At 32.3% G+C, this 135,065-nt stretch overlaps 1 protein-coding gene and 4 long non-coding RNA genes across 5 annotated transcripts; 4 read left to right on the top strand and 1 right to left on the bottom strand.

Annotated features, from left to right (window-relative positions):
* The first annotated feature begins 30,180 nt into the window (after positions 1–30,180).
* Positions 30,181–75,231, top strand: LOC143045583 (uncharacterized). Its single transcript, XM_076218183.1, has 10 exons — positions 30,181–30,270; positions 31,574–31,765; positions 36,069–36,178; positions 37,246–37,381; positions 39,719–39,847; positions 40,273–40,422; positions 43,076–43,183; positions 73,460–73,531; positions 74,381–74,456; positions 74,717–75,231. Exons 1-10 carry the CDS (start codon positions 30,219–30,221, stop codon positions 75,048–75,050), a joined length of 1,359 nt encoding a protein of 452 aa, XP_076074298.1. The 5' UTR covers positions 30,181–30,218; the 3' UTR covers positions 75,051–75,231.
* Positions 62,313–67,846, bottom strand: LOC143045582 (uncharacterized). The gene is made up of 2 exons (XR_012968979.1): positions 66,978–67,846; positions 62,313–63,621 (listed from the first exon to the last, which is right to left on the bottom strand). It is a non-coding gene; the product is annotated as an uncharacterized LOC143045582 (long non-coding RNA).
* A 5,529-nt stretch (positions 75,232–80,760) lies between the features above and the next one.
* On the top strand, positions 80,761–93,689 carry LOC143047012 (uncharacterized). Its single transcript, XR_012969363.1, has 6 exons — positions 80,761–80,947; positions 90,623–90,732; positions 91,197–91,332; positions 91,983–92,111; positions 92,623–92,775; positions 93,577–93,689. It is a non-coding gene; the product is annotated as an uncharacterized LOC143047012 (long non-coding RNA).
* Positions 93,690–108,908: 15,219 nt separating this feature from the next.
* LOC143047011 (uncharacterized) lies at positions 108,909–110,613 on the top strand. Its single transcript, XR_012969362.1, has 3 exons — positions 108,909–109,021; positions 109,538–109,729; positions 110,503–110,613. It is a non-coding gene; the product is annotated as an uncharacterized LOC143047011 (long non-coding RNA).
* Positions 110,614–112,113: 1,500 nt separating this feature from the next.
* Positions 112,114–122,711, top strand: LOC143047010 (uncharacterized). Its single transcript, XR_012969361.1, has 5 exons — positions 112,114–112,251; positions 112,398–112,523; positions 118,307–118,458; positions 120,192–120,308; positions 122,621–122,711. It is a non-coding gene; the product is annotated as an uncharacterized LOC143047010 (long non-coding RNA).
* The last annotated feature ends 12,354 nt before the right edge of the window (positions 122,712–135,065 follow it).

Genomic DNA, 135,065 nt, shown 5'->3' with positions numbered 1-135,065 from the left:
ATTTCAATATGGTTATGCAAGTTAGAAATAAAACTTTTTTGTCTTTTTTTTTTTAGAGTGTTTAATCTTTATCGGATTTCCCATAAGTAACTGGACAGCAAGTTCCCAGGTATGCTCTTTAAAAGAAGTTAACAACATCAACACCACAGACACATTTAGTAATTTATCAGAGAACACGACCTTCAAGGAAGGTGACAAAGCTTGGACTGGAACTGTGATAAAATACACCAAATTTGCTGCTTTTATAGGTATGTTACGTGTCTCACTAACAATTTCATTAATGGTTGACAAACGATCTAGTTTAGTACAATACCATGTATACATTCTACACATTACATATTAAACATAAAAGGAAACAAGCTGAGAGTACAAATCAGAACAATGAAACACACATAATAAACCAATAGTATGTTACGAGCGTTTGTTTTTGAATTTCCCCGTGGAATTCAAACATAAACATTAAAAAAAATCATCCTTTTCTAAATAATATTGTAGAAATAGGTAATAATAGAAAAGGTAGTGGACCCGGGGAATGTGTCAGAGACACAACCCGGCAGAAACAATTGAAGGCCAACAAAAAATAATTTGAATGTTTTAATTACCAGGATGTGGAAGAAGTTATTCACCTATTGATTCTGGCAAAAATGTACAAACTGTGGAAGATTGTTTACAACATTGTTCTGATTATTCATTTGCTTCGTACTTCGTACTCAAGGTAAGTTACTGTGAATTCAACAACTTTTATTTTGTGAATTTAACACTTTGTAGTGATAGTAGCAATATCAAAAGCTCAAACACATCAAACGAATGAATACCAACTGTCATATTCCTGACTTGGTACAGGTATTTTCTTATGCAGAAAATGATGAATTGAACCAGGTGTTACATAGCTTACTAAACCTCTCACTTGTATGAAAGTCGCATAAAATTTTATTATATTGAAAATGATGCATGAACAAAACGCTCTAACATATTAGGTAAAAATGTCAAAAATAGGGGTTAAGCAGTCATCATTGAGTTATAATCTTAATCCCAATAAAGCAAACAAATATTTAACAAAGAAGCACAAAAAGGAATATATCAAATTCAACAACCTCATTCATTGCTTTCTTTTTTTTTGGATTTCATTTATGTATGTTAAATCCACTCATTCAGGATTGACATATTTGAAATAAAGGATACTACTGATACTAGAAGGACTGCTTCATACCTTGATCTTTTCCTCAACATTGACGTAGATGGACGACTTCACACGAAAATCTATGATTAACGGGACGATTTCAACTTCCCAATTATCAATTTCTCATTTCTCAGCAGTAACATACCCTCTGCCCCTTCGTATTGTGTTTACATATCACAATTGATACGTTATTCTCGTGCCTGTTCACACTATACGGACTTCATATACAGGAGTGTGCTCCTTACTCAGAAACTGCTCCAACAAAGTTATGAGGAGGACAGATTAAAATTGACACTCCTTAAATTTTATGGACACCATCACGAATTGGTGGATCCATACGATGTCACTTTGACCAAACTAGTTAAGGACATTTTTACCACATGGTAGATTGTGGTTTGTCATTATGTCGTCTAATTTTTTAATTACCAAACGTGACTAAAAATGTAGTATCAGTATTTAGTTCAAATATAATCTGAAATCAATCCTAATTCTATCTTATTCATTCAAATGTGACGTCATATTTCATTTTTTAGTGATCTGTTTTACAAATTCAAATGACGTCATTTCTTTGTCATTTTTTACAATTTCAAATATGACGTCACTTGGCGTTGAGGTTTAAACTTATTCGGATGTGTCTACATTTTGTGTTGCAAATGTCTGGTTATGTAATGTATTTCAGTTGTTTCCTGTAATTAGTTAATACTTCAGTTTCATCATGTAAATCTTTTGTATAGTAATTTTATAAATTTTCTGTTTGCAAAAGTATAAATTATTCTAAATAATAGGGATGCTCTGCTAACTAACAGAAAACCCTGGCCGTTTTTTGGCACAACCTTTTTTGATCTTTTGGTCCTCGATGCTGTTCGACTTCGTGCTTGTTTCGGCTTTCAAACTTTTGTATCTAGGCGTCACTATAAGATCTTGTGTGGACAAAATGCACTTCTGGCGTATTAAAATTTTGAACTTGTTGCCTTTTGTTGGCTGTTGTTCGTGTGTTTCTTTGTCAATTGTGTTCTCCAATTTATTTATATTGTAGTCCTGTGGTGTTGAGTTGTCATTTTAATGTTATATTTCACATGTCTATAAAAGGGGAGGTTTGGCATGCCACAAAACCAGGTTCAACCCACCATTTTTTCCTTTAAAAATGTCCTGTACCAAGTCAGGAATATGGCCATTGTTATATTTTCGTTCGTTAACGTTGCGTCGTTTGTTTTCTCTTATTTTTGAGTGTAAATTGACATTGCGATAAGAAGTGTCACGGTACTTGTCTATCCCAAATTCATGTATTTGGTTTTGATGTTATATTTGTTATCTGTTGGGATTTTGTCTGATGCTTGGTCCGTTTCTGTGTGTGTTACATTGTAGTGTTGTGTCGTTGTTCTCCTCTTATATTTAATGCGCTTCCCTCAGTTTTAGTTTGTTATCCCGATTTTGTTTTTTGTCCATGGATTTATGAGTTTGAACAGCGGTATACCACTGTTGCCTTTATTTAAGTACTTTGACAGAATCCTTACCCGACAGGCTGATGTTTAGATTAACTTAATTTGACGTAGAATCGCGCGTTTGACGAACATATAACTTGATCAGAATGTAAAAGTCACAAAGGTAGATATGCAATAATTTTGTGGTTCAAAGTTTGAACCCGATATAGTTTATAGTTCTTCTAATATTAGTGTCTAACTATAAAATAAGGCATATATTAATCTCAATTTCATACTGGAATTTGTTCTCACTTGGTATGCACTGCTAGAATTATTGTCTTAACCTTATTATCCTGTTGAATTTGGTATTGACTATAAATTCTAAAAATAATACAATGTGTTTCGTCCTGTCTCGTTGTTTAATTGTTATGATGCGCTTATGTGTATTTTAGAGTTCTAAATGCTACTGCCTTAAAAATAAACCTACAATTAATGGTGACATAAATGACTGCAGAACAGTATGCACCAATGCCAGCTACACTCCTTGTAGTTCCGGTCGGTCAGCTCTGGTATTCTCATTTGTTGAAGGTAATATTAATATGGTGTTAGATTGGATATATCAATTTCAAACCCTTTTTTTTTTATATATTGTATGCGAAACTAGAAGTTTATCACACAATTGACATTTAAATCATGTTATCCATCGTATTCATTTGCAGCATTTTATCATTTTATTCTTTTACAGATATCAAAATCACGACAACAAATACGTATATAGAACAAGAATTTGTTACAACAAATAAAGACCAAAACCGATTTACTGTCAGTGACTGCAATGTAAAATATTTATACGGATGTAGGAATACATCAAGTAAGATTGTCATTATTCATAGAAAGGAATAATCATAAATCGATTCGTAGTGTAACATTTAAAAGTACCAAATCGATAAAAGATTAGAAGTGTTCATCTATTTTTTCCACAAAATTATGAATTACAGCATCAAGTTTTAATTCGTATTTGCTTGACATGTAAATATATATCATATTCTTGTATCCTTATATTTGAAGATGATATATTTATAAATGAATCATTTTTAATAAATAGCATATTGATTTAATACCAATTTTAGCTGAGCTTACAAGACAATCATGGCATAATTATCAAGAAAGATGTTTAAAAGAGGGAAGTTTTGTATTGTTTAACAGAAATACTATAGGAAGGCAGGCCAAAAATAATGGAATTTTCTGGACTCCAATTTTTAGGTCACATGCATTGGTTTCAGGTAATTATTAAAGAATATTTACTCCTTTAACCTTTAAACCTTCATTATTAGATATCTTTACACTGTACTTTGCTAGTCTGTTACCAAATGTTCGATAATTCTGTATTACCATTTGCTATGTTTTGTAATATTGTGGCATATTCAATGTTAATTTACAATAGGAAACAAGGAACATATGGACAAAGGAAAGATGAAATGTCAATCGTAAAAATAATATGCAAATGAGACAAGTCAAAAGCACATCTCAGATGAACTTTGCCTCGGAACTGTAACTCATAGGTCCTTCTGAAATTTTGGACAATTTGCGGACTATGGAGCTACGGATTTTGCCTTTTATCTAAACTTTCGGAATTCCGACCCAGGTTCAGGTCGCACATATTTGCCGGTTGTATTACTTATCACCCGTACACAGCTGTGTATACAGTTTGTTTTGTTAGATATTGTTTTATCATATGATGTGCCGATTTATGTTTGAATATTAATTTCATTGACACTATTAATTTAATATTTTTTTTGTATTCCTCCGCGTCTGTTTTGTTGAGCCATTTTAAATCTAGTCGTGTCGTGGTAGTAAGCAGATCCAATATATGAAAACTAATTCATTTGCAGGAAAACATTCAGGAACAGAATTTTGTGTTACCGTAAAGAAAGGAAAGACAAATGAATTTACTGTGGAAAAATGTTCAAGAAAGTTTCCATTCCTCTGTTCCCGGTCAAGTTAGTGTGCAATTTCAAATCTTCCTTCTAGCGACTATATTTCGTATATTGATTATTTTCAATGAAGAAGAATACGTCCCACCCTCCTTTTTTTTTAAGAAAATGAAAATGATATAAAAAAAAAATAGCATCACTCACTTTTTTAAGTATAACAATTGTAATTCTGAAGAGCAATTATTTTGAAAAATCCCTGACCCTAGAATAAAAATAAACTAGACGCTCTGAAGAGCCTGTGTCGCTCACCTGTATTCACTGATGCTTTGGAAATTATGTTAAATAAGGTTAAAACCACAATTAATAGTATTAGATATTATATATTATAATGCTGTCTAAGAAATTAACAAAAAGATGCAAAATTTACGTAAATTTACTAACTCAGGGGCAGCAGGGGTTGTCGGATTTGTCTGAAAAATTCAGAGCAGATAATTCCAAATCTGATGAACATTTTTGCCACCGTCAGATTTGCTCTAAATGCTTTAGTTTCAGAGATATTAACCAAAAACTGCATTTTACCCTATGTTCTATTTTTGACCATGTTGGCCATGATGGTTGGAAAACGGGGTCATCGGGCTCATTTTTAAACTACATACACTAGTGATGATTATGGCAAAGTTTGATTAAATTTGTGCCATTAGTTTCAGAGAAGGCGATTTTTATGCCCCACCTACCGAAGAAGAGGGGCATTATGTTTTCTGGTCTGTGCGCCCTTCCGTCTGTGCGTCTGTTCGTCCGTCCGTCCCATTTCAGGTTAAAGTTTTTGGTCAAGGTAGTTTTTGAAGAAGCTAAAGTCCAATCAACTTGAAACTTAGTACACATGTTCCTTATGATATGATCTTTCTTATTTTAAAACAAAACTAATCTTTTGACCCCATTTTCATGGTCCACTAAACATAGAAATTAAAAGTGTGAGCTTCAGGTTAAAGTTTTTGGTCAAGGTAGTTTTTGAAGAAGCTAAAGTCCAATCAACTTGAAACTTAGTACACATGTTCCTTATGATATGATCTTTCTTATTTTAAAACAAAATTAATCTTTTGACCCCATTTTCATGGTCCACTGAACATAGAAATTAAAAGTGTGAGTTTCAGGTTAAAGTTTTGGTCAAGGTAGTTTTCAATGAAGTTAAAGTCCAATCAACTTGAAACTTAGTACACATGTTCCCTTTTGGTTGATCAATTTACTTTTAAGGCCAAATTAGATTTTTGTACCCAGTTTCACGGTCCATTGAACATGGAAAATGATAATGCGAGTGGGACATCCGTGTACTTTGGACACATTCTTGTTGTAAAAGTTAACAGACAAAAGTCAGGTCAGGTGAGCTAAAAAAAAGCGTATTTATGTATTTTATCAAAATCCGAATTCACTAGTGTAGAAAATCTGTTTCTATTTATATGTTTCAGTATCGAGGAATAAGATCGCTTACAGTCCACATATTGTGACATTTCCTGCATCGAGTAAGTTGGTTTGATTTTATGAATAATTGTGAAGTCATTCTGTTTTATTCGAAATACAACAAACCACACAACAGTTTCCTCTTTAGTTAAAAAGAGGCGAAAAATTTCAAAGAGATAATCAAACTCTATAATCTAAAACGAACGGATTGATTGATTGATGTTTGACATCAATTTCAGCGCCATAAACCTTTATCGTGGCGGTCAGTTTTTATTGGCAAAGGAAGCAGGAGTGCCCTGACAGAACAATTGACCTTCGACAGGAAAACTATCAATTCTTGGCAATTATGAATATCATGGTAAGCACCACTACGGCAGGGTGCCTTTGGAATACCATTGACTTTATGAAAATCATATCGCAATGTTGTGTCAAAATAATATTGGGTTTATGATTTCTAAATTCGTAATGAAAGAAACTTCGTACTTTATTTGGCCTTTTCAACTTTTTTTGGATTCGCGCGTCACTGATAAGTCTTTTGTATACGAAACGCGCGTCTGGCGTATATACAAAAGTAAGTCCTGGTATAGTTATCAAAGGTACCAGGATTGTAATTTTGTACGCCAGACGCGCGTTTCGTCTACATAAGACACATCAGTGACGCTCATATCAAAATATTTATCAAGCTAAACAAGTACGAAGTTAAAGAGCATTGAGGATCCAAAATTCCAAAAAGTTGTGCCAAATACGTCTTGGGTAAACTTTTCCTTGGATAAGAAAATCCTTAGTTTTTCGAAAAAATTTGAAGTTTTGAAAACAGGAAATTTATAAAAATGACCACAAAATTTATATTTATGTCAACACCGAAGAGCTGACTACTGGGCTGTTGATACCCTCGGGGACGAAACGTCCACCAGCAGTGGCATCGACCCAGTGGTGTAAATAGTTATCAAAGGTACCAGGATTATAATTAAGTACGCCAGACGCGCGTTTCGTCTACATACAGTACTTGCAACCTTAGGCGTTACTGTTTGACGTGAACTTGACTGATCGGTGAATGATCGGTGACGGATGTTTGACTGATCGATGAGTGATCGGTGATCGGTGACCCATAGGATCCGTCAGATAAGTCAAATAACCTATGTGAGAGTTACCCTGACAACTGTCACCGATCGATCAGTAAATTAAATTTATGCACGGATCGGACGGATACGTATATATTTAAAATTCTTATGTAAACCGAACTCGACAGTGTTTACAAACGTTGAACGCGGACCTCTACGAAGACACATTAATTTACACGTTAATTTGTAATAAAATTGGTTGCAATAAAAAAGTGAAAATAGTATAACAGAATAATATGCTTAGAGCGTTAAATTGTTTGTGTTGATTAATAGTTTTGTATTAAATATTGTTAACATCAGAGACATATAATACATAATTGTTATTCCTACGAAAATGGTTATTATTGACCGCCATTGGATTTTTGAACTTTTTATATTTTCGAATAGGTTGTTTTTTCGTGAAATTAAAAGAATGTCAAAGAAATAATATTAAAATTTTTTTCGCCTTGTTTAGAATTACCAAAATTGTTCTTCTTTTTATCAAAAATGATACTATCTTATTTGAAATCAGTTATTTTTACCATCTTGAGACAAGTCTTCTAGTCTAAATTGAGATATAATGAGAATCAAAATACTTAATCTTTTATTTTTTGGAATAAGAATGCAGTTATTGATTTATTTTGATACAAATTATTAACCCATATGATGTGAGTACTTATTGTACATCAAAATTGGCTGTTCTTCATAAAATATGCTTACTAAATACTTTAAGGAAAAATATACTAAATTTTTGTACGCGTTGCCTAAAATGCAAATATTTCTTCATTTTACTGAAAGGTATTGACCGCCATTAAATTTTTGTACTTTTTATAGTTTAGAATAGTTTTTTTTTTCATAAAATTAAAAGAATATCAGAAAAATCATACTAAAATTTTGTTCGCATTGTATAAAATAACCAAAACTATTCTTCTTTTTATCAAAAATGATACTATTTTATTTGAAATCAGTTATTTTTACCATCTTGAGACAAGTCTTCTAATCAAAATTGAGATATAATGAGAATCAAAATACTTAAACTTTTATTTTTGTGGAATAAGAATGCAGTTATTGATTTATTTTGATACAAATTATTAACTGTCATATGATTTGAGTACTTTTTGTACATCAAGATTGGCTGTTCTTCATAAAATTTTGTACTTTTTATAGTTTAGAATAGTTTTTTTTTCATATAATTAAAAGAATATCAGAAAACTCATACTAAAATTTTGTTCGCATTGTATAAAATAACCAAAATTATTATTATTTTTATCAAAAATGATACTATTTTATTTGAAATCAGTTATTTTTACCATCTTGAGACAAGTCTTCTAATCAGAATTGAGATATAATGAGAATCAAAATACTTAAACTTTTATTTTTGTGGAATAAGAATGCAGTTATTGATTTATTTTGATACAAATTATTAACCGTCATTTGATTTCAGTACTTTTTGTACATCAAGATTGGCTGTTCTTCATAAAATATGCTTACTTTAAGGAAAAAGATACTAAATTTTTGTACGCATTGCCTAAAATGCAAATATTTCTTCATTTTACTGAAAATTATTGACCGCCATTAAATTTTTGTACTTTTTATAGTTTAGAATAGTTTTTTTTCCATAAAATTAAAAGAATATCAGAAAAATCATACTAAAATTTTGTTCGCATTTGATGAAATAACCAAAATTATTATTCTTTTTATCAAAAATGATACTATTTTATTTGAAATCAGTTATTTTTACCATCTTGAGACAAGTCTTCTAATCAGAATTGAGATATAATGAGAATCAAAATACTTAAACTTTTATTTTTGTGGAATAAGAATGCAGCTATTGATTTATTTTGATACTAATTATTAACCATCATTTGATTTTAGTACTTTTTGTACATCAAGATTAGCTGTTCTTCATAAAATATGCTTACTTTAAGGAAAAAGATACTAAATTTTTGTACGCGTTGCCTAAAATGCAAATATTTCTTCATCTTACTGAAAATTATTGACCGCCATTAAATTTTTGTACTTTTTATAGTTTAGAATAGGTTTTTTTTCATAAAATTAAAAGAATATCAGAAAAATCATACTAAAATTTTGTTCGCATTGTTTAAAATAACCAAAAATTATTCTTCTTTTTATCAAAAATGATACTATTTTATTTGAAATCAGTTATTTTTACCATTTTTAGACTAGTCTTCTAATCAGAATTGAGATATAATGAGAATCAAAATACTTAAACTTTTATTTTTGTGGAATAAGAATGCAGTTATTGATTTATTTTGATACAAATTATTAACCGTCATTTGATTTCAGTACTTTTTGTACATCAAGATTGGCTGTTCTTCATAAAATATGCTTACTTTAAGGAAAAAGATACTAAATTTTTGTACGCGTTGCCTTAAATGCAAATATTTCTTCATTTTACTGAAAATTATTGACCGCCATTAAATTTTTGTACTTTTTATAGTTTAGAATAGTTTTTTTTCATAAAATTAAAAGAATGTCAGAGAAATCATATTAAAATTTTGTTCGCATTGTTTAAAATAACCAAAATTATTCTTTTTTTTATTGAAAATGATACTATTTTATTTGAAATCAGTTATTTTACCATCTTGAGACAAGTCTGCTAATTAGAATTGAGATATAATGAGACTTAAAATGCTTAAACTTTTATTTTTGTGGAATATTAAGAATGCAGTTATTGCTTTATTATGATATAAATTATTAACCGCCATATGATTTCATTACTTTTTGTTCATCAGGATTGGTTTTTCTTCATAATTTATGTTTACTTTAAGGAAAAAGATATTATTTTTTTGTACGCGTTGCCAAAAATGCAAATATGTCTTCTTATATTGGAAAATATTGTAATTTCAATTGCAATCAGTTGTTATAAATGATTTTCATATGTTTATTTGTAGAAAATGTGAATTATTCAAGAATAAATCTGCTTAAAATTATTTCTTTCTTTTTAAGGAATATATTAATGTTTACCACCATTGGATTTTTGTACTTTTTATTGTTTAGGAGTAGTTATTTTTGTAATTTGTTATTTTAAAGGCTTCGATTGTGACGAGTATATAGAAAGTCCATGATTATGATTTTTTTTAAAGAATTTTATGATGATAAGGATGCAAAAATTTAAAATATTGAAAAAAATAGACTACATTTTTCAATAACTGATCCTTTCATTTTGTTTTCCCCGAGTATGTTTGGAAAATAATAAAATTAATTTCGCGATGTAGACACTCGCCGGGTTTGAAAATATATAACCTAAATAAAACGAAAAAAAACATTATTTAATGATGATATTTTAATTTAGGTTTTATCTGTACATTTCTTTTCATTTCAATTCATAAAACTTTGCTAAATAATTAATAAACAAAATGTATCATTGAACGTTAGATTTTCACGAGTCGCCATTTTAATTAAATTCAACGAAACTAAGATTCCGTAATTTGTCTTAGTTCATCATGTCACGTATTAAAGTTCAATCCGTCATCAAGGTCGATCGGTACTATCCGTCCGATCAGTCCGATCAGTCAATTACTTTTACTATAAGTCTGACGGATTGCTGACGTGAGTTTGACGCGAACTTGACTGATCGGTGACTGATCGATGACCGCTGATTGATCGCTGAAATAGTAACGCCTAAGGTTGCAAGTACTGTAAGACTCATCAGTGACGATCATATCAAAATATATATCAAGCCAAACAAGTACGAAGTTGAAGATCATTGAGGATGCAAAATTCCAAAAAGTTGTGCCAATAAGGTAATCTATTCCTAGAATTAGAAAATCCTTAGTTTTTTGAAAAAATTATAGTTTTGTAAACAGGAAATTTAAAAAAATGACCACAAAATCTATATTCATGTCAACACCGAAGTGATGACTATTGGGCTGTTGATACCCTCGGGGACGAAACGTCCACCAGCAGTAGCATCAACCCAGTGGTGTAAATAGTTATCAAAGGTACCATGATTATAATTTAGTACGAAGGACGCGCGTTTCGTCTACACAAGACTCATCAGTGACGCTCATATCAAAATATTTATCAAGCCAAACAAGTACGAAGTTGAAGAGCATTGAGAATCCAAAATTCCAAAAAAATGAGTCAAATACGGCTAAGATAATCTATTCCTGTGATAAGAAAATCCTTAGTTTTTCGAAAAATTTAAAGTTTTGTAAACAGGAAATTTATAAAAATGACCACAAAATTTAGTATCTTTATGAGTTTATTTGTTCACAATCGTATGGGTCAAGAAATTGACGATTTTTTAGTACCGTCATTTTTTCTAGCTTCTTTCTACTTCATACTCTCTTAAATTTTGTAAAAATGTTTCGACACGTATAGAAAGTCCATGATTATGATTTTTTTTAAAGAATTTTATGATGATAAGGATGCAAAAATTTAAAATATTGAAAAAAATAGACTACATTTTTCAATAACTGATCCTTTCATTTTGTTTTCCCCGAGTATGTTTGGAAAATAATAAAATTAATTTCGCGATGTAGACACTCGCCGGGTTTGAAAATATATAACCTAAATAAAACGAAAAAAAACATTATTTAATGATGATATTTTAATTTAGGTTTTATCTGTACATTTCTTTTCATTTCAATTCATAAAACTTTGCTAAATAATTAATAAACAAAATGTATCATTGAACGTTAGATTTTCACGAGTCGCCATTTTAATTAAATTCAACGAAACTAAGATTCCGTAATTTGTCTTAGTTCATCATGTCACGTATTAAAGTTCAATCCGTCATCAAGGTCGATCGGTACTATCCGTCCGATCAGTCCGATCAGTCAATTACTTTTACTATAAGTCTGACGGATTGCTGACGTGAGTTTGACGCGAACTTGACTGATCGGTGACTGATCGATGACCGCTGATTGATCGCTGAAATAGTAACGCCTAAGGTTGCAAGTACTGTAAGACTCATCAGTGACGATCATATCAAAATATATATCAAGCCAAACAAGTACGAAGTTGAAGATCATTGAGGATGCAAAATTCCAAAAAGTTGTGCCAATAAGGTAATCTATTCCTAGAATTAGAAAATCCTTAGTTTTTTGAAAAAATTATAGTTTTGTAAACAGGAAATTTAAAAAAATGACCACAAAATCTATATTCATGTCAACACCGAAGTGATGACTATTGGGCTGTTGATACCCTCGGGGACGAAACGTCCACCAGCAGTAGCATCAACCCAGTGGTGTAAATAGTTATCAAAGGTACCATGATTATAATTTAGTACGAAGGACGCGCGTTTCGTCTACACAAGACTCATCAGTGACGCTCATATCAAAATATTTATCAAGCCAAACAAGTACGAAGTTGAAGAGCATTGAGAATCCAAAATTCCAAAAAAATGAGTCAAATACGGCTAAGATAATCTATTCCTGTGATAAGAAAATCCTTAGTTTTTCGAAAAATTTAAAGTTTTGTAAACAGGAAATTTATAAAAATGACCACAAAATTTAGTATCTTTATGAGTTTATTTGTTCACAATCGTATGGGTCAAGAAATTGACGATTTTTTAGTACCGTCATTTTTTCTAGCTTCTTTCTACTTCATACTCTCTTAAATTTTGTAAAAATGTTTCGACACGTTTTTACGATACCTTTGACATGGGTGTGTTCAAAAGTACGCAAATAAACCTAAATGACGAAAAAAACAAATATGTTTTTATGTAGCACTGAATAATACCCAATTAAAGTCAAACAATACAGCGGATTTATCTTAAAAGTCACATTTCAAGGTCCTGAATCTTTTGTATTCATATAAATGGTGACAACTTGCCTAACCTGCCTAACCCCGTTAGTGATTTCGTATTTACTATACCAAACTAGATATACCAAACATACTCAATGTTGACTGACCAGTATAACAAATACAAATTGAACTATACTTCAAACTATATAAATCTAAATAATATCTCAACAAATATATATTGCATTTGCCGTATGGACGAACTAGCCGGCGTTTAATAAGGAAATTAATCACCGCCGTCATTTATTAGATTTAATTTTGGTAAACATAATCTGTACGATAATTTACGTTTGAAGTTGGATTCATAACAAACTGCACATATTATAGTTAATTGCTATTAATAAGTATTGCAATATGCATTGTGTTTAAATGCAATATCAGTATTTAGTTCTATTTTAATCTTTAATGATTTTTTAATCAATCGTAATTCTATATTACTTTTGAGATATATACTGAAATGCAGTCGACTTTAGCGTTTGATAGTTCATTGATAACATTCTGGCGTATCACAAACAAACAATTTGTTACGTCTCATTTCATTGGCCGAAAGATTTAAATACAACAACAATGTAATAAGTGTGCACGTAAATTGACACAGGTGACCGACAATGGAATTTACTATGTTACTACGAACGTAAAAACAATGATTTGTATAGTTTACAAACCTTTGGTCAAAAGAAATAAATAAATGTTTTATTAACTTCAAAAAGTGGGGTCGAAATATTATACTGATAGTTATTAACTTCAAATAGTGGGGTCGAAATATTATACTGATAGTTTGTTTTAAGTAATATTCTAAGCGGTTCTTTGCATGCAGCAACTCAATTATCTTGTACCCGGCATGATGAGAAATATAAGGATAAAATAAAATACATGTGCCGCTTTTATACGGATGAATATATGAACCACTTTTAATTTCTTTCATACTGACGATAGGTTATAATCCTAACAATGTCGTAGTCACTTATAATAAGTATGTCATAATACTGATCCATTACAATCATTAATCAGTGGTTGCACTGACATTCCTCTTTTATTATTTTCATGCTATAAAACATACACACAGTACAAAAATGTAGCTATAAGCGTACCATAAACGGAGGAAATTGTCCCCCAAAGATAGAAACAAAATAACTTTAATCGTATCATTGGTGCACCTGAATGAATTCAGTGAAGGCATGTTGTTGTAATAAATTGAAATGTTACATCGGCGAAGATTATTTCTTATGCATGTGTGGAACTAAATAATAAATTAATACTTGTGAGAAATCGTAGTTTATAAGGAACAATTCTCTTGTTTGAATTCGGGGCCTTTTATAGCTGACCATATGCGGTATGGGCTTTGCTCATTATTGAAAGCCGTAAGGTGACCTATAGTTGTTAATTTCTGTGTCATTTTGGTCTCTTGTGGATAGTTGTCTCATTGGCAATCATACCACATCTTCTTTTTTTAAATATAAATGTATTGTTTTCGATTTTAAATGGATGAACATTTATCTTTCAATTTTATACTGTAAGAATAGAGCTGCATAACATTGTTGAACTTTCCGCTAAAGTATATGTAGTATGTATTCGTATTTAAAATGAAATACAAAACGAAACGTGTATGATAAACTGATAAACAAAATATCAAGAAATTAAGGATGACTAAATGCATGCACAAGAAGAAACTCACCTTTCTATCGATACATTTGAATGATTTAATGAATAAACACTTTTTTAAAAACTGTTTGTGTCTATTTACATAGATATAGGAGGATGTGGTGTGAATGCCAATGAGACAACTCCCCATCCAAATAACAATTTATAAAAGTAAACCATGATAGGTCAATGTACGGCCTTCAACACGGAGTCACTGAACAACAAGCTATAAAGGTCCCCAAAATTACTAGTGTAAAACCATCTAAACGGGAAAACCAACGGACTATAAATATTTACAATATATAATTTACGTTCGTTTTTCAACCGAGAATAGCAAAACCTAATGAAGTATATCGTTGGAGTTTATAAACTACATTTAATCATCCCCTGTCCCCATCTCCGTTTTTTCTTAACAAAGCATGGTTGGTTACATGTTATGAATTTACTTACAATTTCGGGATTTTTTTTTCTTCAAGTAAACGGAATCAGAAAAAATCGCTATCCTATGTCGAATACATAAAACTTGGAAAAGAATATGAAGTGTTTGTAGAAAAGTACGGTTTCATTTTTCAAGTACAACGTTAATTCATCGAGTCCATTGAGTAAAAGAAAATGCAGGATAAGCAAGGGGGAGGGGGAGGAATAAATGAAAAAATATGTGAATTGAGTTTTTTTTTTATCCTACATTGAACTTTTGATGTCGTCCCTTGATCTAGAGGAGACATTTTAATTGAATATTTAGATGTGAAAACTGTTAAGATTTTAAAGTTTAAACTTTACTACCAATTGCAGAAAACTATAAAACCAATGAATTTCACATGCACATTTATAAAAGCTAGAATTGTGATTGGAATCATGTATGAGAATATGTCGATGGAAGCTTTAAACGACCTTGACCAGATACGTGAATACTAATCAGTCCATTCAACGTTATAGTATGTGTGTTCTATTTTCGAAGGTGTGAGGTCGAAAGTTTAAATTGACCAATGGAAACGATCGTTCCTTAGAGAGTTAATCTAATAAAGTTTGTTTGACTGATTACGTCGCACTACCTTTCGCTAAGCTAAGCCGCATATGAGTGTAGTTTTTCATATGTGACGTAATTTTTCTGCTGTTTCAGAAATTTCATATATTCAAATGTGACGTAATTTTTAATGCCTTTTCATCATCGTATGTGACGTAATTTTTAATGCCTTTTCACCATCGTATGTGACGTCATTTTCATAATTTACTGCGTTGAGGCCTGGACTGAGTCGGGTGTGTCTATTCTATGTTGGTCATTCATTATGTATTCGTGTTTGTTTTATGTAATGAGTTAATACTTCAGTTTCATTATGTATATCTGTTATATTCATTTGATAAAATTTACTGTTTGCAATAGCATTAATTGTTCTAAATAATTAGGATGTTCTTATCCCAAGCATACAAACTTAGCCGTATTTGACACAACCTTTTTCAACTTTTGATCTTCAGTGCTGTACAACTTTGCACTTTTTCGCTTTCGATCTTTTATATCTGGGCGTCACTGGTGAGTCTTGTGTGGACGACGCGCGTTTTTTGCGTATTAAATTTTAAACCTGATGCTTTTTGTTATTCATTAATCATGTGTTTCTTTGTCTAATACGTTTTCCTATTTATTTGTATTGTAGTCCTGTAATATTATGTTGTCATTTCTATGTTATATTTAACATTGCCATTAAAGTGCGAGGTTTGGCATGCCACAAAACCAGGTTCAACCCACCATTTTTTCCTTTAAAAATGTCCTGTACCAAGTCAGGAATATGGCCATTGTTATATTATAGTTCGTTTCTGTGTGTGTTACAATTTAACGTTGCGTCGTTTGTTTTCTCTTATTTTTGAGTGTAAATTGACATTGCGATAAGACGTGTCACGGTACTTGTCTATCCCAAATTCATGTATTTGGTTTCGATGTTATATTTGTTATTCTCGTGGGATTTTGTCTGATGCTTGGTCCGTTTCTGTGTGTGTTAGTTACATTGTAGTGTTGTGTCGTTGTTCTCCTCTTATATTTATGCGTTTCCCTCAGTTTTAGTTTGTTACCCCGATTTTGTTTTTTGTCCATGGATTTATGAGTTTGAACAGCGGTATACTACTGTTGCCTTTATTTAATATGATATAATCTGACATTATGTGACGATACATATTTATTACAATACATCAATCCAAAATGATAAATTAGACTAACAGATTTGTCTATTTCATAAACAATATAAAAAATTCTATTTTTTGAATCTTCATCTCCGTCATTAGTGATGAATGCCACCCAGGAAGAACCATAAAAAATAACTTTATTCATGGAAACCTGTGACTCGAGGTAATGCCGACACCACTTCAAGAGAAAGCGTCAAGTCCAGCGCTTAAAAAACCAAATACAAAAATAAACAGCCACTGCTTATAACATACATATATATAAATATATACACTTGTAATTTGTGGTTTACTATCGAACGTCCACGGCTAGAATGAAGACCTTAACACGGACAATACATTTGGCGCCAAACCATAAAAAAACCTTGACAAACACTAGAAAAAACATTTTTTCCTAAAAAATCAAATACCTAAATGCTTGGTCACTTCTAATCTATGTTCTAATGAATCAGCGACATACCCGTCTTTTGCCAACGACCATGACGTTTCCAACACCTGTCGCTTACATTGGAATTCGCTGTTTTTGTAGCACCACTAGCTCTCAGTGAATGCAAACCAATATTCAAATTTTTACAAACTTCTTTCAAACGATTGACAATACATTTTCTGGCCCTAGTGTAACTAAGTGGTTTGTTTTTATATATCAAACTATAATATCTGCCTGATCTAAAAATAGGTCTGAATAGGAATTCATCTGACGAACTAATCTTAGCTAAATTTAAATACTTTTTTAGTAAAATAAAAGGACATGCTGCGGATTGACCTTTGGCAATAACTATCGAGTCACCTAATCTGTATTGATCGGTTTTACTCTTTTCTATAGTAATATCGATATGTGATTCACAAAATTTAACATATTTATATTTAATAATTACTGATTTCACTAAATCGTAAAAACCCAGAGTAACCAAGCACTATCATAAGGCAGCAACCATTTGATTTTCTGGGGGGGGGGAGGGGGCTATGGTTTTTTTTGGGAAAAAAAAGTTTGTTTCCAGTTTTTGGAGAAAAAAAAATTTGTTTTTGATTCTGAGAAAAAAAAAATTGTTTGTTTCACCCTCAGCTGCCACTATATATGTTATGCTAAAATTGAAAGAAAAAAAATTGTTTTCGACTTGTCTCGAAAAAAAAAAAAGATTGTTTTTCGCCACAGGTGAAGTAAAAAAAAATTGTCAAGAAAAAAAAACCCATAGCCCCCCCCCCCCCCCAGAAAATCAAATGGTTGCTGCCTAACTAAATCTCTAATTACACCTATGTCCTCATTATAAATATACTTTTCACAAAGCTTAACTATATCAGCTGAGTCAATAATATCTTTCTTAACTTTTGGACTATGCTCTTGTCTTTTTGAGGATTCTAACAAATTTTTGGCGAAATTATTATCTGTCGGATCATCGAAATTGTTTATATTATGCGCCCACTTAATAGCATAAAAAGCAGTTTGTAAAACACTGTGCGAAGAACCACTGTCTAAAAGTTTGGTTAAATACAATGACACGTGAATAGGTTCTGCTGGAATTGCCACTCCGCCTTCAGAAATGATGAATTTCTCGAATCTCCGAAAAGCACCATGATATAATTTAGTTGTATTGTCACTTCTAGAATGTAATAAAACATGTACCATTCGATCGGATAAAGTTGAAAAGTTATCTTACGTCACACCAGCTGCCAATATTTCGTCTTCTATTGTTTTTCCTAGTTGAATTCCTGTCAAAATAAATTAAACAATAAATATCTATTTCGTTGCATAAAATAATTGTTCCAATTCGTAACAGCTGTTATGTTCTATACACATGTGTTTTTAAACGAATTAAAAACAAATTTTTAATGCCATCATGTCAAATACAGATTTGTACATACCAAAAATACCGTTTTTTCCCCTTCCTCGTAAAATATGATTTGAGGAGAAACCTTCTGACTCTACAATAAAAGTTTTCAGTCCCCCCTCCCCCCTCAGTCACCAACATTGGCCAAAAGGCTGCTGAGGTCCATTTGGGAATTACTAATGTACATGTAACGTGTTCTTGTAGTATCTTTAAAATACATTTTGCAATCAAACTAGGAGGTGGAACAATCCAATTGTTCTCTCCTGCCCATGTATAATTAAACGCATCAATACCTTCGGTACCTGTGCACCAATGTTTTGAATTAAAGCGTATGCATTTTTTATGGTAATCTGACGCGAATCTGTCTATTGAATATCTACCCCACTTTTTATCAAAATGGTTGAAAATATATTCTTTGATTTCCCAGTCATCACAATCTGACGTTTTACTGAATAAATCAGCTTTTACGTTATCAGTTCTGGGTATCCATTGTGGGTTTAACTGAATTTCTTCCCTAGTACATATGTCTGCAATATTTATTGCGATTGTTTGTAGATCTGACTTGACACTACCTTTACATAATATGTGTACAACGTTCTGATTGTCAGTTCTCCATAGAACTTTTTTTTTACCCTTCAAATAGTTCAATTTCGACATAAGCATTCTATAAACTGCCTGAAGTTCACGCCAAGTTGAACTTTTTACTTGTTCATCAGGTTTCCATGAACCTATTACTTCGCTTTCTTCATACTCTACTATATACCCACCGAAGCCTGTACCAGAGGCATCGGTGTACACCACACTGGTGCAGACTTTCTCGTCTAACAGTTCCTTACCATTGAGGAACTCTACGTTTTCCTTCCAGAAAACGACTTCATCAAATGCCATTTCTTTAATTAAAATCCCAACTAGCTTTTTGCATTATGCACTCATAAAGACTCCTAGTTCTCAATCTAACCACACTACCCATAGCTGCTTGCATAGAAATTATCTGACCTACTAATGAAGCCACTAGCCTCGCTTTAAAGAAGCAGTTTCCTGAAGAAATTTTCTCGAGAAAGTGTTTTAAAAAATTTCTCAGTTTATCTAATCGTTCAGGTGACGCATAAACCTTACCAACACACATGTCCCATATTAAACCTAACCATTTAACTGTCTGAGAAGGTTACCAATTGCATTTTTGTTCTGCTATAAGAAACCCAAACATTTGCAATTAGGTGTGCACTTGATTACTTATTTCTAATGCTTTCTCATAATTTTCCCCTCCACCTATGCCATCATCTAAATACATGATGATTTTTATACCTTTTTGTCTAAAATACTGTACTACCGGTCTAGTAACTTTAGTGAAAATGTAACCAGCTGTTGAGATACCAAATGGCAATACATTAAAAACATAATAGGAAATCTTTCCTGAAATTTCCAACGCAAATCCAAGATATGTTTTATGTTCAGAAAATATCTCAATATGATGGTATGCGGATTTTAAATCATATGAAAACAGATAATCTTGCTTGTTAAACAAAATTGCTGCATCACTTGCATCTTCATACTTAAATCTAAATTTATGCAAGTGCGGATTTACATGCCTGGCGTCTAAAACTAATCTCAACTTATCCTTATTTTTAGCTACTGTCAAAGGATTTACTAATTTTGGTATGAGATCTACTTTTGACACACAACCTAAACTAATTAATTTTTCTATCTCACTATGTACAAATTCAGGATTATCTAATGCCGATCTGTTGTTTTTTAAAAAACAAATGCTTGGTACAGTGTAAAAAGGTAGTTTATACCCGTTCTTGATCACGTCTAATACGTGATCATTAGCACCTGATTTTGTCCAATGATTAAAAGCCTTTTTAAGCATGCCTATCGGCGATCTATTATCTACTTGTTTACTTATCGACATGTTGTTTTCCTTTAGAAAACTAGACTTGTTTAAACAATCATACTTTATATTTTCAGAATCGGAAATACCGAATTCTTCGAAATCTTGACAATCTGATAAATATTCAAAGCCAATACTTATCTTATCAAAGCTCTGATTCATTGCAGCGTGATCTTTTCTTGTCTTCGGAATTATCTGCTAGACTGTTCGTCTGGTATTCCTCTACCGTCTTCCACCCGCTTTCTGATTGATCAGCCATCTTCACAAGTTTTTGCCTATGTGTTAGCAAATCAATACCTTCACCAATTCTTTGGGTTGCTGAATGTATCTGATCGTTTCGCATTAGACTGTCTTGAAGGTTAGATTGGGCTTCTTTCATCTTCTTGATAATTTTGGTGTTGATCTTGTGCTGTTCTTTATCACCCTTCCGTTTGAACTCGTAATTGTCTGTTGTCAATTCTTCTATCTTTGCAATTTGGCTATCGGACAGCTGCCTCTGGGATTCTTTCATAGAACTTTCAAAAGAACCTAGCTTGTTACTCATCAGATTGTCGATTCTGGAAAGCATGGAATTCTGCGAACTCTGGACAGCGTTATGCACCTCGTTTGCTATTAACTGTTTAATCGCCGGCTCGTCCATTGTGTTGTTTACTATCGAACGTCCACGGCTAGAATGAAGACCTTAACACGGACAATACATTTGGCGCCAAACCATAAAAAAACCTTGACCATTGGTCATTCTGAACACGTGACTACACTTAGTCTTGATGAACCGTGCAATACATTATTTTTCTACTATACTACGAAACGCAGAAAAATATACTTTGTGACATTTAATTATTAGTGTAAGTTAAAACAGGAAAATATAAATATATATTTGTTTGGGTGTGTGGGTGTGTTTATGATAATACTCACCTCATGATTCTTCCTATCCCGGTTAAGATTATTAATTCTGTGATAATCAAAATGCATGCAGGGTTTTTTGTTCGCCACTCTCTGAAGCATGTTTTAGGAGATCAACAGATTCTTCCTTATTCTGAAATACTCCTCCAAAAACCTGGTTAGTAATCACTTTGCAAATAACTTCTAGTATCACGAACAAAGAAAATTCAAATCAACCATAATGATTTCTACATAATGAAAGTATTTTGCAATAACAACGTAATTCTGGTCCCATGAATGATACTTTTATTTGTTTTAGAAGTTTTATTAAAGAAAACCGACTTACTTTTTTATGATATTATAAGATAACCTTTGCTATGTTTTTATTGTTTATTTTAGTCGCAGCGGTAGAACTTGTAGTAATTATTATCCTGGTATTTCTGGTAGTTGTTATCAGTTTTAAATCATATAAACGGTAAATATACCATGCGTTTTAAGAAATCTTCAGGTAACTTATATATAATTGCTTTTTACGTCCTGACAAATCTTACTTCTTGAAAAAACAATTTGATTTCCACGACAAGTACAACGAAGATGATACCATCACCCTGCTGGACTTTTTGTTCGAGAACATATTAGTTGAGTTTGGTATGCCAATATTATAGCGGACATCTGGATTTCCAATGAGCACTAATTGGGCCTCACTAACGGCTGTCTTATTTTTGTACTTAAAGAAAGCAAAATCACCTAGAACATGAAATAAGAATCAGCAGTTTGCATACTTTTATTATTACAGTTTTAGCATAAGTATATTAAAGATGTTCTGTCACTCTAGATTCCAATTTGCTTTCATCTCCAATATTATAGTGATTTTAAGATTAAGAAAATTATCGATATCTGAATGTCTATTTCAAATCTTTTTTTGTGATATTGACACTAATTGACTTCATGAAACAAGAACCTATGACAAACGTGGTGATTTCAGATTTAAACACTAATATAGTCGTCTCTGTCCGATTCTCGATAATGACACTTTGACAGTAGAGGCATGCATCGCAGGAGACACGTACCCAGTCGACACAACCGGTATCGCTCTATCTATAGTACAAGCAATTCCCTCATTTTTATTGTTGACTCGATTTGTTTCTTTCTACTCTAGATATACAGCGGCAAACTACTGTTGTCTTAATTTATCAACATTTGAAAACTTTCTATAACATATAGAGTTTACTTAATATCATATTTATTAGTTATTTCATGAGTTCATTTGATTTTTTATGTGTTTACTGATTTAGTTTTCATTGAATTCGATCTTTATTGATGAGAAACTTAGCACATAACGATACCTTTTAATTTTATCTGTCTGCTAGTCGTAGGAAACAATGTCTAACAACATACATAATTTTACAGACTACGTATTTACGAAGAACAACTAAAGCAGGTAAACGAACGGTTACCTGGTACAGAATTTTCAAACTATACCGGTATAGAAGATTCTAACGAAGAGGTTGATAGCCCAGGATATAACGAATTGTCAGATGACTCGTCACAACATAATGAATCGGAATTTGAAGCACCAAAGGACAATGTTGATAGCCAAGGTTATCTGATGTCTGAACAACATTACCACACAATACCTGAAGTTGAAGTGCATTATGCAGAGGCAAACATAGCAGAAAGTTATGGCGACAAAGAACATATTTGCAACGATGGTTATTTAGTACCTGTTGCATAGTATTGGCTGTGTCGGGTGTCTTGTAGTAAAGATTTACATGTATAACATTTAACATTGGTAAAAACATAAAGAAATCAATATTAAGCACTTATAGTTTCAGGAAAAGAATATAAAATAATCAAACCAAGTTAATAGAACACTGATACTAATATAATAGTAATAGAAAATACGTCAAAATCTTGAATTCATACTCTGGAAGATGTTTTTTTGTGTCTTTGACTTTAAGCTATATAATAGGATATACTAGATAAGGGTTCTTATTAAGAGTAGAACAGTCTTTTGAAAGAAGAAAAGTTGTCTGTGTTGCTTTAGTATTTCCAGTTTTTTGGACCAGACTGAAGCTGTCAGCCACATTCAACAGCCAATTAAGATAGCAGCCACTTTTTTTCAGCAGCCAACTTTATAGATAAAAAAAAATTGAAGAAAACTCGAATGTTCCAAAAATCTTTATTTTAATATACTAGCACCTCCTTCAAAATTTTACATTTAGGTGAGTTTTGAAAGTTGTAAATCAATTTATAAACCAATGATGCCAGCAGCCACTTTTTACAGATGGGTCTGTTTGTTTTTAAAAAAAATCGATCTTTGGCTTGTTTTTGAATTTCTTATGATTAGAATATCAAATTAACAATGCCATGAAAAACACTAAAATAGTAAAATCACAAAAATGACTGAACTCCTAGAAAAATTCAAAGTGGAATATCCTTAATTAAATGGCAAAACCAAAAGCTCAAACTCATCAAACGAATGGATAACAAACGACCAAAAGACACACACTAGTTTGTTTGTTTCAACTGGACATTTCTAAGTTGCAAGTAAACATTTTACACAACCATTTTTGCATTTCACACTATCAACACGACATTGCTAAGTCCCAGGTTGAGGTTTCAAACGAGGGATCGTTTAAGAGCCTACATCAATAGAACATTTGACTTGATTATACTCAGATGTTAAAAGCCCTTTCTGCTTGCAATCTCACATGGAACTTAACATACTCAAAAGAGAATTTTACAAATAGGACGGTTTGTTTACAAGTAGTCTACTCGGTGGAAAATGGAACCTAAAATATACAACAATTCTTGTATATCAAGCTCGTGACTGTTTTTAAGTTTCTTGATCGAAAACAAAGTATAAAACTACCAAATCAAGTTAACAGAACACCCATGCTTATATAATATATCAAAACCTAGGAATCATATTCTAGAAGATATTTTTTTTCTATGGCTTTAAGCTGGCTATAACAGAAAAAACTTTTTAGTTAGACTAAGAGTATAACAGTGTACCAAACGATGAAGGTGGAAATCCATGTAAATACCGGTAAAGTCGGCAGCCACATTTTATTATGCTTCGTACGATGTGTGTTGTTTTCGAAACTGGTTTACTATGACCGTTTCTGAAGTGATGTTTTAAACTCAATAAACGAAATCTGTGTATCACTGACAAAGGAAGGAAATGTCCAGTTGAAACAAATAAATGCAAATACTATTGTTTGTCTTTAGTTTGTTTTATGTGTTTTGTCATGGCATTGTAAATTTAATTTCGCCGGTTTTGTGTATCTTTTTCCTTATTTGGAACATTTGTTAATCATTGAAAGCAAAATATCAACTCAGAACTGAAGTTCCTGCGAATATATTTGTTTGTTTACATAATACTATTAATAAATTAGGTTTTACCTTTGTCCTGTCAAATCAATGAGTTACAATGTATGATGGACTATTACTTGCTTACACTTTACCGAGATCACGTGATTTTTTCTGAGATGCAACACATCTTTCACAGATTGCCTGAAAAAGACATAATGTAATTTTTGGTTCATTTGTGATAACATTTACATACCATGTTACGAAGTATTATTTCTATGCTCAGATTAAAGTATGAATGTTTCTCAGCAAGACAATAGTGTTTGAAATACTCAAAAATTATACCCTCTTTAAACAGACATTCGTTAACTGGACAGCAAACAACCGATATAAAAAATTTAAAAAGATTCAGATTTCGAATACGGGAGGTTGCTGAACTTTTCTTGTATATAATTTATAATTGGGAAAGCAGTGAGTGTAAAATATGCATGTGAAGCAGTCACAAATCTGTTCTTATTTTGTATTTATGTAGATTTAATGGTATTTGACTAATATTTGGTATTTTTATCTGTTATGGCAAAGGTCAATAAAATGGCTATTGTCCAAAGATTACTACAAGCCGGAAGAGATGACATTAAAAGTGTTTCTAATGTTACAACATGCTCTAAAAGTTGCACCATTGAATAATTTAAATACTTATTGTCTCTGTTACTTTGTAATTTGTATATAAGATTATAGTTGTGAGACTTTACGATAGTTGATTCCCAAAACAATTTTTTGTTGTTGTTAATGTTTTGTAAGTTCACGCGTAGTGTTTTTGCATCGTGAAATAACAAACCATTCCCTTTAATTCTATTACGTTTGCCAACAAAAAATGTAATAATATATTAAAAACCAATTGTTCAGAGAACAATTGAAGGTCTTTCCACTAGTAAAGATCTATTTTGATAATGAAATATGAAAAATCAGTTTAAAATGTTAGTTCCTATGGCTTTGTGATGTATTAATATGAATTTAAAGCAAAGGTCAAAATCTAGAACGTCCTATTAGCCTACGACCTTGACCTCAATTTCAAGGTCACAAACCAAGGACCTTAAATCAAAAGACCCTAGGTCTTTAATATGTTTGGTTAATGAGTAATATCACTTTACGTGTAATTCTAAATGTAAGATGGGCAAAACTCCCATTTATTGTCTGCGCACCCTTTCAATCAAAATATACAAGTAAAGACATGTAGCAACTAGCAATTTATGAAAAATTATTTGTCGAAATGTCATACGGTATTTGAAAATAAGTGAAAATAAGCCAAAATCAAAATTTAGAATATGACCTTGACCTTTGACCTTGACCTTATTTTCATTTTCGGGACCAAGGACCTCAAATCTAAAGACCCTAGGTCTCTATCACTTATGGTTTACCATTTAGAAATGCATATCACTTAATTTAATGGAAAAAGGGGAATAACTCTCATATGGAGTTTCCGTAAAGCTTCAGTCCAAATGAATATCCTAATCCTGAAGATGTAAAGAGCAATTTGGTAAAATAAATTTGTCGTAATCTTTTATGGTTGCGAAGGAGTAGTGGCCACAAGAAAAACAGTGTTTGGGGAGATAACTCTTACAACGTAAAGTATTTGTTTACCCAGTTGTCAGTTTTTAAATCACATACACTTTACGATATCATATTCCAAATATCTAAGCGACATCTTTTGAAACATCAATATTACGCAAGAAAAGAATTAGGCGGAAGAAAAAAAAAATAATTAAAAACCAATTGTTCAGAGAACAATTGTAGGTCTGTCCACTAGTAAAGATCTATTTTGATATTGAAATATGAAAAATCAGTTTCAAATGTTAGTTCCTATGGCTTTATGATGTATTTATATGAATTTAAAGCAAAGGTCAAAATCTAGAACGTCGTATTAACCTATGACCTTGACCTCAATTTCAAGGTCACAAACCAAGGACCTTAAATCAAAAGACCCTAGGTCTGTAATATGTATGGTTAATGAGTTATATCACTTTAGTTCTGATTTTAAATATAAGATGGGCGAAAACTCCCATTTATTGTATGTGCACCCTTTCAAGCAAAATATACAAGTAAGGACATGTCGCAACTCAAAATTTAAGAAAAAATATTTGTCGATATGTCATACGATATTTGAAAATAAGTGAAAATAAGCCAAAATCAAATTTTAGAATATGACCTTGACTTTTGATCTTGACCTTATTTTCATTTTTTTTGGACCAAGGATCTCAAATCAAGAGACCCTAGGTCTCTATCACTAATGGTTTACCAGTTAGAAACGCATATCACCTATATCAAATACGTAAGGGGGAATAACTCTCATATGGAGTCTCTGAATAGCTTCGGTCAAATTAAAATCCTAATCCTGAAGATGTAACGAGCAATTCGGTAAAATAATTTTGTCGTAATCTTTTACGGTTGCGAAGGAGTAGTGGCCACAAGAAAAACAGTGTTTGGGGAGATAACTCTTATAACGTAAAGTATTTGGTTACACCGTTGTCAATTTTAAAAGCATATAAACTATACGATATCATATTCCAAATAACTTAGCGACATCTTTTGAAACATCAATATTACGCAAGAAAAAAATTAGGCGGAAGAAAAAAAAAAAATAATAATAATTAAAAACAAATTGTTCAAAGAACAATTGAAGGTCTTTCCACAAGTAGAGATCTATTTTATTATCAAAATATTAAAAATCAATCTAAAATGTCTGTTCCTATGGCTTTATAATGTATAAATATGAATTCAAAGCAAAGGTCAAAATCTAGAACGTGCAAATTACCTATGACCTTGACCTTAATTTCAAGGTCATAAACCAAGGATCTCAAATCAAAAGACCCTAGGTCTTTATTATGTATGGTTAATGAGTTATATCACTTCACGCATAATTCTAAATATAAGATGGGTGAAAACTCCTATTTATTGTTTACGCACCCTTTCAAACAAAATTTATAAGTAATGGCATGTCGCAACTAACAATTTAGTGGAAATAAGATGTTGATATGTTATAAGGTTTTGGAAATTAGTAAAATTAAGCCAAAATAAAAATTTAGAAAATGACCTTGACCTTTGACCTTGACCTAATTTTAATTTTTTTGGACCAAGGATCTCAAATCAAAAGACCCTAGGTCTCTATCACTTATGGTTTACCAGTTAGAAATGCAAATTACTTATATCAAATACATAAGGGGGAATAACTCTTATATGGAGTCTCCGGATAGCTTCAGTCAAAACTAAACTCCTAATCCTGAAGATGTAACGAGCAATTTGGTAAAATAAATTTGTCGTAATCTTTTACGGTTGCGAAGGAGAAGTGGCCACAAGAAAAACAGTGTTTGGGGAGATAACTCTTACAACGCAAAGTATTTAATTACACGGTTGTCACTTTTAAAGCGTATGAACTATACGATATCATATTCCAAATATCTAAGCGACATCTTTTGAAACAACAAAACTACGCAAGAAAAAAATTAGGTGGAAGAATAAAAAAAAAATAATAATAATAATAATAATCAGAACAAAAGCAAAAGGTCTTTCCACGGAAAGGTGGAAAGACCTAATAATAATCAGAACAAAAACAATAGGTCTTTCCACGGAAAGGTGGAAAGACCTAATGATGCCATTTGATATGTTTTAAACTACGGCTAGGAATGAAATAAGAAACACAATAAGAAAGAATTTTAAATATTTTATCTTCAGGCACGTTTCATGGTTTTTCCAAAGCAGGTAGATTGAGTTACGCATATTGATATCTAGGAAGGGTATTTTGTGCTTTAATGATTACATTGTTCATATATATTATTATATACTGTATATCGTACACTTTCCTGTAATATATGAAATACAGGATCATTCTGCCCATCTTGACGCTTTCAGTTTTGATTTGCTTTTGAGGAGTAATTAAGGCCTACATACATCATTGATATTATCAGCATAAATGTAAGTTACAATATAGACAGTATCGTGAAAATAATTTGATACATTGCCTTTTAACACGAAGAGGATAATAAAACTTGCACTTTTTAGGGCCTGAGCACGGCTAATCTAGATAAAAAAAATCACATATTGGGTAGGAGGAAGAATAAAGGGGTACGAAAACGAGATGAAAACCCGTTTTATACACAAACAATTGCTTGAAAAAGATATTGAATGGATTTTAAGCATATTAAAACCAATAAAACCTATGTATTTAATAAGGTAAGGGACAACAAAAAAAATCAAAGGTAAGATTCGTTAATATTTTTTCAAATAAAATTGAGAAAGGAAATGGGGAATGTGTCAAAGCGACAACAACCTTTTCATAGACCATAAATCTGTTTCTAGATATTCTTTTTTAACAAGTTTCAAAATCCTTAACATAAAGTGATATGAAGAAACTACCCCCTTTGTAGACAAAAATGCACACAAAATATGTATATACATTTATAATCGTTAATATTAATATAAACTGCAATCAATTTCCTGAATTTCACACGATTCTATAAAAGAGAGGCGAAAGATACCAGAGGGACAATCAAACTCATTGATCGAAAAATAAACTGACAACGCAATAGCTGAAAAAGGAAACGACAAACAGACACACTATAGTACACATGACACAACATAGAATAAGCAACACAAACCCCAATTAAAACTTGGAGCGATCTGTAAGGGTAAGCAGATCGTGCTCAACATGTTGCTTTTGTTATTACAAAATCGGTAAATAGTCATATTCAGTGGATCATATTCATTGAAAGGGAACGGGATTGTAGTTGCGACATTAATAATATATTCGATATCATCTGTAAAACGGATAGTTTGTGACGATCAACCATCTGACCATTTGACATTCTTGGTTTAACAGCTTCTTTGTGAGCAACAATCCTCTATCAAAGAAATCATGATAGGCAATACAAGCACGGGAATATCGTATTAATTGGGAGAAATGTATAACTTGGAGCGATCTGTAAGGGTAAGCAGATCGTGCTCAACATGTTGCTTTTGTTATTACAAAATCGGTAAATAGTCTTATTCAGTGGATTATATTCATTGAAAGGGAACGAGATTGTAGTTGCGACATTAACAATATATTCGATATCATCTGTAAAACGGATAGTATGTAACGATCAACCATCTGACCATTTGACATTCTTGGTTTAACAGCTTCTTTGTGAGCAACAACCCTCTATCAAAGAAATCATGATAGGCAATACAAGCACGGGAATATCGTATTAATTGGGAGATATGTATATACTCCGTATGTAGGTGCTGCTGGAATATTGCTAGATAGAAATGGAAAGTTCACATTTCATGAGCTGAAATCATCTTTTTTTTTCGTAAATTTTTATTTTCAACCGACCCTCATTGTCAATTGCATGATGTAAGTCAAGATTTGAGGCAGACTTAACTGTATAAAGTGTGTGTAATATTATTAAGATAACATTTACAACACACAATGAATAAAATATCAAGAATACTGCCATAACGCTTTAACGTAACCCAATAGAAGTAAAGGAAGTACAAGATTAAGTGGTAATAATGTTTCTTAAGTGACGAGTCCATACGAGGAAATAAATAATAAATACTTCACCAGAAAACATCTACATCTATTCAATCAGCAAAAATGAATATTTTGATACAATTATATATTTTGAGCATTTTTATATCGTTATATGGTAAGTAATGCATTTCATTCATTCACTCAGATGACGATTGATTACAGTGGTGTTTAATGTACTGTTGGTTGTACGTTTCGTCTTTTTTTCATTAGTCAATGGTATTCATCGTCGTCTGTGGACTTTGGTTTTTCATTGTCGCTTTTTTATCTACCTATTGTATTTGACATGCATGCAGCTAAAACTGTCAATTTGCTTTATATAAATATCATTCTATATTTCGTTCAAAACACGCACAACATCTTATCTATGTTCTATCAGGACTGCAAATGATTTTAACAAAAACAAGACAAAGGGGGCAATTACAAAAACACAAAGGCGACAATGTAGAACATAAATGTGAATTTTGAACAGCGGTATACTACTGTTACCTTTATTTAACAACGGTCTTATTTTGCTTTGGTAACAGAAGCTCTAAGATCAAAACCAAATCCGTACAAACAAAATTTGCCACATATATGATTAGGTCTTTGTGTGATCTGTTTCTGACCCACTATTCATGTTATTTCTGTTGATGAGACATTATCGGTGATAAGGTATTTTCATTAACCTTATAATTTTTAAAGAATTAGACAATAAAGTAAAAAAAAAACTACACAGAAAAACCTCACTTAAACAAAGGTGTTCCTGTGAGCATGTAACTTCTGTTAAATTGAATTAATGATTCATAAACGGTGATTTACATCAAACATAAGCCGTATGTATTTATAACAAGCTTATGAGAAGAATAACTGTGAGTACCGCACGGACAAAAGAGGGGCGAAAGATACAAGAGGGTCAAACTGACAGTACTAAAAAGTAAAATCACAAAAACTCCAATGAAAATAAAATCTGAAATGAAAGTCCCTAATCACATGGCAAAATCAAATGACAAAACACATCAGAAACGAATGGACAACAACTGTCGTATTCCTGACTTGGTACAGGTATTTTCAAATGTTTTATAGCGCTAAACCTCTCACTTTGTACGACGGTCTCATGAAATTCCGTTATATTTACAACAATGCTTGAACTAAACCCTGCTGTTGGAACCAACGTGAACTAACGGTCACCCACCAGAGATATCAACCCATCGGTATCTGTTACAGTAAGCATACAAAATTCACAAATGCACATCTAACAAAATAATTTTTGAAAGATAAAACATATCAGTACTAAAGAGAAATACATGATTTTTTTTCTTGAACACATCATCCTTATAAAAGGTAAATAGTAGGTTTTTATCGATCATGTCTAGGTTTTCATGACATTAGTCTGAAAAGATACATTAAGTAAAGGTTTATATCATTTCATTTTATTCCAGAAGGTTCAATGTTCATCGGACTTCCAGAAAGTAACTGGACGACAAGTTCCCGGCTGTGCTCACTTCCAGGGATAGACGAGATAAAAACCACTGAGATACGCAAAGATTTATTGTGGTACATGAATATCTACAAACATGAAATAGTATGGACAGGAACAGTCATAAAATACACAAAGTGGGCCGCGTTTATAGGTAAGTCACCTGCCTCAAGTTCACTATAATTTTCAATTTTGAATAATGAACCAGATAAGTAGTAAAGCATTGTTCTCATTTTCCAATATAAATGCTCAACATAGAAATGAATATAATAAAAAAAAGCAAAAAAAAAAAAGCAAGAAAACGATAGGTTTGAAACATACATTTTATTTAATATACAAGCTTAAGGTTGCCAATTCTTACTCTTTTTACACAATTTATTTACAGAAAGGATTCAAACAATATTGGAATTCTGAAAAAAGCTTTCAAACTAGTTTCTTTTATAGGAACATTAGAACCAGTTTTAATGTTCACTCTTCCTTTAGAACTGAAGTCACTACCCGGTTTTGGGGGAGGTTTGTGTTGTTCAGGCTTTTGTTTTCTGTCGGTATCGGGTTGAGAACTTGTGTGTCTATTGGCATTAGTCAGCAGTCTTCTTCCATTTAGTGCAAATTATAAATAAAATTCAAATAGCGTTTGCGTAATATTGTGATCTTGTCATCAGTATGCTTCTAAGACTAAATTATCAATCCGTACACATCCAACATCCAATGAATTTAGTGTAAGGACGTCATAAACAGTCAGATAAAAACATGAGCTTGTGCAATGCTAAGATACAGGTATCGACAGATTGTAGATCCATGAATGTGTATATGCATATAACATACTAGTAATATTTAGTTTGCTTTTTAATTTTCTGATAACAAAATCAATATTTCTACTAACAAAAACAATATTCAATGATCTTATTACAGTGTTGAATAGGTAATCTTTTAGAATAAGCTTAATTAAAGGATCGGTAAGTTTACCAGAATAATTTCTAAATTTCTGTAAAATGAGGATGTGCTATCCCGTTTGAAATAAGTTTTCTACAGGTACAACTAAACTTCCAAACTAAATCTTTATATCTATGGAAAAAATTCGTAAAGGTTTTAAGTAATTTATGGTAACGAAATTCCTGGTTTAATAATTTACCAGTAATACATAAATTACGTCCGTTAAAATAAAAAACCCGTCACAACAGACACGGGCATAGCAAACGAGCTGTGAAATATAAACACCGTATATTTTGACTTTGCGTGAAATAGCCACTTTTGGTTATACAAGTAATTTGATATCTTTTACGATGTCATTGTGACAACACAAGTTATCATTTTGCCCCAATATTTAAAACTGAAGCATTCAACTCATTTATTGATAAATTTCTCATAAATTTTAAAAGGCTTGAATAAGTATTTTTAAAATGTTGAACCTCATTCCTTCAACTAAATTTAAATAGTGATTAATTAATAAAATCGCAATTGATACAAAACCCATTAACCTAACAACATGAAAACTATATGCTTTCTTTTAACATATCTAATCAAGTTAACGACAAATAGACATTTGCGGAAACTGTCATACACCATCGATTAGGATTACCATACACTTACTGGTAGCATTTAAAAATTTGGCTTTCTCAAAGTGTAAAAATAAACCGTCGATCCAAAATAATAAAACGATAGTGATGTTTTTCTGTAGTTGAACAACGTTTTTTTTCTAATATAAATGCAGTAAATGTAAAATTTAGAATGGAAATGGGGAATGTGTCAAAGAGACAACAACCCGACGATAGAGCAGACTACAGACTACATTTGTAGTTGCAGTAGTTAGATTGTGACAATGTCTGAAAAAAAGTCAGCATTACCTTGTGCTAGAAAGGTGCAATCAACCATTGAGCGTGTTAGCATGTTTATGCTAAGACATACTTTCTCTCTTTTATTTTGTTTTAAAGATAATGAGGAAATACAGCGGACGGGTGTCTTTGGGCTATTTATTCTTCATGAAATTTCACTAACCGTTCGGTATAAATAATTTTGAAATCTTCATTTTTCCTGAATAGGACAAGCACTTGTGTCTACGTTTTTGGGTTCAATAGAAAAAAATCACAACTATTCGAGAAAAAAAAGCACAAAAAAAAACACTAGTTATCAACGAAATTCTCTATGTCGGAAATATATTTTAGACTGTTCGTCAAACTCAGTTGAAATGTAAGAATAGGTGTACTCAATAGTTGAAACTTGCTATCTATGTTTCAACAGCAACACACAAAAAATGACAAACGAGTTTAAAGTTGTTTTTCTTTTATGCAATTATTATAATAGAGAGCTTGGAAATCATAAAGTTTGGGTGTTTTTTTTCGCGGTGGCGATAAATATCCCTCAATGGCCATGAACATGGGTTGGAATGGTATGCTCGAAACATGAGCTTTAACCCCTGTTCCGAGTACTGGTACTATTTTCATGGAGTAATAATATACAGTGACCATGCGGGGTTCGATCCAGCCATTTTCAATATGGGATTCCAACAAAGATAAGGCGGGGTTGGGGGTCCGACCATATGTCACTATTCAACAAAAGCATTGATTGGCAAGTAAAGGGTGTTCCAATCACCGGAACAGCCCGTGATCTCTCACTGCGACGTTGTTCATTTCAACACAACTTTCATACGCAAATCTATTCAATTGATTGTTAAGGATAAAACACATGCAAAAGTGTAGCAGACGAGAAGAAATGGTTAAAAAAAATCACAATCTATTTAACTCGGAAAGGCAACAGTTGCGGATACAAAGTTATAATCGTGCAAAACAAAAACGACACGAACATTATAATAGTACTTCAAAATGAAACAGTTTGTAGAGTATCCTCTGAACAATATTTGTGTGTGTTGCATCAAAAGTACCCTGATTCGAAGGGAAAGTCTATTGTTCCTGCTGATAATATGTATATAATACATCTATCTACACCTTCGGTCCTTATAAATATTTGTCTTCAAATATTCGGCTTTGTGCAGTTCTGGTGGTAAATCAAGAAAAGCGCTTCGGACACATGAAATTTCACGGGTTGCTTACAACTTTTTTTTTATGGCAGACACACTGTCACTGCTATTTTGTATCTGTTTTGATGGTTTGTTTTTGTATTTTTATATGACCCCTTGTTTTTGTCACCTGTTATTGTAAGTCTAATGTGTAATCCTAGGTATAGACCTAGTTTCCGCAAATGTCTAGTTAAGGAAGGACTAATATTATACTGGGTTTCGTTAAAATACAGCCATGGAGGAATAAGAATCGAAACAGTGAGAATACTTTATGTCCAAAAAAGACATAATAATAATTATAGCCAAATCAATTTAAGATCACCTTTGTCGAAGGGAGATAACAGATTTAGTTTCTTTTATCAAATTTATAAACTGACAATTCAAGATAAATAAAATTGAGAATGGAAATGGGTAATGAGTCAAAGAGACAGCAACCCGACCATAGAACAGACAACACAAGAAGGTCACCAATAGGTCTTCAATGCAGCGAGAAATTCCCGCACCCGGAAGCGTCCTTCAGCTGCCCCCCTTAACGAATATATGTATACTAGTTCAGTGATAATGAACGCCATACTAAACTCCAAATCCGAATACAACCAAAAATCAAAAACCAAATCTTTATATCTATGGAAAAATTTAATAACAAATAAAGAAAGGTCTGATATAGTACAAAAGCATTGACTACTGAGCTGCTGGTAACATTCGGAATCGAATTGTCGACCTAGTTCAGTAAGTTAAAATGAAAACAACACTTCAGAAATTGCGTACATCCAAAATGCTTTTCTAGACTTACATTCAGCAGGAACACCCAAAACCGAAATTTAAAAGCCACGGAATGTAACAAAACCGAAGCAATTAGCTTAAACATATTTATTTTTAGTGGATTGGGAAACAAGTTATAGCAACTTGTATTAATCCCTCTCCACTTTGCGGGTGCAAGTGCTGCCTTGTAGCGTTCTAAGCCTGCTCTTTTTCGAAACCTACAAGGGTGTCTTATACGTGCAAGAGATATGTCTCTCTCTTAACACGGGTCAGCCATTTGTTGTTTCCTTCCGACTTACTATCATCGTTTCTCCAGAGCATAATCGCAAATGGTGTCAAGGGAGAGCCAAAAATTCAGTTCCCGAAATTGTTATCCCCGTACGGGGAACCTTTGTGTTAGAATTCTTGAAAGTCTATATGACAAAAAAAAAAAAGACATTGAATAGTAGCCAAATCCATTCAAAGGTAAATTTATCAACTGAATGCTTTCTTCCCGATAGAAAACTCAGTCGGTTAAAACAGTTGATAAATGAGTAGAGATACTTTAGAGGTTATTAGCCTGTGTTCCCAATATGTTTCGCCAAAAGCCACCAGTGATTAAGACATTCGTATGAACAACTGGTGACCACATGTGAAAGATAGAAAACACCAATCCATTCAAAACAAATGTTATAATTAACAGGATGCGGAAGGAGTTTTTCACCCCTGGATTTAGGGATAAGTGTAAAGACAGCGGAGGATTGTTTAAAGCATTGTTCTGATCATTCATCTGCTACCCACTTTGTCATTAAGGTAAGTTTTATTAAATATAGACAAAAAAGGACTTAAAAAGTCGTTTTGTTATTTAAAAATAAAATAAATAGTATTTAAAATTCAGCTGCCTCATATTATATATGTATTGTTAAAAAAATTATGCTTCTACCGCCAAATGTAGGTTTAACTTGCAATATTTATATCTAGTGAAAATTCAAATCATACGTGTATGTAAGGGTTGAGATCTCACAAACATCTTTAACCCCGCCGCATTTTTGCGCCTGTCCCAAGTCAGGAGCCTCTGGCCTTTGTTAGTCTTGTATTATTTTAATTTTAGTTTCTTGTGTACAATTTGGAAATTAGTATGGCGTTCATTATCACTGAACTAGTATATATTTGTTTAGGGGCCAGTTGAAGGACGCCTCCGGGTGCAGGAATTTCTCGCTACATTGAAGACCTGTTGGTGACCTTCTGCTGTTGTTTTTTTCTATGGTCGGGTTGTTGTCTCTTTGGCACATTCCCCATTTCCATTCGCAATTTTATGTCACTTTACATTATATGCCATTTTGATGTTTGTAACAAGTTTGAAATGAAAACGAACTTCTATATAGACACTAAACAAAAGATTCATTATGATAAATCGATAATAGGGTACATGTAGTAAATTCCAAATATATATATTTTTTTTCATTTTGGGCGTCACTATTTTTCATTAACTTTTTAAATGAGGTTTCGATGATGTTTTGTACTATTGGTTTCCGTAATTTTATTTTTCTTCGTTCACTACCTTCTTTGAAGCTTTCATGTGGAGCAGGATCTGCCTACACTTCCAGAGCACCTGAGATCACCCCTAGTTTTTGTAGGGGTTCGTGTTGCTTATGCTTTAGTTTTCTTGGTTGTGTCATGTGTACTATTGTTTGTCTGTTTGTCATTTTTATTTTTGGCCATGGCGTTGTCAGTTTATTTTCGATTTATGAGTTTGACTGCCCCTCTGGTATCTTTCCTCCCTCTTTTTTTCAAATGTGTGTAATAATTGAAAATAATTTTATCTAGTCCATTGAATTTTTTTTATTATATCTGCTTCTGTAGACTTTAACTTTTTTCAGAATTCAACATGCTTCTGCGTTGTCGATAAACCTGAAATTAATGAGGATAACAGTGATTGCAGAAAAGAATGTGCAAACGCCATCTACACACCTTGTAGTTCCGGTCGGTCAGCACTTGTGTTTACATTTGTAAAAGGTATGAAATATTATATTCAGATTCATTACCCTTTGACCAGACTAGAGACATCATTCATTTAGAGTATTAATAGCTCACTCTTTTATTTAAGTCGGTTAGTAATAACATAGATGTAATACATCTATGGTAATAACCAATTAAAACATAAATATCTTCTCTGCTGTCTTAAATTATTTATTCCGCTTAATTTTCAATTAGCAAATACAATTGGTTATTCAGATTCATGCTGGCTGTTGCAATTATATTTTACCGTCTAAACTTCAACAAAGCATTCTTGGAAAATGCTCAGCATTTTTTTTTAAATTATAGAAAATAATGGAAGAAAAAAGAAAAAAAAGTCACTGAAACTATAACCATGTATTTTTGTTATTCTAACGTATTGATATTTTTAAATCGATGAAGAATACTTCGGATATATTATTTTGCTATGATCCGTAACCTTTCTTAATTCCTTTGTAATCAATTCATACACATCCAAACAATTCAGTTGTAATACTCTGGAACATATGGTAGGGCTTGAAAATTCAAAAAGCTAAAACTGTCGAAAAATAGGTAAAATAATACCCATGATAGAATTTTTAGTATTCGTATTTTTAAAATTGAGTTTTGTTAGAAGATGTTACACTTTTGCCAAATAATCTTTTGAAAGTGAACATGCAGTTATTGAAGGTTAACATTAATATAATGGTAGATGAATTTCATCTACTTCAGTTTTATTTTTTTCTTATTTTATATTCGATGCTTAAAACAGTACTAGAACACACCCGCGAAATCGCGGGGAAATAGAGCGTATGTAAACTGTAAAAACATTATATCTGGAGAATTTTAGGAGATGTGTCAAAGGTACTTGTGGACTGGGCACATTTTTTTACCCTCCCACTTTTTTCCAAATACCGATTTTTATTCCTTCTGTTTTTCTGTTCCTACTATGAACATACATATACACTATAAGTACTATGAACGGTCACTGATATATAATATATATACATCAGTGACCTTCGTGAACAGTAAAGAGCCCCCCCCCCTGAAATACTTTAAGCAAGGATGATAAATGCTAGAACACACCAGCGAAATCGCGGGCATTCAGTGCGTGATTGAAAGTATGTAAAGTGTTGCAGGATGAATTTTAGTAAAAGATTTAATGACTGGAGAATTTCAGGAAAAGTATCAAAAGTTATAGGTACTTTAAGACAGGCGGTTGTTTTTCTTTCAACCCCTCATCTTTTTTCCCAAAATTCCAATTTTTTTGTTTAATAATTATTTCAATAGGAACATATGTTTAGTATATTATAAACATTCATTACTATATATGAAGTTTGTTTGCTTTTTACTATCAATTCTCAGTTTACTTATCAATCCATGGCGGTCATTGATATACATGTATTCTATAGACCCTCTCTATGTAATATACTTAGTGACTCCATGAATTTTTTTAAAAGTTTTTATGACTGGAGAATTTCAGAAAAGGTATCAAAAGTCATAGGTACTTTGGAACATGCCAATTGTTTTCTAGCCCGGCTATTTTTTTTTTTGGGGGGGGGGGGGGAGGGGCATAAATAAAGTGTATTTGCTTAATTCCCAGTTTACTAATCGATCCACAGCGGTCATTGACATATTATATAGACCCTCTCTATTTAATAATTACATTAGATGTATGTTTCATTATAATATGTTATTCTGATTGGCTAACTGCACATCACGTGTTATTCCGTAAGCAGTTACATTGCTCAATACAACTTTTCATTCATGATAACACGTGCTCCAACAATAAAGTGCACAGGTGAATTAAATAATAAAATATATAAAATTCGTGTTTTCATGATCATAGCTAAAAAATGTAATTATAAGTATTGAATGCTTCTTTTTGTAACTTTATAGGGTTGTAAAAGTGTTGACCGTGCGTACATTTTTAGAATGAAGCGCTTCCGCGCTTCATACAAAATGTACTTCGGTCAACGCTTTTACACCCCAATTCAGCCCTCGCACGGTCGGTATGATAGCAGATAGCAAATACACTTTATTTATAGTATTACAGGAAAACGCAAACCGGAAGTCTAGTCTGACTTAAAATTTCGTCCAATGACGGAAAAATATCCGGACGCATTTTTTTCGTTTTTCTCCCAAAATAACCCAAACTGAATAATCATAAGAATGGATGACAAATGCGACTATACATGGTATCTATACCACATAGAGGCATGATAATTAATTTATTGTGGAAGGAAGAGAAGCGACACTCAAAATGAGGTCTTTTCGTTTAATAGTATAGATATGTGATATTGAATTAAGTTATTTACCAGTTTCCTTTCTAGTTTTTAGTTTTATTTTCTTTCAAAGATTTCTACATAGAGAAATCAAATACGTTTATAGAGAAAGAGTGTCTCATAACAACCAACAAGGACAAAACCAGATTAACCCTCAGTCACTGCAATGAAGAACATTTATATGGATGTACCAATACGTCAGGTAAGGTTTTTACTTTTAACAGACAGTTGAATGATTAAATCAAATAATTCTGGTAATGAATCATTACAAGTAAACGTTCTGTTAAAGAGGTTTCATTTGTTTTATTTTTCTTTTTGTTTTTGCATGGATTACATCCATTCAAACAAAGTAAATGCTGTAACATTACAAGATGTCACTTTAACAATTGAAAAACTGTAAGATTATAAAAGAAAAGACATGTTCAAATCCTTTAAACTATTAATAAGTAGTTCAATCATAGATATATTAGCATTTTATCTATGATTCAAGCATCAAATCACAAAACAATGTATACTCAATTTGTTCTAAATTGATTCTTAATGATAAATATATGGATATAATTTATATATGAACTGGGATGATGATAAGACATTGTTCATGAAGAAGATTTTTTATAATTATTGTAGCTAAGTTAATACCCAAATCATGGTATGATTATCAAGAAATATGTTTGAAAAGGGGATACCATGTACTTTATAACAGAGATATCAAAGGAGGCGCTAATGTAGATCAAAGTGTCTGGACTCCAATTTTTAGGTCACATACAGTGGTAACTGGTAAGTGTTTAATTTTATATACCGGTAGTTTTGCTAGTAGTCTGTTGTTATTTATGTATTATTGTCATTTTGTTTATTTTCTTTGGTTACATCTTCTGACATCAGACTCGGACTTCTCTTGGACTGAATTTTAATGTGCGTATTGTTATGCGTTTACTTTACTACATTGGCTAGAGGTAAAGGGGAGGGTTGAGATCTCACAAACATGTTTAACCCCGCCGCATTTTTGCGCCTGTCCCAAGTCAGGAGCCTCTGGTCTTTGTTAGTCTTGTATTATTTTAATTTTAGTTTCTTGTGTACAATTTGGAAATTAGTATGGCGTTCATTATCACTGAACTAGTATATATTTGTTTAGGGGCCAGCTGAAGGACGCCTCCGGGTGCGGGAATTTCTCGCTACATTGAAGACCTGTTGGTGACCTTCTGCTGTTGTTTTTTTCTATGGTCGGGTTGTTGTCTCTTTGGCACATTCCCCATTTCCATTCTCAATTTTATTGCATAGTCTTGTAAAAGATATATCTATAAGTCAAGTAGTTTAACAGAACACTTAACTGAAGAGAAAAGAAAAATCAATATATTTGGTGACATATTACCTGAGATAAAAAGGAGTCAAAAACTAATCATAAATATCAGGATTGCAATTTCTATTTAAGAAAGAAGCGCGTTACGTCTAAAAAAGACTCATCAGTGACGCTCGAATAAAAAAAGTTGAATAAAGTACGAAGTTAAAGAGCATAGGACCAGAAATTCCTCAAAGTTTTGTCAATTACAGATTATGATATCTATTCCCGAGGTAGAAAAGCCTTAGTATTTCAAAAATTCAAAGATTTGTAAATAGTTAATTTACAAATTATAATCGCATATTGACATTGACACTCCAAATAAGAAAGGTGCCCGTAACATAATTTAAAAAAGATCATGAATAGATTTATAGAATTAAGATTTGAAAATAGTTTTGAAACAAATTTATCCAGTTTTTGAGCACACGTCTGTTTGTGAAATTAGATGCTGAATAATGAACTCTAAACAGTAAAACGATAAAAATACCGAACTCCGAGTAAATTTCAAAACTGAAAGTCCATAATCAAATAATGAATGGTTGATAATAGTCATATTCAGCACATTAATATAATGACGGAATGTATAAATACCGAACCACGTGAAATATATTAATAAACATAGACTATAAACTGTAAACGTAATAATTTATAAGAAACATTATAACACGTAATTTAGATCATAAACAACGTCAGTACCTAGCATCTATACTTCAAGACCATCCTGTAGTATTTGCGAAGTTGATATAGCTTATTTAGCAACAAGGTCACGTTATCTTCCGATGAAGTTTTGTAGTAAAAGGACGAAACTTTCTTTGATATTACCCTGGTTGATCAACTTTCTGCTCAGACAATGACGATAAAGCAAAGTTTGAGTAGCTGCAAGCTCTTGAATACCGAAAATAAGCGGTTAAGTAAGATACGTGCGGCACATTTATCAGAAAGTAATTACAAGAAAATGATATAAATGCGGTAAACAAGATAGAAAAAAAAAATTACGGTTGTTTAGTTTATATTTAAACGTCATCACTTAGTTTTCTTGTCTGTTTCAACCTTTCCAATTTTTTTTTTATAAATTTTTATAAGCACGACTTGTGATAATGACTTGTACGTTCATCTGAATGCTGTAACATAGACTGTTGATACATTTTCAATCACCATTTAACTACGTGTGTGAGGCGGATGAAATTTTAAACAGATATATCATGTTAAGGAGGGGTATTTGCGAAAAATACCAGTCGAGAGATGATCGATGATCGTGACGTTACAATCGTCCAGTAGGATAGAGCATTTTTTGGGAAATACCACGGCAGAGAGGGTAAAAAAGTCAAATCCTTTTTGCATATACCCCGGCGGCTTTACCAGATGAACGATATTTATTTGACAACAGTAAATTGGTGATATACTGGCTATCAACCAATCAAAACCCAGGATTCTTACATAAGGTGTAATTGTACTACAAAATCGACATGTAGCATGCCCCAATTGCTTTTCTTTTGCACGAGGCACAAAATAAAACTAAAACAGGTCATACGATTTTTACTGTATCTGATTTCCATATAATAAATAAAATTTCGGTAAAATATAGGCACTACCCATTTTAAATGGACGTGTTGGAAATATAATTTGAAAGTATTTGTAGTATTTGGAATAGATTAAAATACTTGTTTAACAAATTTGTTGAAAGCAGGAAGTTTTTCAGAATTTGTGATTTTATATCTATCTGTCTGCATTCTTGAGGGTCTAAATTTGTTAACTTTCGAATTATGTTTTTATGCCCAATTTATGGGCATTATGTTTTCTGGTCTGTGCATCCTTTGTCTGTCCGTTCGTTCGTGCGTCCGTTCGTCCCGCTTCAGGTTAAAGTTTTTGGTCGATGTAGTTTTTGATGAAGTTGAAGTCCAATCAACTTGAAACTTATTAAAATGTTTCCTATAATATAATCTTTCTAATTTTAATGCCAAATTAGAGATTTTATCCTATGTTCACGGTCAACTAAACATAGAAAATGATAGTGCGGATGGGGTATCCGTGTACTTGGGACACATTCTTGTTTATTATTAAATTAACGTATATGATCGGGTTTTTTTTTTGCAGGAAAGCCTTTAGGAAAAGATATGTGTCTAGCTTTGTCAACAAAGGGCAGTCATCATTTTACTGTTCGACAATGCTCATCTGAGTTTCCCTTCATATGCTCTCGCATACGTAAGTGTTCAATGTTTTGTTACAGCTAATTTCCTAATGCATGTAGAACAAAACTTTGGTTAGCTTGCTTGCTTTGTTTGTATATTGTACAATTAAATTTAGATATGATATGTACAGGTTTAGCTATGTCATATATATTGTTTGGAGATGCCAAGCTTAATTACAAGGCTTCAATAATCAATTATACAAACAAAACAAGCAAGCCAACCAAAGTTTTACTCTACAAGCAGTAGGAAATTAGCTGTAATTATTTTAGAAGCTTGTTTCGAAATTGTATGCTTACTATTTACTCTATTCTTTATTTACTTTAAACAATACAGTTTATCAGTATAATATGCATAAATATATAGTTTACAAGTTGTATAGCGTTAACATACACATAAATAACAAACGTCAGAAATATCAGTCACAATTTATACAGTTTGTGAGTTTCAGACTACAAATAATAAACATAGGTCTTAAATATTATTCCTGTACTTAAATGCATAGACGTTACGCACGGTGTTCGGTTTAGTAATGGTAACGTTAGTTGACGTCGTTTTTCAATTATTTCATCCTACTTCTGTACCAAACGTCAAAACTTTGCAGCTTTTTATAAAACAGCTTGCATTTTGGTGTTTAACTATTTATTTAAAAAAAAACATGTGAACATGACTGATTACTAGTATACATTTTTGACAACAAATATTCTTAACAAAATGAAAGTGTATATTTCAAATATTTGTCACTGCCCAAGCATGTCAATTGTTGCAAAATGCATTTATATATCCTCTATGATTCTCAGAATTCCGTCATCACATGTATCTAGGACTAGGCATTTATATCGATTGGAAACAGCCAGTACCAAAGCTTTTTGTGCTTCAAGAGTATAAATGTTATTAACCCGTCTTCAACTAGTTTTCTAACTACAGTTCGCGAATATAATTTCAGGGTCTTTTTTAGCTCACCTGGCCTAAAAGGCCAAGTGAGCTTTTCTCATCACTTGGCGTCCGGCGTCCGGCGTCCGTCGTCCGTCGTCGTCGTCGTCGTTAACTTTTACAAAAATCTTCTCCTCTGAAACTACTGGGCCAAATTAAACCAAACTTGGCCACAATCATCATTGGGGTATCTAGTTTAAAAAATGTGTCCGGTGACCCGGCCAACCATCCAAGATGGCCGCCATGGCTAAAAATAGAACATAGGGGTAAAATGCAGTTTTTGGCTTATAACTCAAAAACCAAAGCATTTAGAGCAAATCTGACTGGGGTAGAATTGTTCAACAGGTGAAGATCTATCTGCCCTGAAATTTTCAGATGAATCGGATAACCCGTTGTTGGGTTGCTGCCCCTGAATTAGTAATTTTAAGGAAATTTTGCTGTTTTTGGTTATTATCTTGAATATTATTATAGATAGAGATAAACAGTAAACAGCAATAATGTTCAGCAAAGTAAAATTTACAAATAAGTCAACATGACTGAAATGGTCAGTTGACCCCTTTAGGAGTTATTGCCCTTTATAGTCAATTTTTAACCATTTTTTGTAAATCTTAGTAATCTTTTAGAAAAATCTTCTTCTCTGAAACTACTGGGCCAAATTTAACCAAACTTGGCCATAACCATCATTGGGGTATCTAGTTTAAAAAATGTGTCCGGTGACCCAGCCAACCAACCAAGATGGCCGCCATGGCTAAAAATAGAACATAGGGGTAAAATGCAGTTTTTGGCTTATAACTCAAAAATCAAAGCATTTAGAGCAAATCTGTAAGGGTAAAATTGTTCATTAGGTCAAGATCTATCTGCCCTGAAATTTTCAGATGAATCGGACATTCCGTTGTTTGGTTACTGACCCTGAAATGGTAATTTTAGGGAAATTTTACTGTTTTTGGTTATTATCTTGAATATTATTATAGATAGAGATAAACTGTAAACAGCAATAATGTTCAGCAAAGTAAGATCTACAAATAAGTCAACATGGTCAGTTGACCACTTTAGGAGTTATTGCCCTTTATAGTCAATTTTTAACCATTTTTCGTAAATCTTTGTTCATTATAAATAGAGATAATTGTTAGCAGCAAGACTGTTTAGTAAAGTAAGATGTACAAACACATCACCATCACCAAAACACAATTTTGTCATGAATCCATCTGCTTCCTTTGTTTAATATTCACATAGACCAAGGTGAGCGACACAGGCTCTTTAGAGCTTCTAGTTTCGTATTATCAACATCTTAAATATGTGTCTTTCAAGAAGATTATAATGAAAAATAATCCTTGTTCAGGTCAATCGCAGCAACAGCTACAAATTACCCTCTGTTTGCCATATCCAACTATAGCAGTCATCACGTGACTTTGACGACATCACACTTCACCCGTATTAAGCCCAAGTAAAATGTATAGAAATGCACAGGGGCTTTAAAGAATCGACAAAATAAAGTACTTTAAATTCATGATAAAAAAAGTGTGGGAATATAAAGTAATTCCTCATATATTAAGAAATATATTTGTGACTTTTGAAATAGTTTAAATGTTGGTCTTCTCCTTTCCAAATGCTTTTGAAATTGTCTTGTTGTCTCGATAAGTTCACACTGTTAATCATCCAACTCCGATAAATATTGGATTTTCTGTCGTGTTAAACCTAGAATTGCGATTTAAACAAAACAGATGGAATAATTGTGGGAATATGTGCTTATTACTATATTCATAAATATTTGAAATATCGTATATGCAATAGTTTAATTTTTTATTATGTCCCTTCCAAATTGATTTGAAAATCAGTCATTTTCAGAAAATTTGGTATTATTTTTCGGTAAACGGACAGAAAGTCACAGGACAAAAAGTCACAGGACATAAAATCACAAATTTGGTAGGACAAAAAGTCACAGGACAAAAAGTCACAAATAATCTGTTGACAATTATTTGAATATATAAGAAAAATATCTTGAAATATTTAGTTTTTAATACATATATTCATATTAAAGTGTAGGAAATGTGTCATTATACTTTAAAAATGAAGATTTATTTAATGTTAATCATGCAAAGGGTATATTTCTTGGCACCATGAAGCCATTTAAGTGCAAAGCCACGTTGACATTTTGTTTTTTTAACAATTATTTGATCATCTTTGATATTTTTTGGATAAATTTTGTTAACAATGTTGGTTTATATACAATAGTTAAAAAAAAAAAAAATACAAAACTATTCTTGTAGAAATAAAGGTATTTTATTCAAAGAAAATATTCAGAAAAAATTAAGTGTGACTTTTTGTCCTGTGACTTTTTGTCCGTGACTTTTTGTCTGTGACTTTTTGTCCTGTGACTTTCTGTCCTACATTCTATTTTTCAAGATGGCGACCTCATTGACAGCGTGGGACGACTTGGTAAAAATATATTTTGTAAGATTGTTCTATTGAAAATCAAATAACCGTTGGATGCTCGCGTTTTCAGTCATTGTCTTACCTTAAAGCAGCATAAAATCAAGCATTGGTTCCTTTTGATAAAGCTGTTACATGCTGTTTATTTTATAAAATTTTGAAGAAAAAATATGGCGACCAAATAATTTTCAAACGTGGACGATGTTCGACACTTATTTTGTACATGCACATAATTCAATTTAATTTCACTGTTTACATTGCAATTAAATATGACATGTTATAGTCACTATAATGATAGCCAAGGGCATAGCTAGATAAAGGAGATACTAATTAAGTCATAACATCAACGTGATCAAAGATCGAAAATAAACATGGCACCTAATCACGATGTAAGTTTTGACAATACCTAGGTAATAAATAATAATGATACCAATGTAGATTAATAGTGATCTCAATGCAATTTATTACGATATTATTTTATATTTATAAAAAAAAGACCTCGAATGGATATTAAATAACCAAGGTGAAATTAATTTATTGTTTAATTTTCTTTAAATTCATCGGGTAACCAGTAAATTTTACATAATAATCCTAATTAAACCAGTAACATGCAGAGTTATCGAACGCTAATAACTTGGTTATTGAATTTAGTACTTCAACATATGAACTGTTCAAAACTTTGCTACATCAACTCTTTGCAAAAAGTACCTCTTATAAACCTAAAACAACGGAGGGTGTTGACTATCAAAATGCAATAGTAGATTCATGTATAAAAGTATACAATAGACTGAAAGATGGTTCTTCGGGTAGAACAGTTAAATTTGTAATCAACCTCTATCACACTTCCTCTAGAGTAGTTGTTAATGGAAACAGAGTAGATTTATTTGTAACTGATATTTATGGAGACTTATGTGCCAAACTATCCACACATTATGAAGATTTGTCTGTTATAAATAAGGGCATATTTGACACTATTGATCTTACCTCAATTTCTAAGACCAAAGAACAACAAACTAATAATGACATCCAGAAGGATAACAATTTAGGGCTTCCATACTGTCAAACGTCATCAAGCAATCTGGTAGAAAACCCTTGTCTAACAAATGGCCCACCCAAGGCACTTACAATGGTCACATCTTGTAATGAAAGTACTGGTACTTCATCCGATAGTGCTCAAGATTCTATAACAATTGTAAAAAACAACAGTGTATCTGCCATACAGGATTCCATACATGTACATTTATGTATTTGTCCCCTATGTAATCAGGAGGCAGGTGAAAATACTATTGAATGTGGTCAATGCGAGGAATGGATTCACTTTTCATGTGGGAACATTAATAACCCGTCATCCATGGGGGACAAGGTCTACGTGTGTCCAGTTTGCTCAGACAACCTACTATATGCTCCAAGGCAATCGCCTGATAAAATGTCATCGCGATCAAATGATATTAACTCTGAAAATTCCAAAACGTATGCTATAAACAGGAAAAGATCAGTCTCGGATAGTTTAACAATCAACACCATGAATCCTGACACTTTAGACGACAGCAAAAATATGGGACCTAGTCCCAACAAACAAAACTGTCTCACAAGTGACACGTTAGAAGTAAGCAAAAATATGGGACCCAGTCCCAACAATCAAAACTGTCTCTCAAGTGATAAAAACAAAGATTAAATGGAGCAAAAACAACCTGAGGGGCCTAAGTCAAAGTATAAGAAACAACCCATTAGACAAAACTCTAAGCCAAATCGTGACAATTCTATTGAAAAGGCTTACATTGGTCAACTAGAAAGTGAAATTGACAGATTGCAATCAACGGTTGAATTATTTAAAAAATCCCAACAAAAGGGTATGTGTACTGAAAAACCTTTACTGGAACAACAAATTAGCAACAACTCTTACATCAGAGAACAACAATCAGTAGGTCCATCTCATTTTGAACAAACAACTGCTCACCATACAAACATTGAAATAAAATTTCTTGAACAAAGAATGAGAGCAATGGAGACCCACATGTCACAGAGCATGCAAATCATACAATTACAACAAACACAACTTATGATACAAGTGCAGGCTCAGCAACATCAACAGAACATGTATCATATGCAAACGTATCAACACCTTCCGCCAAAGCCACCGGCGTATGTTCATATGCAGCCAGTCCATCCGCTTCATACCAACATTAATCAACATGGTTTTCACCCAAATTATGGGATGATCAACCCACACATTCATAGTCAATTTGCACAACCTATGCAACTTCCAAACAATGTGATTGGTCAGCCACATGTAAATAGACACTTTATACATCCTGGACACTACAATCAAGCGGTAAATAACTCAAACCATAGATACTCCACAGTACAGGAAGTACAAAATAGCCATAGATCTCAAGGTATAAATCCAATCAAACGACCTATGCAGGCTTATACAAAACAACAATATAAATCTGAGGAAAAACCAGCAGAAATAGATGTGAGATATAACAAAACAATAGATCAAACACCAGATATTCATGACATAGAACAATCAGATATCAGCCACTCAGGTCAAAATATCTCAGATTTAGATACAAATGTTCCTTTAGAAAAAGGAAGTTTGACTCTATAACACCTGTTCTGATGCAGCTACATTGGCTCCCCGTGAAATACCGATCACATTTTAAACTTTTACTTTACGTTTTTAAGGCATTACACGATAAAGCACCTAAATATTTGAAAGAACTGATTGTACCATACGCTCCTATTAGAACACTTCGGTCAGAAAATGAAGGACTCATAACGAATCCAAGAGATGTCCGCACTAAAACATACGGTGAAAGACGATTCGACCGAGCTGGAGCTACATTGTGGAATGACCTACCAATTCATTTACGGAGAGAACAATCGCTTCCTCGTTTTAAAAAAGGTTTGAAGACACATATTTTTAGACTGGCGTACTGTGATGTGTAAGAAATGTGATAATTTATTATTATTCTAAAAAGTTTAAGTGATAGGATCTTTTTTTATTTTTAACTTATTTAAATTTTTAGTTTTGACGATTTTATTGAATAGACAGTTTTATTTATCTTTTCATTGTGTTTTACTGGAATGTAAATACTTATAATTTTCATCATTATTCTTTTATTGACTGTTATATTTAATATGTTTTATGGTATTCATTGTGATATATATTTCCCCTGTCAATGCTCTTAATTTCCATCATTATTCTATTTAATTTCTGTTTTATTCTTATGTTCATATATATATAATTGCTATTATTGTATGCATTGTGATATATATTTTCCTTCAATTTTATATGTTAAGCGCTTAGAGTATTATGTTTATTAGATAGGCGCTATATAAAAGCTATGTAATAATAATAATAATAATAAAAGTTGTTAACACTGCAAGAAAACATGCAGGATGAAACTCACAAGCCTGATATACTCAACTCATTCTCAATTCATGATAATAATCAAAGGGAGGTAATTACTGTTGAAGCTGATATACACAACTCATTCTCAATTCATGATAATAATCAAAGGGAGGTAATTATTGTTGAAGCCAATGTGCACACAAACACTTGCAACTCAGGAAAAGACCAAACTAATGCTTCCAACCATTTTTTAGAAACAACCCTGTCTCGCAAGAAACCGCCAGAACTCCTACTTATAGAGGAAGTGATCTCAAATCGGGATTAAAATTAGCAACATGTAACATCGAAGGCATCTCATCAAATTCTGCCTTCTCAGACTTTTTGGGCTCAAATTATGATATCATATGTATTCAAGAGCATTGGCTCTATGACTTTCAAGTGCATAATTTCGACAAATTCTTCCAAGATAAAGTATCTTTTGTTCGTTGTTCAGACACCTATGAACAGATTTCTGGATTCAACTTGCCAAGAGGGAAAGGGGGTGTAGGAATTGTATGGTCGTCTTCAATTTCTGGTAAAGTCACTAAAATTGATGAAGGAAATGAAAGAATCATTGGCATTTTAATCAACTCAGATCCAAAGATATGTCTTATTTGCGTATACCTCCCAACGAACAATGCGTCGGTCAACTCTGTTGTGGAATACGGAGAATGTCTCGATATTTTAGATTTTATAATAAACAACTATAGTGATACCCATAGAATTGTAATAGCCGGTGACCTGAACGGAACACTTCTAAAGCCTAGGGCTGGTAGTAAACATGACGTGTGCATCCATTCGTTTGTTAGAGACCACAAACTTATTGTGTCAGCAGCAACAAAACACACATTTATGCAACACTCCGGGGCTGGATCTTCACAAATTGATTACATCTTGTCTTCACACAAAGATCTGATACAGGACTACATTATTCATGAAAAGCATGCCACAAATCTCTCTAGCCATACCATTGTGTCTGCTGTCATTAACATAAGCTTTGCCTCAATTCAAAGACCAAGCCAACAGTCTTCAGCAATTTGGAATTATCAATGGAAGAAAATGGATATTCATACTTTTCAGAACACTCTTCGTCTTGAACTTGAAAACAGTTGTAGCAAAATAAGCTCAGATCCAACTATTGAAATATTAATGTCAATCTTGCAAAAAGCCACAAAAGCATCAACGCCAAGGAAGATTATCTATCTTAAAGGCCCAAAGTGGAAGGCCTCACCAGCAGCGAGAATGTTGATAACTAACTGTCACAAATTGTACAGAGAGTGGTGCGAAAAAGGAAAGCCAGAGGGCCCACTTAAACAACAAAAAATTACTGCTCAAAGAGAGCTTCGTCGTCAATTCCGTTTGGAAAAGTATACAGACAGGCAAGATCTCTATAATCAAATTATGGAAAATCCTACCACTGAATTGTTCCACCGCTTAATTCGAAGGAACAGAGGAAAGTCAGTCGTTAAAACACCTTATTTACAAGAGGGCAACACTGAAGTGAATGACCCAGACGAACAGAGAGAATGTTTTCTGAAATATTTTGAAGATTTAGGAATCCCAAAGGACAATGGGTATGATGAAAAATATCTTGAGCTCTGCACTATCCGTCATAAACTCATAACTGAATTTTGTAATAGCGCTGATGACCCGCTGGAACCATTTACAGAAATGGAAATTCAAAATGGCATAAAACATTTACATACTGGTAAAGCTACTGATGAATTTGAGATATGTTCAGAACAATTGAAAGCCTCTGGGGACATTTTGTTACCAAGTATCACAACAACATTTAATTCTATTTTAAGCTTCGGTAGCTTTCCAGAAATATTAAAGTCTGGAATACTTACACCAATTTTGAAAAAACTGAAAGATCCGTCGATTCTGGATAATTATAGAGGTATAACTGTATCGCCGGTCTTTACCAAACTTTTTGAATGTGTGTTATTACCAAAAATTGAAAAACATTTTGATAACAAACAGAGTCCACTTCAATTTGGTTTCACGAAAGGAGTTTCCATGATCTTAGCAGCACTAATAGTCTCCGAAGCAAAATGCGAAAGCAAACTTACACCATTAATTCCATTATGTCTCATCACTGTTGATAGTATGAAAGCGTTTGATGTTGTCAGCCATGTAATTGTTTTGGATAAGTTGTATTAAATAGGTGTCCACCCTAAAATTTGGACAATCGTTAGAGATCTATATGATGGTATGACCTCAAAAGTCAGATGGGCCGGTGCAATAAGTCCGAAATTTAATATACTACAGGGAGTGAGACAAGGTGGAATTTTGTCTCCATTACTGTATAAAATTTATAACAACAATTTACTGATGGAATTACAGGAAACAAGACTAGGTTTCAGGATGGGCAATGTTTATCTTGGATGTCCTACATGTGCGGACGATATCGCTCTCTTGTCCTCAAATCCAAACGAACTACAATGTATGTTATAAACCTTACATAGACATGCTGTGCAAAACAGAGTTTCAATTCACCCCAAAAAGACCAAAGCAGTGGTTTTTAAGCCTTCTATATAACATTATCTCCTGTAATAACTCTACTCTGAAGAACCTCATGATGAGACAATTGGCTGTAAACGGTGAAAATCAAGAAAGCTTTTTTGGTCGAATACAGGATATTCTTGAACAGTACAAGTTGCCGAAAATTTATACTCTAATGGCAGAACAACCTTCAAAATTAGCGTTCAAACATCAATGTAAAAGTGCAATCCAGAAAACATGGACTAATATATTAGTGGCTGAGTCTGTCAAAAAATCAACTCTGAAATATATCAATACAAAAGATTTGGCTGTTGGAAAGCCCCATATAATATGGAAATCGTTGCGTTCTATGGTATCTGAGGTTAAAATGGGCATTACAAAAGCAAGAATGCTTACTGGAACATTTATGACACAAGTTATCAAACACAAGTACAACATACTAGTAGAACATTCAGATCAGATTTGTAAACTGTGCACAATATATTCCGAAGATCTAATGCACATCATTCTTGATTGTCCCGCCTTATTTTCAACTAGACAAATATATTATAACCGTCTCAAAATAGAGGTTATCAATGTGATTGGTGAAAGCAAGTGGTCCGAGCTATGAAACAAAGATGCGATTCTTCTGCTAATTTTAGACTGTACAAATTTTAGCAAATATTTTAGTGTGGATCAACAAAATGCTATTACAAAGTTATCAAGTGTGTTATGTCATCAACTATATTTAATGAGACTGAAACTGCTAGAAAAGACAGCAAAAGTGCCCAATAAACAATGTGGTAGTGATACATGTAAATGAACAGTGACCTTATAAATCTGATTGCTGGAGATATTGGCAATGTAGTCTTTTAAAATTTAAAGTTAACTATATAAAATTCCACTAAAGACAATTTAAATAATTTTTTTTGATTTTAAAAATTAATTGATAAAAGTGGAAAAGTGGGTCGTGTATGCTTGTGTATATATAAAACATTCTGTAAGGAGAATTGGAGATATGTAGATAGTGTAAATAACATTCATGACAAGATATTCTTGGTGTTCCTTAAAGGAAGGCAATACAAACAGAAGAAGAAGAACGTAATTATGACTGGAATAGTTGCATATGTTCTAGTTTCATCCTCAGATTTTAAAATGAAAACGGCAGTTTAGAATTGTTGATTTTATTTAGAATTAAAAAGTCATCTACAGTCCTTGAAATATAATGAGTAATTTCAAATGCGTCTGTTTGTCGGATGCGTGGAAATGACTTTTAGTGTATACAACATATACAATCGTACTAGCAGACGCATCTATGTTACTAGAATCCAAAAACGAAAGCTTCGGCATGTTTAAAGCTTGTGCTACATATATATTCATCCGAAAATTTAGAGAAATATTTTGATTAATTTACATGTAAATCAATACATGAAAATCGCTGGATCATACAGACCTTCTAAAATTCAAACTGACAACACGCACGATACACGCACGGTGAATGCACGATACACGCACGATACACGATACACGCACGATGAGCGATGAGCGATACACGGAGGATTAACGCAAAATGAATGATGAATGATGAACGCACGATACACGCACGATGCACGATGAATGATAAATACACGATACACACGTTGAATGATTCATTGACGACTGAACAACGAACGCTTTTTACACGATTCTCAAAGCTATTTTATTTAGAATAGTATTTAAAATTGATATGCATTTTCATTAAAGGCAATACTTGTAGCTGTTTTGCCGATACCAGCATAATAGATAATATGCTATTTTGCCAGCTCAGATTCAAATAACTTAATTAAAATCGGCTATTTTATAGGCACCGGAAATATTTGTGAACTTGGACAGAAGCCCATAACAATCAAAATATAGTGTCTACGGCAAACGAAGGCGAGACATTGTGTTCCGCGAAACCCTTACTAATTTTATTTCATACAGTTAAAAATCTAAATTTTATTTTTATGCATACAATGTCCGACGCATTATATCTACACAGAGTGACTGGTTCTAGAAATTATTTCAACTACATGTTTGATATAATTGATTGCAAATAAATGAATGATCTATGTATTTTTATTTTCATGTTATATATTTTTTCACTTTGACGGTTAAATTTTATAAACGATTATATCTAAAAAATATTGTAAGCTGTTTTCGTATTCACTACAAGCATAGCAGAAATTATTTGATTCTTTTATGTTAACATGCACTGCAAATTTTTGTAGTTCTGTACCTATATACTTATCAACAGGACATATTAGGTTATAATTAATAAATGAGTAGTTGACAATATTTAGAACGTGTCGGTTTTTCCTTGATATTGCCGAAAATCAGTGATCCGACTGACACGAGCGAACTGACATAACAACTGATTAAACAATCATAATCTCTTTTTTTTTATGTTACAAAGTTCCTTATATTATCCATTGTTATCAGAATCGTATGTGTTAATTTAGAGCAAAAGATATTATTTTGTCAGAAAAATTTGATTCGTACAAATTAATTAGAACTACCTAAGAAAATGACATTTACCAAATAATTAGAAAATTTAAACATTTGTAATACCAAATACTTCATAATATACTTCTGAAACGACTTTTCGTCCTGAATATGCATGAAATTTTTGCCACTGGACGTTTAAACAACCACTGTATAATCAATTAATCAAATTTTTCTCTCAGTAAAAATGACTTAAACAATATAAGACACAATTGGTGTCTGTTGTTTGTTTGTACAGTAATCATACTGAATGTGTTTATATTCCTTATACAATTTCAAGTATGTAAGAAAATTTATACATATTTTCAAACATCCTGACACTCAAATTTCTAGGAGGTGAGATTCACTGGGTTTTATCTAAAACTCTTTGGGAAAATGCAATTTTTAATTCCAATTTGAAACCAAACGGTAATAGATATCCCAAGGTTTTTTTTTAAATGCTTGTCTAATTTGATAAGGAGATTTGAAAAAATCTATCTCAATGGTAGTTGAAATTATTCAGTGCAATCATTTTGTGTCCGTCGTTGTCTTTCATACATATCAATTGGTGTATCCACTGTTTGCTGTTCGTAATCTGTTGTTTATGGCAGTCAGGCCTCGCAATCGGTGTCCAAATTTAAGCCCCCACTTAGGTAAATTAATGATTATTTATAGGGGAGGGGCTATTTTTCTCGATGCAAACATTATTTTCCTTCCTGAAAAAAAAACCAAAAAAACAGCTTAACATTAAATCATAAACCGATGCATATTAAATGATTTTTAAAAAAATTAAAAACATATTTTATGGTAAATATATCTAAATGTCTGGGTAATTTTCCTCTATAAATAATTATTTTTTTTCTTCATTTTTTAAGGTAATAGTGTTATCAGTAATGTAATTTGACACGTGTCTTATAGTTCAATGATTTTCGGAAAAAATTAACGAAAACCGGCACAGGCATTGTTTAATTATTATTTGTGATCTTTTATTGATTAAATATGAATATATACTTTTGTATGTGTGTATTGTATTGTGTGTGTGTATTGTATTTTGTTATTAAGTCGATTTGAAAAGCTCACTAGAGCTTGTGTTATGTAGTTTATTGAATATCGACTCTAAATAAAACTTTGAATCTTGAATCTTGAATGCATTAAATATCAATCTCTATCTAGATAAGAAATTTGTTTACATTGCACATCGCTCTTTTAGTCCTTAGTAGCATATTATAACATATTAGTTCACTTAGGAGTCCTTAGCCGTGTTTAGACGCACCATTTTCTGCTCTTTGGTTGGATTGTTGTCTCTTTGACACATTCTCCATTTCAATGCATTTTATTCAATTAGTTGTGATTCTCTTTATCTCTCTGTTTTATGTTTTTGCAGACAAAAACATTTCGCAGAATTAATCTAAAATAGCAGACATTAAACTCTTTCTTCAAAAAACTTTTAGCATTTTAACATTTTTTCGAGATTTAACCATTAGCTTAAGAGCATATGTCCCTTCTTTTTAGAAATTTGGCTTGATACCGTATGGAGATTTTTGTTCCAACTATTATGAAGAAATTAACGACTTTGTTTAACTAGATAAATATTCAACAAAAAATACCGTTTTTTTCTTAAATCAATTTCTTTTAACAAAAATCAATTTTAACAAAGAATTGCTACACAAATGTAGTAAGAACCCAATTTTGTAACGAAGATATTCCTTATCTCTTTACCGAAATCTGCATATCTTAATATTTTGAAACATAAAATGTTAAGGGTGTCTGCTCAAAGGACAGAAATGTCCAAGAAACCGAAATATTAAGTAAATGTCGAATAATTCAAACCCATTTGTCTTTTAAATTTAGCACATGAAGATATAATTTTTAGCACATATACACATGTACAAATTGATTTTGTAAAAAAAATCACTATCGGTCTAAAACTGTATCGCATGCCCATAAATGTCTTAAAGCTTTAAATGTCAGATCATGAGGGTCTGAATTGGGATTCATTATAACTTACTTTATAATTTTAGGTAATTTGTTTTATAATTCGTTTTACCTTTTGCCGATCATTCTTTATTCCATATATTCTAGTACCTCATAATTTTCTTTTCTATTTGTCTGGTTATTTTTTGTATTTTTTTTGTCTATAATTTCCTTCTATAAACCCCCATTCACACCCTCGTGTATAATGGAAGACGATAAACATTTTAGTATACATACCTCCCGTTGTCACTTTCACCTGACGTACAAATCACACATTGTTATTACGGCCGTTATTTCCACCTGGACACAAGACTTATATAATATATATATTACGTAATAATAACGGATATAGTAAATTCAGTAGAATATAACATGTAGCAACGCACTGACTTCTTAAATGTATTTTGAACTGACAATTGTAAATAGTATTTTTAGTTATTTTAAAACTAAGAATGAAAATCGGCAATATGTCAAAGAGGCAACAACCCGAAAAGAACAATTCAGACATCTTATACGTTCAGGTATTTCACATCCAAAATTTTATGGAAATATTCTTTATAAAGCACAAAAATGTCAGTATTCTCCTCAGAAACTAACAAAACCTTTAAATAGACTTATTAAAAGGGGATATAGTTACGATACTGTTGTCAGGTCATTAAAGATTGCATATTTTGGCTTTAACATTGATTCACTGATAGGGTCTTTGCATCGGAACTAAACACATTTATTTATAAAAAAACAGTTGTTGGCATGACACGGGTTATGTTCTTCTCATATATTTTATGATAGTATGATACTAAACCCCTAACGGGAGGGATTGTACCTGATATTCATATGATGAAGACATAATCTTTCAATCAGTTTAATTGAGGTCTGGAGCTGGCATGTCAGTTAACTGCTAGTAGTCTGTTGTTATTTATGTATTATTGTCATTTTATTTATTTTCTTTTGTTACATCTTTTGACATCAGACTCGGACTTCTCTTGAACTGAATTTTAATGTGCGTATTGTTATTCTTTTACTTTTCTACATTGGCTAGAGGTATAGGGGGAGGGTTGAGATCTCATAAACATGTTTAACCCCGCCGCAATTTTGCGCCTGTCCCAAGTCAGGAGCCTCTGGCCTTTGTTAGTCTTGTATGATTTTAAATTTTAGTTTCTTGTGTATAATTCGGAGTTTAGTATGACGTCCATTATCACTGTACTATTATGCATATTTTAGGGGCCAGCTGAAGGACACCTACGGGTGCGGGAATTCTCGCTACATTGAAGACCCATTGGTTGCCTTCGGCTGTTGTTTGCTCTATGGTCGGGTGGTTGTCGCTTTGACATATTCACCATTTCCTTTCTCAATTTTAATTGACAACCGAAGGCTACCAGTTATATTTGCTAATGTTTTAGTTTCGAATAAGGCAAAAGCCATTGTATTTTCAGAAAATCTCTAAACGGATAATGAGAGTTTAGCGACCTTGACTTGCTTACAGCCCTAGCACTGTCTCTAAACATTGCCGAATTTAAGAGCCTATATCAATTAAGGGATACCTAGCTTTTAGTGTTTACAAAAATATCCATTTCAGAACCAAATTGTGGCTTCTTTATATTTATACCAAAATTGAGTTCAAGGCAGTATTTTGTCGAAGAGAATTATTACCGAAAGTGCAACATGCGAGAAGAAGTTTCATTTCCCTTATTGTTTTAGTGATGTGACTAATCTTTCGAGGTTACGTCACGGAAATATATCTTAAATGAAAAGGTGCAACTGGGTGCATCCCTAAAAAACAAATTTAAAAAAATCTAAATATATAAAATGACGGGTATTCGTCAATCAGACAGCAATCCAACATATGAACATAAACACAAGAAAGTTACCTGACATCTAGAATAAGAGGTTTAAGCATACATGTACCCCGCGCTGGTATCAACTTACTGAGTTGTGAGTAAAATTCAATATACATGTAGGACTGTGAAATGGGAAATACACGAAAGATTTGTTTTTATACGTACGATTGAGTATCATTCCCTTAATACATACGGGTCCACAAACTATTCATATCATTGTATAATGGTAAATGATGATCTCATTAAAGGAACAAATTAAGTAACGCTACATGTAGAAGCAAGAATAATAAAGCTTTTGTCCAAGTTTAATAGAGTTCCAGGATAGTTTAAGAAACGGTCATTAAAATATCAAAAACTTTAACCACAGAGTGAATATTTGTAGACGCCGCCGACGCCGACGGAATGTAGGATCGCTTAGTCTCGCTTTTTCGACTTTACTATATCCGTTATTATTACGTAATATATATATTATATAAGTCCTGTGTCCAGGTGGAAATAACGGCCGTAATAACAATGTGTGATTTGTACGTCAGGTGAAAGTGACAACGGGTGGTATGTATACTCGAAAAAAAACCCATACAAATCAGATTTCCTTCTGACATACGGGCGCACTACGCTTTTTTTATACGCCCGTCAAAAATGTCCGTCCGTCCGCATGTCCCACTGAAACTTGAGAACCGCTTCTCCATTTCATGAAACTTAACATAGTTGTTTCTTATGATGGATTTCAGAATTTACTCACATTTTTAGTGAAACCATTTGTATATATACAAGCATCTTTGTCGGAGTTAAAATAAAAACAAAACACTTATAAATATATATATTCCTTTTGTCGTCGTATATCTTACATAAACATTTTAACAAGCTGACCACACTCTTACTTATAAGTTAGCACACATCAAAGTCGTGCTCCTATGGCAAACAATTTTGTTGGGAAAGAAATAAAACAACAACAAAACTATTTGTCCTTTTCATCATTTTTAATAAGAACAACACATTTAATTATAAATATTTGAAGCATAAATCTTTTCGATACAATTGTTTTAAATTACTTAGAATAAAAAAGATCGTCATTGTTTAATCAGTTGCTATGTTATTTGGCACGTGCCAATCGGTTCATTGATTTTCGGCATATCAAAGAAAAACCAGCACGTGTCTAAATAATGTTGAATATCTCGTTTATTTATGATTATTTTTCTGTAAAATTTGAAATTTATGCATTAAATATCAATCTCTAACATGATATATAAAAATAATACATATAACAGCACTCCTTCTAGTCCTTAGTGGCATTGTATATATACACAAAAAACGATTGTATAAGGAAACTGATAAATATCATGACTTTGGAAACAAGTGTTTTGAAGTAAAGAATTAAGATTTTTATGATTAAATTTCCGTCAACAGGAAAGGGAAAACATGACAAATGTAACTAGAACAATTGAAGGTCTTTCCACCATACGATATAGTTTGATGTTAAAAATAATAATCTCAGTTTTAAGGAGGGGACCAACCTATTCAGTAACAACGTATTATTGTGAATTATTTTTTCGGATAATAATCTTTTAGACATACATTAAAAACGGTGTCATTGATAGGCAACCATGAAATGAATCCGTGAAAGTGTTCCATGTTTATTCCATTAAAATAAAGACTTGTTATGATAATACCATATATATAACTATTTTATAAAAAAAAAAAAAAAAAAGGAAAAAAAAAAAAAAAACAAGATTATATCTTAAACTTGTAAATCCAATTTCAAGTTTTAAAAGTTCCTCAATTTAAAATAATACATGATATATTTGCGTGATCTTATATTTGTTTAATTAAAATAATGCCTTCAAATATATATAATGTTTATTTTTATTCAATGCTCCACAAAACATTTAAGCTTAGTTTAAATGAAATTCAGAACAGAGAATTCAAACACTGTTGAAGAGAATATACATATTCGTGTTAATTCGCCTCAGTTTAATTTGTTAATTCAAGTTTGACATTTAACATTTTTATCCGCAATCCACATTTACCCGACAATCTTGTATATTGTATTTTCTCAATGGAATAACATAACGTGCATGTGACCATCAGAAACTAAGACAACAATGATATTTATAATGGTATTTATCAAAACTTAAATATTTGAAAATATCTTAGTAGCATATGAATTTGCCAAAAAAGCGGAGAATTATAATCCAGCCTAGGATTTACAACCAAGGATTTGTATAGTTTCTTTTCAATAAAATATTGTTGGTGTTTTTGGCGACTATAGCAGCAACATTGCCGTTATTAAATAGAAATATAAAATTTTCGCTATCTGATAATTATAGGTTAAAATGTTCATTAAAATGTATAATATTTGTCTTAAAACTACATATAATGGGCATTTTAGAATGACATGAAGTTCATCTTCAATAGTAGAGCTACAACACATGTCATCTCGTGGATTTCTTTTCTTTCATACTTTCCAGTTTCTATTTTTTTAGTGGAGCTACCCCACATTTAAATTTTGCAAAAGCACATTTGTTTTTAATTGACAGAATATTTTTAACAAATAACAGTTGGCCAACAGTATATTTTTAAGTCCATTTTCGCTCAGTTGAATAGAAATTCCAATTTTAACTCTTCTGTCGTAGAAATGTCAATATCATGTTATTGTTTGTACGTACAACATGTATCATTATATCAAAATGTGTCATTCCCAGCCAAGATTCACTGAATAACCAAGAAATATTTACAGATGATAAAATATTTACACAAAAAGTCATAAATCTGTATGAACGTTATATACGATGAAGTTAATTAAGTGTTCACAAGAAAGTAAGTATGACTGCTTTAACCCACTATCATGTAAAAACCGCAATGTATGAACGTTACACAATTATCTCAGATGGTGCCATTAAAACAAAATGCATATATGGATTGGCGATATCTGGCCACTGCTTTTATTCATAATATAGATTCATATAATATATATATATGTAGATAGATAGATGTATATGTAGATAGATAAATGATTGGTTACCCGAAGATAATATGGCAACCTTGTAGATAGATAGATAGATATATTAAAATGTAAAGGTGCACCGTGGGATACACGGGTGCTTCAAATTTAGAAAACACCGTGGGATACACAAGTGTAGTCTGTATTATCCAAAAACCTAAAATGTCATAGTTAAAATTAAGATTCTATGCAGCGAATTCTGCCATTTACGGGAATCTATTTATGAGGCTTAAAGTTCAAATAAAGTCTTTAGTCTGAACAGCAAACGAGTCAAGATCATCCTTGTCTAAACTGGATTACCACTGCCACGGACAGAAACCTGAAAAATAAATGCAAAAGAGCAGTATCTCACACAAAAAGGAGTGGGAGGGCGGGTTACAAATTTTCCGCTAACAATACAAATTTACAGCTTGCTTCCTTGGAATTTCTGTAAAAGACTTAATTACGTCACAGAATATTACGTCACTCATATTGGTAAAGCTAAAAAAGGAAACACTATCTGACAGAGGCCCCAGCGATAACTGAATTTAAGTCTATTAACTTAAATTCCATTATCTCAGATGGTGCCATTAAAACAAAATGCATATATGGATTGGCGATATCTGGCCACAGCTTTTATTCATAATATAGATTCATATAATATATATATATGTAGATAGATAGATGTATATGTAGATAGATAAATGATTGGTTACCCGAAGATAATATGGCAACCTTGTAGATAGATAGATAGATAGATATATTAAAATGTAAAGGTGCACCGTGGGATACACGGGTGCTTCAAATTTAGAAAACACCGTGGGATACACAAGTGTAGTCTGTATTATCCAAAAACCTAAAATGTCATAGTTAAAATTAAGATTCTATGCAGCGAATTCTGCCACATTGACGGAGGAAAACAGAGACTCTGTCAACCGCCATAAAAAGGGCGGTTCGCTGCAAAGCTGTGAACCAGATAATTATGATAGATAATCTCTTGATTTTATCGAACAATTGTATGGAAAAATATTTACAAACACAAGTAAAAGAAACATACAAAATTAACCAAAACAACAACAAGTCCTATATACATATAGATGATTGTATCTGTATTATTATATCATATATAGGTTGTAACGTATGTGTATAACATATATGATAGTATCTGTATAAGTATATTCTAAATTAATAGTATCTGTAATTGTATATCATATATTGATGTACTATATTTGCATATCATATATTGATTGTAACTATAATTGTATATCATATACATGTAATGATTGTAACTTTATTTGTATATCCTATAATATATAACTAACAAGGAAAAGTGGAAGCACAGTCCTTGTTTTGAATAAAATGTTCCATTGCACCCTGTAATACGTTCAGCCACAATTCATTTCCTAAGGATGACAAGTGGACACCATCCGATTGAAAAAATTTTTGATCTGCATGAATATCTGGATGTTTAACGTAGTAACCCCCACAGCTAACTATAAAGGCGGCAATAGAGTTGTTTATCCTATAGCGACACAAGTCCATTGCTTTGTGGTCATTAGAATAACGCCATTTCAACCTGGTCAAAATTTGAGACCATACCAACTTAGAGGTGGGAAACTCCTTCATTATCCATCGAATCATGTTCTTTATTTCGTTACGCAAAAACCCCACTTTGGAATTACCCAAGTCATTACCCCCTACATGTAATAATAAAAATTGTGGTGGATCCTCATATTTTTTCATTGTTCTTAGCTGAGCTTTAACATGCCTCACTATCATGCCACCCTTGCCTTGCCACCAAAATGAGGCATTCAATCGACCTAGACCTAAGTTTACCCCACCAGGCCGATCACGAGCTGTCACAAAAGCGTGCTTGACTATAGATGATCCTACTATCCAGACATTTACAGGATCACCTACAATACCTATATATAATACAAATACAATCAACTACTTAAGGCAAATAAATGATACTAAATTCTTATGTAACCCTTGTAAGCATTGGAACTCCAGCGACCCAACCGCATTATTTCACTATCTGATACCCCATCCATTGACAAGGTGGTTGCTGCACCAATACGAAAAGAATGGGAACTATATCTAGTTTGATCAATACCAGACAAATCAATAGCCTTTTTTAATAAACTCACAAACTGATACCTAGATAAAGGACTACCATCAAAATGACAAAAAAGAGGACCTAAAACTGGGGGTCTCAACTTAATAAACTCGCTAACCAAATTAACAGGACAAATGTTCAAATCTGACTGAGGATAAATCCAAATGTTTGAACCTTTACCCAACTGGTCTGTTTTGGAAGAAGGAATGCACACCTGAAGCAAACCACTTAAAATATGTATGTCTGATAACTGTAATGTATGGCTCTGTAAACTATTAGTAACAACCAATTCTCCTACCCTAAATAAACCATGAAAAGCTAGTGAAAAGGCAGCTTTAAATAAACTTAATTCAAAGCGACTTTTACAAACACAATCTAAAGAAAAAATAATAGATTTCAGCATATCTCTGGTTATTGGTAAACGTAAATCATTTTTCTTAGGCCTTGAGCGTTTTATACCTTCTAACAGCTTCCGAACTACAAATTTTTGTGTAATGTCCTCATAATTGTTTGCCTTACTAAAAAATCCCAGTCCAGTAACGTAACAATTAATAGTTGAATGCGCTAATTTTTTCTTGAACAAGTAAGCAATAAAACTTAACAACTCACAAAGAGGAATAGGCCACATATTCATTAAACCATAGAGAGATCTAAACTCATAAAAAAGTGCTTGCCCTCTTTGGTATATCTGCAATGTACTGGGTGCTATGGAACTTTCAATCAAACTGCTTACTAAAGGTCTAAAATAACATTCATAAATTCCAGTGGAATTGGAGCAGGGTAAATATCTGCTGTTGGGGCCAAACATCTGAAACGATCCATCTGAAAACGAGAAATGGCATCGGCTATTTTATTCTCAGAACCCTTTATATGCACAGCAGTAAACTGAGAGTTATTAAGCATGGTTAACAACACCAGGGGACGAATAAGATTCATTATTTGCTTGTCCTTAGAAGTTCTCTTGTTAACTATACTCACTAGAGCTAAGTTGTCTATATTGAAGCGAATTTTCTTATTACGCAACAATTTCCCCCATAAATACAAAGCAAGAATAACAGGAATCAACTCAAGCAAAGCCAAATTTTTCAATATGGGTGATGAACACCAAATTTGAGGCCACTTAAACTGAGACCACTTACCATTAAAGAAAGCTCCACAACCTAAATATTGATTGCCAGAACTATCTGTGAAAAGCTGTAGAATATCATTTGATGACCAAACTCTTTCAGGGAAAAAACACTGACCATTAAAAATGTTTAAAAATTGTAACCAAAGCATAGCGTCAGCTTTAACCTCTTTATTTAATCTAACCTTATAGTGATGCTTTTTACACTTGACTGATGCAATGAGATCATAAAACCTACGTATAAAAGCACGGGAAGAAGGAATTGCCCTTGAACAAAAAGACATTAAACCTGTGATAGATTCCAGCTCTCTCAACATTATCTTTTTCTTCTGCAATAAAGAACTCAACTCAGACTGCAGTTTTTCCAATTTCTCTTGGGGAATAATAACCATCATACGAACAGTATCAATTACAAAACCCAAAAAGGGGATGACTGTATCAGGTCCAATTGTTTTGTTTTCTGCAATAGGAACCCCCAATTCATTACAAACCTTGCTAAAAGCTTCCATTAAAATACCACAATGGCCAGTTGATTTGGCACCAATAAAAATAAAGTCATCTAAGTAATGATCAACTGAATGTAACTTACTACGTTCTTCAACAAGCCACTGAAGGAACGTTGCAAACTTTTCAAATAAATTACACGATATAGAACATCCAAAAGGAAGAGATTTGTCGATGTAAAAGTGGTCATTGAATTTAATTCCAAGCAAATCAAAATCAGCAGGATTTACTATCAAATTCCGAAAAGCTGACTTAACATCAATTCTAGCCAGTTCTGATGACAAACCGCATTCATAAATTTTTTCTAAAATAGTGTCTAAAGAAGTGTAATTCACCTTGCAATATACTTGATCAATATATGAATTTACACTTTCACCTGGCGGGAACGATAAATTTGTTATAAGTCTCCAACTACTGTCTGATTTAGGCACAAGACCTATAGGATTTATACGGAGGGTTGAAATGGGCATAACTTTGAAAGGCCCTAACATTCTACCACGCTTCACCTCATCTTGCAACTTGTGTAAAACTGCATCACTATTTTGTACAGCTGAAATTAAATTTTTTGAAAAAGAATGAATGCGAGGGCCTGTATACTGGAGTCTGAAACCATGAGAAAAACCAAATAAAATTTCAGCAGCAACCACTTTGTCAGGGTAACTTACCAAACAAGCTTCTAAACATTTAATTCTTATGGGGGTATGCCCCATGTCCCATAAAAGCGTTAGCAGGTCTCTGTCGTGGGTTTGAACCAGGTTGCCTAAATGAAAAATTATATCTGCTTTGAGGTCTAGGTGACCTGAATCTTGGATTAGCATAAGTAGGTCTTTGATTATGCAAAGCCAATGTCTGCCCATTTGGGCAGGTTATAACAGGATGACCTGCACCACAACGCATGCAAACATGCTTATAAAAACAAGATTGTTTAAAACAACTACCCTCATAATTAAAAGTATAACATTTCAAGTTAGACACTGTGTTCAAGTTAACTGAAGTACTACCATTTTTGTTCTCCGTACTACCATTAATGTATATCAACCATAATTCAGAATCAACTGTAGCCCAGGAACCAGTAGGGTCGAAGGCTTTACGCAAACGAAATTGTTCATCATAATGCTTCCAACCTAAATTATTACAACGCTTGGCACCTAAACGTATTGTACTCATGTATTTGAGCAACTCCTGAAATCTTCCAGGATGAAGATTGCAATAAATGCTTGTAAATATTATAAAGGCGGATGTCCATACCTCAATACCAAAGATTTTTGACAGGTTTGGAGCAGACTGCATGACAAATTGCCCATTTTGTACCACTAACTTTTGCGTGTTTGAATCTGATGTCATGTTTTGTGCTAATAAAACAGCCAAATCTATATATTCACTTTTATAAATTTTGTCTTTTATATTTTGTGGTACATTTATTGCAATATCAGTATTTACCCCGTATATTTGCTGTGGGATATACATTTGTGGTATACTAGTATTGGATGAACATGTAGGTGTCAAGTTAATAAACTGATTACCTGCATTTTGCATGGGTACGTTATTGTCTGTGAGGTGTGTGTGGCTTGACACAGTGTGTGTATCTGCTGATGTGGAGCTCTGTTGGCTAGCAGTTGCATCATTGGCACCTAAATGTAGTGATGTGACAGATCCTACGTTGGTTGTGTAAGGGATAGGTCCAGATGTAGACATAGCTGTCGAAAATGTTGGTGGCCTTGTCATGGATGTCTGTGTCTGGTGTCCTGTTGCAAGTATTTCGGCCCTTGTAGTGGCGTTCCTCGGGAGAGTAATTTCCTGTCCCTTTGCTTTACGTTTCCTTGCTGTTCTTCTCAACATTGTGCTACAACTCAAAGAGTAAATCTTAACAAGTGTTTCATTATCACATTTTAGTAATAGCTTAACAAAATCAATTCACAATTTAATGTTAAAGCAAAATAATAATCACAATTACAAAATATTTTAGCTGTGACCGGTAACTTGTTGACATTTTAGTATGTTTTGTGATTTATCTCAACCATACATTGTACTCTTATATGTATACCGACCCTCGGACAAGAGCGGCGTAAACAACCAACAATCAATCATTGAATCAATCAGTTTTCCGATCAAGTGATCTGAATGATGTTCTGGTGTAGAAACACGCGAAAACAGTAGGGTACTTAACTATAATTGGTATACTCTAAACCCATTCTATGATCATTTTACGTAACGATTTGAGTTACTGCTATCTATCTGTCTCTGTGTAAGATTCCAAGTTTCAAACTAAGTTTGTTTGTATCGAGAGTTTCACTTCCGGTTTAAAAAGGTCCATTCGCCCCAAATTGGGAACGTCCTTTCGCCCCATAGCCGTGTACGTCCCTACGCACGTGGTCCGTAAATATCTTTTGTAGTGATATTATTACTTTTTCTATATATATATATATATAAGATCTGAATACATATAACGATGGCTACCTTTTAATGAAAACTTAATGAACATGCAGGGGCCCATCAAAAACGCATGTCTCCTGCTATATAATGATATGTTTCAATGATCTAGTTGCGAAAACTATAACGTTACTTATCTGTAACAGCGTATTAAATCACACAGCCGTTCTTTACGAGCTAAACCTAATATAAAAACAATTGTTTTAACTCATCGTCAAACATGTGTAACACGTTCACACGGTACCATGCCAGTCTAACTACGTGAATTCTAATTTAAATACGTGAATGAATTATAATTTAAATAAATAAGACATAAAGGACGATATCAATATTATTCATTTGAAAAACTTTGAACAATATCATAATTCGTAAGTTATATTGCTAAAATAAAATAACAATGTAAGACGAAGAATAGATTTATATCATGCCTTAGTCGCATGTGTTCGCCACGTGGCGATAATTTGGAATATCCAAAATTGGTAAAAGAAACCAAACTTTATAATGAAATTCAATGCTAAACGATATTAGATGCAGTGAAACACATCAACAATACCATACAAACCCTACTTTAGAATTAAAGATAGTTTTTAACAAATTTTCCGCTAACAATACAAATTTACAGCTTGCTTCCTTGGAATTTCTGTAAAAGACTTAATTACGTCACAGAATATTACGTCACTCATATTGGTAAAGCTAAAAAAGGAAACACTATCTGACAGAGGCCCCAGCGATAACTGAATTTAAGTCTATTAACTTAAATTCCATTAGAGATGAAAGTTTGACAAATGCACGTTATCTGGCCTTGCGGTCATAAAACTTTCGAGTCAGTTTTTTGTACTCGTACTCGAAAATCAACCAATCAAAATGCTGGATTTCATGTTTCGAGCATGATTTTTATGCTCCGAGCACTGATCAAAGTTTTATGACTTCAACCCCTGATATACACAATTATACACGATTGACGAACGCACGATACACGGTTAAGAATGAAAGATTGATGAACGCACGCTACACGATTAAGAATACACGATGCACGCACGTTACACGGAAAATACACGGAACGATGAATGATGAACGCACGATTGGTACACGCACGATACACGCACGATGCACGCACGCACGCAACACGCACGATACACGATGAACGCACGGAATAAAGGTCAGTTTGAATTTTAGAAGGTCTGTATCAAGAAAATCATGATTGAATCATGCTTTTAGAGCTGTCTATGCGGTATGGGCTTTGCTCATTGTTGAAGGCCGTACGGTGATCTACAGTTGTTTATTTTTGTGTCACTTGGTTTAAAATGCAATTCTTTTGCATTAAAAATACCTAATCTTTTGCATGATACTTTTATTTATCCGACGCTTTTACGATCAGCAAATGGCTTAAAAACTTTGACGGAAGTCAAATTTTCTTGTTGATTTAAATATTTTAATTATTCAAAAAAAAATATCTCCCAAAATAATATCACACAGAACGTGTCAAATGCTAAAGACACAACATGCTACACTTTCAGTAAATGGGAAATACAATTATATATTATAACGTTACATTCACGTTCCGTGCAAAAATCGTTCAATTTGGACGTGGTAACATTTACGGGAGACACGGACAACTTGATGGAAATTGATGAAAAATTTGGCGTGTCCTTAACCTTGAAGGCTTAACCAAATCTTTAAAAAAAATCACATTTCAGTAATAACATTTGTTTGCATAGTTCATTTGTCTGTCACAAATCTAAAATACCCTAAATTATCCTCGTACTCAAAAATCTTGAACAATGGCTCTATGGTAACATTTACGGGAGACACGGAAAACACTGAAAAAAAAATAAAATGGAAGAAGCTATGTTAAAAATAAAAATATTTTTGTAAAATTCAATAAAATCACATTTTTATGTAGAGGTGGCGAACCTTTCCTATTATTTATATAAAAATATTATTATATTGAAGTGTTAGCTTTCATTTTTGTGTACTCGAATTTTCAAATCTTACAGCTATATGGAATTTCGAAAATGGCTGCTAGATTGCGAACTGACATGATATTTATCGTGACCGTTTAACATAATAAATATGATCATATCATATACCATCTGTACAAATTTTATCGAAATCCATTCAGTAGTTAGTATTTTTTCTTCGTTTATATTTGGATGGTTGGCGCTTGTTGTTACGTCTTACACGGTAAATACGGCAAATTATGAACACAAAATCATTGTTTAATCATATAATGAGACATAACATTAAATTTATTAAAATCAGGTTTTTATTTAATTTCGATTCAAATGAAAAATCAAGACAAGTTACTATTCAATAATGCGTAGATTTGATTTGTTATTGTCATACTTATGCATTAAGAAATGGTCAAATGAAACATAGACAGAATACCGTGCGTAACGTCATAGAGTAAGTACTTTCCTAAATTACAGATTTCCTTAATGTTTTCAACAGAAAGCAATTGTACCAATTCATAAGCCAATAATATTTCTTGATAAACTTCTTACGTATATCATCATAATTTGTACATTGTAAAATAAAATGAAATTCACCCTCTACTACATTTTTATCACACATAATACACATTCTACTATTTCTACTTATTCCATAAAAACGACCAGTTTCAATGCATAGATTATGTGAGGACAGGCGAATGAATTCTCGTTATCCACTTACGAGCTATTACAGGAATACATTTTTGTAAATAAAATTGTAATTCTACATTTGACACAATTAAGAGATAACTGTATTGTATTTGAAGCTTTAAGGACGTTCATTGGTAGTTTTACTGTCGCAAATTTAGTTTACCTAGCGACGCGGAGCGGAGACAGGTAAACGGGTATTTGCGACAGTAAAACTACCGATGGACGTCCGCAAAAGCTTCAAATACAATACAGTTATCTCTATTCTAATGCAAAACAAGTGCATAATTAATTATCTATCATTATTGTAGTGTAAAATCTTAATTAAAGAAAATTCCGCGAAAAGATGTTCTTTGGTCCCTACACTAGGTGACGTCATAGGTATGCTTCTCATATAACAATGGAAATCTAACGTAATTGTAAAACGTAAATAGTTATATATTATTCATTTCTATGGATTGTACATCTGATGTATCAAGTGTATTTTTGTGACAAATCAATTAAGCATTCAGACAAAATCACTTAGGAGTATTATGAATATACAAATTTTAAATATTTCTCAAGACGAAAAAACTACGAAAATAACGTATTTGTATTATGATGTCTGCTGACGGAAATATTGCTTGTATGAATAAGGGCAACAGTAGTATATTGCTTTTCAATAAAGCATAAAACGATTAAGCGAAACAAGTCCTGGTCAAAAAACCAAAACCGAGGGAAACACATCAACTGTAAGAGGAAAACAACAGAAAAATAGAAACACTTAACTTATTCAAAAAAAAAACAAACGCCAACATACATAAAAAACCAACTATTGGATAACAACTGCCATATTCTTGACTTAGAAAAGGACATTTAAAGAAAAAAACAGTTGGTTTGAACCTGTTTTTATGGATAACCAACATCCCGCTTATATGGCAATGTTCAGAATACCGCTAAAATGATAACATTACGTGACAAGATGGCATTATAAACCATAATTGGCAAAATATTTTTTCAATAGATTAATGTATTAAATTGTCTAGTAACTTTTAATTAATATCAAACGAGTTCCATATAGAATTGAAAAATAAATATAAATAAAAAATGTCAATGGAGATGGACAGTTTAGAAATAAATATGAACTAAACTAAACGATTTTTTCAAAAGACTGCTTTACATTTTAAAAGAAGAATTCTTAGTGAAATACCCGAGAAACTTTACTCCAGTAAAACAGAACTATCATTTCATAAATAGTATCCGTTAAGTACGCTTGAGGTCATAATAATTGGGAAAGTATGATAAAGTAGTTACGCACAAATACAATTTAGGCCAAAAATGTTCATATTGACACAACTGTACTAGAGGCAGTTACAACCTTAGCTTAGGCAAATCTGATAGTGTTAAGCGTATTACTATATAAGAATAGTTATCAAAGGTACCAGGATTATATTTTAGTACGCCAGACGCGCGTTTCGTCTACATAAGACTCATCAGTGAAGTTGAAGAGCAATGAGGATCCAAAATTCTAAAAAGTTGTGCCAAATAGAAATTGTTATCTGAGGAACAAAATCTATTGAAAATCTAAAAATTTAGTCGAGGCATGGAGATAAATTTATTTTAACCACAAATAGTAAGAGAGGAATTTGTTATGAATAGAATTTTGAATATGGGAAGGATTAAGTTGATACTGAAGATTTCACATCTTGATATGACAAATGGTTGTTTGTTTTTTTCAACAATCATCAAAAACAAAAATATTTCAGATGTACGAGTAAATCATTTATTTCTTTAGTTTATTGTTGTTTACACTGCATCAAATGGTAAATAACTCAAGCATGTGTCACACGTATAATTTCAATATAAAAAAATAGGTATTACTGCATGTATTTTTCTTTGGAAGCTGTCATAGAAATCCGTCCACCAGTATTTGCAAGTTCTACAACAATTTTATCATAATTCACCTTAAAGCTGGAAACTTTTTTGAAATTTTTCAAACCTATAAACTAATTTCAAAGAAAAAAAAGAAACCCAGGGATTTCTCTTTTCTTTTGAAAGTTCTGAAATTTTCCATTTGGGGGGAGTATTCAAACATAATTTGTATTTTAATTTCTTAACGGTTAAAATAAAATCGAAATATTTTATATGTTTGAATGATGCATTACCAAAATTTATTTTTTGTTATTTTGGGGTTTATGTTGGAGTGGTTAAGGGAATAGATACTCAACTAGATATCTCTTTTGAAATGTGTGCACTTGAAACACGTTTTGTCTTCATTTAGTATTAGATTTTCGATACGGTTGAAAAATATTGAAATTATGATATAAAAACAAATTTTGACCGAAAGGAAAGTCTTAAAACTCTTCTTGATAACTGGTAATCAAACTTTGAATGCTCAGATGATTTTATAAAGTGCCACTTTCAATTTGTTTGATTTTGTAGGAAAATGTTGATTTCTGTACATATGTGATCAATTATGCCATCATAATCACCACTTAGCCGCTGTGTTTATGTCAACAAGGCCATGTGCAAAACATTGTTCAAATTGTGACTTTCAATTTTGACCCCTTTTCTTAAAGTTTGCTAATTGTTTAGCTATTTTGAATTCACAAAGGATTGCAGTAAAAACAACTTTAAGATTAATTGAGATTGCACTATATTTATTTTTCAGTAGTTTGGTGTTGCTTATATTTTTGAGAAGTATAAAACAAAGCAGTCGAGTTTCAGATTTACAAAAAATAAGATACATGTAGGCCAAAACAATCAATTTACCTTATTTTTAAATAAACTTTGCTATAAATGTTTAGGAACTGTTATTAATGTAACAAAATAGTATGAAAATATGATTATCATCAGCATTTATTTACTTTCTTTTTGTATCTGCAAAGCACGTGTATTATCTTTATTCTCAAAGTTAACGTTGATAAAGAATGATGAAATATAACTTATACTTTTAGAAAGGAGGAACAATTGCGATATAAGTATAACGAAGACAGATCATCCACGTAATAGTAATTTTCCTGATTCTGGTAAGTGGTTTTCTATTAAGAGGTATAGAGTGTATTATGTACCTATTAGGCAATTGAAAATTGTATACCTCAAAAGGATCAAAATAGAAAAAGAGAAGACGCGCATAACTTTACTAACAATTACGACAAAACTTAAAACGGACCAATATCAATTTATCTATTTAATGAATTTCAAAAGCAACTTTTTTAAGAACAAAATCCTGTACCAATATTGTTGTTGATCAAACGAAAATGCATGATCACATGAATGTTGTTTGGCCTAACATCAAGGGAAAAATAAATGATCTTACATTGAAGTTATGTAGACATCAATATATTTGCTACTCAATAAATGAATAATGCGAAGCGAATTTTTTCACTTAAGTAGATATAAGAAGATAAGGTATGAGTGCCAATGAGACAACTCTCCATCCAAGTCACGATTTATAAAAATAAATCATTATAGGTCAAAGTAAGACCTTCAACACGGAGCCTTGGGATATGATATGATTGTCAATGAGACAACTTTCCACAAGATCTAATATAAAGCAGTAGAAAGCCATTATTTGCCATCGTACGGCATTTAACATTGAGAAAAAACCATACAGTTTAGGTATAGCCACAAAAAGGCCCGGCACGAGAGATGTGAAACAATTCAAAAGAGGAAACTAACAGCCTTCATAACAAAACAATTTACCAAACATATGATATGAAACCAACTACAACCTCTGTACTACAGACTCCGGATTTGGGACAGTCAGATAAAAAATGAGGCGAAGCTAGAGTCAAACCTTGCTTTTGCTTAAAAGTTTTCCCATTAAAACAACTATTGTTGTGTCAAATGTAGAATGTTTCTTTTTTCACTTTTAGCTACAATAGCAGTTATACTGTTTGTTATTTTCCTGATATTCCTGATTGTTATTATCAGTATAAAATCATACAGACGGTAAGTTTATCAAACATATTTTTTACGTTGTTGATTTGATTTCATATTTGAACAAAATGCTTATAAAGTTCTGTTTTGACACATTTAGCTATTGATGCGGTTGGATTATTTATTTGTAATGATGTCTTGTTCAAAAGTGTTACTGTTATTGAGAGGCAGCTTTGCCAAACACGGCATATTTCTTTTAATCTACCGTCTAACTGGAGAAATTGACCTACATTAAGTGTCCATTGATTACTTCAAACAATTTAATATTACAGAATTCGCATGTATCAAGAAAAGCTAAAGAGAGTAAACGAAAGGTTGCCTGGTACAGAATTTTCAAATTATACTGGAATAGAAGTATCTAACGAAGAGGAAAATGATTTTGGATATAATGAAATGTCTGACAACGTGTTACAATTAAGAACAAGCCATCATGACAGAGAAATAAACAAACAAGAGGACACTGTAGATGAACAAGGTTATTTGATACTAGAACAGCATTACCACACAATCCCAGAAGTAGAAGTACATTATGCTACAGCAGACGAAGAAAGAAATTCCAACAAAAAAAATTCCCATAATGATGACTATCTAGAACCTGTTATATGACATTGTTGGTGTGAACCGTGAATCATAATACGCACTATATAATATATCATTATAAGAAATGAAAAAATACAGAATTCATTATCATTTAATTTTGAACTTAAAATGAAACAAGCTAGCAAGTACAAACGTAAGCTGATGCTAACATAATTAATTAAAATAAAAAACCTTTTCTTTCAGTAAAGAATTAAATGCTTCTTTTTCTTAAAAGCGTTGACAGAATTACATTTTGTATGAAGCGCGAAATGCTTCATTCTTAAATGTGAGCACGGTCAGAGGGTCAGTTGAAAACAAAACTTCACGACAAACGAGATGATTTTAGCTTCCCAATTGTGAACTTTCCATTTCTATATAGCAACATTCCAGCAGCACCTGCATACAGAATATAACTCCTAATACGATATTCCCGCGTATGTATTTCCTATCATGATTTCCTTGATCTAGGGTTGCTGCCCACAAGAAAGCTAATAAACCAAGAGTTCCAAATGGGGAAGTTGAAATCAACCCTTCTTAAATTTTACGGACGCCATCACGAGTTGGTTGACTGTTATGGAATAACTGTTTCACAAATGATATCGGATATGTAAATTTCCTATGTCGAAACTACAATCCGCTTCCCTTTTCATGAATGTAACCTACCGAATAAGACAATTAACCAGATTTGTTATAAAATATGAGCAAAACGACAGGTGCCACATGTGGAGCAGGATCTGCCTACCCTTCTAGAGCACATGAGATCCCTCCAGTTAATCGTACGGTTCGTGTTGCTCAGTCTTTTGTTTGCTATGTTGTTTCTTGCATACTTTTTTTTGTCTTTTTGTCTTTTTAATTTTTAGCCATGGTGTTGTCAGTTTATTTTCGTTTTACGATTTTGACTGTTTCTCTAATATCTTTCGCCACTCTTTCAAATACTTATAATTAAATGTTTTAGCTAGGATCATGAAAACCCGATTTCTATTAAGTTTTAACTTTTATTTACCTGTGCACTTTATTATGGGACCTTGTGTAAACATGAATGTTACATTTCAATTTGTAATGTATGTCAATGTCAGGAGTATGCGAGATTGCTGTTAGCCAATCAAAATAACGAATCATAATGAAACAAACATGCAATGTAATTATTTTCAAAGCATTTTTTTTTATATGTAGATGAAATACATAAAGAACAACGTAATAAAGTTCATCGCACGAATAAAATTTGTATATTTTGATGAAGTAAAAGTTTGCTCAGACATGTAACAGAAAAAGTGTATTGAAAAAATTGAGGTAAAATGTTGCTGAACATAAGAGTTCATAATGTTAAGATTTCGTGTAAGAACCCTAATTTAATGAACATTTAATGTTGAGTTCTACAGTACTGATACACGCTTTGATATGTACTCTTTTTACGTGCATCCAAATTAGTATTGTTAAAATATGTCCCAACGGCTTGAATTTTCTGTCATTCTCTGATACAACTTTTATCAAAACCTTTAATTTTTCTATCGTTTAACTACCATAACACATGAAAAAAATGATACAGTCTTCTAAAAATCATACATAAAACAAGTACCATATGCTACAAAAGTATTGTTTTGGTGATATAATTCGGCTTTTTTATTTTTATATGAACACAAGAATAAAACAGGCTACACCGAAGAACAAATTATCAGTGCGTTTGATTCTGTCATAAGCAACATAATAATTTAACTTTGAAGTAGCTTTTTGAACCGGTTGTCAGCATACTTGTTGAAACCAACTGTGCGCCTCTTCTTCCCATTTTTTTCTTTTTTCATAACAGACGATGTTAATTTTGAAATAATCAGTTTTCCTCACATAAGTAGCAATATTCAATCTTCACACGTGTATGGAATATATATTTTTCCACTCGTACGATATACAAGAGGTTGTAGCTTCTTATCAAAGTTTGTAAAACGTAAAACGGCATCGGTGTTTGGGAAAAATATTGATTACTCAGGGTTTTGTTAAAGAAACTTCGTCTTTTTTCTATGAAAGTCCGCTTATAAGTACCAAGAAATAATTATTGATAAATGCTCAATGTCTTCTTCACAAATATTACATGGTAGTTCTTAGTTATAGTTTCTAGGTGTCAAAATTGTGTACCACATTATCTACTTAACAGTTTCTTCCTATTTTGTACTACCATGTTCATTTTGGTCGTATGATAACTGATGTGAACCAGTAGTTGTGCATCCAGCTATCGAGCTTTTGTTTGTAGACTTTCTGATGAATCAGTTCAATTATGAGTTGCGCTTTAGCCCTTGCTCATTTGGAATGTCAAACTGTGATTTACAAATGTCAAGTTGGCAGTGTACAATATCACCTTGTAAGAAAGAAATGTCAATACTTATGCTTGGCTTGAGGTCATTTTGTTTATGCCATGGCATTGTCTGTTGTTTTTTTATTTACTCAATGTTTCCTTTAGTATCTTTCGTCTCATTTTCAAAGATGGTTTATATATTATTCTAAAAACGATATTCCTTGCTGAATATAAAGACTTGCCGTAACATAAAATTATGAACATAATAGTACATTTACATACAAAATAATAATAAGGACATCCCATAGATCACATTGACACAATTCAACATTGTTTCGGAAACACTCTTTAAATTGTCAGATTGCCAATGTTTCATGGATTTTGAAAACTCTCTGTATAAGGTCATAAAAAAATAATACAATAATTACCAAATATAGTCACGAAATAAAGTTTGATAATGCAACGACTAAAATAAATTATGGAGAAAAGGAAATAAATGTTCTATATTTCAAAGTTAGACTTTCAAAAAAATATTTGAAAAATAAAAAATACAACAAATGTTCCTTCGACAAATGATTCTTGCAATACATCTTGCTATTTCGAGACATTGTACGTTTTTTTCTTTTGAGTCATACTTTTTGTAAAAGTCTGCTATTTTAAATATGTTATATCAAATGTGGAAAAACATTATATATCAAACTAGAGACTGCGCCGTATATACGAATCCCAACTAAATCCGGCATAAGCTGCAGTAAAGTATAAGATTACTATAATAAACAAAACGACATACCATTGAAACTAAAGATTAACCACCAATAACCTCAGCAAAACAGGGAGTAAACATAGGTTCGTCAAATGGATCAGTAGTTCCCTGCTCTACTAATGATCATAGTGTAAACATCTCTTTTGACAGCACAGGAACTTTAGACAAGATAGATTTGTGATAGTATATCAGACCCTCTGCATTTAATAGAGGCCTTTACTACCACTTTATAGGAACACATTAAACAGCTAACAGAAAATGTATTAAATAAGAAATTGAAATGATTTATTTAATTATCTTTAAATGTAAATGAATGTATGCACTGTTTTATTTAGAAAAATACATCTCTGTGTGTTTTATAGGGGTAGGGATTATAACACAAGGTTGACTGCTGGACCAATATTTTTGACAATTTTACCTAAAATCATGTCTATAGATATAAGAAGATGTGGTATGAATGAAAATGAGACAACTTTCCATCCAAGTCACAATATGTTAAAATAAACCATTATAGGTGAAATGCGGTCTTGAACACGTAGCCTTGGCTCACACCGAACAGCAAGCTACAAAGGGCCCCCCAAAATATGACTAGTGTAAAACCATTAAAACGGGAAAACCAACAGTCTTATCTATATAAAACGATAAACGAGAAACACTTATGATTAACGACAACTAACAACAACCACTGACCATCAGGTTTTTGACTTAGGTCAGGTGCAAACAAATGCAACAGGTTTAAACGATACCAACATCCACCCTTACCTGGATCAATGGTGTAAAATCACAACGTAGCTGTTTGTTTTGTTCAAACATCGTTGTTAATATAATGCGATATTATGTGACTGACATATAAGTGACAAGTTAAGCTAGCTATAAAACCAGGTTAAATCCAATATTTTCTAAATAAAAAAATATCTGTAAAATGTCAGAATTATGACAGTTGTTATTCATTCGTTTGGTAAGCTTAGGCTTTTTCCTCGGGATTCTTTTTTTTTTGTTATTTTACTTTGAAAGTCTCAACCATTTAAGGGGCTTTTGCGGTTTATGCGATTCTTTAAGAATTAGTTTTGTTCTTGGTGGATATATGACTCTTTATTTAAGCCTTATTCGGGAAAATATTAAACAAATAAAAAGATTCAGAAAAAGTTTAGATCTTTAAATGATTTATAGTTTGTCCCATAACAGTTGTCATTTTGAATCTGTTCGTAGAACTTCTATTATTATTAACTCCTTTTTACTATACACCGAGTATCAAATATGAACAAATATGAAATGCCAAATTAAATTAATTATTTTTTTCTTCCGGTGTAATGAGTTTATATAAGGACATGATTTCGATACACTTTTTTCAAAATATAGTTATTAAACATAATTAATGGTATAATGCAATTATGTGTTTTGTTTATTTGGATTTCTTTTACTGGTAAGTAATCTTATAATTATTTGTACTGGATTTAATCATTCATTTGGTCAGTGGATCGCAGTTTTTATCAAAATAATGTAAACGTATTTCGAAAAACTAACTATATAGCTGTTTTAAGTGTTTGCCTATTAGAATACAATATTTCTAAAGTATAAAAACGTTGAATTGTGTATTTAAGATTATGATAATAATTTGCCACAATACTGAACTAACCCAAAGCTAGCTAGCTACCTCTCTCTAATATTGGGATGCAATCAACATATATTAATCATTCTGAAGGGTTGAATTCAAACTGCAACAAAATAAGTAATTGTCAAAAGGTAATATGTAGGATCAATGCGTCTTGCATATAAATAATCAAATTTATGTATATTCTTTTATATGTTTGTCATGTCGACGATGGTCTCGATCCTTTTGGATTTCATTCGATTTCCTTGATTATTTTTTTTAACCTTTGTGAACGTTTTCTTCTTGTGGTTTTTAAGATTTGAATATCGATAGACTACTGTTGCGTCTTATTTGTAAAACTAAAATGCAAAAAAAATGCGTATGAGAGCAAGTGATCTACTTAAATTAAATTGTATACATTAATACAATAGCTACCCTGATTTCATGCAAGCATTTTATTACATATAACAAACACTTTCTTATTGTTAAAGAATACAGTTTTTGTAAAAGGTAAATCACAAAAATACTGAACTCTAAGGGAAATTCAAAACGGAAAGTCACTAATCAATAAGCCAAATCCGGAGTTCAAACACATCAAACAAATGGATAACAACTGTCATATTCCTGACTTGGTACAGGTACTTTCTTATGCCGAAAATCTTGGCTTAAACCTGATTTTATAGCTAGCTAAACCTATCACTTGTATGACATTATCATCAAATTCCATTATATTGACAACGATGTGTGACCAAATTAAACAGACATAATAGGTTAAAGTGTAAAGGAAGGATATTTTGAAAGGATAGATTTTGGGAAAGCAGAAGAAATCTACCTTGTTTATTGAAAAACATAAAGATCTATATAAAAATTTTTTTTTATTTTTCTTTAAAAAAACGTCAGTGGATAGACCTGTATTATGCAGTAATTTAAATTCGATGATATTCAGTTATTCAGTTATAATAGGAGTACAGTTTGTTTATTTTGGCAGATGTATGTGTCTCTTGTTATTTGTAGGGTAACGAATATATGATGCTATGGTATATATGTTTCTGTTCTGCTCGGTTAATATAATTCCAAATTGAAATTGTTTCTAGGGTGTACTATCTTTATCGGACTTCCAGAAAGTAACTGGACAACGAGTTCCAAGGTATGCTTATTACCAGAGATAGAAAACATCAACACCACTGACATATCCTTTCGGTCATCAGAGAATCTTCTATTTAAGCATAATGGAAAAGCTTGGACTGGAACAGTACTTAGATACACAAAGTTTGCAGCTTTTATAGGTTTGTCACGTGTTTCAATATTATTGGTCATACGTTCATATTATGACATGTTAGACAGTAAGAGGAATGTGTCGGGTATGGGCTAATACTCTTACAAATATTTGAAAGTTACTTTTGTGTAATTTTACCTGATAAAAAGTACAGTAATTAAGAAAGTAGTTAAGCATCTATAAAATACACACATTAAGATAAAAATTCCATATTCATTCCATATATATGTTGTACTGTGTTACGACACTAGAAGAAAAAACTGACGAGGAAAGGTAACACCGACCACAAAAAGCTTTATTATTGTAGAACCTAGGTAGTCGAGTGATCTAGCGCGTCTTGAATAGAACAAGGCGTCGGGAATAGTACAAGGCGATATGGACAACAATATCTCAGTAGCATGCATTAGTTTGAATTCCGGCGAGGGAAGAACAAAAATGAATCTACCGCAAATTTACTAATCTAACATTGTTGGGCTGAAGAAAGACGAATTGTATTAATATATGTCTATATATGGCTTCTAACAGTGTGGTCAGGGGAGTGGGGGAAATCCTATTGGTATAATTCATATTACATTTTGGAAGGTTGGTAGCTATACTGTCACTGCCGAAAAAGGACAATGTACTTAAAATAATGAAGACATTTTTTTCAGTACTACGCATTACTTATTTGTTTGCTTTTATAGTGATTAAGATTATAACACAATGTTGATTTTTTTGTACCCCTATTTTGACATTTTTACCTGTTTGTTTTGTTAACACATCGTTGTCAATATAATATGATTTATGCAACTGCCATACAAGTGAGAGGTTTATAAAGCTATTACATAAATGCTTGAACCGAGTCAAGAATATAAGTTATTATTCATTCGTTTGATGTGTTTGATGTTTTCGAACTTTTGATTTTGCCACTTGACTAGGGAATTTCCGTTTTGAATCTTCCTCAGATTTCGTTATTTTTGTGATATTTTTCCCCCATAATATCTTTAGATCATTCTGATAAATATCCTCACCGCTATATTGGTTTTACTATTTTCCCATAAAATTGTTAAACATTCTTAGTGGTTTCTGGAAAGTAATGTTACCCAAACGCTTTTCATTCTGCGTTTCTTCATCCAATGTGATATTCTGTTTTGTTTTACTTGAAGTTGTTGGTTTGCTGTTTTATTAACGCAAAGAACAAACTTACCTTGATTCCTTTCCTTTTATATATAGAAATTCTAAATGACTATTAAAATTTAATTGAATTGAAATTCAGTAATTTAATTTTTTTTTTTTATAAAATCATCAATTGAAAGTATTTACAACATTATCAATCGATTATCAATTTCTTGACGTTACAAGGGGAATAGATACCAACAACATCTTAATCAAACGAAAACAAGCTAGAAAATAATCGTTGTCAGCAGAATTGCATGCACATGACGCCGTTAAATTTGGTAGAAAGAAAACTAGTACACAAGCTCCGGACGTAATTATCCCTAAATTCTATACCAGTCCAAGTTAGAATATCTATTTTGGTAGGATTCTACCAGTCCGGTAGCCTAACAGCATGAAAACTAGTAAAACAAAAAATATTATACTGGATGATACGACGCCCAGGATAAAAAGGTGTCAATCGGCTGTTGTGAAGGACACAACAACACCGATTTTATCAAGTGTCCCCAGGACCAGCTTAAATGATGTTATGAATATGACACATGTGCAGTTTTCTGAATCCTCATTGTACTATAAAAATTCAGACAAGTTTGAATATATTCAGTCCTGTACTGTTCAACTTTCAGATATTTTATATTTCAATGACAACCATGAATATTGCTCTTTTTTTTCAAATGTAACCGTAAAAATTGTAAAACCTGTGATATACTAATAACTGATACCCACTTTCATAGTAATTTAACCACCAAAAATTACATTACACATAGTCATGAGAATTTGAATTGCACCGCTTCCAATATTGTATACGGTATTGAATGTACTCTTTGTAGATTGATCTATGTCGGGGAAACTCGACAAAACTCAATTTTAGAATGAAAGATCATCGGTCTAATGTAAATGATCATAATAACAACAAATTTCTCTATAAACATTTCAATCAGCCTGGCCATTCTGTTGTTTCAATGAAAGTCCGGATTATAGAGAAAATATATCATCCAACAAATGACTCCATATTGAGTACACCATATCGTTTACAAAGAGAAGACTGTTGGATAAGAGAGTTGGGAACAGCCATTCCCTATGGATGCAATGACAAAATTGATGATGTAGGTATTTTGTCTAGTCCCAGGTGTAATACCGTCAATACATTACAATTATTTAATACTTCTGCTCGACGAAATAGAAGTCATGGTCACAGAAAATATATACCACCTGCTGTACACACCGTGACAATTGATAGTCTATTAACGTCTGTTCAAAAACCTTTAAGAATTCATCATATTAGAACTAAATTATACTCAATTCCACTGTCAAAACTTTCTTTAATATTTCAAGAAGCCCAAAATATTTCCGTTACTGATTCTCGTTCTGTTTTGTATAGATTAGTTGCAATAATCATGGACATTGCTAACCATAAACTATTCAAACCCGTATCGACTACATCCAATAGTGAGGAAAAACGTTATTTTTTTAAGGTAGAATTCGCCAATAAAGGTTTAGATGCTGTAAATATTAGCAATATATTTTATCAAAAATCTGTACAAAAAACTATACCTGATTACTTCAAAAATAAAGCTACACCTGTTATTTCTTATACTTATACCAAGTCTATTGCATCCAAAATTTTCAACCACAAGAGAGTTTTAGAAGCTTTTAACCTCAAAAATACGAAATCCAAGCCTCCGGATTGCTCATGTGCATCGTCACAATACAATTATAGTCCAGCTGGTCATGTTATTACTTGTGACCTTGGCATCGTTACCAATGAACAACTAAGAGAGTTGTTAGCCAAGGGACCAAAATAAAGAATCCCCAGCCCATCAACTGGAAAAAGAATTTCAAGTTACTGTTGGATGCAGTTAAGGACTATGCAAAAAATGGGTAAACCAGACAAACCAGAACTTGACACTTTGTCTGAATGGATAAAAGCTATTGCGCATACAAAGACTGCGAGTACAAGAGTTACTAACCCTTTCAAGAATCCGGATGTTGTGGATGCTTTATCCTCTTTGCATGACAAATATGTCGTTGTTCCTGCAGATAAAGCCTCCAATAATATTGTCTCCATATGTGAAAAACATTATTTGCAATGTCTCACAACAGAGCTTGGAATAAATAAAACTACTGGTAACCCTGCATATTCTTTAACATCATTTACCAAGGACGAAATTTGACAAAATCATAGATCTGTCCTTCTTTCGTTTGGTATCAACATCAAAGAAAACGAAGAAAACTTACCTTCATTATACTGGATACCTAAATTACACAAAACTCCATATAAAGAATGATACATAACTGGGTCTTCAAAATGTTCGACTAATCATCTTTCTAAAGTACTGACTACTATTCTTTTTTTGATTTTGTGTATGCGCCTAGTGCAGTTGGGAGTCATAGACTCTTAAACTGCCGCTGGATAGCTTATATTCATAGGTGAAAAGAAAGCCGAGTGCGTAAGTCTTTCCTGCCAGTACATAGCCTCTACACTAACAAGACTTCTACAGTGCCTCCCCGCGACAGCACACGGTAACTAGGACCTTGTGTCCTAGGCCTTACTGTAGAGGATCTCGGAGTAGCAAGGACCCTAGAGATGAAGTGTGTAGGCCCACCGGCGTGTGGATACGCCCTAGCACTCATCAACCTTGCCCCAGTTATGGGTTAATAGCCGGCTAGATGAAAGTCGTCAGCCTTGAAAGGCAATTCATATAGGAGAAGAAAACTCTGATATAAAATACCGGGTAGATTTGACTCGTCAGCCTTGGTCGGCAATGGATCTATAGGAAAGAAACCTTGAGTAAAGATTCTCTGGTTCTCCAGGTTGGGGATTGAGCGTTAGGCCAACAACCTATCCTTGTAAAAAACTTTAAAGTTACAGAAACGCGAAATGGAAGAACGACTTTTCTGATGGGAAATACCGAGGTGAGACCAGAAAACAGAAATCAGTTAGAAGGTTTAATGAATGATGTTGGCCAAACCCAGAATCAATTGGAAGCAAACATCAGGAGAGAACCTTTGGTTCACCCTAGAAAACAGATCAAGGTCGGATGCTGGAATGTTAGAACAATGTATGCACCTGGAAAGACATACCAGGTAGTAAATGAAATGAACAACTATGGAATTGATGTATTGGGTATTAGTGAATGTCGCTGGACCGGAACAGGAAAGATCAACCTCAGAGGTGGTGAGACTATGCTATACTCAGGACAAACAGAAAGACATGAGTATGGAGTAGCACTTATTATATCAAAAGCAAACAGAAAAACACTCATGGAATGGCAACCTATTAATGAAAGAATAATAACAGCTCGATTTTTTTCTAGACATATAAAGTTGACCATAATACAGTGTTATGCACCAACGAATGACGCTTCTGATGAAGTAAAAGAGGAATTCTACCAAACCTTGAACGATGTAACAGCAAAAGTTCATAAACATGATATGATAATTGTAATGGGTGACATGAATGCAAAGATAGGATCAGATAATGTTGGATATGAAGATGTAATGGGGAAGAATGGGTATGGTGTTATCAATGAGAACGGAGAACTATTTCGGGATTATTGTCAGACTAACAACATTGTAATTTGCTCCAGCATATTCCAACATAAAGATATTCATAAATATACATGGACGTCACCAGACGGAAACATCAAGAATCAGATTGATCACATCACGATTGACAAAAGGTTTAGAGGATCTATGGAAGATGTACGGTCATATAGAGGTGCTGATGTTGGTAGTGACCATGAACTACTTATATCCAGAGTTAAGCTTAAACTTTGTAGACAGAGAGTAAATCAGGGACAGAAGAAAAGATATGACACAGATAAGCTAAAGATACCAAAAGTTGCACAAGAGTTCAAACTTGAGTTAAGGAACAGATTCCAGGTATTGGGAGAAACAGAAGGCATAGAAGAACAGTGGATAGATATTAAACAAGCAATATGTGAGGTTGGTGAGCAAACATTGGGATTTAAAGACAGAAAACAACCAGAATGGATTACTACCAACAGTATCCACAAAATACAAGAACGTAAACAGATAAAACAAAAAATTAATGCTACAAGATCACAAAGACAGAAAGAAAAGCTTGAGAAAGATTATAAGGATAAGAACAAGGAGGTAAAGTTTAGTACCAGAGATGATAAGAGAAAATATATTGATAATATTGCAAAAAGTGCAGAAGAGGCAGCAAATAGAGGAGAGCAGAACAAGCTATATATGCTGAGTAAGAAAATTTCCAACAGCAGCATGAGAGGGAACAGACCTGTAAAGTCAAAAGAGGGACATGTTATAACCAGCGAGAAGGAACAGTTAGAGAGATGGAAAGAACACTTTGAAGAGATTTTAAATGCGAAAGATCCACCAGTACTAGCCGATATTCATCCTTCAGATGTTGTCGATATGAATATTGAACCACCAACCATAGAAGAGATAATAAAGAGCATAAAGGCACTCAGTAATGGTAAGGCTCCAGGTATTGACAACATACAAGCTGAACTATTGAAAACTGATGTAGGCACAATAGCAAAAGTCTTTTGCCATTTATTTACCAAAATTTGGAACAGGGAAGAAATACCAACAGACTGGCAAAAAGGAATTATAATCAAACTCTCAAAAAAAGGAAATTTAGAAGAGTGTGAAAACTGGAGAGGAATAACCTTACTATCTGTACCTGGGAAGGTCCTCTGCAGAATCATCATCAACAGAATTAAAGATGCTATTGACAACATACTACGTAAAGAACAAGCTGGGTTCCGAAGAGGTCGAGGCTGTATCAACCAAATATTCATCCTTAGAAATATTATAGAACAATGCATTGAATGGAACAGCCCCCTATTTATCAACTTCATCGACTTCAGAAGAGCATTTGACACTATCCATCGAGAAACCTTAAAAAAGATCATGGCAAACTATGGAATCCCAGGTAAAATAATCAGGATGGTACAAGCATTTTATGATAACTTCAGTTGTGTAGTAGAACATGAGGGTAAACATTCGGAATGGTTCCACATTAAATCAGGAGTCAGACAAGGTTGTGTAATGTCTGGATTCCTTTTCTTACTGGTTATAGATTGGACAATGAAGCAAACAACACAGAAAAAGCGTGGTATCAACTGGGGAAGACTACAGGTATTAGAAGATCTTGATTTTGCAGATGATATTGCTCTCCTATCAGCAACAAGAACACAGCTGCAAGCTAAAACAGATGATATACAAAAGATAGCTAAAACAACTGGCTTAGAAATAAACAAGAAAAAGAGTAAAATAATGTGTGTAAAGGCAAACAACATCCAGCCTATTACATTGAACAACGAAGAAATAGAGATAGTAGACAGCTTCACATACCTTGGATCGGTCATAGATACCAACGACAATGCAACAGCCGACATAAGGAATAGAATTAAAAAAGCAAGAGCAGCATACTATAAGCTAAGAAAAATATGGACATCAAACCAATACAGTAGAAACACCAAAATGAAAATTTATAAAAGCAATGTTATATCAGTGTTGCTATATGGGGCAGAATGTTGGAAGATAAGCAAGAGAGATGGAGATAGACTTAACACCTTCAACACCAGGAACTTGCGTAGAATCTTTAAGATATTTTGGCCAACTACGATATCCAACACAGAACTGCTACAAAAAGCCAACATGTGCAGCATAACCAACACCATTAAGATCAGGAGATGGAGTTGGATAGGTCACATCCTGAGGATGGACCCATGGAATGATTGTAGAATCGCCTTGACATGGACACCACCAGGAAAGAGAAATGTAGGAAGACCAAAAGAAACTTGGAGACGAATGGTAGATAAGGAAAGAACAGAGTTTGGATGGAGAACATGGGGAGAAGCACAACAAGCAGCAGCAGACAGACTCAGATGGAAGGCTTCCATTCGCGCCCTATGCGACACATGGCGCTAACGGGAGTTGTAAGTTGTAAGTTGTAAATTACACAAAACTCCATATAAAGAATGATACATAACTGGGTCTTCAAAATGTTCGACTAATCATCTTTCTAAAGTACTGACTACTATTCTTTCTACAGTTAAAGATGGGCTTCAAAAATATTGTGATGAGATATATTCTTCCAGTGGTGTTAACCAGATGTGGATTCTCAAAAATTCGAAAGATCTACTGCTTAATCTTCGATCACAATCTTTGCAATTTTGCAGCAACATAAAAACTTTTGATTTTTCTACGCTATATACTACTATTCCCCATGCTCAGCTGAAAGATCGACTTCACCATCTCATAAAACAGATCTTTTTTTCTATAAAAATGGGAACCGTAGATACAAATTTCTTGTTTTGGTTTACAATAATAATATTTTGTGAAGAATCACACTGAATTTTCCAGAAGGTATACTGAAGATGATATTATCAAAATGCTGGACTTTTTGATCGACAATATATTTGTTGAGTTTGGAGGATTTATATTTCAACAGACAGTCGGTATTCCAATGGGTACTTATTGTGCACCCCTGCTGGCCGATTTGTTTTTGTACTCGTATGAAGCAGAATTCATTCAGAACCTTCTAAAAGACAAAAAGAAAAAGCACCTTGCGAAATTCTTTAATTTTACTTTCCGATATATTGATGATGTTCTATCATTGAATAACACATATTTCAGCCAATACTTACATCTCATATATCCCAGTGAACTTGAAATTAAGGATACTACCGATACTAGAAGGACTGCTTCATATCTTGATCTTTTCCTCAATATTGACGCAGATGGACGACTTCACACGAAAATCTATTATAAACGGGACGATTTCAACTTCCCAATTATCAATTTCCCATTTCTCAGCAGAAACATACCCTCTGCCCCTTCGTATGGTGTTTACATATCACAATTGATACGTTATTCTCGTGCTTGTTCACACTATACGGACTTTATATACAGGAGTGTGCTCCTTACGTAGAAACTGCTCCAACAAAGTTATGAGGAGGACAGATTAAAATAGACACTCCGTAAATTTTATGGACACCATCACCAATTGGTGGATCCATACTTAGCTAAGGACATTTTTATTACATGGAAGATTGTGGTTTGTCATTACGTCGTCTAATCTGTAATTACCAAACGTGACTTATTACCGATTGTGACTGTTTTGCTGAGTGTGAATTCGCATTACCATAAGACGTGTTACGGTACTTATCTATCCCAAATTCATGTATTTAGTTTAAATGTTTAATGTTATTTTTGTAATTCTCATCGTAATTTTGTCAAATGTGTTGAAGTCTTTTCTATTATATTCATGTGTTATGGTAAAGAAAATTAATCACCGCCTTCATTTATTAGATTTGATTTTGTTCAACGTAATCTGTACAATGTTTTACTTACGTTTGAAGTTAGATTCAAAACAAACCGGACAATACAATATAATACAGTTAATTGCTACCTTAGTTTGCTATTAATAAGTATTGAAATGTGCATTGTTATTAAATGTAATATCAGTATTTAGTTCAAATATAATCTTACTAATTCAAATGAGACGTCATTTTTCATTTTTTGATGATCTGTTTTACTAATTCAAATGTGACGTCATTTTTCATTTTTTGATGTCATTTATCTATCTATCTATCTATCTATGTGACGTCATTTTTCATTTTTTGAGATATCGTGATACCTTATCGCCTGCACTGCAGCCGTCCCGCTAGACCACACGACCACCGGGGCTTCACATAATAATAAAGCTTTCGGTTGCCGTGTGTTACCTTTCCTCGTCAGTTTTAATCTAGCGGCGTACTACAGTACATGATATATAAGGCATGGAGATGGTATTGTTACAGATCAGCTCAATTATCTATAGTAAAGGATCCTACAAATTAATGCAAGATACAGTCATAGAAAATAATTATATTTATAAGTACGTCTGAGTCAGTGACAACTCTACAACAGATTTATCCATCGGATCACCAGCAAATTATATCATGTACTGAAGTACGACGCTAGATTAAAATTAACGAGGAAAGGTAACACACGGCCACCGAAAGCTTGATTATTATGTGAAGCCCAGATGGTCGTATGGTCTAGCGGGACGGCTGCAGTGCAGGCGATAAGGTATCACATGATATCTCAGTAGCATGGGTTCGAATCCCAGCGAGGGAAGAACAAAAATTTGCGAAAGCAAATTTACAGATCTAACATTTTTGGGTTGATGTTTAGACGAGTTATATATATATCACAATGACAGAAATCGTCAATTGACTCATTTTATGAGTTACTGTCGTTTTAATGGTAATTTTATTATTAAATGTTTGCACATTCAGCCGAAACAATTGCAAATAAAGAAAACATGTAAGCAGCTAAAATGATCATCAAGATAAGTTCAAAAATAATTGCGTCGAGAAGTATATTTTAGTCAACGATTTTGGATAGTGGCCATCGTTGAAAATGATCGTGGATCACGGTGAGCGACATAGAATCATTAACGCCTCTGGTTCGTTTTTGTAGATTTTTAAATGTCATGCTTGTGTCAAACCATACTGTAGAAATGATGATTTAATGCCTTATTTTACAGGTTGTGGAAGAAAGTATTCACCTATTGATTCTGGAAGAAATGTAAAATCCGTTAAGGATTGTTTACGACATTGTTCATATTATTCGTCTGCTTCCTATTTCGTCATGAAAGTAAGTTTTGTCAAATGAAGACGTAAGAGGGAATACACTTATCATTGGTACCATGTTTAAATTTTGTTCTCTATCAGAAATCTTGGATGCAACCCACAAACATGTTTTATCAAATTGACTCCGTTTTGGCTTATTTTGTTGATAATTTTTATAACCGATGAAGAGAAACTTCAAATTGCAAAAATGATCAGCAAGATCTGCAAATTTGAAATACAAATGAAATTGTCTTTCCAATACCGTTTGATATTTGAATAAACTATATCATGCATTCTTTTGTGTTTCAATTTTGAGTTTCCTTCTTCTGTTTTTAGAGCTGTTACTTCCGTCTAATTGTATGATTTTATTTATTTATATCAGTTCACACGTTGTTTTTTATATGTTCTATATTTCATTGTCATATGAGTTTCGAACATTTTGTTTTCCTATTTTAATTACTTGTAATGATATGCTTTTGCATATTCAAGAGTTTAAGGTGCTACTGTCTTTCTGATGTACCTGATATCAGTGATGATATAAATGACTGCAGGACAGAATGTACCAACACTATCGACACTCCCTGTGGTTCCGGTCGGTCAGCTCTAGTGTTTTCTTTTGTTGAAGGTATAGATATTTTGTTAGTAGGATACATTCTGCAATTTAACTGATTTTAAAAAACTTTATTATGTTACCTGAATTTCCAAAGGAAAATATTGGTTATTGATTTGATTATGTACGGCTGACGCCCGCGGCTGTAAGGATGATTCCCAAAAAGTGATCGTACAATAAATTGAAAACGCTTTGACGAAGTCGATTCTAATTTAGATATGCTTTATCTCTGACTGAAGAAAAGTCAATTAGATTTTTTCATGATTTTGGCTTTTATAATTGTCGAGTAGATCTTGAAGTAGTGAAACATGGTACTTAGAGCGTTGTCAATATCTTGAAAACTCGATTCTAAGATATCTTAATTCCTATTACTAAAGGTCATATTTAATTCAACCGAATTTTGCTATTATCGTTGTTGAGTTAGACCTTTAAGTAACGAAACATGATACTAAGATTGATTTTGGTATTACCATTTCTGAATCCGACAAAAATCTCTTTTTTTGGCTATATCTTGTTTGTGTGTCCTTTTGCAAATAGTATCTCTATGCAGTAATATCCGGTTTGCTGTCAGTCTTATTTTCAATCTGTGCTGAACAACACATGCTATCTAAATTTATCCTGTTCATTTCTAGCAGTCCTATGTTTTAGTTTTTTTTTTTTTACAGATATCAGCATAACAACAGAAAATACGTATATAGAACAAGAATGTGTAACAACCAACAAAGACAAAAACATGTTTACTATCAGAGACTGCAATGCAATATATTTATACGGATGTAAAAACACATCATCATGTAAGGTTTTCATTATATACATCAAGAAATGTCATGCTTCTATTGGTAGTGTGATAATTTCAAAAAACAACCTTTCGATAAATGATTTGTTATTTTTCAATTTTGTACTAGATTTAATTCTGAAGCAGGATTTTCTTACCCTTCCGGATCGTCTCTTATCACCCCAGTTTTTGGTTGGTTTGGGGGTGGGGGGGTGGGGGGGGGGGGGTCGTGTTGCTTAGTCTTTAGTTTTACTATGTTGTTTCTTCTGTACTATATTATTTGTCTGTTGGACTTTTTATTTTTAGCCATGGCGTTGTCAGTTTATTTTCAATTTATCAGTTTGACTGTCCGTCTGGTATTTTTCGTCCCTCTTTTAATCGGAACAAATTTTACTGCAACATATAGACATTTCGACAATTAGGGAATTGTCATTGATGCTCTCGAGTCCAAAAGGTTTGAAAATACACAGATTATTCAAAAATTTATTAAACCGGTATATATATAGTTATCCTGATATTGATTTTTGTAGCTGTGTTTTCAAGAATATCATGGTACGACAACCAAGAACGATGTTTAAAGGATGGAAGTTTTGTATTATATTACAGAAATACTGCAGGAAAAGACGCTAAAGAAAAGGAAGTTTTCTGGACTCTGATTTTCAGATCCCATACAGTTGTTTCAGGTAAATGTAAAAAATTGTTTTACTTTTTCCATGTCATTGGTAGATACACTTTCACTGTACTTTTATTTTTTAATAACGCATGTTTGATAATGAGTTTATGTCTACAGCTTTGAGTGCTAAACGCACCTGAAATCGATCGATTATTACTTTTATGGTATATGAACAACTTATTACCTTCTTACTACTACTGTTTAAACTATTCTGAATATTCTTCTTTAAAAGACTAATTTCTGTTGTTACCAAATATTCATTAACTATTAATACTGTTTCCGGAGAAATCCGCTGCATACATAAAATTTTGTTTAAATGCTTGAATATAGTTGCAGTCGTGCAAGTTCTTGTTTTATAGTTCAATTTAAAGGGGATTCGGTATAGTTTTTAGGAGTTATAACACTTAATGCTCCTCTGTTATGAGTTTTGTAAAAATTGACGTCATAGCTACATGGATATATACATCTAAATGTAATAGTGTAAAACCAGCATAAGGCTGGTGATAACCTAATATATTAGTATCCAAGTAAATATATCGACCTAGCAGTAGTAATTACACCATCCGTACCAATATTACTACACCATACCCATTTCTGGATATTAAAAGTTTTAAGTGATAGTCGAGGCCAAAATATGAGACGAAAACAAAAACCTAATACAAAATGTTAACAGCCGATACAACCATAAACGATAAATGTAAAATAACGTCCACAGTATTTTGTGTGTTTTGTTGGGGGATGTCTCATTGACGTTACATTATTTCATCTTATGAATGATTTCAAAATAAAAGATGCCCTTATTTGTTGAAAGGAAAATATTCAGGGAAATATTTGTGTGTTGCAATACAGAAAGCAGATACAAATACATTTACCGTTGAAGAATGTTCAACAAAGTTTCCATTCCTGTGTTCCGAGTCAAGTAAGTGTGCAATTTTCTTCTCCATTTCTTTTGACAATGCATACATATTGTATATATTCTGCTTCGATGTATCATATTCAATTAAATTAAAGAATAACATAAAATAAACCAAGTTTTAAATGACCTCATAAATAACAGAGAAAAAGACACAAAATCAATAATGATAACGTACACTTTTTGGTCTCTATTTTTGTAAAAGTCTTATTTTAAGGATAATGATAGATGAGCGTCACTCTGAAAACAATATTAATCGAAAATTACATTAGCAATTTCTAGAATATTTGACATATAATCTGGCTCTTAAATGAGAAGATGTCTTTGAAGCAACACTCTTAGTATGTACGATGGTATTGACCTGTATAGCAATAAATCTGTATAATTTCCAAAAAATGGACGTTCGAAACACAACTTTATTATTATTGTATCAACACCTGGTACGTATTTTAGACAAGAAACAATCTGATTATCAATCGAGATGACCCCCGAAGATTGCTGACGGCCATATCAAAAAATATAAACATAAAATATCGAAATGAATGTGTTAGTGGCACGTGCAATTGTATTTTCTTGGTCAGTTTTATTTAATGTTCTAGTATTTAATGTATAATTATTATCGTTTTATCTGTAAAAAATGAGATGTGTGTGCCGAATCAGCTTATTTAGACGAAATTGAACCAAAAAACTACTTATAGCGAAATATTATTTTACATTTTAAGTCAAACTCGTAGCTAATGCACCTTTAAACAATTTTCAGGAAAACGTACAATATAAGCATTTTAAAATATAGTGTAGATACAATATGATTCTTATATCATTACGACTTTAGGAAAGAAGAAAACAATCGACGACATTACACCAAACGTACATTTTCCACAGGTTATAACTCTTCCTACATCTGGTAAGTTATGATTCTATTTTTTAAACTAAAACAACAATGTTGCCAAGTGCAGCATTAGCAACAAGTAAAACTGATGTGAGAGTAAATTGTCCCATTCAACTTCCTATTTCGCTTTTGTATCACTTTTTATACGCCCGTCTCAGACAAGACGTATTATGGTATACCGTTGTCCGTTCGTCCGTCGTCTACACTTCGGACCGTCCATCCGTTCGTCCGCCCGTCTGTCGGTCGTCCACACTTCGGACAATTACTAAAAAACGCTTCCACCAACTTTTATGAAACTGTGTTGAAGTGTTTATATCTATTGACGTAAGCTCCCTTTCGATTTTTATAAATTTCAGATTTTTGTTTCCATGTTATGAAGTTTTATCCTTAAAAAGAGGGATTTTCCAGTTTTCGGACAATAACTCAAAAATGCTTCCATGAACTTTAATGAAACTTTGGTAAATTGTTTATATATATGGACGTATGCTCACTTCGATTTTTATAAATTTCAGAATTTACGTTTCCGTGTAATGAATTTTTATGCTTAAAAAAGGTAAGATTTTTCCAGTTTTCGGACAATTACTCAAAAACACTTTCACCAACTTTTATGAAACTTTGTTGAATTGTTTATATCTATTGATGTAAGATCCCTTTTGATTTGTATAAATTTCAGATTTTACATTTTTGTTTTATGCAGTCTTATTCTTAAACAAATGAGGCTTTTTAGAATTTTTGGATAATAAATCAAAAATGCTTTCAGCAATTTATGATGAAACTATGGTGACTTGTTTATATCTATTGAACTAAGTTCCCTTTTGTTTTTATATAATTTAATTTTGGATGTAACGCGTCTTCTGATTGGCTGACGTTATTTTGTTATCAGACCATAGACATAATTAAGTCATGTGACCGTGACGTCATCAACGTTTTTTCATGGTTTTCTACTGTTTAAAATGAATTTTAGAATTAAATTATAAGAAATGACTGTAATATTTTTTCTGTCTATGAAGAAATAACATAAACTTTTTTTTATGTTATTTCTTGATAGACAGAAAAAATATTACATTCATTCCTTAAATAATTTCTGATTTGATGTTGTACAGTTGTGGATTTTTCTTCTTGCAAAAAATGTCGGAAACGGCCAAGGAAATTTATTCGTTGAAAAATCATTTAAGGATAAAAACAAACTAAAAGGGCAACTGGCGTACCAAGCGCTTATAGCGCAGCTCTTTATTTAATCTGATTTTTAACAAAACTATTAAAATTTAATCGCATGTAACAAACAGACACATATTTCGTCCCTGAAATAAAGTGGTGAAAAATTTAAGTGTAAATTAACAATCAAACATTTTGATATTCTTGCCTAGACTATATTTATACAATACTTGAGCAGAGCGTAAGTCTCTGGGTGGTAAATTGTTGAAATTGTAAAGTATATCAAAATACGAAAATATGTGGCAACACAAAAACGATTTCAAGAAAGAAAATAAATATATTTCTTTTACATAACATAGGTTCAAATAAACGTATAAGAAAATTCAAATATATTAAAAAAAACCCCAAAAACCTAGCAAATAGGATGAACTCTAATCCACTGCTATGCATGCATCAATAGCCATACGAGTCGACATTCACTAAAAGAGACGACACACACACAAGTCAAGTGTTTATTAAACACTCGCCTGTATTTGTATACATATTTATTATTTTGGTAGATAGTTTTGTCATTAAAATCATAAAATATCTCCTTATTTTATATCAGGGTTGTAGCGCAATGTGTTGAAAATATGCCAGTATCCTCAGGGCATTAACAATTTCTCCATCAATATTTGAGATTCTCATAAAACTGGTAATATTATTGGTCTGTCAAATCTGTAGAGCTTTCACACCGTATGAAAAACAATAGATAATCGATGACGTGTATATGGGATTAACTCAAAGTAGAATATCAGTGTGTTTATACGTGTATTTAGCCCCAGTCCCACTAAACCACGATCGCACCACGCTCACCGCGATCTAAAATAAATTCAGATCGTGGTGAGGTCGCGGTATGAGCGGCATGAAAAGTTCATTTTCGTTGCTTTCACGATGCTACTACGCCCTAATTATGCTTCTTCAACGATCCCGCTACGATTATACCACGTTCTCACCACGTTTATTCTGACGCCTCACTACGATTATCACGATTATTTACGCTCATCACGTCCCCACCACGACCACATCACGATTTATCCGATTGCAACACGATCTTTCCACGCTTCTAGTGCGATTATATCACGCTCTTACCACGACTATACTACGATCTGACGATATGTATGCACTCCCATCAATAACGTAAACATCGTGTTCCATATGTCATTCGTTCTATTTCTCATTAATAAGTAGAATTTCTCAAAAACAACGCAGTCATGCAACCAAAATCTACATAAGGCTAAGGGTAGAGGTAGAGGCAGAGGAAGATCTGATAGTAACGAATAATGATCCAGAAGATATATGCCGGACTGACAAATCCAATCTGAATCACAACTTACTGCTGGTCCATCAAGATCTGATAACGATGTTTTAGTGAACGATAGAAGGGAATACACAGATGTGTCAAGAATGATTGAGCTGTTGGAGATAAAGGACAAGAGGTCCAAATTACATACAGACAAACAAAAGCTACAGAGCTTTTCAATTTTTTATATGACAATATCAATGAGCATGATGATCGTAGTATGAACGTAGAAGGGTCGTAAGAACAGCGTGATGAGGACGGCATGTCGTGCTTAAATCGTTCTATGGTCTTGAACAGCATGGTATAAACGTGGTATAGTCGTAGTTGAAGAGGGTTTAAGTCGCGATAAGACTGTGATGGTCGTAGTGAGGTCGTAGTAAAGTGGCTGTGAGATCGTAGCTCAGTCCCCCCGACTCGAATCGCGCTGTCGCTTCGATGGTACAGCGACCTTTGCGATCTTACACCCACCATTTTTTTTTCTTTAAAAATGTCCTGTACCAAGTCAGGAAAATGGCCATTGTTATATCATAGTTCGTTTCTGTGTGTGTAACATTTTTACGTTTTGTTTCCGTTTTGTCGTTTGTTTTCTCCTATATTTGAGTGTGAATACACATTACTATAAGACGTGTCACGGTACTTTTCTATCCCAAATTCATGTATTTGGTTTTGATGTTATATTGGTTATTCTCATCGGATTTTGTCTAATGCTTAGTCCGTTGCTGTGTGGGTTACATTTTAATGTTGTGTCGTTGTTCTCCTCTAATATCTAATGCGTTTCCCTCAGTTTTAGTTTGTTTTTTGTCCATAGATTTATGAGTTTTGAACAGCGGTATGCTACTGTTGCCTTTATTTACAACGACCTTACTGCGCTGTCACTACGCTTTTACTACGACTTGATTTCAACACGACCGCACCACGATTGTTTTGAATATGTTCATAGTTGGTCACGCTCATCACGATCATGAAGACCTCACCAGTAAGGTCTATAACGGTCGTGGTGAGGTCTTCATGATCGTGATGAGCGTGACCAACTATGAACATATTCAAAACAATCGATCTTGCAGTAAGGTCTATTACGGTCGTGGTGAGGTCTTCATGATCGTGATGAGCGTGACCAACTATGAACATATTCAAAACAATCGTGGTGGATCTTGCAGTAAGGTCTATTACGGTCGTGGTGAGGTCTTCATGATCGTGATGAGCGTGACCAACTATGAACATATTCAGAACAATCGTGGTGGACCGTAATAGACCTTACTGCGATCTGCAAGATCGCAGTAAGGTCTATTACGGTCGTGGTGAGGTCTCCATGATCGTGATGAGCGTGACCAACTATGAACATATTCAAAACAATCGTGGTGCGGTCGTGTTGAAATCAAGTCGTAGTAAAAGCGTAGTGACAGCGCAGTAAGGTCGTTGTAAATAAAGGCAACAGTAGATCTGCAAGATCGCACTACGATCGTCAAAATTTTCATTTTTTTTTCACAGATCGTAGTGCAATCGTAGCGTAGTGGGACTGCGGTAGATGTTATTTAATAGATACAGTTTGTCATCAGTTTTAATGTTCTCAAGACACTCTTTGAAGTGAGTTTGGATATAACTATCAAAATCACAGACAACTGAAAAAAAAACACTCTAAAATTTCGGCATAACTGCAAAATTGCATTAAAACTATTCGAAGTTTCCTGGAGTCGATTTTACAAAAAAACTTACGACTAAGATTGATCGTAAGTATACTGATTTGTTCATGGCTTAAGACCAATCTTAGTCGTTAGTTTATTTTTGTGAAATTGACTCATGGAGATTTACTTTATCTTTGTTTTACCTCAATTACCAACAAAGAAATATACAACTTACAGTAAGTATGTGTTTTCGTCATTAAAAGATGGACGAAAGATACCAAAGGGACAGTCAAACTTATAAAATAAAATAAACTGACAACGCCATGGCTAAAAATGAAAAAAAGACAAACAGACAAACGATAGTACACATGACACATAATAGAAAACTAAAGAATCAACATATATATTTGCTTAAAATATTCTTTTATTATAGTCGTTGTAGCAGACCTCGTGGTTATTCTTATCCTGCTTATCTTGATTGTTATCATCTGTATTAAATCTTCTAGAGGGTGAGTTTGCCCAGAAAAATATGAAGTTTGTCAAGTCTTTGATACTATATGCGGGAAAGATGGCCATAAACGTTTTCCTTGTATAATTTGCAGTTAAGTAAACTTTAGGGAATAATTTACAAGTAATTGAAGTATTTCAGGTATCTCAGTTATACTATTAGTACAGTTAGAGAATAATCCTTCATTTTTTATTTATCTAATATAATATTACTTTTTTGAGATTTTACCGAAAATCTTTAGTCGAATAAATCGTTAACATAACTATAAACACAAGACTGAGACCAAAGAACACGTCTAATTTGTAACGACTTAAAAATGAAAACCACTTTCTCCTCTTCTGACAAAATAAAATATATTACGTACAAAACAGTCTTTAGAGCTGATGAGAGGCTACTCCTAGATATTTTTACTTGTATATATGTATTCAAATCAGTATATTTTGTTGTTGTTTTTATTTGTTTTAAGTACAATGCTCAACCGTAAAGAAATATAATTTTTAATGTTACAGAATGCGTATGTATGAAGAAAACCTAAAGCGAGTTAATGAAAGGTTACCTGGTACAGAATTTTCGAATTACACAGGAATAGATAAAACAAATGAAGAGATAGATGGCTCAGCGTATAATGAATTGTCTGACATATCCCCACAACTTACTATAAAACATCACAAAAAGATATAAGAAACATCAGATGAAACGTTAGATTTCCAAGGTTATCTGGTACATGAACAGCACTACCATACAATTCCGGAGTGAACGTACACTATGCATTGGCTTGATTCCAGATTTCTCTTCTTAAATATTCTTATGTAACATTACATTATATTTGTATACAAAAAACAACTTGATATGGTTCTTTAAAGTCATTTCGTGAAATGATTCGAGAAATTAATCCCATAGCTTTATCATCACAAATTTCATCACACCATTTAAGAATTTAGTCCGAAAGAATCCGGATACTCTTCTAAATGACAGTATTTGTACTCGTTGTTACTATGGAGATAAGAAGAATGATAATCATTTTCGATTTCTAAGCAGATAGTAGCCTGATATTCAACATATTTAAGATCAGATATACTAACATTAGTATCACATGCTGCTAATTAAGTGCTAGTGTACCTAAGAATCAGGCAGTGGTGAAAACATGACAAACAAAACCCCACTCAGGTTGGCATTAATTTATGTTCAAAATGTATAATGATGCAAAAATATACCATTCGTTTCCTTGTCCTGTTCTGGTAATTGGAGATAAAATTTGGTTACAATGCAGTAGAAATTAACAATTAAGGGGAGCTAACTCTGTAATTTGCTATCATTCTAACCAAAGTTTATCTAAAGATTTCTCAAGTTACCAGACACGCAGACACTAAAGACCTACCATTTCTAACTCAGTATGAGTGTTACTTCAAAATAGGATGGCTGGGTAGGTGGGTTTTTTTTCAGCCATGTTTTGATTTTTTTTCAAAATTGCCTGATTCTTACAAAGACTGCCACTGAATGAAAACATTTATCTTATTCAAGAAAAGAACTCTGTAAATAACATAGCTTCTGTTACAGAAGAAAAGCCTACAATATTCACAATTAAAATTGAGAATGGAAATGGGGAATGTGTCAAAGAGACAACAACCCGGCCATAGAACAGACAACAGTAGAAGGTCTATACCTATTACTGCAGATCTTAAGCGCCCAATGTAAGAACAGTCCCTTGGTACCTTTTGCAGCTACTCAATCAATCATATTGTTTTTAATGTCAAGCGAAAATATAAAAAAAAAGAATGAAATCAACTGCAAATAATATCAAGTGAGGGAACTTTTGTCACATCTACTGATGGAGTAGCAGCTCTTAAAAAACTTTTTATTTATTCTTAGCATATAACAACCTGTATCTCTTTATATCAATATATCAGGTGTCTTATATGAATTTCATGTGAAATACTTTGCGTTATAAAATTTATAATTGTTTTATTTGTATGTAAGCTAGTATTGCTAGATGTAATTCTTATTTCAATCATATGAACAGTAAAAACAAAATCATCGGGTTATTTGGTTAGAAAATGTTCATTAACTTATAATTATATGAAAATTTATATACAAACACCTTCCTTAGTGTAGAATATTTAATTGAAATATATGTGTGTATGTACATTCAAATGGACATCTTAGAAATAAATATGAATATCACAAACATGCTAGCCAACTTAATAATATTTTTTTTATATATTTAAATTTATATTTTGTTCAATTGTTCTCTTATATTCTCAAGGCATCGACCACTGGTATCAACTGCATCCAAGTTGTCAAAATGTCAGTATACACATCAGAAGCTAACAAAACCTTTAAATAGACTTATTAAGAAGGGATATAGTTACGATATTGTTGTCAGGTCATTAAAAATTGCATATTTTGGCGTTAGTATTGATTCACTTATAGGGTCTTTGCATCGGAACTAAACACATTTATTATTAAAAACCAGTTGTTGGCACGACACGGGTTATGTTCTTCTCATATTTGTTATGATGGTATGATACTAAACCCCTCATGGGAGGATTGTGCCTTATATTCATATGATGAAGACATAATTTTTCAATCAGTTTAATTGAAGTCCGGAGCTGGCATGTCAGTTAACTGCTAGTAATCTGATGTTATTTATGTATTATTGTCATTTTGTTTATTTTCTTTGGTTACATCTTCTGACATCAGACTCGGACTTCTCTTGAACTGAATTTTAATGTGCGTATTGTTATGCGTTTACTTTTCTGCATTGGCTAGAGGTATAGGGGGAGGGTTGAGATCTCACAAACATGTTTAACCCCGCCGCATTTTTGCGCCTGTCCCAAGTCAGGAGCCTCTGGCCTTTGTTAGTCTTGTATTATTTTAACTTTTAGTTTCTTGTGACAATTTGGATATTAATATGGCGTTCATTATCACTGAACTAGTATATATTTGTTTAGGGGCCAGCTGAAGGATGCCTCCGGGTGCGAGAATTTCTCGTTGCATTGAAGACCTGTTGGTGACCTTCTGCTGTTGTCTGCTCTATGGTCGGGTTGTTGTCTCATTGGCACATTCCCCATTTTCATTCTCAATTTTACCTTGTTTGTTAATCGTCAAAAAACAATAGGAATAGAGCAATAATTATATATAGCGCTGACTATTCATATTTTGGGAGAATGCTATTTTTTCAAATTTTGATTTCCCTGAAATTACATATTATGACGGGTCAAATTGGAGACTTTAAAAATTGAAAAATGAATCTACCTCACACGACCAAAATAAACAATAAAATTAAAATGAAACAAATGAAATAAATGAAAGTTTCCTTATTTATTTTACATGCTGATTTATTTCGAGTTTAATTTTTGAATGCTATCTTCTCTTTTCTTTTGTGGACTATTTTTGCACGAAATTTGTTGAGACTATTTTCTATATTATCTTAGTAAAACTTAAGTTTTTCAGTAACATTTGTTACTTATTGTTCCTTTATAAATAGAAGTATCGGACCCTTTCTTAATTTTTAGCTGTGTAATTTCTTCTTCGTTTGGTGTATAATGGAATTTTTATCACTGGAAATCATATTACATCTTATTACATTTATATTACAAATTTTTGATACGATATTTCTGGCTGATATTATATCATCCAGAAAAAAATAGTGAACGCGATAAATTATTGACATAAAAAAGACAAAAAGGACTTTCCAACAGTTAAACTTGACATTATTAATCTTTGTTCAGGAAACACTCGTTAAATTGTCAGATTGTTGAAGCTTTTTCGCACTTTGATCCGCCAACGATTAACAAATGTGGCCATAGAAAATAGCAAATTCATACAATACTAACCAAATATAGTCATAGAATAGTTTCAATAATAAAAGGCTGGAATGATTCAAGAGAAAAAGAAAATAAGTGTTTCAAATTTCAAAAGTTAACACTTTTATTGCAAAAAGAATTCTACATCATAACATCTAAGTTGACTTTGAGAAATGAACCTTGCTGTACAACTTGCTGTTTTGATACATTCTACGTCTCTTAATGGTAAGTTCTAATGTTTATAAAATATATGATATTCTTTAATATTTCAAAATGTCCAAGCTGCCATTATTATTACATTTCTACAAGACTATTAAACACTATAAAGCATACTAAAGATTTAGCAACACTATCCAAAGGAATGAAGGGGTACAATCTGATGATTCAGGGGTCAGCAGTATCTGCACTACTAGTGACATTACCGAGCTATTCCTGTTCAAATGCGTTGAAGATTGATTTTAGGTGATTGTATATCATGGAAAGCAGATTCAGATTTAAATTTTAGTTGTAAAAACATAAGAAAGAATATGATGTATCAATACAAAATGTAATAACAAAAATTATGCACTCCAAGTAAGATTAAAAAGTGGATAGTTCACATAAATAACAGAACTAAACGATCGACTATAGCAAACAATATATACCGGAGTCATATTTATTTCGATTGAATTCGATAACTAAAAACAACTAAACAACTAAGCAGTCTATACGCATAAAATAAGACATGTATGAAATGCAGCATTTCATCGTGACTGGCATAAAAATAGAGATGTGGTATGACCTATATGGGACAGCTGCCTACCAAACTTGAAATTTGAATGAAGTAGATGTAAGCAATTATAGGCAACCAAATAGTCTGTATCGCTATGGAAAAATAACGTGGGGAAAGCAATGCTAAGAATACTACTAGTGGACGCAACAGGTCGTCTAACCCGATGAGTTATCTGGTAGACGTACACACATTTATCTTTCCTATAAAAAATAATAATTGACGCCACCAAAACGTATCTGTGTTAGTTGCGTAACTTTAGGGATTTTTCTCTAACAGCGAAATATCATGTATCAATAGTCAATTTGCAAATTACCGATTTGATTTTTTTTATTACACACTTTTTAAACAAATTACTTACTTTGGCAATCTTAAGACTGGTTCCATATCGGACAAAATTGGCGTCAGAAATGCAAAGCATGATGAATTGAAAGTGATGTATCGACGGTTTAATCAATTTTTCATACAAAATATTTTCTGATATCAGAAGTTTTTAGATTAACAACAAATTAATGTTATCAAAATATTTGAAAACCTTAAAGACTACTCACATCACGCACAGGTAAATCTGCTCTTTTTGGTAGCTCTCCATTGTAAATAAGAAGTAATGTCTCTCATAAAGGAGACAACTCACAAAGGGATCTCTAATGACAGGGTCAATTACGGGAATTAGCAAATAGCCTATTCATGTAGCTATAAAACAAAAGATTCCTTAAAACAAAGACAAAACTTGTTGAGGTTCTATCTGACAATCATCATTTGGCACATTCACACACTGTCTGAATTTTCTGTAAGGAAAAGCAAGAAACATAATATCATTTAATCAGTTACAATTTGAAAATTTCTTATTTTACAATCAAAAAGTGTCTTATCTAAGATCTTTGATTTCCTAGTTGCTTGAATCCAAAGGAATTGTTGTTATAAGGTATTTTGTTTTGTTCTTTCCAAATGCTTAAATTAAACTTGAAGAAAAAATCAATTAATTGTATTCCTCCAACAGACAATTTCATCTACGTTTTATATGCAAAATGAGATATACCAGGAAATCTCCTAATGATAATAAAGAAATTCTAGGAATAAATAGAATAATTATCATTCCTTACTCTTTTAGAAGTACTCCCTAACCCTTGTACTTAATCACGATGAAAGGAATAATCATTCTCTTACATAAAATAAAGCAGTAGGTTCAGTAAGGCGCTATTTTATTTTAGTAGTTTTAAAAAAGCATTGGCTGTCAAATTTATGTCACCGATCATCTTTGATTTATAAAATACTTAACGTTTATTCAAATAAAAAACAACTAACAAGACATGGGCTCGATAATATTTATTAACGTTTCGTATTATTTTATTCTAGACACCATCTATTAATTAACTATCGAGTTTTCGTCCGAAGACTGCCGACGGTCATATAAACAATATAAACATAAATATATATATATAAATAGAATGCGAACTCGTGCAATGGAATTTTTCCATGGCTGTCTAATTTCATATTATAGGTAGAAATACATGTATATGTAAATCATCGTTTTTACCTGTACAAGAACGAGTGTTTGTGGATCGGATCAGTCTTTCAAATGATTTACCTTTGTTTCACTTTCAATGTTTTAGTTCTTGTCCTTTTAATAACTGAACACGTATAATTCATGTGTAATCAATCTCCGACTTAGGGGTCACATGGATACGGATTCAATGAGGTCAAATTATTCACTTGCAAGTGAATAATTCATCATCAATGTTTCTGGGCCTATTTTGAAAAAATGAACCATACTGGCTTATAAAAACGAAATATTAGTTCACTATTTCACTTTCATTAATGATTAAATTTTTTATATATATTTCGTAGCTTGTGCCCTTTTTATATCAAAGACATGTATTCGGTGAGGTTCTGCATTGATGTCAAAAGATTCGCCTTGCTCTCACTCCGTTAAAATGTCTTAATATCATTTTGCTTTACCCATATTGACAAAGGTGGTCCAAAGTGGCCTGTTGCAATTCAAAACTTCGATTTCAATCTAGTCATATATAAAATTAAAAAAAAAAACAATTTCAGACAATATCACGATTATTTTTATTCTATTCCTTGTGTATTTTATAAGTAAAACAGCATTTAGGAGACAACATGGATAAACATATCGAGAAAACTATCAGTAACCCAAGTAATTCAAAAGCCGTAGTCACAATAAAAATTCAGAAATAACCAGCATTTAGCGGAGATAACATTTCCTAAGTGCCGAGTTCATACGAGAAAATACTTGATATATATCAGAATAAGATTTTATATATCAATCATTTATCAAAAATGTATGTTTCAATGCAATTATATATGTTGATAATTTTAATCTTATTTTCCTTTTTAATCTTATTTTACTTTATTATTTCTTCAAACGCGGATTAGCCAAGTGTGTATAAAGCAGATACATTTACATCAAAATTAAAGCCGACTGTGTGAGGACTTACTAGCCACCAGTTATTTAGTTAAATGTATGCATTCATTCTTTACTTATATTGAAATAGTCTGGACTAAAAACGATTAATTGAATGATTGATATGTTCTTAATTTTCGTTTAACCTGAATATTTTAATTTAAACACCAATAATATATTTTGTTTCAAATGAAGTTTTCATAGAAGTGATTGAAGGACTTGTTGCTGAACATTTTGTTTGTTTTAGTTTGGACATATCAATGGTCGTCTATCTTAAAGTGTTGTTTTGTACCTTTAAATCTACATGTGTACATGTAAGCAGCTACAAACATATCACAATAACTTTAACAGAGGTTAGAAAAAATAAATGGGGAATGTGTTGATAGCGACACAAATGATGCCCCCGCTAGCATATAATGTTACAAAGGGACATAGTTAAAGAACTGTAAAAGTGAAGCTGCCAAAATTTGAACTTGAACCGAGTTTAGTGGTAATAAGCATCATTGAATTAAGTCGAGACAAACTTAAGTTACATGAACAGAAATGAAAAAAAATAAGCAATTTTTCCATTTGTAAAGGGCCTAACCCTAGAATGGTAATCTAAGTGCTTGTAAGCACAGAATGGTAAAGATTGCTTTTATTTATCGGTAGTAAAGGAATATTGCATTGTATAACGCATTGGTTTTAGTTGATTCAAATACCATTCTGAACAAAGAAAGATAACTCCAATTTTCAAAGAAGATTTTAAAAAGCATTGATTGAAATTGATTCAATTATAATCATGGGCAAAGGAAGATAGTTCCAATTAATTTATTTTTATTGATTGACATTTTTGAAAATTTTCAGCAATTTTTCCATTTTTAAAGGGCATAACTCTAGTACTGTAAAAGTGACGGCACCAAAAATCAAACTGGATCTGTATATTGTAGTAATAAGCATTGTGTATAAGTTTCATACGATTTGGTTATGGCAAACTTAAGTTAGAGAACGGAAACGAAAAATTTAGCATTTTTCCATTTGTAAAGGGGCATAACTCTATAACGGTTAAAGAGACACAATCAAAATTCAAACCTTATATGTGTTTAGTGGTGATAATCATTGTGTATAAGATGAGTCTGATGTAGACGAAACGCGCTTCTGGCGTATTAAATCATAATCCTGGTACCTTTCATAAATATTTCATAACATTTGGTTAAGGCAAACTTAAGTTAGAGAACGGAAACCGACGTACGTACAGACGGACAAAGGTAAAACGTAATGCCCCCTCCGCTACGGCGGAGGAATAAAAAACCATCTTTGCAAAAAGTAAGATGTTTATGTGAACTATTTCCGATTTACAAGTGTTACCCATTATGGAATTCTTTTTAAAATATGTTAATGGTACATACACGTTGATGAAGTCTTTAACATTTACTTAATAAGGTTTTTTTCTCTAATTTTTGCGCTATTTTCACATTTCCTGACCGGTGTGAGAAAAATATTTCTCCTCACTAGTGAAAAATCTGTTCTCGGCAAATGATTAGTCGAAATTTGATTATGACGTCTAAATGTTTTGTTTTCTTCAGAATTCTCATATTGTGACGTCATGAAAAAAGGCGACCATGCCTGGTGACGTCGCATATAAAGAACACAAGTTTCTGAAAATCTTTGAAAAAGAAGGATAAAAATCATTAGAGAAACAGATTCCGACACTATAACTTGTGTATTACGATATTTCTCCACTCTCGACAGTTAAATTTTAGTTATTTAAAGAGCTCGGCAAGCCTCGCGCTTTAAATAATAAAATTTAACTGTCTCGAGTGGAGAAATATCGTAATACACTTGTTGCAGTGTAGGAATCTATATTTATACAATCGAAAGTTAAAGCAAACCTACATTGAAAACTAAAAATCAATGGCAAATCACGAATAATTGTGATAAGAGCACTTACTAAACAATGGGTTATCTAGTGACATTATTATTAGGAAGTAGTTGTCCTTTAGGAGGAATCCTAACATCATCTCAATATTTTGGTTAACCTATCCTACAGAGACTCGTCTCACTTAATATCTATCAGTAGGAAACTGAAGGTTGAACAATTACGATTTATTACTTGAATCATGTAAATAAACTCATCATAGATATCAGGACTAAATTTTGTATATCCGCCAGACGTGCGGTTCGTCTACAAAAGACTCTCGAATCCAAAAAAGTGAAAAAAGGCCAAATAAAGTACGAAGTTGAAGAGAATTAAGGACCAAAATTCCTAAAAGTTTTGCCAAATACAGCTAAGGTAATCTATTCCTTAGGTAGAAAAGCCTTAGTATTTCAAAAATTCTATTAAATTTTGTAAACAGTTAATCTATAAATATAACCATATCAATGATAATTCATGTCAGCACAAAAAGTGTTGACTACTGGGCTTGTGATAAATCTCCACCAGCAGTGCCATTGACTACTTGAAGACTATTCAATATTGATAACAGTCCACCACAGGCAACACCGATCAACACGTAGTTAATTATGTTTGACACAATATCTAAATGATAAAATATCTTAACCACAAAGGACTAATTCAGAAATTAATGACTAAAAGAAACCATATACATTACGGATTGTACAAAAAAAAATGAATAAAATCAAACCCCCTTCTTTGTCACTCTTTAGCATGACCAAATTTAGTTGAAATTACATTTTTTCTGGCACAATGAGGTCATTTATGAAGTCATATAAGTCATATAAGGACATAATTAAAATACATTTAATCATTATATAGATATTTATGAAATAGAAATGATTGATATAATGCAGTTGTATATTTTGTTCATTTTAATCTCATTTTCTGGTAAGTTATTTATTAAATTACTTTGTATGTAAAAAGACACAATATTATTGACATTTACAATTTTTTTTTTGGATAATATTGCTGTTAGTGGTTGTGGGCTTTTTTTCCGATAAAAACACCAACAACAGAGCACAGATTGACCAAAAAAACAAATAAGAAATGTCCACATAACACAAAATAGTATATAAATTATAAAACATCAGGAATCCCACCAAGCAGCTTGTTTCTCCAAAAGAGTAGCAGTTCCATGTTTTTTACACTGTACCCTTCGAATTCTTAACAACGACGGAAGTAAAATTGTTGCAAATCAGCAAAATATAGATGCTGCTCAATTTCTGCTCAAATTCTGCACCACAAAAGTGATCAATTAGTAAAGGTATCTCATTTATTTTGAAATAGAAATGTAATCCTATTTAATCTAAACAAACTATTAAATCAGTTACTTTTGATTATTTAAATGCATTTCTATCAATGTATGGTATTCATTACGTTGTATATCATCATGTTTATTGGCAGGATGTTCATTCTTCATCGGACTCCCAGAAAGCAGTTGGACAACGAATTCCCAGGTGTGCTCACTTCCAGGGATAGAAATGATAAACACTGATGACGTGTTTAATAAATCATCAGACTATATGGTTTATAAGGGAGTAGAAAAGGCTTGGACAGGAACAGGGGTTAAACATACAAGATGGGCTGCATTTATAGGTATGTCTCGTGTCAGAATTGTAGCAGTCATGGATTTAAAAAAAAATGTGGAACCAAGAATTGTAAACATTTTAAATTTCAACAACCAATTCATATAAATGACACTTTTTATGAATTCAATAGTAAACAATCGGTCCAAATAAGTTCCGGGAAAATCAGTGTTACCAATCTTGAACAGTACGATAGCCGTTAAACGTTTACCGTTATTAGTGACATGTCGTAGCTGATTTGACCATTTTGCACGACAGTGCCACGACAACTATTTTATAGATCTTCCACGACAAAAAAATCGTACGATCTGTTGTGACCGGGGCTTAATGCAAATCAAAAATAGCTTCCGAAAAGATTTTCCCCACTTTTTATCTATCCTCTCAATCTTGTGACTTTAAAACCAGGTTAAATCCACCATTTTCTACATAAGAAAATGCCTGTACCAAATCAGGAATATGACAGTTGTTATCCATTCGTTTGATGTGTTTGAACTTTTGAATTTGCTATTTGATTTGGGACTTTCCTTTTTTAATTTTCCTCGGCGTTCAGTATTTTTGTGTTTTTACTTTTTTCTAACTGATTTTATTGTTCCCTTCCGAGTACAGTGTAACCAGTGTTATCCGACATACCTAGGGACCAGAAAAAAAATATCGGATTAAGAAGGGTGTCGGAATACTCAGGTGGCGGATTAGGCAGGTTGCGCTGTATATTGGTTTGTAATGCCAATTAGAGACAAAACATAGTAGAAACTAGGTGAATTACTTTATTTCTTTAATTGACAGGATGTGGCAGAAGTCTTTCGCATATGGATTTGGGGATAAGTGTAAAAACGGCTGACGATTGCTTACGACATTGTTCCGACTATATAACTGCTACACACTTTTTCATAAAGGTTCGTTATAAGTAAATGCAAAAAAAGGGAAGAAACGTTGATGTGTTTTTTTTTATGCTACACAGTACTTTTTATGTATGATTGAAAATTATATAGACATAGGAAGATGTGGTAATAGTGCCAATGAGACAACTCTCAATCCAAATAACAATTTATAAAAGTGACTCATTATAGGTCCAGGTACGGCTTTATACACGGAGCCTTGGCTAACACCGAACAGCAAGCTATAAAGGACCCATTCAAACGGGAAAACCAACGGTCTAATCTATATAAAAACGAGAAACACGTATGAACGTGTGTGTGTCTCTATACATCCCGTTTGAAAAGAAAATACAATTTAGTTATGTTTTAATTTACTAATGACAAAATCGATATTTGTGGCAATGTAAACTATATCTAGAGATCTAATTACAATATTGATACGATAACCCTTACTAACAAGTTTGTTTAAAGGTTCAATGAGTTTACACGGATCACATAGTGATTTCCGCGCTTTAAGTATATTATAACCGTAAAATTTGGGATGTGAAATACCATTTTTTATGAGTTTTCTACAGGTGCAGCCAAACTTACATACTCTTTGTATCTATGAAAGAATTTAATAAAAGTTTTAAGTAATTATAATTTATGGTTACGAAATCCCTGACTGGATAATGTACCAGTTTTAGCATGGAGTTAAAATCTATGACATCACTACACACACGGGCATACCGAACGAGTTTGGATATATAAACACCGTATGATGGAGCTAAAGGCACATCGCTGTCTAAAAAAGGAAAATTAACAATAGGGAATGAAAAATCGTCTCTTTTGTCGTACAATTTAGTATGGAGTTTCCCTTTAGAAATTAAAGTGTCTAAATCTAGAAAAGGGCAACTGCTGCTGTTTATAGTATATTTAAAACCCCATCTGGAATAATAAGTGACCATTTCTAAATACAGTTATTCATGTATTTAGTTCTGATATTATATTTGTTATTCTCATCGAATTTTGTCTAATGCTTACTTCGTTTCTATGTGTGTTACATTTTAATGTTGTGTCGTTGTTCTCCTCTTATATTTAATGCGTTTCCTTCAGTTTTAGTTTGTAACCCGGATTTGTTATTTTCTCTCGATTTATGTGTTTCGAACTACTGTTGCCTTTATTTATTCTATCTAGTGAATATTAGAATCACATGTAATCAACTGCATGTTATGTGCCGTTTCAATGCTTAGATTAAAAGATATATATATATATATATTAAAAATATGAATAGCTCTTGAAGAACAACATTTAAAATTACAATTGGTCACTGTTTAACATATATCAAACGCTTTGCAGATTAATTTTGGATAAAACGCCCAATCTGTAGGCTAAACGTAATTTGTTACTAGTTACTGTTTACTTTTTAAGAGTAGTATCGATCGTTTATCCATTTTTTATTACTCTCCAAAGTCATTATTTTCTTTTTTCACAAACGATTGTATTGCATTTGAGTTTGTAAATTCAAACATTGTTTTTTAGGACACTACCTGCTACTGCCTTACTTATCAACCTGAAATCAACGGTGATATAAATGACTGCAGGAGGCAATGTACCAATGCCAGCCACACTCCTTGTAGTTCCGGTCGGTCAGCCCTGGTGTTTACATTTGTTGAAGGTAAACATCAATATGATTGAAGTTGCATAATAATCACTTCTATTTGATTACAGTTTTACTCTTTTTAATTTTTATCAATTTTACTCGATACTCAAAATCTACAACACCTTTGAAAATAATATAGTGTTGTTTTATTTTATTTGCAGATTTAAACACGAACCCAACAAAAAAGTACATAGAAAGAGAGTGTCTTACAACAACCAAAGACAAAAGCAAGTTTGTTGTCAGTGACTGCAATACAAACTATTTATATGGATGTAACAACACTTCATGTGAGGTTTATCTTATTATTATTATTTGTCGTATTTGTTATATAACCTTACGTATTCAAGAATCATGATCATTCTTGGTTTTCAATTTTTTTGTGATTACTATTGGGAAAGGTAAATCAAAATCGGATGCACCATATTTATAAGTTCTCCTTTAAATGTAAAATACCAGTCTCCTCTATAGTGCTTGTGAACTATACGTCACCGATTACATTATTAGACCAGTCGTCAGCGCTTCAGTACTTACATTGTTATGACATACCTTTCCTAAACTATCTATCGATTAATTGAAAAACTATTATTAAACTTAGGTCCAACTTCATTACTCAAGGTTGATCTACGATGAATTTAGTAATACTTTCTATAATCATTTGTTAGGCAAACCCTGTCTTTATAACTCTTTTGACATCAAATATTGTGTTTTGGTCGATAGCCTAGTCAATTTAGCTCTAAAATCACTCAACATTCAACTGATAATGACACAAGTTTTTTTTGGTGCAAATTATAATATAGACGTATACTAACAACATACTTAAACTATACATTGATATAAATTGCGGTAAAGGTTATTTTTGGGGTAAAACATGTGGTTTTTAGAGAAAAGTTGACGAAAACTGGAAAAAAAGAATAATTGTTATTTAATGTTACATTCTTTTTACCTAAAGCTTGTTGAAGACAGGAAATGGTATCTTAATAGACTATTATGATGTCCTCTACTTATTTTTTTCATATTGAAGTAGATTTGAGGCGAATTAAGTGATTGTTTTAGTGATAAAACGTCAAAACTGGAAACGTAGAAAATCTCCGTTGTTAATTGTTAAAATTTTTAAAACATGATCTATATAGAAAAAAGAACATACTATTTTATGTTTATTTTGTGAAGTCCTGTATGAATCAATATTAATATTTGGGTAATAATTTTGGTTGAATATATGTTTTAAGACAGAAAATCCAATAACTGGAAATGAAAAAAATCTCGGTTATTGATGGTTAAAACTTTTGAATTGGGATCTAAATATAAAATATAAAATACTATCTGATGTTTATTTTAAGAATTCACATAGTTAGTAGTATTTAACCAAATAGTTATTCGTTTGTAAAATGCGATTTGTGGAGAAAAATGTGAAAATGGAAATAAAAAGCTCGGTTATTTATGGTCAAAACTTTTAAATTGGGATCTTTATAGACAGACTATAGTATCTTATGTCTATATTCATATGACTATACCTCTTGTTATCGATATCAATAATAATCAATTTGTTGTGTGAAATATTTTATGTTACAAACTAATTACAAAATAAGAATGTGTCCATAATACACGGATGCCTCACCCGCACTATCATTTTCTATGTTCAGTGGACACTGAAATTGGGATAAAGATATTGATTTTGGCATTACAATTATCATAGGGAACATGTGTACTAAGTTTTAGGTTGATTGAACTTCAACTTAATCAAAATCTACCTTGACCAAAAACTTTAACAAAAACTTAAATCGAAGCGGGACAGACGGACGAAGGAAAGGACGCACAGACCGAAAAACACAATATCCCTAATAGTGGGGCCTAAAAAATCTTGGTTTGTTCCAGTCTGATTTATAAAAACCTAAATTGTAGAATGGAAACAGGGAATATGTCAAAGAGAACACAAGGCCACTATAATGGGTCTTTCACATAGCAAGTAAATCCGGCAAACAAAGGTAGGCTTCAGCTGACCCCTTAATTATTGTGTACACTAGTTCAGCAAAATTGACACCATCTTTGAAACTGAAATACATACAAATGAACCAAAATTATAAAATAAACACAAGAGACAAACAAACTTTATGGGTAGAGGTTCCTGACTTGGGATATGTGCAATAATGTGGATGTGTTAAAATATGTTGTGTGAGTTAGTTTCTCTAGACAATGTAGAATAAATAAACACACAGTAAAACTCAGTTTTAAAGAAGTGCATTTTGTGGAAGTTTGAAATTTGTATCCTATGTTTCTGTTATGTATTTATAGTAATTATACGTTTAGATATAATAACCAAAGAATTGATTGTGTTAAAATTAACTGTAAATCAGTTTAGTTACTGACTTTGAAATTGTCATGTTAATTACTGAGAAGAGTTATTTTTCTAGTGTCCTTGCATTGTCATTGATTATAGTCTTTTTTGTGTATTTTTTCGTTAGCTACTTTTTCAAAATTCGAATTGCATAAAGCCTCAGTTAAACACAGACCAATGTTATTAAGCAAGCTCTATCAATTTCCACATTTAATTTCAGATATAAATGCTTTTTAAATTTGGGAACATATTCTAGTTCACTGAATTAGCATGAAATGTAGATTTGATATTGTTTAAGACAATTTCCAGGGAAATTGTGTCAATATGATGATAAGTTTACCTCAAGATATAGATTTAAGAATATGAGGTATGAGGGTTAACTCTTAAGAGCTTGAATTTAACTAGTAATTGTACCAAAGTGGTCCAATTGTGGTTGTGGAAAATGAGTCTAAGTTAAAGACTGTTGAATGAATTGATGGGATCACTTCCTGGTGGAAGTGTTAATATTAATACACCTTATGTGTATATGCTATAAACCTGTATGTGGTGGTCTGAAACATTTATTAAATGATAATAATAAAGAACTAACTTGGGTTGTCTGCTGTATGAAAATATTATGGTCAAAGTTATATATACATTTATATATGTTACAGGCATTTTCTAAATTAAGGCATTTTGTAAAATGACTGAATTTTTAGGCATTTTCTAAAATGCCTAAAGTTGACAGGCATTTTGTAAAATGCCTAAAAAAACCTAGTCATTTTGTAAAATGCCTGAAATTTTTAATGAAAATTTCACAAAATGCCTGATCTGTTTCAGGCAAATTGTGTAAATATGCAATACATGAATTACATGATAAAAATATATTGTAAAGCTACAAAAAAGTGTTGATTAAAATGAATTTAAGATTATTCTTTAAAAATGTAGCCTGCAGGTTAAGTTTTTATGTTTTACTAGTTTTAGTGTCTATAATTAGAAACTCCATAGAGCAACAACTTTGAGTAAGTACTCACTCTGTATTTCATTAATGATCTTCTTTTCATCATGGCAGAAGGGTATGTTGTTCTTACACCAGAACAAAGATTTACAAACCAATTAATTGAAAACTCTGATTCTAATCAGAAAAGTATTATATGGAACAGAGAAAAATATGAAACTATTTTGAACAAAATTAAGAATGGATTAAAAGGACATTCTTCGGATTATTATCATATGCAAAGGTAGGTGCATTTCTTCTGTTGAGCTATAACTTAAAAAGGTAAAAAAAGTACATGATCACATATGAAAACTTCTAATAACATTAATTATAAATAAGAAGATGTGGTATGATTGCCAATGAGACAACTCTCATTAGATTGCCTCATAGGCCTATTGAATATGAATGAAATATTTGCCACTGGAAATTTAGCATGCACCAATTCATTGACAAAACATCAAAACATTTTTGTTTTTCTTTCTTTTTGTCTGCTACTAAATTATATCTTTAAGCTAATTGTATAAGGCCACCATTGAAAAGTTACAAACTAACAAATTTATATACTTTGAAATTGCCGATTTGATGTGTTACACTGTGGTGATGTAGAAAAATTGATTAAAAAGCGACAGTCATTGACAGATCCTATCCTATATTATGAATATGCAGAGGAAATATACAGCATTATAATGAGAGCACATTTGAACACTGGACATGGTGGAAGAGATAAAATGGAGATCCGTGTAACCTTATTGCTGTTGCTACTGGAAAGGAAGTGCATGGTTATAAACTTGGAATGAAAGATGGAATACTACGTGGACTTTACACCAGGAATCAGTTTGAACTATCTGACAGTAACTTTATTGCTATTCAATGTGTAAATTATGATAATGAAATATCATTAAGAAAAGCTGTCAGTAATGTTTTTTCCTTGTGTGATGGTCAAGGTTACATGAAATGTGGCTGTAGTGCTAGTGGTAAGACTAGATGTAACACTAAACGTTGTCTTTGCAAAAAGTCAGGACAAATGTGTAACAGTCGCTGTCATCCAAACATTACATGTAGCAACAAATAATTGTCATCTTCAGTGTTAATGTGAATGATTTAATTACAATTATAAAACTTTTACTGTTTAAATTTCATGCAATATTTAATGATAGAATAAAATTATCTATTTGATATTTCTAGTTGTTAAATTTTGAGTACATTCAATTCAGTTTTAGTCTTTTAGGCATTTTGTAAAATGCCTTACAATTTTTTCAGGCATTTTATAAAATGCCTGAAAAAAATAGTCAATTTGTAAAATGCCTAAATCATCCAGGCATTTTAGAAAATGCCTAAAAATTTCAGTCATTTTACAAAATGCCTAAATTTAGAAAATGCCTGTAACATATACAAAGAAATGCATTACCAAGTTCCTTCTTTAATAATTCTGGTTACTTTGATAACTGTTTTAAGATATCCCATTGAATACATTTAATAAAAGGTAATCAGCTTAAGCCTAAGAACTGTAAAAAAAATGGGAGACTTATGAGTAGAGATAGCGGTTAGATAGTATATCTAATTTGAAATTATGTCTACTGGTTTTTGTTAGTCGTTTTGGTTGCTTTCTCATTGACTTTAAAAATCTCAAGTCTCTCTTTATTCATAATTATACTCTAATTTTAATGCAAAATAATGGCATTTTTTCAGCAAAGGGAGATAATTTGGAGCTTTTTTAATGATATAAACATTTTAAAAATTATCTGCGGCCAAAACGAATTGATTTTTTGGTTGCTTTTTGTACCATTTCATAAAGTAACAACTAATAGTGTAATAAATAAAATTTGTAATGAAAAAAGAAATGTTTAAATATTGCTGATTTTTTGCACAATTGAGCCTCCTAAACTCATTTGAAATAAAACAAAAAAATATCTAAAGAATACACCTCATGCCTTAAGAATATACATGTTTTAGATTACATGTTTACCAACACTGTGGGGAAGAATTAACTTCTTGGATTGTTTAATAGCAGAACACAATCTCGGTCTATAACTTTATTCAAACATGCACATTTTAAGACAGGAAAGTGATGCATTTGTAATAATATTCTTTCGAGTTGAGACAATTATGTATTGTATTGTATTACTACAATAGTTTTAAAAAATGCAGAACATTTTTTATATAATTTTTTTTTCAATTTTGGCAAACAAGGGGAAGCAACTCATATAACCTTATTTTTACTACATGAGTTTCACCACTTTCCGCAATATATATTTATATAGTTTTAGTATGTTGTTTATAGATAGTAACAGACTTGTTTTTCAGAGAAAAAATATGTTTTGCAATAAGTTAAAGGTTGTTCACTAAATTGACTAGACTACGACCCTGAAAAGAATTTTAAACGCGATGAGTTTGTATTAACGAATTTTCATTTATGGATATAACAAGATAATATCATTTGTAAAGTAACATTTAAAAGTAATCGTTTCATGATAGATGTGGTATAATTTGGAATTTATCTGTATATGTGCATAAATACGCGACACAGCTTCACGCGTCTTCAATTAAAAAGTATTACATGGTGTTAGTGAATCAGTTTTAGGTTTTTAAAGATATGGCACTCATGTTTTGTTTCTTTCTTACATACTTTTATTTGTAAAGCAAATCGTGGTATTATATCTTGTACGGAGTTGATAATAAATGTATCAATATGATTGCATTTAAAATTTGTTTGATAGTCTGATACATTAAATATACATCTGATTATTTCATGCTTATTGTAGTTGTTACATTAAAACTATCTTGGTATGCATATCAAGAGAAATGTTTGAAAGAGGATAGTTTCATACTGTACCAAAAAGATACGCTACCAAAAAAGCTACTGCAGAAAATTATTATTGGACTCCGATTTTTAGAACACATACAGTTATTACTGGTAATTTTGTAATATATTTGTTGTCTTGTTTTGCATACTATTGTCTGATATGTTACTAAGGAAGTTACTTATTTCTGACCTGATCTGTTTGCTATATATCATGTTTCAGCTAGCCAAACTTCAAGACAGTAGTTTATGGTTCAGTTATAAAAACACATTTGGGAGGGCAACTAAATTGAACATATTTGGGTAACGTGACAATTATAGGGAGAAAGCAGTCAAAATCTGTTTAAGCATACTAACAAACATAACTGAATTCAAAATTAAAACAAACATACAAATAAATATGAAAAAGACGTCAACAAGGTTTGTTGTTGTTTTTTTACAGTTGATTTATTGAAATTTAGAATTTAAATAAACTTTTCAAAAAGTCAGTAGTTAGGAACCAACAGCCAAAACTGTGTAAATACGGCGCCTTTTTTTATCTATTGGTTACTATGCTTTATAGAAAAATTAATATTTAAAAAATAATGTCATGTAAATCAGGAATATGGTTTCTTTTTGTTGGCGTTCTTCGGAGATCGGTATTTTTTTTAATTGACTTTTATTGTTTCTGTTCGTTTTTTTCCTCTTATAGTTAGTTTGTTTATCTCAAATTAAGTTTGTACTCCAGATTTGTTTCCGCTAAATCGATTTATCACTATTGAACTACGATATTCTACTATTGCTTTTATTTTAAACCGGTTAAGACATAAAATAAACAGCTGATAGACGATACTTATTCTAATAAAATATGCTGGTTTCCGCGTAATGCCTTATTGCTTCTTTTTATTTTGAAAAACGCTATCAATTAACGTAACAATGGAAAAAAATCCATATGCCTTACTGATAACGTCATTTTCCGAAGATTTGTTTCATAAATAAATTAACGGCTATGCTAATCCCACTAGCCAGTTCACTACTTTCACTGTCAACAATAAATTTTTCCACATGTTTCACTTATTTACATATGGATGCAACGTACAGGACCACAAATTATACAGTCACCTTTTCAAAAAAAAGTTAACTCTGGCAGAAAAATCCCATCTATTTCCTAGGAAGTATCATTCTACACCACGAACAGAGTGAATTCATTGTGATCTGAAGCCTTAACCATAGACGTACAAACACAACTGACTTAAACATTCAAACACACATACAAATTAATCTGACAAACAAAGACGGATTCATTCATGATGTTTAAGATTACTTATTCCTTTGAATACAATGGCAATAAAGTAATCAAATTATTCTTCTGTTTTTTTCTTTCACAATCTTCTGTGAATAAACAATGCATATCATTCTTTTTTTATTGTTCTTTCTAAATCTACTGTGGATAACGAATTCAAACCATTCTTAGTTATTTGTTTCTCAATCTATTGTGAATAAAATGTTCAAATCACGCTTCGACATTTTTCTGTCAATCATATTGCAATAGTTGCCAGTGCTGCCATTAATTATCATAAAAAAAAAATATTTTCTTGGATTTTCTTTTGGAATTTTTTTTTTAGTTTTGATAACAGTTGTTGTGATGCCAATGATATTCAAGTACATTAAAATTGATCTTTTTACTAACAAATGCTTCATTCTGACCGATAATATTTTTCTGGTGAATATGAAGGAATATAACTAACATAAATAGATTGATCAGTATAAAACGGGAATAATGATTATAATTTTTTTTCCATAGCTCATCTGTCGTGTGGCTCATTGCATATAAAAATGCGGTGATAATAATATTTTCGTATGTGCAGGTAAACTTACCAAAGAAGATGGAGAATCGTGTATTGCAGTGTCGAGAGTGGAAACGAACAATTACTTAACTGTGGAAAATTGTACATCTAGGTTGCCATTCTTATGTTCAGAAAAACGTAAGTGCTTTTTGAATTTCCTACCATGTTTCGAAATTGTAAGCTCCACTTTAGTATGTAAAGCGTAATTACTGTTAGTCTTATAAAATCCGTTTCTAGGGACTGCTTATCTGTTATAAAAAATTATTTATTTAATTATTTTTTTGTTCATCATCAATTTACCATTTAAACACTGCCATAAGCTAGCAATGACCCTTACGAATTCAAAATAAAATGTGTTGTATCTTGAAATAATGATTCAAACCAGTAATTAATATGTTGATATTCTACGGAATAGGACTTTTTTATTTCTGTTATTAAATTTTCTATGACTTAAAATATAAAATAAAGAAAAAAATTCACAATTATGTATCCTTATGGTATTTACTTAAATATATCAATTGTAAATCATGACTATGTAGTAGTGTGAGAGTATTTGTATTAGCGAAATGATTTTTTTTTATGAAACTGAAATCCATTTGAGATATTGGAGATAAAACAATCATTTAAATTTAACAGAAGTATTTCCTGCAAGTATGTATTGCTGCTAAAATAATGTATTATAGAATTCTAATGTACACAGCATGTATTTAGTTATAAAATGAAGACCTAGAAATTGGGGGGAGGGGAAGTAGAAGTAGACAAATTTCACAGAGACTTTAAAACACCAAGCTCGTCTAATATCAAATATTTAGGAGTGAGTTGATGGGTATCTTTAACAACATTCTGCTTATAGACGTTTCAGCCAGAGGATATTACAGTCCAATAGTCTGTACTTTGTGTTTGTGCTGACATGAATTATCGTTGGCATATTCCTTTAAAGTAAATCTATTGTTTACAAAATGTTGAATAATTCAATCCATTAAATTTTTGCTAATCAAGGTCTATATTGACATAGATGTTTTTGGCACAACTGTTTTGGCATTTAATTTTAATTGATTCTACGAAACCAGCGTGTAGCGTCCACAATTATAATTCTTTTATTTTTTATCAGTTCTGCTAGTGTAATGTTTGCAAATACTGTGTAACACAAATTGCAAACTTACGTTTTTTCGTTCATTATGTCGTACCATTGTATGTCAGAAATATTACGAACAAGTATCAGGGAAATTTTAGCAATAACAAACTTGTTATTACTATTGTTTTTGTAGTCAAATTCAAACTATACATTATATTTCCATACACATACACATTCATGGTCCGTCTTTACACTAAATCATTTAGATGGTGGATGTGTACTGACCAATATTTTAGTCTGAGATGTTTTATCCCAAATTCATGTATTTGGTTTTGATGTTATATATATATGTTATATTTGTTATTCTCGTGGGATTTTGTCTATGTGTGTTACATTTTAGTGTTATGTCGTTGTTCTGCTCTTATATTTAATGCGTTTCCCTCGGTTTTAGTTTGTTATCCCGAATTTGTTTTTTGTCCATGGATTTATGAGTTTTGAACAGCGGTATACTACTGTTGCCTTTATTTATTTTAATTTCTTAGTTGTTATTGGCTTCAAACTTAACTGAGAGTAGTCTCTGTGTATTTTTGTGGCTGGGATGTATAAGTACCTTGCTACGTCCTCTCTGTGGTTTTTTTTTCTTAAAAGTTTTTCACGTTTTGTCCAATTGATGAGTTCAGTCATTTTCATCTGATTGTTATATATAGTTTGTATTTCTGCTGTACTGGAAATCTTTATAATTGATGTGTTTTCCTCGGTTTTAATTTTAAACCGGCAGAGAACTCACTCAAGGAACCAATACTCATACACTACATATTTTTTCAAATCAGACATACAATAGCCTTAACACCGGATTTCGCCTTCTTTAAACCGAAAGTAGCATTTCATCTCCTTTATTTGAAGAAAAGTATATACATTGTAGAAACCATATAATTTATGAATCAGTGGGAAATAAGCTATCTTAACTTATGAAACCGTAAATGACATTTTCTTAACTGGCAGTAGCAAATTATATCACATACACAAGGAAAAGGCATATTATTGCATACCAATAGTTACTTTGAATAAACCAAAAATAGCTTCTCATCAATTATCTACAAATATAATGTGAAAAGTTTTTCAATTATTCACGGAACATTTTTTTTTATATGCATAAATTAAATATATACAAAACTTTTGAAATTTCATTGAACATTAAGTGCACGAAATATGATTAGAAATTGGTTCAAAATAAGATTTAAACTCATAAGTTAGGGAACAGATGTTAGTGTAAAGAATGGACAATATAGATAGCTAATGAAATAAACATTCTTCATATATTATATCCATGAAAAATGTAGATTAAGTGTTTTTAAAGTATTTCTTATATTTTTAGAAAAAAGGAACGCAATCGAGAACAGTACATCCAATAAAAGTCCACGCTTCATAACTCTTCCTTTAGCTGGTAAGTTGTTATGCAGATGTATACGAAATGGCAAAGGGGATTAAAGAATCATAATCGAATACAATGAAAACAACTAATTGGTTGGGTTTAAGAGTCATATTTAAAAAAAAAAATCAAAACAAATGATTTCAAAAAGAACGAAATCTAGTTAGTGTTATAATATAAATAAACAATTTTTTTTTTAAAAAGACGTTAGCGGCAGAATTGAATTTACAACCATATAAACCAATTAATTGAATCCAGTGGTATATTAATGGTTAATATATAAGAAGAGACTAGTTCTTATTGTTTTTTTTCGGGAAGGAAGGGCTCAACAAGCTTCAAAGCTCCACATTTCTAGTCATTGTATCTCTGTCTGTGTAACAAATCAGACGTCACAATCATGAGTAGATTTATCTTTATCTTGTCTTATCAATTTGCAGAAATGTCAAAATCAATATTGTTAACGTATTATAAAATACAAACCGTTCAAATAGCACCTACATTATAATTTATTTTTATAACACGCTGTCAATATTGTTTTGGAGATTTCTGCAAATTGATAAGACATCTAGTGTCTATAAATAAATAAAAAGAAAAGATATGGTATTATTGCCAATGAAACAAATCTTCACGGACTTTGAGCACCAGTATATCACTGTTGCTTTTATTATTCAAGTTTAGCAGTCATTCGAAGATGAGTGTAGCAGCCTTCAATATATCTATTTAAAACAAATATAATTTTAAAACCTTACTGCATCTTTTAATTAAAAAAAACGCGCTCAATTATGAGTATGAATATGGTGTCTACAGTAATTTATTGTTTTCTACTAATGATGATTCATATTGTTTATAACACGATGTTGACTGCTGTGCCCATATTTTTGACATTTTCTTCTATTATATCTGTTTGTTTTGTTAAAGCATCGTTGTCAACATCATGCGACTGTCATACAAGTTAGTGGTTTAGCTAGATATAAAACCAGTTTCAATCAACCATTTTCTACTTAAGAAAATGTCTTTACCAAGTCAGGAATGTGAGAGTTGTTATCCATCCGTTTTATGTGTTCGAGCTTTTGATTTGTCCATTTTATTAGATACTTCACGTTTTCTCGGATATCAGTATTTTTGTGATTTTACTTTTTAACAATATAGGTGTAGGGCATTTTTTTTTGACAATTGTATAATTGGCTTTCACGCAAAAAAAAAACGAAAACCCACTGTAGTGCTAAATCCATCAATAATCAGTCTTTTGTCATTACAACTAAACAAAATTTCTTAGAGTAACACTTTGTGTTTACATTTTAAAATGATTTCATTTATTGCTGTTATGAAGTAAAATGTCTATTTTATTTTAGTTAAAGTAGCAGTCAGTTTGCTTGTTTTTATCCTGATATCTGTTATGATTATAATCAGTATCAAAGCATTTTGAAAGTAAGTATGTCAAGTTTATAAACGAACAATAATTCATCTGGGATTACATATTTGAAAAAGCTTACACATGTGCAATCTTTGCCCTATATCATATATAGTCCAGTATACAGTGTTGTGTGTCACTTCAACAGTATTTTTTTTCTGATGTTTAGTAATCACTACCTTAAGCCTCGGTCACACCTTACAGGATAGCTCGAATGGACGCCTAACGGATAACTTTTTTCAATCCGTTCATGTCCGTTAGACGTCCGTTCTTATCCATTAGACGTCCGTCCATATCCGTTGTATGTCCGTTAAGCGTACGTTTTATCCGTCGACGTCCGTTCTGTCTGGTGGAACATTTTGAGCATGTTCAAAACTTTGAACGGACGTCCAACGGATAAAATGTCCGTTGAACGTCCGTTAGGCGTCCGTTTTGTACGGTACTCGTCCGTTTCGTTTCCGTTTTGTATCCGTTACGTGTCCGTTATACATCCGTTGGAGGTCTGGTTGATAATTCACCAACGGACTTCTACCGGACGTTTAACGGATAAAACGGATGTTGAACGGATGAAAAACGGACTTCTACCGGACGTATAACGGATAAAACGAATGATGAACGGATCTGAAACGGATAAATGCCAATTGAAAATTTCGCGTCAGAAATGAAAAATATTGATATGTCAGATTTCTTAAGGTTCATGAATTCTTATTATTCATAATCGATCTTAGAGTATAGGCACGTCAACACAATCAAGCAGTTCTTATTCAGGCCAGACACTGCCCTTTGGCGGAATTTTGAAGAACAAACCAAAACCAGTTACACAGAAACGTTTTGAATATTTATGCGATTTACATGTATTATTATTGTCGCCTTTGATTTTTCCGTATATCTTGTTCATCTGTTTTATCCGGTACGCTTCCGTTATGTGTCCGTTTTATGCGGTACTTGTTCGTTGGATGTACGTTCGACATCCGTTCTGTCCGGTATGTGTCCGTTTCTCGTACGTTACATATCCGGTGTGTGTCCGTTATGCATCCGTTACACGTCCGTTTTATTCGGTCAGTACATCAACGGACTCCTAACGGATAACAATTTTGTCAACGGACAACTTTTATTTTTATCCGTTAGGCGTCCGTTCGTGCTATCCGGTAAGGTGTGACCGAGGCTTTATAATTCGTGTAGTTGTATTTTTTTTTTATTTCAACTTTTCCAATGTTTATTAAAATGAAAATAGTATTTTTTTTTAACTTCATTCACGTTGTTATTTAAGGAAATTAACATAAAATAAGGTACCAATGACTTACTACAAACCTACTTTTGCAGAATACGAATGTATCAAGAAATTTTAAAGAGTGTTAATGAAAGGTTACCTGGTACCGAATTTTCAAATTATACCGGAATAGAAGATATTAACGAAGAGCTTAATGATTCTGGATATAAAGAATTGTCTGAAAACATTTTACAACCTACAGCAAACCGTCATGAAGAGATAATGGATACATCAGAAGACACGTTGGATTACCAAGGTTATTTGGTACCGGAACAGCACTACCATACTATTCCGGATGTGGAAGAACATTACGCAGCAGCAGACGTAGAAAAAAGAAATTCATATAAAGAACATTTCGATAAAGATGACTATTTAGAACCTATAATATGATATAAAAATTGAGTTTCGTGAGTAATAATTTACATTTTACACGTAGATGTAATTTTACATCTACGTGATACTTTTTATTATATCATAATCCAAAATTTGAATTATAGAATCATTTATTATTTATTTTTTTACCAAAAAAAAAACCAGTTGTTGGTCAAGTAAATAAACTCATCAGAGATACCAGTACTAAATTTTGTATAAATGCCAGACGCGCGTTTCGTCTACAAAAGACTCATCAGTGACGCTTGAATCCAAAAACAATTTAAAAAGGCCAAATAACGTACGACGTTGAAGAGCATTGAAGACTAAAATTCCTTAAAGTTTTGCCAAATATAGCTAAGGTAATCTATGCCTGAGGTAGAAAAGCCGTAGTATTTCAAAAATTCAAAATTTTGTAAACAGTTAATTAATAAATATAACCATATCATAGATAATTCATGTCAGCACAAAAGTGCTGACTACTGGGCTGGTGATACCCTCGGGGAAATAAATCTCCACCAGCAGTGGCATTGACCCAGTTGTTGTAAATAAACTCATCATAGACAGCTAGCATAAAAGAAAATAAACTGATTGCCCATAACAGAAAAAAGATTCAACAACTTCGGAAAAAATGGTTTTGAACACAAGAGTCCATAATGTTAAGATTTTAAAAAGTTACGGTATATTATATGAAAACAAATCAGTGTATTATTACAGTATTGAAGCATGCTTAACGAGTATTAACAAAACCAATTAGTCACCTCAGAAACTTACAAAACCTATGAATAGACTTATTAAGAAGGGATATAATTACGATACTGTTGTCAAGTCATTAAAGATTGCATATTTTGGCGTTAATATTGAGTCACTGATAAGGTCTTTGCGTCGGAACTAAACACATTTATTCTAAAAACAGTTGTTGGCATGACACGGGTTATGTTCTTCTCATATATGTTATGATGGTATGATACTAAACCCCTAACGGGAAGGATTGTGCCTGATGTTCATATGATGAAATCATAATCTTTCAGTCAGTTTAATTGAAGTCTGGAGCTGGCATGTCAGTTAACTGCTAGTAGTCTGTTGTTATTTATGTATTATTGTCATTTTGTTTATTTTCTTTGGTTACAACTTCTGACATCAGACTCGGACTTCTCTTGAACTGAATTTTAATGTGCGTATTGTTATGCGTTTACTTTTCTACATTGGTTAGAGGTATAGGGGGAGGGTTGAGATCTCACAAACATGTTTAACCCCGCCGCATTTTTGCGCCTGTCCCAAGTCAGGAGCCTCTGGCCTTTGTTAGTCTTGTATTATTTTAATTTTAGTTTCTTGTGTACAATTTGGAAATTAGTATGGCGTTCATTATCACTGAACTAGTATATATTTGTTTAGGGGCCAGCTGAAGGACGCCTCCGGGTGCGGGAATTTCTCGCTACATTGAAGACCTGTTGGTGACCTTCTGCTGTTGTTTTTTTATTTGGTCGGGTTGTTGTCTATTTGACACATTCCCCATTTCCATTCTCAATTCTAGTACTGTCAAAACATGTTACATCGGCTTTTGTCATAATATAAATCATTCTCTGAAAAAGGCTATTAAAATCCATATCATTTCTACCATTTACACAAACAGTTCATTGTTTGTTAATACATTTAGGCATATTTTGAATAAACCAGAAGATAAAACATACTACACAGAAGAGCAAGTGGTCACTATGCTCAATTTTCGCATTAACAACATATTTATTGAATTTTGTGATAGGATTTTCAGCAGATTGTCGGCATTCATCTGGCACAAGATAATTGCCTTTCATAGTTGACTTTTTAATATTTTCCTATGAGTCGAAATTTTGTCAGACACTTGTTAAAACAAGACGGTCAGATAAACTTGATCATTGCTGTTCTAGAGAATAAAAAAAGAACACCTGTAAAACTTCCAACTCCTCATTTTACATCTACGTGTACATTGCATTTGTCTGCAGCCGTTATCTTTGTACCAGAATCAATGAGAAACACATTTTAAATTACATATCTTCCGCACTTTATTAGTAATCTTTGAGCGTCGGGCGTCTCAACAAATACCATGTTTAAGAGCTTGCAGCTGCTACTCAGACTTTGAAAAACGTTTCAGATTTTTCATATCGGGCATTCTATAGCATTCTAATCAGTATAGATTTTTCCATTGTTGAAGGCCATATCGTGACGTTATATTGTTGAAACATGTATCTAAATCATTAAATTCTGACGGATATTTGTTTCATCTCTTTATTTAAATAATACATAAGCTGATTAATAAGCAATAAACGACTGAAACCCCAATACATGTTATCTTAGACAGGCATTACATTTTGTTTTAAAAAAAAGACGAAAGGTGCCAATGAGACTTTAAAAATTCATAAGCCGAGTGAAATAAACAACACCAGTGCAAAAGTCGATGAATAGATGAACAAGATTTAAAACACCACAGAGAAAACTATTAAACGAGCAACACGAATACTACCATGACCTTACGGTGGTCTCATGTGCTTTGGAAGGGTACATAAATCTTTATTAATCCGTCATGTTATAAATGTGCTTCTATAAAGAACATATATTGACTAGTAATTGATCATGCAATAGCGGATTAGTAACGGCTGTCATTGCAATAAAACGTAGACCAGTTGCTTTTAATTCACATACACTTGCCCAATGTTAAATGTTATTATCAAAACTCTATTTGAAAGACTAGGATAGACAATATCAAAATAAGATGTGGTGTTGTTATATTATCAAATAGACAAATCTCTCACATAATGTTGAGAGTGACAATTATATAACACCGTACGGCCTTTAAATATATAGTATGAAATACAGCAAACATAAACAACCACTGAATTACAAGCTCCTGGCATGCATGTTTTTAGGCCACGGACATGCAGAATCTGACGGGGTTAGCCATGATTACTGAAGTGAAATCTTTCCTCTTTGTTAAAGGCAGTGCTCACAGTTACTGAAAGCTAATTTCCTGCCAATAACAACTGATAAAAAATCATGTATCTATGACAAAAGTTTCAATAAGTACACATCAAACGATTAATAACTTTGATGTAAAGACGTCATAACCAGTCAGATGAAAACATGTGCGATGCCAATATATAGTGTTATAAATATTTCTAAATTATATAAACTTCGATTTATTTATTTTATCAAATTATTATTGTTTAATCTAGTTAGTTATGTAGTGTAGGAAAAACCTTTGGCAAGTCATTTTACAGAACACAAATGAGGATTTAATTGAATAAAAACTATACACATGTCTTACATTATATAGAAATTATTTGATGGGCAGATCCAGAATAAGGTTTTGTAGTTTAATTTCGATGTTTTTTTATTTTAATTTACTGGAACGGTCAGGCATTATTGTACACTCAACTGTTTGTTCGATACAATAACCCGGTTTTAGCCCATTAAGTCGGTGAATATGCAAAAATGTCAACTTTGGTTAATGTTATTCCCCTCGGACTAAAGCCCTCATGCATTCACCATTCATCGGGTGTACTTTATTTGGCTTTTTAAACTTTTTTTATTCAAGCGTCACTGATGGGGATCTGGTGCAAATACAAAATGTCCATACGGTTATATATGATGAGTTTATTTACAACCACTTGGTCGATGCCACTGCTGGCAGACACAAACACAGTACTCAGCACTTCTGATTTGATATGAATTATCATAGATATGGTCATAATTTTAGTATTAATATTAACAAAACTAAGAATTTTTTAATTACTACGGCTCTTCTACCTAAGGAATAAGTTACTTTAGCTATATTTGCCAAACTTTTAGGAATTTTTGGTCCTCAATGCTTTGGAACTTTGTCCTTTATTTCGCTCTTTTTTGTTATTACCATTAGAGCGTCACTCATGAGTCTTTTGTAGATGAAACATGCGTATGGCGCTTATACTAAAAAACTTCGATTCTGGTATCTATGATGAGTTTATTTATACAATATATTGTTCGGTATAATAAAACAGTTATATTTCATTGAGTCGGTGAATATGCAAAACTGTCAACTCGAGTTAGGCCCCTGTAGACTCACCCTTTCTTCAGGTTTACAAGTTTTGATATTCGCCTCCTCTGCGGGTCAAAATTGTATATTGATATCCATGTTAAGGCAACAACTATACCAAATAAGTACCAACCAATCGTCGAAACATGAATGTACTTCTGGATATAACAATGATATCTAGTTTGGTTTTCATTTTTTGATAAAGATAATTTTGGTACTTAAAATAAAACATGCAAAAATCTTATAACAATGTTTATGAGTAACCATATAGAAACATAATGGAAATGGGGAATGTGCCAAAGAAACAACAACCCGACCATAGAAAAAAACAACAGCAGAAGAACACCAACAGGTCTTCAATGTAGCGAGAAATTCCCGCACCCGGAGGCGTCCTTCAGCTGGCCCCTAAACAAATATATACTAGTTCAGTGATAATGAACGCCATACTAATTTCCAAATTGTACACAAGAAACTAAGATTAAAATAATACAAGACTAACAAAGGCCAGAGGCTCCTGACATGGGACAGGCGCAAAAGTGCGGCGGGGTTAAACATGTTTGTGAGATCTCAACCCTCCCCCTATACCTCTAGACAATGTAGAAAAGTAAACGCATAACAATACGCATATTAAAATTCAGTTCAAGAGAAGTCCGAGTCTGATGTCAGAAGATGTAACCAAAGAAAATAAACAAAATGACAATAATACATAAATAACAACAGACTACTAGCAGTTAACTGACATGCCAGCTCCAGACTTCAATTGAACTGACTGAAAGATTATGATTTCATCATATGAACATCAGGCACAATCCTTCCCGTTAGGGGTTTAGTATCATACCATCAGAACATATATGAGAAGAACATAACCCGTGTCATGCCAACAACAGGTTTTTGAATAAATGTGTTCCGATGCAAAGACCCTATAGGTTAATCAATATTAACGCCAAAATATACAATCTTTAATGACCTGACAACAGTGTCGTAACTATATCCCTTCTTAATAAGTCTATTCAAAGGTTTTGTAAGTTTTTGAGGTGAATACTGACACCTTTGTGCTTTATAAAGAATATTTCCATAAAAAATTGGATGTGAAATACCTGAACGTATGAAAAGTCTGCATGTTGAGCTATATTTACGAATGATGTCCTTTATACCGATGATAAAATTTAGTAAATGTTTTGACTAGTTTGTGATATCGAAAACCCTGGTGTAATAATTTTTCAGTAATACATAAATTTCTCTCGTTAAAATCTAAAACATTGTTACAGATGTATTGATTAGTATGATCAATGTTTACCGGATTCGGTTCTATATTTACAGGATCGATCAGTAAACACAAATTACTATCAAAACTAGATGCTACAATGTATGCTGTCATGTTTGTACAATAAACTCATCAGTAAAACCATTGATCTATATTGTTTCTGATGTACTGTTATATTATCGAAGGCTGAATTCTACCCCAAAATTCATCGACAGCAAATTTAAATCAGTCAGCATGATGTTCATATCAGTAAATTAATCAATTTGAGGATGTATTCAGCTTTTTAAGAGGTAAACGTGACGATTATTAAACAAAAAAGAAAATGGGACATTGTATAGTTATTGTTTCAAACAGAATAAGGTTAAGTATTTCTGACAACATGAAGTTCGGTTGATTTAATTGACAAGTGTCGAGTCCGGAATTGCACAAAATATATACCTTGTGTAAAATATATGTCGAACTAATTTCCGATTGATTTAACTGTGCTCATCCAGTAACCCTCGTGGTATCACAATAACTATTGCTAAAACAGTTTACCAAATTGCAGTTTGAAATTTTAACAAATTGCTCAAATGAAAGGTTGTTAGTAAAAAGTGAGTGTTATGAAATCAAAAGTTATACTTACCACACCAAGCTCCTGATAGTTGATGTCTTTGTCAAGAGTTTCATACAAAACAATAGCTTTTTTATAATTTTAGAAGTTACTGATTTGGAAGGTCTAACTTTGACTATCATAAATAGATTTTATAAATGAATAGTTCAAAACATTGTTTTGTGAGTCAATATTTTATAGCTATGTTTTCTAGGAGAAAATTGTTGTGTAATTGTGATTTGGATATTTGTACTGTAAGAATTACTGATCTGCTGGCATTAAAGAGAAGAAAAAATTATTGAGTTTTTGTATACTAAAAAATTTAATCAATGATACCAGGCTTATGATTTTGCCTATAACAGATTCATCAATTCTACTTGAATAAAAAAAGGAAATTCCAAATTATTACGAATATGAAGAGCATTGAGGACACAAAATTACCAAAGGTTTTGGCAAATACTACTTTTAAGTTATATAATCCTTGGTGGTAGAAAATCATTAATACTTTGAACAATTTGATTTTTTTCAAAACTGTTAATCTATAATTTTACCATATATCAATAAAAAAAATCATCTCAATAACGTTTAGAATTGCTGACTACTGAGTTAGTGATTCCTTCTTGATTTTCAAAGGAATTTGTATATTTTTTTTGTAACTTTTAATGTGTTCCATATTATATCTTATCGGTTTGCTTTTCAAAATTTATTCATCTTAAAAATAAATTTCAGTGGTCTTTTCAGAATAGAGGATAATAATTTATTAATCATGGAAGTAATATTACAAACAAATAACTTACAAAATGAAGGAACTTGGTATTTGTCATACAGAATAAAATTTTGCTGAATTTACGGTGATGTAAATTATTTCCCTATAATAAAAGCAGATTAATTAATGCTTTAGAAAAATACGCAAATTACAGTTACTCATTTAATTGGTGTTATAATACATAGCTAAAGATTATAGACTTATGAAATAATGCTTTGAACTATATATTTATAAAATCTTTTTATGATAGAAGTGTTCATGTCAAAGACCTTCTTAATCAGTAATTCATTTCATAGTAGGTCATTATTTTGACAAAGACATCAACTACCAGGAGCTGGATGGTAAGTTTTATTTTTAATTTCACAGCACCCACTTCATACTAACAACCTTTCACTAGAGCAATTTGTTAAAATATTTTACCAGTTGATCAGTTTGTTGGTGAAGAATTCAAACTGTAATTTGGTAAACTGTTTTAGCCATTGCTATTGTGATACCACAAAGGTTACTGGATAAGCACAGTAACATAGTTTCAACCTTGCTCCATGACTTTTTCATTTACAAATCTAAATTAAACATGCATTATTAACAAAGTGCATATACTGTACACATTTTATTTTTGACAAATATGAAAATATTTAAACTGCTTTTTGGATCATTTTTTACATAAAAAATGTCGAGGCAATAGTAGTTACTGTTGTTCAAATATAATCATCTTATTTAGAAGATAACATTAAGGTGCCAAAAAAAAAAAAACAATAAAAGAGGGACGAAAGATACCAGAGGGACAGTCAAACTCATAAATCGAAAATAAACTGACAACGCCACGGCTAAAAAAGAAAAAGACAAACAGATAAACAATAGTACACATGACATAACATAGAAAACTAAAGAATAAGCAACACGAACCCCAAGATTCGTATGAACACCATAAGGAGTGAGACCTGTTCTACGAATAAGCATATCGTGCCATCAACCACCATACAAATCCCTCATCATTGCACTAGTCAGGATCGATATTAAGACACAACCGGTAAAATTACATATCCGTGTATTTTATATGTTTAAAAAGATAAAAGACCTAAAATTTAAAACATGACGCTCGAGAATTGAGAAACGAAAACGTCGTAGCGGTGAACAAATCCGTAATAGTAACCGTAACACAATGGAAGTGTCGATTACATTGGTACTTCCTCTTGAAATCAGTAAGAGCAGTTTTTGTTTAAGAGACATACCCCTGTTGATGAACTCCATGGCGTAAATACACTACGCGAGCGTTATGTTTTGATTAAAATATGTAAACTCATTTCGATTAGGAAGGAGTGTAATACTGCTAAGAAATATGAATTTAACTCATAACATTTGTCAACGATTTTATATTGAAATTATTAAACAATGAACATCTAGAGGAACGGATCAAGAAATGAAGCCAATCAACTAGTTTAAGAAGTGTTCTCACGAATAATTGTGATTAAAGCACTTACTAAAAAATGGGTTATCTAGTGACATTATTATTAGGAAGTAGTTGTCCTGGAGCAGGAATCCTAACATCATCTCAAACTTTTGATTAACTTATCCTACAGAGACTCGTCTCACTTAATCTCTATAAGTAAGAAACTGAAGGTTGAACGATTACAATTTATTGATTGAATCATGTAAATTAACTCATCATAGATATCAGGACTAAATTTTGTATATATGCCAATCACGCGTTTCGTCTACAAAAGACTCATCAGTGACGCTCGAATCCAAAAATTGTGAAAAAGGCCAAATAAAGTACGAAGTTGAAATGCATTAAGGACCACAATTCCTAAAAGTTTTGCCAAATACAGCTAAGGTGATCTATTCCTGAGGTAGAAAAGCCTTAGTATTTCAAAAATTCTATTAAATTTTGTAAACAGTTAATTTATAAATATAACCATATCAATGATAATTAATGTCAGCACAAAAAGTGTTGACTACTGGGCTTGTGATACCCTCGGGGAAATAAATCTCCACCAGCAGTAGCATCGGCTACTTGAAAACTTTTCAATATTGATAACAGTCCACCACAGGCAACACCAATCAACATGTAGTTAGCTATGTTTGACACGATATCTAAATGATAAAATATCTTAACCTCAAAGGACTCATTTAGAAATTAATAACTAAAAGAAACCATAAACAATACGGATTGTACAAAACTAAAAAATAAAAATCTAACCCCCTTCTTTGTCACTCTTTAGCATGACCAAATTTAGTCGAAATTGCTTTTTCCGGCACAATGAGGTCATTTAAGAAGTCATAAAAGGACATAATTAAAATACATGTAATCATTATATAGATATTTATGAAATAGAAATGAATGATATAATGCAATTGTATATTTTGTTCATTTTAATCTCATTTTCTGGTAAGTTATTTATTTAATTACTTTGTATGTAAAAAGACACAATATTATTGACATTTACAATTTTTTTTTTTGATAATATTGCTGTTAGTGGTTGTGGGCTTTTTTTCCGATAAAAACACCAACAACAGAGCATGACAAAAAAAACCATTTAAGAAATGTCCACATAACACAAAATAGTAAATAAATTATAAAACATCAGGAATCCCACCAAGCAGCTTGTTTCTCCAAAAAAGGAGCAGTTCCAGCTCTTATTTACTAGTGTACCCTTCGAATTCTTAACAA

The sequence above is a fragment of the Mytilus galloprovincialis genome, chromosome 9 (assembly GCF_965363235.1).
Source record: "Mytilus galloprovincialis chromosome 9, xbMytGall1.hap1.1, whole genome shotgun sequence".
In the NCBI taxonomy this organism is placed as follows: Eukaryota; Metazoa; Mollusca; class Bivalvia; order Mytilida; family Mytilidae; genus Mytilus; species Mytilus galloprovincialis.
Note: the sequence above shows the minus strand (reverse complement) of the source record. Positions and strands in the feature narration are given on the sequence as shown.

Coding starts and splice junctions, on each gene's coding strand:
- LOC143045583 (XM_076218183.1), top strand. CDS start 30,219: ATGAATATTTTGATACAATTATATATTTTGAGCATTTTTATATCGTTA. Junction 30,271..31,573: donor CATTTTTATATCGTTATATG/GTAAGTAATGCA, acceptor ATTTTATTCCAG/AAGGTTCAATGTTCATCGGA. Junction 39,848..40,272: donor TGGATGTACCAATACGTCAG/GTAAGGTTTTTA, acceptor TAATTATTGTAG/CTAAGTTAATACCCAAATCA.